Here is a 144,179-nt window from a genome sequence, read left to right as displayed (position 1 = left end):
CACACACACATATGTATATATACACATGTGTATGTGTCTAAATGGGCATGTATAAGTACATGTGGATATACATATGTAGAGAGCAGGCATCTCCTAAGCTGGTTAGGAAGTGAGGACACTAGCCCTTGGGGCAATCAGGAAGAGTTCCATTTAGAAGATGATATCTGAACTGCATCTCAAAGGAAAGGAGAGGTTGTATAAAGTGGAGGGAAGAAGAGAGTGGTGTCCATGCCTGAGGAATGGCAAATAAAAAAGGCACAGAGAGGGGAGGGAGATATTCTCTATGTAACAAACAAATGATTCCAAAACCATTTATGAAGCTGGTACTATATGCTAACACCATTCTGGGTGCTGAGGATACAGAGACCAAAATGTAATCGTTCCTTCCCTCAAGGAGCTTATATTCTATATTAACTTCTCTTCTTCTGTAAAATGAAGGCCTTCCAACTCTAAATATACACCCTAAAGTAATATATGATGCAAAAGGAGCAGTTCTGGGCCCTGACTCTCTCGGACTCCATGGGAAGTCACTGCCTACCCTTCCTTGACAAGAAAGAATGCAACTAGGTCTTCATTGGCACAAACTATAATCCCTTCATAGGTCGCATTATTGGAATTCATGGGCATATTTCCACTGAGCTGGGACCAGTTCCCCTATTTTACATATGTATGACTCCAAAGAGTACAAATTCAAATACATTGGATCACTTCGAAGGATTCATTACTTGCACTGAGGGCACCTCACTGGAAAGCAGAAGCTTGGGGAGGGGGAACCATTAGATCAGGGAGATGAAGGCCCTGCCTCCCTGTCTCTCTGCGCTGCACCTCTAGAATGTAACAACAGCAAATGTTTATTAAGTGCCTACTGTGTGCCAGGCGTTATGTTGGGTGTTCAAAGACAAAAACAATCCCTGCCCTCGAGGAACTTGGATTCTGCTGAAAATAACAGCAACATTAAGCTTTCCAACTTCATCGACAAGGATATGTCCTTTTTCTAAAAATCGGGGGGTTTTAATGCCTTTTTGTTTTAACATTGCAGCGATTTCTGGAAATATCTCATTAGCCTCTTGAGGTTAAAGCCTCGAAGGTAACAGAGAAAAAACAGTTAAGCAAAACCTCTAGACACACTGACCTAAACTGGCAATGTCTACATCACTCTGCTCTGATAAAGCCTACCTCTTGGAGGAGAGGAGGAGGGAGACAGACTGCTCTGAAATGCATCTAGTTGGCATTGTGGGATGATTGCTGGGGGTCATCAGTTAAGGACTGACCCTGAGAATATGGGTAAAAAAGTTAAGTGGTGACAGGGAAAGGCCTGCTGTGGCCAACATAGAAAATTTCCTTTAAAGGGTTATGAGAATATTTGGACTCGGTTATTACAGAATCCAAATAATATGGAAAGAGCATAAAGAGTTGGCCTGATGGACCAGAAAGACCCAGGTTCAAGTCTTACTTCTGACATATACCTGCTGTATGACCCTGGGTAACTCACTTAATCTCTTGGTCCCCCTAGCCAACTCACAGAGACTCTAAGTTATAGAGGTGCTAACATGTATTGGTAGAAGGAGTTTTCCCATGTAGAAGTTCCCCTGTATCAGTGAAGGCAACTAGGTTGCAAAGTAGATAGAATGTCAGGCCTGGAGTCAGGAAGACCTGAGTTCAAATCTGGCCTTAGACATTTATTGGCTGTGTAACCCTGGTCAAGTCACTTAACCCTGTTTGTCTCGGTTTCCTCATCAGTAAAAGGAGCTGGAGAAGGAAATGGCAAATCACTTCCAGTATCCTTGCCAAGAAAATCCCAAATGGGGTCACAAAGAGTCAGACATGACTGAAACAGCTGAATAACAACAGAATTATTTGGGAGTTCTTTCTTTAGGTTAAGCTTAAATTGTCTTCCCCATGACTTTGACATAGTACTGTGGCTAGGGTATCAGACTTGGAGTTAAGAAAACTTAAGTTTGAACCCTGCTTCAGAAACTTAGCCATGTGACCCTGAGTAAGTCTCTTAACTTCTCTTAGCCTCAGTTTCTTCATCTGTAAAATGGGGTAAAGATAAAGCCCGCATCATAGGGCTGCTGTGAGGATCCAATATGACAATACGGTAAGCCTTGAAGTTCTACGTAAATGCTTTATTCTGCCCGTTGGTCATAGCTCTACCTCTGGAGGCAGGAAGAATGTGTATTCTTTCTTATACATGACAGCTCTGCACAGGCTTAAAAACATTTATTGTGTTCTCTCTGTCTTTGAAATCTTTCCCTTCGCTTCTCCTCTTCCATTTGAAAAAAAAAAAGAGCTCAGGCTTTTTGTACTTAGGTTTAGGTTAGAATTTTTACTGGATCGGTAATTTTAATGGCAAGGAAACTCACAGCGAAAAAACACCCTCTCTAAATGCACCTGCTTTGCTAGAGACTCACCTAGGGAACACTGAGGGGAAAGTGACTTGCTCAAGACCACCCAGCTCATATGTGTCCAAAGGAGGACTTGAACCCAGGTCTTTCTAACTCTAAAGCTGGCTCTCTGGCCATGGCACCACACTGCCTCCAGAGATTGTGCCTGAGACATCCTCGTAGAGAGCGAAAATGTTGAAAACAGGCTGGATCCCACATTAGCAACATCTCACTATTGGCAAAATGTAGAGTTTTAGAAAGAAAGAGAAATATCCATGATTGGCCAGACCAGTCCTTGACCATCAGCCTTATTCTAGCTCTTCATCCGTCTTCATCCTCTTGTGCTAACACTTTATAGTCAACTCTGAGCCTCTCTAGGACACCTTCTCTGTCTCTTTGAACCTTTCATGGTATTCAGTACCCAGCAAGGGCTTCAGTGGATGCTTAATAACGATCGAAATGAGAATATTATTTTGTACATACAGTGCCCTCTACTGGCTGGAAGCAAAATTGTGGCAGTTTTGAGTCAAATCTTGGATGGGAGGGGAAGGTCTTGAGCCTAAGTGAGGTTTTACGTTCTATAGAGAACATCCAGAAGCTAGGTAAGAATATATTCAGAGGCTCAGTTACTACCCCAAAGACCTTTTCTCTTTTAACTAGATTGTAAGTTCCTCAGGGGCAGGGGCTGTGTTTTCTATTTCCTTTGTTGCCTAACACCTAGCACAAAAAGGATTGGTCCAAAGACTCTCCTGTACCCTAAATCACAACAAAAAGAGTTAAGATAAGGTTTTATTCTTGCAAGTTCACCATTTGGTGTTTGAGAGGAAGTCATCAGTTGAGTCAAAAATGTTTGGTTTCCGAGTAAGATGCTGCCACAAGGCTCCAGATCAGAGTCTGGAATAGTCAGGAAACTCTGGCCTCCATTTCTTTATCTGGTTGAGAGAGAGAGAGAGAGAGAGAGAGAGAGAGAGAGAGAGAGAGAGAGAGGGAGGGAGGGAGCTGGACTAGATGACTTCTCAGGCCACTTCTTGCTCTAAATCTATGACCCTATGTTCCCATGAACCTCAACCTTCTATCTTTTTAGTTTCTAATATGCACGCCCCTTCTAAGTCAATCCCGTCTGCCCGCTGCCCCATCAGTCCGCTGTGCAAGAAGATGATTCCCACCTTTGCGCTTCTTAGTCACCCTCTCTCCCCCAACCTAGAATGCCTCCCACTCCCTTTTGCCAATCCATGTCTCTTCTCTGTTTCAAAGCCTGACCAATCTCACTTCTTCCTGGGAGTATTGCTTGACTAACCTTTGATCGATCTTTTGGTTCATGCCCCACTTTCTGTGTCTGACAATTCCTGGCTATTAAGTGTCTGACCTGGGAGAGTCACTTCATCTCTTTTTAGTCAGCTAAGTGGCTCAATGAGTAGAGAGGGGGAAAAAAACCATTTAATAAGTACCTACTGAGTGTATTTGGTAAGTACCTACTATGTGCATTTAATAAGGACCTGCTATGTGTCAGGTACTTTACAAATATTATCTCATTTGATCCTCACAACAACCCTGGGAGATAGGTGCTGTTATTATTACATTTTACCATTGAAGAAAGTGAGGCAGGCAGAGATGAAGTGAATGTTCAGGGTGACATAGCTAGTAAGTGTCTAAGGCCAGAATTGAACTCAAGTCTTCCTGACTCCAGACTTAGCACTCCATCTACCTCACCATGCAGCTGTGTAAGTGGCCTAGAGCGTAATACTTGGAATCGGGAAGACCTGTATTTGAATCACATACCAGACAACTTGCTTAGCTCTGTGACCCTAGGTGAGTCACATAACCTCTCTGTGCCTCAATTTCCTCATCTGTAGATGAGGGGTGATAATAATAGCATCTAACTCATAGAGCTTTTATGAGGATCAAATGGTATAACATATACAAAGCCCTTAGCAAACCTCAAATAACTATGATAAATGCTAGTTGCTGTGCTGCTGCTACTACTACTAGTACTACCACTACTACCACTACTACCACCACCACCACCACCACTGCCATTACTACAACTACTACTACTACTGCTGCTGCTACTACTACTACTACTACTACTACTACTACTACTACTACTACTACTACTATTTTTGCCTGAGCATTCTTATCTATAAAATAAAGACATTAATTCCTGCTTCCTTAGGACTTTATGGAAACCCTTTGTAAGATCCAAAGCACCTTATAAACTCATGTCGCTTTTATTCTTACCCCTCTGTTTTCACTCTCACTTGCTTCATAGTAATTCTTGAATTTTCTTCATGCATTTATTCTAAATTAAATTGTAAGCTCCGTGAGGGCAGGTTCTATGTGTCCTGTTTCATTTTTCTCCTCTTAAGTTTTAACCTTTGACGTATGGTAGCTGTGTGACTTTGGGCAAATCACTTGCCCTTTAAGTGCTCTAAGTAGCTCTGTAGGGGAAGCAAATATAAGCATTTACATAGCACTTAGTGTGTGCTAGGCACTGTGCAAAGTGCTCTCTAAGATTATAAGTTGCCGAGAAGGTGCTGATGTGTATTGGAAGAAGTTTCCTCACCTGCTAGGGAGGGAGAGTCCCTATACCAATGAAATCATAGATTCACTCTATGTCCCGATGTGCCTGGCACTGGGCTAGTTGCTGGGTATACAAAGATTAAAAACAAAATAACCTCTGCCCTCAAATAGCACATTTTCTATTGGATAGAAACAAAATAAACACATAAAAGTAGATATAATATATACAGGGTAAATACAAAGTTAATAAACACTAAGCACCTCCTAAGAGCCAGGCACCGTGCTAAGTGCTGGGGATACAAAGTAATTTGGGGGGGGGTACTTCGTAAACCTTAAAGAGCTTATTATATGTGCTAGCTCTTATTGCTGATTGACGTATATGTATGTATGCATATATATATGTATGTATGTGTGTGTATATACATATTCACCATGGATGAGCTGTGTATAAAAAGCAATGAAAGACTGGAGGGGAGGTATATCAAGAAATAATTGTGTTAAGCAAAAGGTATCATTAAAAATGTTTTCAAAAGCAATGTTAAAAGATTTAATCAGAGAGATATATGATCAGAAAAGAAGTCAGCCTAGTCATCTAACTAGAGGATGAAGTAGACATTGTTATATTCACTTTTATCTCAAAGACTTGACATAAACAGTAAGATGGTCTTCCTGAAAAAATTTTAAAAATTTAATAAGTGCCTATTTTTTTGAAAAGTAAATTGTCTTAGTTGTGTTTCAGCAGTGTCATTTCCACATCAATGGGGAGCCTCCTGTTCAGTGAAATGGAAGACCAAGTGATATATGCCCCAGAGATGGCTGATACCCATATAGTGTCAAAAGACCTAAACAGCAAATGAGATACTGTATATAAAATGTTTCACAAACATGAAAGTTGTATATAAATGTTAGCTATTACATTAGAAGAAGGCTTCCGGCTCTTTAAGTAGACCTGCCAAGGATTTATGGGAAGGAATAGGCAAGAATCACATTGGATTGGAAGGTGCTTATGGATAACTTACCTTTTGCTCCATGCCCATATGGATTGTATTACAGATCCATGAAGGTGTTATCATCATCATCATCATCATCATCATCATCATCATCACCATCACCAGCACCATTGTCATCAGCATTGCCTTTATCTCATTCTCATATTTTTGATGGAGTTCAAATAGAAGTGGTCTGAAAACAAGTTACCACTCTGTTCTTTTGAAGAAAAAAAGACATTTAATGATCTACAGATTATTGTGCCTGTGATTAAAATGATGACTTTTTGTAAATGAATAAGAGTATTGGGATGTAGGCTCATATTCTGTATGCTCCCTGAGAGTATCTTAAGGACAAGTCCAGGAGAAGAGAGGGTAACTCTTGTTTACATTACCAATAACCATAACAACAACAGCAGGAATAGTTAATCTTGCCCTCCCCACCCAGACATAGCACTGGTCCATAAAAATTTAAGCAACATGTCTTAATTGATGCCAACATACCAAATATTTATAACCTCCAAACTACAAGAAATGAAAAGCTTTCAAAATATAGAAACCTAAATTAAAACCATGTAGGAACATGATAAGGAGCATGCTGTCCCTGTCCTCCTGTCTGCTATTGCAATGATCCCAAAGATATTTTCAGTGAATCCACAGAAGATCAGTTTATGACTCAATACTCTGTGTTATTTTTTTAAAAAAGCAGTCATTTTAGTCATGTTCACAGTAGTCCATAAAACATTAAATATAAAAAAATAATAGCAGGATATTGACTCACCCAATCAACCAGTAAGCATCTATTAAATTATTATCAGGTGCTCAAAAAAGAAAAGCAAAAACAGTCCCTGCCCTCAAGGAGCTTACATTCTGATGGGGGGAATAACATGTATTGTCTGTAAATGGAAAGATCCAAAACAAATCTAGTGGAGGCAAGAGGTAGCCTTAGAGAGGAAGGCAGTAGCAGCTGGGAAGACTAGGAAAGAGTCATAGGAGGGAGAATTCTCAGGCATGGGGGAAAGCCAGTGTGAAGGTACAGAGAATGAAATTATGAGGGAAAGCAAATAGGTCATTTAGGTGTCCTATAGATGCATGGAATATACTAATGTGAAAGAACACTGGACAGATGGGACCATTTCTATCTGAGTCTCATTAAAGACAATGAATTCATAAAATAGGATCACACTCATAAGCCATGCAAGTACTTGTGAATAATAGGTCCCTTGAAAATTCTTTCTAATGTTTAAGATAAGGAGTTCTTACTCTAAAAATTTGGTCTATGATCTGACATTTTTGCCTGAATAATCTTGCCAAAAGATGCAGCCTTTTGCTAAGTTACTAAAGAATTCAGCTTAGCTTTGTAGGGTAGAGATACTAAGGAAATATTCTTAGCCCAAAGAGTGATGTACCAGAGCCCTCTGGCTTCCCACTTCACTTAGCTCAATGCCATTGATTGATTCCATAGGCTCATCAGCCCAAAGGAGACCCCAGGGATTTACTGTAGGCAAAAATTGTGTGTCCCATTGAAATCCAACGAACCTATTGAGCTCAAGGCTGAAAGGAGAAGGAATGTGAAGGTTTTCTCTCAAAAGAACTTCTATGCTGTTTAGTAACATTGAGAGTTATTTTAAACAAAAATCAATTTACAACTACAGAGGCACTGAAGCTGGTGGGACCATATTTTACAATGAGGCAATGGAAGAAAATAAAAGAAATCATGACTCAAAGAGGCAGAACCACAACAGGGTGGGGTCATCAGGCTTTTCAACATAGGGCACTAAAGCTTTTAGGGTTCTTGTTGTTGTTGTTGTTGTTTAGGCAATTGGGGTTAAGTGACTTGCCCAGGGTCACACAGCTAGTAAGTGTCAAGTGTCTGAGGCTGGATTTGAACTCAAGGGTCCTTCTGACTCCAAGGCCAGAGCTCTATCCACTGTGCCACCTAGCTGCCCCTGAAGGGCATTAAAGTTTACAGGGCACTATGAGCACTTACTCCTTCAGCACGTAGAAACAACTGAAGAAAATCTCAGGAGCGGTCAGGCGAACCACTCATGCTCATGTAAGAGTGTTGAAACTTCCCTATGTCTTCTTGCTAAGGTAAATAAATTTTGTGATCACAGAAAATTGACTGCTTGTGTAATATATTGTTGACTTAGCCTAGAAATTTCCTAGTTGTGGGGTGGGAGCTCTAGATTTTTCTAATAATAATTCCAATGTAGATTTTATACCAATCCTTATTCTAGAATTTAGAACCAGTCAGCAAGGGCTTGTTTCCTGCCCAGATGTTTAAGCCCAGAAACTTAGCATGCTCATACATGTGCACCAAAGCAGACCTCCTGTGCACACATCAGAGAGACCTTGATGAGACCACTGGGCTAGTGGCTTGAGTATAGTGCCACCTAGTGATCAAATTGTTTATTACACTCCCTCACTGATTAAAATGACATCTTTTTATAGGCTTATGTATGAAAGGCAGTACGTGAGCTGGTATGGGGTGGTTGCACTATTACAGTGCCCCAAGTGTCACAGAGATTAACCACCAAGTGCACGTACAACATACACCAGTGTCAGTATGGCTTTTCACTTCTGTGCATGACAATTTGATCCTTTCTTCTTCTGAATTACAAACATTTTACCACTTCATTGTCCATTCAGAATGAAAATATATATAAATAAGTTCCCTATGCTTGCATTTTGGACTCAGTTTCCCCTTTTATGAAATGAGAGGGTTGAACTAGATGATTCTTTAAGGTTCCTTTGAGGTATAGTTCTTGGGATTTGAAGACTATAAGCATGAGTTGATATCTTCAACTACGTATGTAGTAATGAATCAAAGAGTTTACTTCTATACAAACGGAGAAGAAACCAGAAATCCCACAACACTCCCTGAAGACTTAGCATTTTTTTATATTATTATTATCATGGCACTCAGAGTTCCTTGAATCTGTTTGCTGCATGAAAGGTCTCTTGATCACAGTCAAAGAAATGCTGCACAACCTGTTTCTAAGTTCAAAACCTGATGGGAGCCTTGGTCAATGTCAGAGAAAGAACCTCTTTTATGTTTTTTAAACTAGCACAGGTGGTTTCCTAACTGGTGAAGAAACAGCTCAGAGGAGGAATTCAGGAAGTCAAAAGTTTCTGCCATGACCAGGCCCTAGGTGTTGGTGCCAGCTCCACACACCTCAGGACTGGGTGTGTTGGTTCACTCACTGAGATATACTCATCTGCTCCTACCTTCACTTTCTCCTCTTCTCTGACTCAGGTGATTGAAATATATATTTGTGTGTGTGTGTGTGTGTGTGTGTGTGTGTGTGTGTGTGTATGTGTGTGTGTGTGTGTGTGTGTGTGTGTATTTCCATTAGCAAAGTTCTTTTTCATTTCTGCTGACTGAGATCTTCAGTGTTCATCAGACAGACCTTGCTAAAAAAAAGTTTCTCTTAATTTCAATCTTCAGTTTTGCTTTTTAAATTGGGCTCCATCCCTCTAGTGACTGCATTTCACAGAATCTCAGAGCTGGATGGAACTAATTCAACATACTTATTTTGCAGAGAAGAAATCAAACCCAAAGGTGGTGGGAGGGAGCATTTTGCCCAAAGTCACAGAGCTTGTCAATGAGAGAAAACTAAGATTTCAAATGTCCTGACTCTCCTGTCCATCACATCCACACTATTTACCTCCTCCTCTTCTCTTATAGGAATGCAAACTAGACTTTAGATCTGGTCTTCAACTACAATAATCTTAGTTCTAGCCTTGTTGTATGTCACTATCTTGCCCAAAAATGAGGATTCAGTACCTCAGATTTGTGTATAAAGGATAAACTGCTCAGAGTGACATTCAAGGCCCTCCTTAGCCCGGTTCTCACCTACCTTTCCAGCTTTATTTCATACCACTCCCTTTTGAGAACTCTGTATTCTACCCAAACTGTTTCCCCAGGTTGACACTCCTGCCCCTTTTCATTTTAGGGAATAAAATGCCTCCCCCTACACACTACCCCCCATGCCTGAGACATACGTTCTCCATCGCCTCCTCTTAGAAATTTTAATCTTCCTTCAAGGCTCAGCGTAAGCATCACGTTCTCCAAGAGCATTCCTCTAAGGAGAAGGTATGTTACAGTAGAAAGACCATTGCTTTTGAAGCTAACCAGAGGACCCAGGTTCAAATCCTACCTTTAACACTTACCTTTGGCAAATCCCCTAAGCTCCCTGGGTCTTGTTGTCCTTACGTGTAAAATAAGAAGGGTAACTAGATGACTAGTTGAACTAGATGAAGGTGAGGTCCCTTAAAGTTCTAGATCTGGGATCCTGTTGATAGGGCTCTCTTTCCTCCCAGTTTTCCTTATTTGTGTACATGTTGTAGCATCCTTGTGAACTGTAAGCTCTTTGTGGGCAGGGGTGGGTAGGCACTGAATAAATAAATATTTGTTGAATCAACTTGAATTAACCTAATAACACTCCTGATCTACACCAAAGCATTTGCTTTGAAATGTTTTTGGGAGAAGGGGGAATGGATTTATACAGAGCCCTCTATACTCACTCAATCCCTCACTTTCCAAACTCTTTGACCTTTTTGGTAAATAATCACAAAGCAATTGCCTCCCAGGCTGGAATTTGGGGTACAGCCTCAATGACAGATAGAGATATGAATTAGATCAGTGATTTCACTTGGCACAGGGAAGTCCCAGCTGAGGAAATTCTTTCCACCAATGCAATCAATGCCTTCTCTGCAATTTATAGTCTTAGAGAGTTGATTAGCTCACTATTGTCAAACTCAAATGGGGGAAGGGAGAAATGATAAAAGAACTTTGCTAAAAGGACTATCTATCTATCTATCTATCCATATCCATATCCATATATATATATATGTATGTATGTGTGTGTATGTATATATATATACATATATATATATATTTAAATCTCCTGAGTCAGAGAAGAGGGGAGAGTGATTAAGTAATTAATTAAGTAATTAAGCCATACATAAGAATCCCTGCTGGCAGTATATTGACTTAGTTTTAAAGTGTAATGTCTATGTTTTAGGCAGCTAAGGAACCCAGTAGATAGAGTGCCTGGCCTGGAGTCCAGAAGAGCCAAGTTCAAATCCAGCCTCAGATACTTATTAGCTGTGTGACCTTGAACAAGTCACTTAACCCAGTTTGCCTCAGTTTCCTCATCTGTAAAATGAGCTGGAAAAGGAAATGGCAAACCACTCCAATATCTTTGCCAAGAAAATTCCAAACGGGGTCACAAAGAATCAGAAACAAGTGAAAAATGACTAAATAGCAATCTACGTTTTATTGTATTTTTATTTATTTTGTTAAATATTTCCCAACATGCACTGGGGAGTTTGACACCACTAAGTGGTTAAATGACTTGCCTGAGGTCACAGAGCCAGTATGTGTCAGGACTAGTACATGCACACTGGCCTTCCTGGTTGTAAGGCCAGTAACCCATGCTGATTCCCAAGCAGTGACTTAGACTTTCAACATCTTTCTCCAAAGCTAGAAAAACAAGTTTCATTCTTTCTGCCTTTTAGTCTGTGATTCCCTTCAACAGTTCTTTGAATATGTATGTGTGTATGTATGTATATATGTATGCATATAATTTTTAAATCAACCTTTAGTTATGAAAAAAATTGGTGTTGAACTATAAAAACGATCTCAAATTCTTGGCTGCCGCTACCTTGCCATGACCCTCCCCCTTCATCTTTGCTGCCCCATTTATACAAACCTAATGGCCGAACTTTGATCCTTACCACTCTTTTAAATTTGCCTCAGTGAGGGCACTAACAAAGTGAAGCTTCTCTCTTACCTGATAATCCCCAGAGTACACAGACAATTTGGGCTTCTTCCACTCCCCTCTCCTTCCATCCCCACCCCCCACCATCCCCTTCCTCCTGCTTTCATTCAGAACCAGGGAGAGCTTAACTATAGGTAGAAATCATGAATGAATGAATGAATGAATGAATGAATGAATGAATGAATGAATGAATGAATGAAACCACAGTTGCCCAAGCAAAATATGGGCCCAGGGGAAAACAATGGATTGCTAATGTTTACAGCAGAGGTAATATGGTTGACTTTCCTATGACCAGAACATAGGTGAAAACTGGATAGGGGCATGTGGTCTGGCCTAGGAAAGTTATGACCGCATATTTATATATCCTCTATCTTTCCTACCTAGAATAAACTTCCTTCTCACCTCTGCCTTGTAGGACACCTAGTTTCCTTCAAGGGTCAGTGATCATTTCTTAGCCCTAGCCTATCCTGATTCCAGCCTCTTCCAAATTATTGGGCATTTGCTTGGGATATATTTTGTGTTTGCTTGGCAGAATCCCTCATGTTTCCTCCTAATAGAATGTAAGTTCCAAGTTTCAGCACATTCCTCTTCACTGCTATTGTGGGGCCTCTATATATCCTTCCTGTGACTCAGTCATTCCATCTGAAAAAACGGGAGTGCTAATCATGAGAGAGAACCAATTGAGGAGGAATGAGCAGAAGTCTGCAAAACTTTGGCAAGAGAGGCCAGGGCTTATGGTGACAGGCACTTCACAGGGGCATCAGACAGTTTAAGCAGGGCCCTATTTGAGATCTGGTGGTTCTCCTTAGGAGATTTTCAGAAGGCTTTGAACTTGCCGTCAGAACAAGGGAAACTGTCTCATCCCGGGGGTACTTTCACTTGTAATTGACTTCTTCAGGCTGGGGCTCTGGAGTTCTGTGGTCACCACATAAATCACTCCCTGGAGCCCCCATGTTGTGCCCCCTCTACCCTGCTGAAAAGGAGAGTGACAAGGACCAGGGGAGCCTGGCTGGGGGAAAGCAGAGGGAGGAGGAATCACTAAATGAGAAGGTCCCTGGGAGGGAGTGTCCTATAGACACAATTTACTCTCACGGCTCTGCTCCTTAAAACATAAATATTTCTGACTCAGATCACAGAACTCCCCCACCCAGAAGGCAATGAAACCCACAGGGGAAAATGATTTCATGCATGATTGCTGCAGAGATATCTTGGAAGGAGGTGTTTCCCATCCTGTAGGAAGGGCAGCTGGGATGCTGGATGGGCTGAGTTCTTGCCCCGGCAAGCAGGAGTTGCTTGCCGTGGATTGGCCAGAGTAAGGCTGAGAGGCTGTGCGGTGGCAGGCCCCAGCTGGGTCTGGCCTAAATAGCTGAGAGTTCTAAGAGGTAGCCTGGACTGTTCTATGTAACCTGCTCTGGAATTCCTATCACAGGAAAAAATGTCAATGAGATGAGTAGACAGAAACATCTATGCAGCACTCTAAGATTTGCAGAGTTCTATACCTATGTTTAATTTAATTCAACAAACATTTATTAAGCATGTGCCAGGCAGCCCTGCATAATGGATAGAATGCTGGCCTCTGAGTAAGAAAGACCTGAGTTCAAGCGTGGCCCCTGGTCCAGTTAGAGAGCTGAATTAGAAGTCATGAGAACCTGAATTTGAATCCTGCTACAGATACTTACTGGATGTGATCCCTGGATGCATTCCTTAACATCTCTGAACCTCAGTGTCCTCATCACTTGAGATTGGACTTGATGACTTATTTTATAATCCTATAATTCTGGAATGTTCGTGGTGAACTATTTTCTGTCCTCCTCTTCCCCCATGTATGTTGTATCCTCCTACTAAAACATGAATTCCTTAAAAGCAAGAGTTGTCTCACTTTTATATTGGTATCCCCAGGACCTAGCCACATGGTGGTATGTAACAGATGTTCATTCATTCATTCATTCATTCATTCATTCATTCAGCACCCTCAATATTCTCAGGTCTGAGCCCATGGATAATTATGGGCTGATAACTCATGCTGATCATCAGGGTCTCCAGCCCCTAATGAGTCAGGCTCTGTAGGTGGTCTCCATTCCCTCAGGTCCTCCACACCCAGAGTGTCAGATAGAAAAGGGATAGCCTCTGGATTCAGGGCCCCCCTCTCCTCTTCATGGTAGAGATGCCCTTTGCCCCCCAGAATTGTCAGGTTTCCCTGACAACATGATACCAACATGAAATTTCCTCATTACCTAAATTGAACTTTAGGTTGTCTCCAAGTGGGTCAACTGGTACCAATTGTCCATCTATACCTAGGAGACAGGTGCTGCTTAGAACCCATTTCCCAGTCTCTCCAGCACCCCTATCCTCCTGGACACCAGGGAGCCTGACTCATTCCATGAGGGATAATAGGTAGTTGTAACCTGTCATCTTTGTAGACTCTGACCAATCTCTTTTGGTAGATTATGGTAGATTGGTAGATTATTCAGTCTTTTTAACTACTCAGGAAGGGTTGTGTTGTCGGCCAGACCCAACTCAGTCCAGTCTAATAATTTAGGTTCAAGATTAGAACGAAATGAGATATTTGTAGAATATGTAACATGGAAAGGATACTCAGCAGCACTAGTGGAGGTAGGTAGATGTAGCCTCTAATTCTCTCCCTACAGAAAAACATCTGGTCAGCAGGGTGTGGTGGCTTGCACAACCTTGAGCAGCTGTCAAGTCTCAAGGGCATGGACTCTTCAGGGGATGGCCTCTTTTATGCCCTTAAGTTACTTGGAAGTCCCACCAAGGGCTCACACCCTAGACCCCTGGATCAATCCAGGATGGCTTCCTTGGTTTTTAGTGGGTGGAGGGGGAACTAGGCTAGCCTACATGGCAGTTATTTTCCTACCACCATTTTTCCAATGACCCATTAGCTTGTATTTTCCCTGGACACCACGTTTTTGTAGGAGGACTTTATATCTTGACTCAAGTTCCAGACATGGAGCTCAACCATTGTACTGATGCTTGTCCTTCTCCTAGTTCTTCTGAGTTGAGACCATAGGCTGGCATTGGGTTTTCTTAAACTGATCTCTCAGCTGAAGGATAAACTTTTAATATAATAACCCAGTCAATAGATACCTTCTCCCCAAATCAACAGTCCTTGAAGAAGGCTACATCCCCCTCCTAGGCACCAATTCTACAATAACTGAATAGCCATAGTGGCTACTCATCACAGCATACAAGTAAGTATTGTCCAATGACAGTTACATTGTGCCATCTCACCAAACATTACCAAGACAAATGGATAGACAGAACATTTCAGTGGAACTCAATTTCCCTTCATCAAAGTTGTTTTTAGCAGAGTATGCAATTTGAGAGCACGTAGGTGGCACAGTATATATAGAGTACCAGGCCTTAAATCAGGAAGATGCATTGTACTGAGTTCAAATCCAGCCTCAGACACTTACTAGCTGTGTGACCCTAGGCAAGTCACCTCACTCTGTCTGTTTCCTTATCTATAAAATGAGCTGGAGAGGGAAATGGCAAACCACTCTAGTATCTTTACCAAGAAAACCCCAAATGGGGCAATGTAGAGTCAGACACAACTTTAAAAAAGACTGAACAACAACATGCAATGTCACTGCAACAAGAGGCAATCATGCTTTCACACACAATAGTACAATGGTTACTCAAATCACGTTGTCTGGCTTGCCGATAGAATTTACAACAGAAAAAAATGTTGTCAAAGGAATGATTAGACTTAGAAGAAAACAAAAAGTCAGGGGTGGGGAGAGGGGGGAAAGGGGAAGGAAGAAATTTAGTCTAGACCACAAGAGTGGAAACAGGCACTACTATTACTACTACTACTACTACTACTACTACTACTACTACTACTACTACTACTTATTATTATTATTATTATTATTATTATTATTATTGACATGCATATAGTATTTTAAGATTTAAAACTGTTTTACATACATTATCTTATCTGATTTATTGATACAATATGTAACAGAAATATTACCCATATAATGACAATGAGGCTACTGGCAGAAGAAATTTACACTTTGAAATAGCTCTGTGCATGTATCTAGATAGACAGATGGACAGACAGATAGAATAGATAGATAGCGTGTTCATATACATACATATATGTATACATACAAGTACATTATACATAAACATATTTGTCTGTAGATACACAAATAAATGAAACAACCAATCTTGATTCCAAAGAAGAGAAGAGAAAATATCCCCCCCTTCCTTTTTTTCAGAGGTGGGGGCTTACTATGCTTGTATAACATTGCATATAATGCTTAGAAAACTGAAGGATAGGTAGAGGAGGATTTGTGAAAGGAAAAAGCAGTCATTGAAAGAGGAAGAAATAGAATAAACCAAAGTATAGAGGATGGAATGAGCATTGGGTGTAGGAGGCACAGAAAGAAAACAGGGTTAACTGAACTCGATAGCTAGTATTGGGGAGGAGTGAGAAATAAGGTCGGATATTTAATAAATGACTGGTGAGTGAACAGTAGAATCGAAAGAGCACTGGCTCTGGTGTGAGGTGGCCTGGGTTCAAATCCCTCCTGTGATGCTTACTTGGGTGACGTTGGGCAAATCGTGGCACTCCTCTGGTTCTCAGTTCCTCATCTATAAAATGAAGGGGGTGGGCCAGATAGTGCCCAACATCCCTTTTAACTCTAAACCCCTAATTCTACAATCCTGATCCTATGAATAAATACTAAGTGGAGGGGGGACAGGGAAGGATAGATTGTGGAGAGAAATGAAGACCAACCAGAGGAGGTTAGACTAGATGAAGAACACAATAAGGAGTCATCAAAGATTCCTGAGTGGGGAGAACCATGATGAATAAAGCATTTTAGAAAGCTCCATCTGGCATGGGATTAATTGCAAAGAAAAATGAGAACAGCTCAGAGGTGATTTCAGTAATCCATTGTGAGTTGGTGGAGATGGGGGGCAATGGTGATGTGATGGAGAGGAAGGAATATTAAGAGCAAATAAGACGGAAGAGTCAGTGGGACTTGACGATTAGATGTGGAAAACCAAGGAAAAAAGAGAAGTCAAAGGCCACTCAGTGTAGAACTGGTGAGCACAGTGGAGCCATTTTAAAAAAATTTTAGATCATTGTAGGGAAAAGCTAGTTTTTTGGGGGGAAGGAAATAATGAATTCCATTTTGAACATGAGGGGTTAATTAAATTTAATTCAAGTATTTATTAAGCACTTACTATGTAAAGGCAGCTGGGTGGAACAGTGGATAAAGTACTGGCCCTGGAGTCAGGAGGAACTGAGTTCAAATGCAGCCTCAGATTCTTGGTGCTTACTAGCTGTGTGACCCTAGGCATGTCACTTAACCCCAATTGCCTTGCAAAAGGAAAAAAAAAGAGTTTAGTTTGTACAAGGAACTGTCCTAGAGGCTGAGCTTGCAAAAAGAGATCAACCCTTGAGATCAGTGAGCTTACATTCTACTAGGGGTTACAACATGTCCACAAATAAGAAGATACAAGGTAACTTGAGGAGGGAAAGAATACTATAACAGAGAATATTGGAGACAGCTTTATGGAAGAGGTGATACCTGAAGTGGGTCATGGAGGAAGGTGAGAATTCAGAGTAACAGGAATGAGAAAGGATGCATCCCAGGCTTTCAGGGATTGCTTGAACCAATAGGCTGAGGCAGGATCTCAGATCTAGAGGTAGAAGGCACCTCAGAAGCTATTTAATCCAACTTCCTCATTTTACAGAGGAGGCCCAAGAGAGATTAAGTGTCTTGCCCAAAGTTACACAGATAGTAAGTATTAGAGGCAGGATCTGAACCCAGTTCCCCTGACTCAACAGTAAGTGGTCCAGTCTGACTAGAACATAGCATATGGGGAAGAAGAAATAGATGAAAAAGTAAGAGCCAAGTTGTAGAAGGCTTTCTATGCCAATCAGAGAAGATTGCATATTATCTCACAGGTACAGATAGATTGCCATTCTGCCTTCTTCAAAGGAGTGCCAGTGAGAGTAGAAAGGTTGGGACAGATCTGAAAAATTTCTGAAAGGAAGACTGCAGGATATGACAACTGATTTTCTGTGAGGAGTCAAGGGAGAAGCATAGTAGTGCCACTGCATAAAAAGAAAGTTAAGGGGAAAAGATTGATCAATTTACTTAACATCTAGGTCAGAAGATCCTCTGTCTTTGCCTCTTATCTGTTGGTCTCTGTGTCTTTCAGTTTTTATCTCTCTGTGTCTCTGTTACTCTCTGTGTCTCTATCTCTATCTCTCTGTCTCTTTGACTCTCTGACTCTGTCTCTCTTTACCTCTCTCCCATCTACCTCCCTATCTTATCCATCCATCATCTATCTAACTCTGGAGTCAAAGTGGTGTAGGCAGAAACTGCCCTGCTGAAGTCCTCTTTCCCTCCTTGTCCAGAGAGTGCTGATCTCCCAAACTGATGTTTCCTTGGGGTATGAGAGGCTTTACCCTTACTTCTTAAAAGTATGTTTACCCTTTTGTATTTAAAAGTTTACTTTGTTCTCTTAAGCCCGCAAATGTGATAAAACTATTGATCAATGAACTGTTGCTCCAACAGCTGGGGGCAGGGAGGGGGATTGGGAAATATCCAGGGAGGGAAGATAGATTTAAAACAACTATGTTTGTTAGAAGGAGGTTTCTGACTGGGGGCTTGGAGTTAATAAGGAGAGCTATTTACAAGTTTATTTACAAGTTCCCAGGACAGAGAGAATATATGTGCCAGATTTCGCCAGCAAAGAGTCAGCCAGAGTGGTTGGGTTAATTAACTTTTCTGAGTGTTGAGACAGAGATCTAGCATTACCATAACTTAGTTTGCTAACTTAAATGAATGCTTGGTAGGGGTGGGAATTGGAGAGGGGGAGGGCAGGACTACATCCTCATTGGCCATTCCTTTGTTCCGATAATGTCTAGTTTTATTTATATCTAATATGCATGTATATATACATATATGTATGTGTATGTATACACACACACACACACACAACCACACTGGATTATCTCTCCCACCTTATTACTCATTGGTTTGCAGGTTGGGTTCCCAGGGGGATTCCTACTAAGGTTGTAAGATCCCCTCTGGATCTACACTCCTAAAACTGTAGCTTCTCAGCCCCTATTTGTTAGCTGATTTTTTATAGTCTGCCATTAGCTCAAAGCAAAGGCATTTACTAAGATGACAGTAAGAATAGTTGCTACAGCAAATAAAACTGGGATGGACTCTCCCGCAAATACACACCACATCTGTGAGAAGAGTAGATACATATTTAGAGCTCACTGGTAGTGATGCACCCATGTAAGAAACAGGTGTGGACAAGGTAACTCACCTCCCTGGGAGTGGAGGGCTCAAATGACCTTTCTCTACATGAGCTACTCTCTCCAAGTGCAGCATCTCTTCTGATCAAGGTGGCTCAGCTGGTGATCCTTCTCCTCACCATGGCTTAACTCTCAACTGTTAGGGTTAGTTCTTGTTGGAACCCATAGACAGGATCCTGCTCTGCTGCCAGATGTCACATTCCTTGAAGATTCTTCCTGACCCCAAATGTCTATGTTTGTATGTCTCTCTCTGTTCCCCTCTGGCCTTGGTACTTCTATTATAAGATGCCATGACCAGTAGGGGTTGAGGGAGAGGGAAAAGAAAAATCCCTTACTCCTTCAGCTGCCCTCTGGTAGGGGGTCAGAGTTTCATAAACCTATTCCATGCCTTAAATGTGCCTCAACTGCCCCAACTTGGGATCATAGGATCATGGATCTTAGATTTAAAGAAGGGAAGCTTAGAAGCCATTGATTCCAACCCCCTCATTCCTCAGATGAGGAAACCAAGGCCCAGATTTCTTGTAGGACTGGCAGGCTTAGCTTTTTAAAAACAACTGGGGGCATGGCCAATCTTTCGTCAGCCAATGGCCAGCTTCCCTTCTAATCGTATCAGGGAGAACCATCAAGGGATAACAAGGTAGAGGCACATCTTTGTACTTTGTTTTAATGTATTAAGACTTCATTGCATCTGTTATCTGCCCTTTACTATCTGAGCTTGTGTCAACAAGGTTGGAGGGGAGATCAACTCTCCCCCACTAGATATGTATAAACTTTGTATACATATTTATAATTAAATGTACATATATACAGATACAAATTTGGAGCTTCTTAGAGCTGGTTTCCCTTCATCAAATCAAGACTGTCAAAACTTGGAAGAAAAATCAGATGATTCAGACCCATGTTTAAACACAGTAAAATAAAGAGAAGGTGAACAGATGATCCAAATGGTGGAACAGTCTGGATGTGCTAAACTCCAGGAAGAAACCTGTTGGTGCTTCTCTATTCTTTAGAAGTCTCTTTAAACAATCAGCCTCTACATGGAGCTGAGAAAACACACCCAAGGCTGCTTTAGGGAAAAAGACCAGAAGGTCAGGCCATTTTATTGGCCAACTATGCTGTGATTGGGCTTTTGACTTTTTAATTGGTGTCTTCTGTACTTCAAATCTTTTGTGTTCAGGGTTTTGCTAAAATCATCAGAAGCTCTGAGAAACTGCCCCACCAGAAGCCAGGGTAAATGGTGGAACTCATAGGATCACAGGGGACCTTAGAGGCTCTCTGGTCCAACCCCCTCACCATACAGGTAAGGAAATTGAGGTACGGTGACTTGCCCAAGGTCACCTAAGTAGCTATGGCTTTGCTGTTCTTTCTATTTTCACTATTCTGGTTACTGGGTCTGTTGTTTCCAGCAATATTCCTGATGACTACATCTATAGAAATGAAAAGAACATCAATAACAGAACAATTAAAACTGAATGTCGCTAATTATAATGACCTGGTTTGGCTCCAAAGAAGAGACCTGAGATGACACATGCCCTCCGTAACCCTTACTCCTTGGAAAAAGTGGAGGTCCATGGGGGTGAGCTCTTGCATATAACACCAGACTTTGCTATATTGGTTAATTTCTCAGGACTTTTCTTCCTCGATTTTTCTCTTTAAGTCCTTTATCTTTAAGTCCTCTTTATCTTTAAGTTCTCTTTAAGTCCTTTAAGAGATGACTCTCTGGGAAGGGATGCAGAAGGGCTAAAATGAGACATATAGGCTATATAAAAACAAAATATATTAATGAAAATTAATTTTAAAACAAGCAAACTGGGAGAACAACTGGGAAGTGACCTCTACACTGCTCCCTCTCAAGCTATTTGTTTCACTACTAGACCATCTTACAGAAGCCAGAGGCTCCTCTGAACCATCTTCTGACTCCTCAAACCTGGGGAATTGACATGAGTGAGCAGGAATCTCCTAGGAAGAATTCACTGTTTTTTTATTTATCCTGAAATAACTTCTTACCTACATTTTCACAGGTTCCTGAGAAACATAAATAATCCAGCAAAATAAGTCATCCACCTCGGTGTCTTGAAACAAGTAAATGGAAGGTTAGATCTGAAAAGGATCTTTGAGAACATATAGGTCAGTCCTCTCATTTTAGAGAGCAGGGACTGACTTGTTCATATTTTTGTATCCCCAGTGCTTTGCACATAGTACAGACTTAGCAAAGCTTTTCTTTTTTTCAGTTTATTATTTTTTTCAATTAACAAGCATTTTAGAAAATCAGCCCCTCCCATTCCCCCATTGAACAAATTAGATGAATGAATGAATGAATGGATGGATGGATGGATGGATGGATGGATGGATGGATGGATGGATAGATAGATAGACGGATGGAAGAATGAAGCCCTCAGTGCATAACTGCATAATTAGACAAAACAAATACCCACATTAGCTATCTGAAAATGTATGTCTCTTTCAGTGTTTCAAGTTTTTCTCCTCTCTGGCAGGAGGTGAGTGGCGTGCTTCATTTCCCATTCTTTTGGACTCATGTTTAATCATTACATACATTAGAATTCTGAAATCTTTCAAAGTTGATTTTTCCCTATTAGGTCAATAGCATTGTGTATATTTTTCTGGTTCTACTCACTTTGCTCTGCATCAGTTCATAAAGCTCTTTACAATTTCCTCTGAAATTATCCATTTCATCATTTCTTATGGCACAACAACATTCCATTGCATTCACACACCACTATTCATTTAGCGATTTCTTACTATGAGAATATTCCCTTAGTTTCCATGTTTTGCCTACTATGAAAAGAACTGCTATAAATAATCCTTGTACGTTTGGGTCCTTTTCCTTTTTCTTTGATGTCCCTTTAGGGTATTGGCTTTGTAGTGATATAGCTGGGTCAAAAGGAATGCATAATTTGGTAACTTTTTTTTTGGCATAGTTTCAAATTGCTTTCCAGAATTACTGGCCCAATTCACAGGTCCCAACAGTGCAGTAGTGTGCCTGTTTTCCCACCAACAAATAAATGATTCTTTCTTCTTCTCTTCTGCCTTCCCTCTCTTTCTACTTTACTTCCTTCTACAAAGGAGAAAATAGAGGAGAGAAGTCACTTCCAATATCATTCAGTTACCAAGTGATAGAGCTGGGCTAGAACCTAGACCTTTCTCACTCCCAAGCCCATGCTCTTGTCTCTAGAATCATTGACTTGAAGTTGGAAGGGGCCTTCCAGACCATCTGTACCCCAGTCACATAGTGAAGGATTTAAACCTAGGTCTTCTGTATCCAAAGCCAATGCTCTTTCCACTATACCCGTGGGGTTAGCCTTTCTCAAATAATCTTGCCCATTCCAAAGGCCCAAAACAAAGCCAAGAGTTGAAGATGTATTGCCATTGGGTTCCTTTCTATTTCTATATTTTCATATAATTAATAAAAAAAAAAAGAATACATCAGGAGATGGGGTCATACACCAGAAAGACCACTGAATTTGAAATCAAATACTCCCTAAGTTTGAATCCCAGCTCTGCCACTTGCTACCTGTGTTACCTTAAGTTACTAAGTTACCTTAGTAACTTAACTTCCATGGGCTTCAGTTTTCTCACCTGTAAAATGAAGGGGTTGTACTCATGGCCTCCAAGTTCCTTTCCAGCTCTAAATCTGATTCATTCTTTACCATTCATATTTTGAAGAATCAATAAAAGGGGAAAAAGCCCTCCAGGATGCTCACTGGGGATTAAGGGTCTACATTATTTTTAAACACATTTATTTAATATTTTCTTCCCCCCCCAATTACATGTAAAAACCATTTTTAACATTCATTGTTTTAAAATTCTGAGTTCCAAATTCTCTCCCTCTCCTTGAGAAGGCAAGCAATTTGATATAGATTCTACATGTGTAGTCGTGCAAAACTTTCTTGAGAGTCTAAATTCAAGGGTCTAAATTCTTGATAATAATTCCTTCCCTAAATTTTCCCCTGTTGCCTATTATACACCCACAGGAGCTATGTTTGTCTCTAGGGCAGAGCAGTGGCTCAGGGCCCCCATAGCCACCTGCAACAGAGCTGGAATGACATTCCCATCTGGCTGCAAAGCTTGACATTTAAATGGGGCACTAGGCAGACCCTAAACTGAGGACCCAGACCTCCATCATCAGGGCTTTTCTTCCAGATTTTCATTTTCTGGAAAAGTGGGAAAAGCTGCCTGGTGGATGTTTTGTAATTTGCACCACCTAGTGGTTAAATCGACCCAGAAGAAAAACAAAAAACTCATTTCAGAAAATGTAGATGATGTAATCATATAGAAAATGTGATAATGCCTTATATAGTAAAGTCAGTTATATACTAGCACCCTGCATGTAAATAGCATCTATATTATCTTCCCTCAATAGAATGTAAGTGTCTTGAGGGCAGAGATGGTCTTGTTTCCTTTCATTTGTGTCCCCAGTGCTCAGCACAGTGCCTGGTATATCCTAAGTGCTTAATAAATGCTTTTTCTTTTTTTTTCATTCATATTGGATGCTTATATAGCACTTTAAGGTTTACAAAGCACTTACAACGACTTCAGTGAGGTAAGTGCTAGTTTTTAGTATTAACCTGGGAGTTCACTGATGTGACAGAAACCCTTCGACCAATGCAAATCCGTGACTGTTCGATAACAGTCTTAGAGAGTTATCTGGGGACAGTGAGGGGCTCAACGACCGTCCTCAGTTCACACAACCAGTATATGTGAGTGGTAGGACTTGAACACAGGACTTCTTGACTCCTAGGTCAATTCTTTATCTACTTCCCCATTCCACAAAAGTCCTGTGGTATTACTACTGCCATGAAGCAAATGATGAAGAAAATGAAACAGAAAGGAAAAAGTGGCATGTCTAAATGTTGGAGAAAGGATTTAAACCCAGATCTTTCCTGACTTCAAGTCCAATGCCTTTTCTACTAGATACTGCTTATGATAGAACTACAATGCTTATGATAGAACTAGAATGAATAAATGATGAGTGATAAAAACATTTATTAAACATTTACTTGTTTGTTGTTCAGTTATTTACAGTCATGTCCAACTCTCTATGACCCCATTTGGGGTTTTCTTGGCAAAGATACTGGAGTGATTTGCCATTTCCTTTTCCAGCTCATTTGACAGATGAGGAATCTGAGACAAATAGAGTTAAGTGACTTGCTCAGGGTCACACAGCTAGTAAGTATCTGAGGCTGGATTTGAACTCAAGAAGATGAGTGTTTTTGTCTCCAGGCCTGCCACTGTATTTACTATATATACACACAAGCAAAGAATTGTACTAAGTCCCAAGATACAATAGAAAACTAGCTAGCTGCAATATTCCACTTGCTACAGTGACTCATCTAAACATAATGGAATTTGTTTGTTTATTCATTTGTTTGATTTTTGGACACTTGCTCTAAGCAGCTAAGTTACCTTGGAGTTTGCACTGACCTCTTCTGTGATGGTATCTTAGGCAGCGCCAACCCAGAGGTCCCCTCTTTTAGAAAAAGGCAGTAGATTAATGACAGGTTTCTTCGAGGCAGTGGGGGGGGGGAGAATTGTCTGGAAAAGGCGGTTGCAGGTTTGGCAGCCTAGGAATTATACACACACTGGGCAAAGTCAATACAGATCAAGGCAGTGACTGCCCTGTACTGCTACAGTGAGACAAAAGATCTCCACCCTGAGGCTGACTCAGAGATGACAAATGATTTTCTTCTTGTGAGTAATGCAGTAGAAACTGCATTTGGAGTCAGCAGGACCTGGGTTTGACTTCTGACACTGCCTCTTAACTGCCTGTGTGGTCTTAGGCAGCTTCCTCTATCTCTCTAGGCCTCAGTTTCCCTATAAAATAAAGGCCTTGGATTAGATGGCTTCTAGGATCCCTCCCAGCTCTAGATTTACAATCCTGCAATACCTGGACAGAGCATCTGGGGTCATAATCACACTTTGGGGTAGGGCACTGCTTTATTTGAGATGCTCAGGCCCCAACTGGAAGTCCTCACTGATATTTTGTATGCCCTATGTCTATTGCTGGGTTCTCTTGAATACTAAATTCCTGCATAGGAATTCCTCAAAGTGGGGAGAGGAAAACAGCCAGGATATGAATGTTTGAGAAGCAAGAATCTTGTGAGATCCTGGTTTGATGAGGGGCATTGTCTCTAGAAGGACACCATAGACCTTCCTTCCAAAGGAAGTGGTTGGTATTAGTAAATATTTCTCATCCTACCACTTTCTGGTGATGCTCCTTAGATAGATCAAGCAGGCCAGTGGGGAATCAATGCCCCATATGATTCTGCATTTGCTTTTCACTATTTATAGGGATCATTTGGAAAGAAAGATTTCCAAGCCTGAACATTAGATGTCATCTATTCCAACGTTCTCATTTTAAAGAGGAAGAAATGAAAGTCTAAGTAGTTGAAGAAACTTGCCCAAGGTCATAAGGAGGAAATGGAACAGCTGGAAACTCGGGTCCTCTGACTCCAAACTAGTGTGTTTCCTGCATCACCATAGCTGCAACTGTGGAATAGGTCTACTTTGTATCTTGTTTAGATAAGAGATCTACAGCTAGCTACTGGTGGAACCTCAAATAAATCACTTTCCCTCTCTGGGCTTCAGTTTCCTCCTCTCTAAAATGAGGAAGACAAGGTGATCCCTGAGCTCTCTTCTTGCTTTGAAATTCTCATACCTTGTGTTACTTTGTATTTGTGTAGAAATTCCTTCAGATTGTCAACTTATCTAATACTAGTGTGTTGTGTCTGTGTCTGTATCTGTGTGTGCACACACATACGTATATATTCATATGCTAACTATAAAATTATTATTTATATAGTCTTGGATTTGTAGGAGTTCTTAACTTAAGGTCTGTGAACTTGTTTGTTTGGTTTTTTTACACCTATCATGATTCCTTTGCAATCCTGTGCATTTTATATTAAGTATTTAAAAACATTATCTTGAGAATGGGTCAGTCCATAGGCTTTACTAGAATGCTGCCAAAGGGGACCACGACGACAAAAAAAAAAAAGAAAGATTAAGAACTCTTGTCTTAGAGAATTGCCTGGGACTCTGGGAAACCTTTCAATTGACTTGCCCATGGTCACACAACTAGTATATGTCAGAAGCAGGACTTGAACCCTGGTCTTCTTGACTCCAAGGCAAGTCCCACACTGCCTTTCATTACTTTGTATATACTTTCCATTTATCTGTGTACCTGCTATCTTCTCTTAGTAGAACGTGATTGGGGACAGGTTGTGCTTCACTTCTGCCTTTGGATTTCTTGACACCTCACACGTGCCTGTGCACATAGTAGGCACACATAGTATCTGTTTAATTAAATCGTTAAGATCTATTTACCATTTCTTCCAAAGATGAGGGAGTGTCTGCCTCGAAGGCACAGACAAAGTACCCCACCAGAAAGTTTCCAGGCCTTTGCCATCTTGATTGTCCCAATTGCTGATGACCTAGAGCGCATACCTGAGCAGCAGTGCACAAAGAAGAAGGGCCCATTAGCCCGGCTGCGACTGCATCTAAGCTGACACAGCACCAGGCCCCACGAGCCGGGAGGGTCATGAGTAAGACACCCATGGGACTGAAAAGGCTTTTTGTCCCAAAGGGCTGCTTTGGTTCAGCAGATTGCGGATCATGAATAAGTTAATCAGTGATCACTGAGGGATTAATTTCTAACCGGCCAACAGACAAGATAATTCAGACCAGTGAAGGATGGAGATGAACTATGGAGTGCTGTGACCACAGCAGGATGAGGCTGTTCTTCTGGTTGGGATTTCCATTCTGTTCAGTTCAATTCAGTTCAACTCAACCCAATTCAATTCAACAAGCACTTACGTAGTGCCAGGGACACAGACACAGAAGTGAAACAGTCCCTGACCTCAAGGAGTGTACACTTTATGCATGTACACGTACACAAAACATGAAAGAAATAAATAATCACTAGGATGGAGAAATCGGGAAAGGCTTTAGATAGAAGACACCTTTTGATCTGGCCATGGAAAGGATTCTAAGAGGCAGAGATGAGAAGGGAGTAAATCCTCCTCGGAGAAGCATGGAGATGTAGTGTCCAAGTTCTAAGAGACTTTTCAGACCATCTAGTTTAGAGAGTCTCTCCCAACAGTGAGAAATGGGCATAAACCTCATCTGATTCCACCCACATGTCCACTGTATTCCGTCTTCTGAGGCATCCTTTTGCCCTGGCATCCACAGAGCTTCAGAAAAGTAAAGTAATTATAACAGTAACCCACATTTTTATAGAGCTCACATTTGAAGCTGGAGGAACTGGATCAAGTCTTGGCTCCACCACTGATTATCTTTGTTTTCCTAGAAAATCCATTTCCTTCTCTGGGCTTTAGTTTCCTTGTGATAAAATAAGGAATCAGTCTAGATGACTCCCTTCGGTCTCTAATATCCCAACGATCTGTGATTCTATTTCAATTTAATTCAATTCAACAAGCTGATGGCACCTACAATGGGCCACCAGACACTGGGCTATAGGCTGAGCAGACAAAGAAAAATAAAACAGTATTTGCCCTCGAAAGCTTGCATGCTACGGGAGAAATGATTTGGTGGGCAACCACAGGTACACAGAAAAGTGAATGCAAAACCTGGACAAAGTAAATATGGGCAGGGGCAGCTAGGTGGCACAGTGGATAGAGCACCGGCCCTGGAGTCATGAGGACCTGAGTTCAAATCCGGCCTCAGACACATAAAACTTGCTAGCTGTGTGACTCTGGGCAAGTCACTTAACTCCCAATTGCCTCACAAAATAAGCAAATAAATAAAAAAGAAAAAGGCTAGGGATCAAAGTAAATATGGGATAATTTCATATGAGAGTACTTATGACTGAGGGAGTGAATAAGAATCAAGAAAGGTCTTTGGTAGGAGGCAGCATCTGACCTGTAGAAAACTTTGTAGAAAATTAGGGATTCTACATGGTAGAGGTGAAGAGGAAGAGCATTCCTGGAACCTGGGATAATGTGTGCAAAGGTATGGAGATGTGGCAACGAGAGCCTGCAGGTCAGTTTGAAGGAAAAACAAGAGTGCATGAGCATCTTAAGAAAGTGCATGTGCAGGGCAGCTTGGTGGCACAGTGGATAGAGCACCAGCCCTGGAGTCAGGAGGACCTGAGCTCAAATCCAGCCTCAGACACTTGACACTAGCTGTGTGACCCTAGGCAAGTCACTTAACCCCAACTGCCTCACCAAAGAAAAGAAAGTGCACGTGGGATCTGGTGGAGAGGAGATGAATGAATGAAAACCCAAGAAGAATGAAAAAGAGGCAGAGTAATAATAACTAACATTTTACATAGTGCTTTATGATTTACAAAGCACTTTAGATGCACCACCTCTGTTAAGCTTCACAATGACCTTGTGAAGCAGGTGCTATTTATTATAAAGTGTAAGAAGATGTGCATGAAAGAATGAACGACAGAACATTTATCAAGCTCTTAGTGCAACACACTGGGTTAAGCACTGCACATAAAAAAAGAAAAGCGGAGACAATCCCTGCTTCTGAGGAGCTCCCATTCTAACAGGGAGAAAGAAAATCAGAGGAGGTGTCAGCTTCAAGCAGAATGAGCCAAGGCTTCTGTCCCACAGGACAGGAGAGAGATCCACCCAACAGTCTTTCATAGAAGAAGGAGTCTGAGTTAGTGAGAGCAGAAGAATCCTCTCATTTTCCTTTGGATCATGCATTGCAAGCAAAGGGACACTACAGTGAGTCACCCCGTATGGGCCATAGGGTAGAGGCAGTCGTGTTACTCTAAAATAGAAACAAATCTCTGCATGCAGCATATTAACTTAGAAAACCACAAATTAATATTATCTATGTTGTAATGTATTTTTATCTATTTTGTTAAATATTTCCCAATTATGTTTTAATCAGATTTCTCATCCAGCAGTTTTGTGCTGCTTGAGGCCAGCTGATCTCAAGTTTGACACCACTGGTAGAATGCTGGATTTAGAAAAAAAAAAAAGAAGAGGTCTGAATTCATATCCTCCCTCTGACACTTACTAGCTGTGTGACCCTGGGCAAGTCACTCGGCTTGTTTCTTTCTCTGCAAAATGAGGGAGAGAAGGGGACTCAAGTCCCTTATCAGTTCCCTTGTAGCTCTTGAGTTCATTGAATGGCCAGTAATAGCCCCAACCCAAGCCTCTGTGGCTCATTGTTTGGGTTTTGATGGCTGAGAAAGAGTGTAAATAAATAGCAAATGTTTTCTGTTCTGGTCAGAAACTCTGAGGGTCCTCCTCTCCCAGACTGATATCTTTGTGATGGTAAATTGAGCCATTTTTCGTCTCAGTTCTTATGCAGCCCTTCGTCACTAAATGGACATGTCCTCAGACAAACTGAGACCTGGGAAGACCTTAATTTAGAAAGGCCAAGGGCACCCACTGCATCTTGGGCAATCGCCAGTCGTCTTGACCTTCATCTTGCCACTGAGCTTCCATGACTGTGGAGAAGAGAGTGAGGCTGATGACTTTGAGCAGCTCTACCCCACTCATATCCACTTCACGTGCAAGTCAAGACATAATCACCCTCCTGATGTCCTTGGTGCTCTTCTATTACTTTTTTTTCTTTTTAGGCAATTGGGGTTAAGTGACTTGCCCAGGGTCACACAGCTAGTAAGTGTCAAGTGTTTGGTCTGAGGTCGGATTTGAACTCAGGTCCTCCTGACTTCAGGAGAACAATGCTCTATCCACTGAGTCACCTAGCTGCCCCTCTTGGTCCTCTTCTAGAACAAAGAAAGAGCAACAGCTCTTGAGATATGGTGCCATGAACATGTGTGACTTCAGTTTGATTTCCAGCCAGAAACCCACCCAATCCATGAGGCCCGGAAGAGGTGACCAGAGTCACATTTGTGATTCACCTCAAATGCAGGTTGTTGTGGTCACAAACCTTAAAGCATAATTTACATGTGAACTATAATTACTATTACTATTACCCACTATTACAAATAAGGCTTCATTAAATATATCTGACTACAAACCCATTTGGAAGGATTTAGAAGAACAAAAATGTGGACTTCCACCAGGCTCTGCTATTTATGAACTCTGTGAAATTCAGAGGCTTGTCCTGGATGGAGGTAATTCTAAGTGTCGCTTCTTCCAAGTAATTATGTCAACTTCTAACCTTCCGTCAAGGCTCGCTCTTGTACTTCTCTCTGCCTTTGAAAAAACATTAATTTTTTTCTGTTAATAAAAACCTATTTTCTCTCCCTCCTATCTCCTCTCTCTATTAGAAAAAAAAAACATTTAACAATATTCATAGCTAAGCAAAACAAATTTCCACATTGGCCACGGCAAAAAAAGTTTGCCTCGTTCTGTACCCTGAGTCTGGTATCTGCCTTCAAGTGGATGTGTTTGTAGACAGAAGAAAACCAGGTTTTGCCATAGACCAGCCTCCTTTGAGAACCCCCCCACCCTTGCCCACTCTTATCTCAGGGGGATGGTCTCCACCTTCCTGGGAAGAGAACCTCACTTGGCAGGCAGCAGTTGTACCCCTCCTATGGCCCAACTTCCTTTGTGCCTTCTGCCTGGAATGTGACCATGTGTGTGTTTTCTGAGGGGCAAGGTGGTTTTCCCTGTTGTTTAATTTAGTTGTTTTTTTTTAAATCTTGGTGGAAATGAAGACTCTTTTAAGTAAGATCTAAATAAGGTCTTTCAAACAGTAAATCACACGGAGTCCAGCCAGGATGTTTTTACCTGCCTGATACATCCTGGACTTGGCACCATTTTCAAAGCAGGCACTGTACCCATCTGTCTCACTGGGATCCTTTTTGATCTGGTTACCTTGGGAGAATTTGGTCAGTTGAAGTTGCCTATAATTTCCATGGTCATGGGAGCACAGTTTTTAACTTAGCACAGAGCTTGGCAAACAGTAGGTGCTTAATAAATGTAATTGACTAACTTACCTGGAAGGGACCTTAGAAGTAGCTTTGTTAATTGACCTGTTCCTTTCCCTCTGGACCACTGGACCTCCTGAGACCATGTCCTGGGAAGATTAATCCACTCATCTGTGGAATGCCCACCCTGGGGCCATGCTGTTCTGAGTGATGAGAAAGTCATGGATATCATGGACCCCAGACCCCAGACCATGCTTCTTCTTGTCTGTCTTCCTACCAGGCCACCATCAGCTCTCCCACCCCACTTTCTGCCTCTGATTCTAAGAGCAGTTTTCAAATCTATACTACTGTTGCTTCCGGAAAGGGTTAAATGGATTTGCCTCAAGGCTCTGTTTACCATCCCTGCCGCTTCTCAGATCCAAACATCCTTTCCTAACAACCATTACACTACGTGTTGTGTCCCTTAATTTGAAAGCAAACTCCTTACCTTCAAAGACTGCCTTTTTTACGTTTGTTGTTGTGATCGTTCGATCATTTCAGGCTTGTCTGACTCTTCCTGACCCCATTTGGGGTTTTCTTGGCAGAGATACTGGAGTGGTTTGCCATTTCCTTCTGCAGCTCATTTTACAGAGGAGGAACTAAAGCAAACATGGTCATACAGCTAGTAATTGTCAATCCAGATTTGAACTCAACTCTTTCTAATTCCAGGCCTGGCACTCTATCCACTATGCCCCCTATTCTCAGCACATAGCTCAGTCCTTGCGTATAGTAAGCATATTAGTCAATGCTTCATATTCATTCAAAACCATCTTTTTATAGTTGGGAAAGCTAAGGTCCAGAAGAAGAGGAACATGACTTCTCTGAGGTCACACAAGGAGTGTAGACTGAGGAGCTGGCATTCAAACTGAGACCCTCTATCTCCAAATCCATTGTTATTTCCACCATACCATCTCAGATCTCTAGGAGGACCTCTTGGGGAAAAAATAAAACAGAAATGTTAAATAAAAAACTGAACTTAACTGAAAAGCCCCAATTGCTGGGTGGTTTTACTCTTATTTGAGAGGCTTAGAAGGAAGCATAATCTGCTGAGATAAGTCCCATATCAAGACCCAGGGTGTCTGGCTTCTCAATATTTTTCACAAGAATCTGTGAATTTGGAGGGAGGGCCTAAGGAATGGTCTCACCCAATCCTTTCATTTTACAGAAGAGGCAAATGAGACCCAGAGGTAAAGAGATTTACCCTAAGTTATACAAGTAGAAGGCAGCTTGGTGGTGTCATAGCACACAGAGCGCCTGGCCTGGCGTCAGGAAGACCTGAGTTCAAATCCCACTTCAGATACTTAGTAGAGCCTAATCCTGGGCAAGTCTTCACCTCGGTTTGCCTTAATCCACTAGAGAAGGAAAAGGCAAACCAGTCCAGTATCTTTGCCAAGAAAACCCAATGAACAGTAATACTGTGCTACGGTCCACAGGGTCATGAAAAGTCAGACACGACTGAGCAACAAAAACACAAAAGGAGAAAGAGCTGTGCAGGTAAATATTGAATTGGCTCTCTGAAAAAAAATGCATGCCTGACACACTTGTTTTTGTAGTTTTTACAGTTTATTATTTATTTAGCACCCTCTTTTAAGTTTCAGCTGCATTATTGACATTTTCTCCATCACTTTCTTAAGTCTGCTCAACCAATAAAACAATAAATCAAACCTTGATTTTAGTGGCTCACTGATTTCCGGGGGTAAATGACCACACTGAAAATTGAAAAATTGGCTTTCCCAGGCCACTTAGAACCGGCTCCAATACCCACCCCCCCGCCAAAAAAATATTGGGTCCTCTGTCTCCCAGTCTAGTAGGGAGTCTTTCTAGCAAACATCTCCCCTATGGAGGGAGGCCAATGACAAATGAACAGATATATGGACAGTAAGCGTATTTAATTAACAGTGATTATAACTGTGCCTTAATTAACGCATACTTCCCAGCTCTTGTGGCCTGGATCAGGGTGGAGTCTGGGGTCTCCTGGTGGACAAAACAGGAAGATACCAAGAGCTAAGGTACTTATTAGAGAAGGTGAGTAGTGTTGAGCTGGGAGAGAGGGTGGGGCAGGGAACGAAGGAGAAGGGAAGCCAGAGGAGCCCAGAAGGCCCTGGAAGGCCTTTGGCTGGCAGTCGACAGCAGAGGACCTGCTTACTTCATATTCTGGCCTCCTCATGGAACCCGAGACCATAATCTCCAGTTCCCCTGCCCAGCCTTTGCTTCCATTCTCCCTTATGCCTTCTTCACCTTTACCTCTTAGAATCCCTGCTTTCCATAAACATTCAAAAGGAAAAAATATATATCTATGCACTCATACACATATATACACACATGTGGGGTGTGTTTACTGCCCTACTGTAGCCATCATGTCTTCCTCTGGCTGATATTTGAGTAAACTATTGTTCATCATTCGTTTTTTCAAAGAGAACCAATGACGTCACAGGGTGATGTCCGGACTCAAGCTTGGGTGGGAAGGAAGGAACCAGCTCTCGGTGGATGCTCTGATGCCCCCTTTTCCTGCCAAGAACCTTTTCTAAGTTACTTCTGGACTGGGCAGCGCTCCCACTTGTCTTGGCTCTGACTTCCCCTTCCTTCCTCACCCCCACCCCGAGAACATTTCATGGAACAAAAACCCTTCAGTTGGTAAGACATTCAAGCATCTATGTATAGGATTCCAGGATGAAGGATTTGGAGCTGGAAGGACCATAACAGCCATATGATCCCACTCCCTCATTTTGCACATGAGGAAACTGAGGCATGGCATGCAATGTGACTCGCCTATGATCATAAAGGTTGGAAACATCAGAGACAAGATTTAAAGCCAGGGCCTCAGACTCCAGAAGCTGTGGTCTTTCTGCTGGGCCATCCAACCCAAACATATCATCTCCCTGACTAACATGATGCTGTGAGAAAGGTGCTAGTCACTCAACCTCAACCTCTCTGGGCTTTAGTTCCCTTATCTGTAATGTGAGGGAGTTGAACTCAATGACCCCTAAGAACCCTTCCACCTCTAAGTCTACGATCCTACCCATCTCTTAGTAGGGGCTTATTGTTGTTATTTTTCCTTCATTCTCAAAGAGGACCACGACGTAAGGTAGGTGATGCCATGACTTGCAAGTGAATTGGATTTAAGTGAGGGAAGGCTGTGCAAAGTCACCAGCCTCACTCTCTCCTCTGGAGTCATCTGGATCCAGTGGAAAGATGCAGATCAGGACGACTGAAGATGGCCCTCACCTGTGTACTACCTACACACATAATGATTAGTAGAGCTGGGATTTGAACCCAAGTCCTTGGACTTCAAAATCCGATACTTCTTCCCCTGCCCCAGCCCACTCAATCTCTGAGAAGGACACAGGCTATGATAACTGCTCACAAAAGTTCTTTTACTTGGGACTTTCAAGTAATTGCCCAGCATAATGAACAAGATCAGGAATTTGGTCCATTAACTCAAAATTTAATGAAATTTGACTCCAAACATTTTAATATCCATTTTTAAAAGAAGAACCATGTTTCTTAGTCTTATAGATAACTACCATGTACCCCTTAAGTCTAAACTTCTTTAGGCAAAAGGTCCCTAGTTTCTTCAGTAGCTCCTTAGGTGCCATGGTTTGGAGAACTCTGACCATCCTGGTTCTCCAATTCCACATACTCTCCAATTTAATCTCCTTCTAAAAATGAGGTGCCCAGAATCAAACACAATATTCTAGATTTGGTCTGACCAGGGCAACATACACCAGAACTGTTGCTTCCTTCCCTAGTTCACACTTCCCTATTAATTCAGTCTAATTGGTATTTTTTAGCTGCCACGTCACACCGCTGACTCATGCTGAGCTTGTGGTCTACTAAAATCCTCAGGACTTTCTCACATGATCAAGAGCTACCTGGTTAAGACTCAGTGATGCTGTACTTAGCTCGTTTTTAATAAATGATGGTGGGATGAATAGAAGAATGACTGTTAGGGGTGCAAGTTTTTAAGGCTAGGAGAATGTAAGCACTGAGGGGCTGCATGGCAGAGAGGAAGGAACCTTAGCTTTGGAATTAGAAGCCAGGGGTTCAAATTTCCAACTCTGCCTCTTAATATTTGAATGACCTTGAGTAAGTTGTGGGCAGCTAGGCGGCCCAATGGATAGACTGCCAGATCTGGAGTCAGGAAGACCTGAGTTCAAGTCTGATCTCAGACATGTACCAGCTGCATGACCCTGGGCAAGTCACTGAGCCCTGTTTGCCTCAGTTTCTTTATTAGTAAAATGAAAAGGAAATGGCAAACCTCTCTGGTATCTTTGCCAAAAAAAAACCCCAAATGGGGTCATGAAGAGTGTGAAATGACTGAAAAATGACTAAACAACAACCTTGAGCAAGTCATTTCCTCTCTGTGCCTCAGTTTCCTTTTCTTGAAAATGGGCTAGATAATCTGAGGTCCCAGTTCTAAATCTGTGGTTCACACCAGTTGCCCTCCTCAGGAGATTCTCCAGGTGATGATGCTCTTCCTAAAAAGTGATGCACAAAGAAATACTTTACCTATCAGGTCTATAGAGAAGGGAAGAATTTATAACCAAACAGGAGATAGAGAACATTATGAAATGCAAAATGGATGACTTTGATTACATTCAATTGAAAAGCTTTTGCACAAATAAAGCCAATGCAACCAAGATTAGAAGGGAAGCAGAAAGCTGGAAAACAATTTATACAGCCAGTATCTCTGATAAAGGCCTCATTTCTAAAATACGTAGAGAACAGAGTCGAATTTATAAGAATACAAGTCATTCCCCAATTGGTAAATGGTCAAAGGATATGAATAGGCAGTTTTTCAGAGGAAGAAATTAAAGTTATCTATAGTTATATGAAAAAATGCTCTAAATCACTATTGATTAGAGAAATGCAAATAAAAATGACTGAGGTATCACATCCCACCTATCATATTGGCTAACATAACAAAACAAGAAGATGATAAATGTTGGAGAAAACGTGGGAAAATTGGAACACTAATGAATTGTTGTTGGAGTTGTGAACTGATCCAACTATTCTGGAAAGCAATTTGGAATTATGCCCAAAGGGCTATAAAATTGTGCATGGTCTTTGACACAGCAATACCACTTCTAGGTCTGTATCCCAAAGAAATCATAAAAACAGGGAAAATATCAACATGTACAAAAATATGTATAGCAGTTCTTTTCATCGTGACAAAGAAATGGAAATTGAGGGGATGCCCATAAATTGGGGAATGGCTGAACAAGTTGTGGTTTATGAATGTAATGGAATACTGTTGTGCTATAAGAAGTGATGAGCAGCTGGACTTCAGAAAAACCTGGAAAGACTTATATGAACTGATGCTGAGTGAAGTGAACAGAACCAGGAGAACATTGTACCTAGTAACAGCCACATTGTGTGATGACTGACTTTGCTCTTCTCAGCAATGCAAGGATCTAAGACATCTCCAAAAGTCTCAAGATGGAAAATGCTATCCACATCCAGAGAAAGAACTATGGAGTCTGAACCAGATGGAAACATACTATTTGTTCTCCTTTCCTTTTGTTGTTTTGTTTTGTTTCTTCTTTCTTGTGGTTCCTCTCATTGGTTCTAATTCTTCTTTACATCATGACTAACATGAAAATATGCTTAATAGGAATGTATAAGTAGAGCCTATATCAGATTGTGCGCCATCTTGGGGAGGGAGGAAGAAGAGGGAGGGGGAGAAAATTTAAAATTCAAAATCTTATGGAAGTGATTGTTGAAAACTAAAAATAAATAAATAAATGGTTTGTTGTTGTTGTTTTTTAAAGTGATGCATAGAACAATATGTCCCAGCTGGGATGTGAGTACAGCAGATTATCACCTCCTTGATCTCGGATGTGTCCGCTCTTTATTACCTACCCACAGAATGACCCTTCGAAAGCATTCATGAGGGATCTCTGTGGAAGCTATCTGAGCCTCATCACCAAATGTGTGGTAGGCAGAGAACCCAAAAAAACCTGCAAGGGTCATTTAGGTAGCTGAAAAAATCAGGAAGTTTCTAGTATGAGTTCCAGATTTGCCTCTTTCTGGGGCAGCTAGGACCTGGATTCAGGAAGACCCGAGTTCAAATCCTGCCTCAGAAACTTCCTAGCTGTGTGACCCTGGACAGGTTACACTTAACCCGTCTCAATCTGTTTCCTCATCTGTGAAATGGGGCTAATAATAGCACCTACCCCACTGGGCCACTGTGAGGATCAGATAACATATGTAAATTACTTCACAAACCTTAAAGCACTCTAGAAATGCTAGCCATTCTTCTTCGTAGCCTAGAGAACAGTTTATCCAATGCTAGAGTTAGGAGTGACTGTGGACATTATCCAATCCAGTTCCTTCAGTTTTCCAAGGTGGAAATTGAGACCTTAGCAGGGAAGCAACCTGTCCAAAGTCACACCAAGAGTAAGGAGCAGAGAAATCTGCAAATGCCTGGAGAGGGTGACTGGAGGCTGATGGCAGAGGGCCTTGAAAGTCCAAGAGTCTACCACCAAAGTACTTTCTAGCCCTGAAATCCATCCAGCACTAAAATTTTCAGATGACTCAGAGTTGCATACCCCAACAATTACCGATGACGATGGTGATTCAGTTAATTCTTCATTAGAAATTGGTCAAATGGTTACAGGAAAAGACTGGATTAATTTGGGAGTCTCATGCTGACTTAGGGGATTTGGGCAAGCCAACTGGACCTTCAGTAAACTCAGAATCAGAGGAGCTGAGTTCAAATCCAAGTTCAGCCACTTATGATCTTGGGCAAATCACCTTCCCCCACCCATGCCAGGCCCCAGTTTTCTCTTCTATAAAATAATAGAATTGGACAGGATGACCTCTGGGGTCCCTTCTAACTCAAGGTCTATGACCTTATGAACACTTCGTGATGGAGTAACTCTGGGTTTGAAATTAAAGGACCTCCATTTTCATCCTCACTCTGCCACTTACTAGCTGTGTGACTTTGAGCAAGTCATTGAACTTCTCTGTGCCTTGGTTTCACCATCTGTAAAACAAAAAGATTGGACAAGCTAGCCTCCAAGGTCTCTTCCAGCCCTAAATCTATGACTTTTATGATCTTATTACTTGAAGTTTTCCACCTAAAATAAAACTGAAAGACAGCTGATCATTCTGAAGCATATAGAGATATGTAGCTAGAAGTAGATGTGGAGGGCAAAGTGTTGGCAGAAGACCACACAATCTGGATAAAAAAGAAGCAGTGTGGAGCAGTGAAAATGGCTGTCCTGTGAATCAGGAGGATTAAGTCTTGACAGTGTCAAGAAATCTAAGTTCAATTCCCAGCTGCATGATCATGGCCAAGTCACTTTTTTCTTAGCCTCTCTTTTCTCATTTATAAAATGGGCATCCTAGTAGCAAAAATCTTCAGTTTAGAACTTGGAGGGACCTCAAAGAATACCTCTTCCAACATTGTAATATTTCTCATGTTACAAATGAGGAAACTGAGGCCCATAAAGGTGGATCAGTTTGTTTAAGGTCCCACTGGATTAATTAGAACATAATTAAAATTGGAACATGGGTCCTCTGGCTTCAAATCCTACTCTCTGTTTTGTTTTTAAAGACGATAACACTTTTACAAACCTCATCACTGGGTTGCTGTGAGACTCTAATAAAATTCTGTAAGTAAAGTGCCTTGTAATTGTAAGGCATCAATGCCAGTATGAACTGTTATCATGGCCATTTTAATTTGCAGACATGGGTGGCCTGGAAATTTCTAGGGTATACCTCATTCGAACCCAGCACCCCTTAAAGAGCTACTATGGAGATGCTGAACCAATTCTCTTGAAAGTAGTCTCTCCCTCCCCAACACCCACTCAGTACCCTCCCCCCAAAAAATAACTGAAAGGGAAGAGTCAAGGATGAGCGCACAGAGAGGTTTCCGTGTGCCCAGCTCAGCAGATTCAGGGCTGACCCCTGCAGAGTTTGGACTCTGACCTGGCACTGGCATTTTCTCTGCTCAATGGTCACTCACACAATGAATTCATCTGTGTAATTGCACCTCCTTGCTCACTGTCCCCAGTTAACTCCATGTTTGCACGTAGATTCAAATGCTTAACTTGAAAAAAGCTGGGTTTTATTCCATTTCAGGCTTATCTCAGAGGCATTCATGCTGGAATTTCCTGGGCTTACCTTTTTTATCTTTTGCTGGGATTGAGAGCAGGAAGGAGGGAGGGAGGCATTCCATGTTTGATGGTTACTTTGGGGAGCAGCCATGAGCAAGGGTTCTTGACTGGCCTCATGTCTGGCTCTGCGGGTGTGCAGCCCTTTGGGCAGGAGCGACCCAATGAGATGTACAGAGGCGTGGGAGAAAGCGAATGGCTGTGGAATCAGAAGACTGTGGCTGCTACTCACTACTGTCTGACCTGGGGCAAATCACTCAAGCTCTCTGGGCCTTGGAATCTTTCTGTAAAATGAAAGGGTTAAACTACCTGGCCTCCAAAGCGTCTTCCAGCTCTAAATCTTGGATCTTAGGATCTTCCTTGCATGACTTTGGAAGTCTTTGTCTCTCTTTGGCCTTCAGTTTCCCTTTTTATAAAATGAGGGGATTTGACTCAATGATACTGAGGTTACTTTCAGTTCTATGTCACATCTATGAGCCCATATGACTTTGCCTAAGTCACCAACCTCACGGTAGCCTTTAGTTTCTTCTGTTGCAAAATGAGAGAGTTGTGTTGAATAGTTGTATTGACCCTCATAGTTTCCTTCCAGATGTTAGCCCTATGGGATAGAACCTAAGATCCTAAAAGGTGAAAGTTCTAGTGTCAATTAACACACACTTAAGTGCCTACTATGTGGAAAGAACCATGCTAAGTGCTAAGACTAAAGAGGGATGTGAGAGTCCTGCCCTCAGGGACTTATTTTCTCAAACATGTACACACATAAGTATATACAAAATAAACTCAAGGTAATTCCCAAGGGGAGACTCAGGAAAAGCCTCATATAGGAGGTGATATTTGAGCTTCACAGGTAATGAGGAGAATTGATGAATACTCTGCAAAATGGAAAACCGTGCTTGGTCAGCAACATGGTGGCATTATGGCATGGCGGAAGGACTGCCAGACCCTTGGACTAGTTCTATATCTTACTGAATCCAATTTCCTACTGGTATTGCCTTATTTCAATCCATCAATGTATCCATCCATTTATCAATCCACAAGCATTAAGTGCCTACAATGTCAATAAACATTTGTTAAGTGCCTACTATTTTCCAGGCACTGGGGATAGAAGTACAAAGAATGAAATGACCTTAATGGCAATAAGCTGACATTATAAAGGGGGAGACCATAATATGTTTGTGTACACACACACATATGTACATATGTTCATACTCTAACTCTAATCCTAACCCTAACCCTACACACACATATGTATAGATAAACACATATATGTACATATGAATATTTGTGTGGACACATGTTGTTCATCCTTCATACTCGAAGAGGACTGAGGAGATCATGATGTTGGGGTCAAGCTACATAGTGTGTCTGGCTGTGGCTAATCCGTCCAGTACAAACCTCAGAAGGCTCTATCACAGGTCAGGCACAAATAGTCCATCTAAACATTCGGGATGATTTGCGTATCTGATGTTTCTTTTGAGTTACTGCAGTTCTGCTTTGCTCATTGAGCGTACAGTACCTATCTTTGATGTGGGCACACTACACTGGGCAGTCCTGTGCCAGTGTCTGCCGTGTCTCATGATTGATTCCAAAGTTCTTCAGAGATACCTTGAGAGTGTCCTCACATCACTTCTGACCTCTGTGTGAACGCTTGCCTTGTTTGAGTTCTCCATGAAGTAGTCTTTTAGGCAAACATACATTTGGCATTTGAATAATGTGGCCAGCCCATCAGAGTTGCTCTCTCTGCAGTAGAGTTTGAATGTTCAGCAGTTCAGAGAAAGGACCTCAGTGTCCAGTACCTTATCTTGCCAAGTGATCTTCAGAATCTTCCTAAGACAATTTAAAAGACATTGAAAAGGCTACAAGCCAAGACTAAAGTGGAGGGAGAGTTGGCAAGCAACTTTTTGTTTGCAAATGATTGTGTACTCAATGTAGCTTACGAGGTTAGGATGCAACAGAGTATGAATTGCTTCTCTTCCACTTGTGTTAATTCAGGTCTGACAATCAATCACCAGAAAACAAAGTTTCTCCATCAGCCAGCACCACACCGCCCATATATGGACTATTGATTACAGCGAGGTTACATTTGGTTACAGTAAATGGAGAAATTTTGAATGCTGTGGATAATTCACTTATCTTGGCAGTATACTTTCCAGGGGTGAGCACATTGATGATAAGGTTGACACATGCATAGCCAGAGCTAGCTCAGCGTGTGGGAGGCTCTGAAGGAAAGTGTGGAAGGGAAGAGTTACTAGACTGCCTATCAAACTGAAGGTCTACAGAGCCGTTGTGCTGACCTCATTGTTGTATGCCTATGAAACCTAGACAGTCTACCAGCGCCATGCCAGAAAACTGATATACACATATAGTCATATATGTGGATATATATAGAAATACATAAATATGGATATGTGGCATAAATGTAAAGTGAATTTAAACTATTTAAACACTACTTATACTTAAATAAAATGTTTGTGAGGGAAGGCACTAGCAATTGAAAGAATCAGGAAAGGCTTGATGCAGACAATGAAAGCTGAGCTGTTAGAGAGCTACTCTGGGGCAGAGGCAAGGACAGTGCATTCCAGACACGTGGGCATTCTCTCCTTCCAACAGGATAAATCACAGCCCATTCAGGTCGTCTTAACCTACGGGACTCTGGGCCATGTGTTCCCATAATTCCTCTACAAGAGGCCCACTCAATGTTCTGGGGGCCTTGCTCTGTGTCTCCTGACATTCTGCGAGTACTACTTACACAACACATGGGCTGTCCCCTTGTTCTCACTCATCCGACCACAGAGTGGAAGTAACACTTTTTGCCCTCCCTTCCTCCCAGGAGTGTTGTGGCAAAAGTACTCTGTAAGTTAGTACTAGTCTTAGGGTTAGAGCTGGAAGTGACCTGAAAGATAATTTAGTCCAGGGGAGCTTTTCTGTGTGTTATGGGCCCCTTGGGCACAGTCTGGTGAAACCTGTGGGCCTCTGCTCACAAGAATGTTTTTACATTAATAAAATAAAATACATAGGATTATAAAGGAAATCAACTGAATTGAAATACAGGTGTATTTTTGCTATCCAAAGTCAAGAATTCCCTGAAATCTACCCACAGATGCCTTGAAAAGGAGGGAATCCATAAACGTAAGGCTTAGAATCACTGTTCTAATTCAGTCTCCTCTGATTTTGCAGATGAGGAAAGTGAGACCCAGATGTGACTTGCCCAAGGTCATGAAGCTAGTAAGTAGCAGTAGCAAGATAAAAATCCTAGGTCTAAATATAGGGGTCTTCCCACTCTACTGTAGAAATAGGTACTGAACCTGTGATCTCGTTGATAAAAAGAACACACAAGTGAGGAAACTTTCTCTGTGATAGAGGCCGCCAGGTGGTACAGCATATATACGAGCGCTGGGACTGGAGTCAGAAAGAATTGAGGTCAAATCTGGCCTCAGACATAGCTGTGTGACCCTGGGTAAGTCATTTAACCTCTGCCTCAGTTTCTTCAACTGTAAAATGAAGGGTAATAATAGCATCCTCCTCCCAGATTGTTGTGTGAATCAAATGCGATAATTTTTTTTAAGTGCTCAGCACAGTGCCTGGCACGTGGCTTTTGTTTTTTGTTGTTGTTGAGTTATGTCTGACTTTCCATGACCCCATTTTGGAGGTCTCCTCGGCAAAGATACTGGAGAGGTTTGCCATTTCCTTCTCCAGATGAGGAAACTGAGGCAAATAGGGTTAAGTGACTTGCCCAGGGTCACACAGCTAGTAAATGTGTGTGGCCAGATTTGAACTCAGATCTTTCTGACTCTAGGGCTGGTACTTTATCCACTGTGCCACCTAGCTGCCCCTCTGACACATAGTAAGAGCTTAATAATAAAAAAAAATGCTTCTTTCCTTCATTCTTTCTATCCTCTACCAATGCAGGTAAGTTTTAGCTTCCTGGAGCCCTAAGATGTTAAGTGACTTGCCAGGGTGGCATAGCTCTTCTGTGTCACAGGCAAGACGACTCCATGTGTTCCTGCCTCCAATGTCCACTCTCCTTTCATTATGCCATGCTGCCCCTCTGTACCATGTGCTGCATAAATATGATTGCTTATTACAGCCCCAAATCCTGCTCCCCTTAAAACAGGATGCAGGAATCCTTTGGATTGTTTCTAACCTCTTGCTTTGGAGGAGTGCCACCTAAAGGCCAGGTCATGGAAAGGCGTCTTCCTTCTTTTTCAAGGTAGATGCTGGGGAGAGTGGAGGGAGCTGCTATCCTAAAGTCTGAAAAGATTAGCTTCCCACTTTGGATCTCTGCCCTTAAAGTTACTATCCCAGATATACTCTTTGACCTCTACCCCTAAAGGGATCAAAGGAAAAGGAAAAGGACTGTCATAGACAAAATTATTTATAGCATAGCTCTTTTTGGCAAGGAAAAGAACTGGAGCGTATCAGATGAGGAATGACCAAACAAGTTATGGTTATGGTGGGCAAGTGTGAATGGATGGTGTACTCTTGTGCCATATAGGAAATGATGAAGGGGATGGTTTCAAAGAAGCCTGGGAAGACTTGTGTGAACTGAGGCAGAGTGAAGTGAACAGAGCGAGGAGCACCATTTAGGCAATAACACCACCGCAGAAACAAGCAGCTTTGAATGGCTGAAGAACTCTGATCAACACAATGAAGAGCTACAATTCCAGAAGGCTGGTGATAAAGCATGACAGAGAAGTGATGGACTCGGGATGCAGAGTGGGGCATTAATTTTATGAACATGGGGATTTGGTTTCCATGACTATGTGTGTGTACATGCATACACACACACACACACACACACACACACACACACACACATACATATACATATTTGCTACAAGGGTTTTCTTTTTCCTTTGTTCTCATGGGGGAGATGGAGAGAAAATAGAGTTTTGTTCTTGAAAAAAACTAAAATCCAACTTTCAAAAACTAAGAGGTTTGGCTTTCTCCCAAGTCTCTCCCGTTTCACCTCATTTGTACCTTCCTCAGCTCAATAGGTCACATGCTCCATCTGAACTTGATGGAAAGGACATTGGGGTGGTTGACATCGTGGGGGGAGGGAGCTGAGACTTTTGACGAGTATGTCAAGTTTTCACTTAATCATTATCCCTGCTGACATCAATGGAAACGAAATTGCCAGGAGCTTCTAGAGGATGATGAAGTGGTGTTCTTGACTGTAGGCCAAACTCCAATACTCGCAATCTGACGTCTTAGATCAGGGGTTCTTAACTATGGACGTGGATCCCATATCCATGGATAGAGTTCAGGGGGTCTGTGAACTTGTTTGTTTTTTAAAAAAAGACGTCTTTATTTTCATTAACTTTTTTTAGCATGTCCTCCAATTATTTAAAAACTGAGAAGGGGGTCCGTAGTCTTCACCAGACTTCCAGAAGTGTCCATGACACAAAAACCTCTACCTCAGATCTAAGGGCTAGGAGGGTTCTTAGAGATCCACTAACCCAATTCACTCATTTTACAGATGAGGAAACTGAGACCCAAAGTGGCCTATCTGGCAGCAGAAATGAGATTACCCATAGAGATGAGTAAGGTGAAGTGAATGTGCACAAACTCACAGGCCTGTCCTGAGGCTTGGGTAGATAATATTTGTTGTTGACTCCCACGTGGAAATAAAAATGGCTCACTCTGTTTCCCAGGGATGTCAGGCAGAAGTAGAGGGTTTGCATTCTAAAGCAGCTACCCTTAGCAAAGCACAAGGAGGCCTTGAGAGCAAATGGACATCTTTTGAAATAGAAAACTAGTTGTTTGCTTATTTGGGTAACGCTATAAAAAAGACTTTATGGGCTGGGCTGACGTCTGAGCTTTGGCCCGACCCAAGGGCTGAGCTGAAAAAGCTACCGGAAAGAAGGTAAGTCCCTCAACCCTTGAGTCGAGCTCAGGAGTACACAATAGCTTAAGTCTCTTCAGATCCCCTTGGCCTTCAAGTTGGAAGCAGACTGAAAGACTGTGCCATCTGCCTATTTTGGCTTAAGGAGCAAATTACCAATCTGATTCCATAATTCATTTTAGGAAAAGTTTCTTATGACAGTAGGTCTTAAATGGTATTGCAAAGCCCTTTCTTCTTAATAACCTTGTGAGTTAGCTAACAAGTACTATTTTTTAAAAAATGGGAATACCAAGGTTACATAGCTAGTAAATGTTACAGACAGTCCAACCTGATCCAATAAGTATTTATTAATAGATTGGCAGTTTCATGTGCTATGACCTTTTTTTATTATACAAAGTTATGGAAATGCTTGCTTTATTCTATAAATTAAAAATAATTTAAAACAAAAAGAGGCTACTATGTGCCAGGTACTACCTACATTGGGTATCGAGAATATTTTTTTAAATAAAAAAGACAAAAACAAAAATTAGTTCCTCCCTTCAAAGATCTTTTGTTCTACCTGAGGCAGCATTCAAACTCAGGTCTTCCTGATGCCAAATCTAGCCTTCTATCCACTATTCCTCTCCCCAGACATATCCCATGTCATCTCCTTGCTCAAAAAGCTTCATTATTTCCCTGGGATAAAATAGAGACTTCACAGTCTGACTCCAACCTGTGTTTGCAGACTGCTCTCCTATTGTCTTGCTTGTGACCTTTCTGTATTAGCCAAGCCAGCCTTTCTGCAGATCCTCACGCCCAAGATTCTATCTCCTGCCTTTTTGCACAGGCAAAATTTCATGCCTGGAATGTGCTCTCTTGTCTCTCCTGATTCTTGGAATCCTTAGTTCCTTCAAGATAGCACTTAAGTGCCCCTTCTTATTGGCTTTTCCTAATTACCCCCCCCAAGTTGTTAATGCATCCCCCAAATACAAAAAAAAAATTATGTTTATTCTATAGAATTCAAGGTCCTTGACAATTGTTTCATCTTTGTGTATACTCAGAACCTAGCAAGTAGGTGCTTCATATATGATGTGGGGGCAGAAGGGGACAGCTCTCACCACAAATCGCATTGGGCTTTGTACGGGCATACCTTGTTTTACTGCATCTCATTTTATTGCACTTCACAGATATTGCATTTTTAACCAATTGTAGATCTGTGGCAAGTGTATTGGCACCATTTTTCCATCAGCAAGTGCTCACATTGCGTCTCTGTGTCACATTTTGGTCATTCTCGCAATATTTCAAGCTTTTTCATTTTTATTATTATAATATCGATTACAGTTATCTGTGATCAGTGGTCTTTGATGTTACTGTTGTAATTATTTTGAGCGACCGTGACCATATAAGATGACAAACTTAATTGGTAAATGTTGTATGTGTTCTGACTGGTCCACCAATCTGCTTTTCTTCTCCCTCTCCTTCTCCTCCAGCCTCCCTATTTCCTGAGACACAACAATATTGAAACTAGGCCAGTTAATAACCCTATAATGGCTTCTAAGCATTCAAGTGAAAGGAAGAATTGATCACTTGGCAAGCTTCATTGTTGTTTTATTTTGAGAAATTGCCACAGTCACCTCAACCTTCAGCAGCCACCACCCTGATCAGTCACACTGTCCCCGATTCCTGAGTTCAGGGTTAAAATGTAATAGGGAAATATTTAACAAAATAAATAAAAATACAATGGGACATAGATAATGTTAATATGTGATTTTCCAAGTCAATATGCAGCATAGGGTTCCTTAGGAACAGTTTAGTGGCCCCACCTGTTTCTGGTGCAAGGACACTAGACTAGAGTCAGAAGATCATGCTTCCAGTTTCTAGAATGTTTCTAGTCCCAGCCTTGACATTTACTAATGGTATGACTTTGGGTAAGGCATATTCCCCCCTTGGGACCTCCATTTCCTTCCCTTTAAAATGAAGGGGTTGGAGTAGATGATCTTTATAAAGTCCCTTCCAGAGTGACTTAAAGTCAGCAAGGCCTGAGTTCAAATCCTGCCTCAACCACTTCCTAGCTATGTGTCCCTGGTCAAGTCTTTTAACTTCTCTCAACATTTTCCTCATTTGTAAAATGAGGAAGTTGAACTTTATGGCTTCTCAGGTGTCTTCTAGCTCTAGACCTGTGATGCTGTGGCCCTGCCATCCCATAGATCTGTGGGTCAGAGGCAGAATGTCTTGTTCCCAAAGGCCATCCAGAGAACATCAGACTAGCTTTAAGGATACTTCTCATTCCTTTCATGTTGTGCAAGGAACATAGGGATATAGTGGCAGTGCCAGAAATAACCTGAGGAATTCTTTGTAGAGTTTCCCAGATTTCATTTAAAATTGTTGTTAAAAGACATGGAAAACACTTTCAGAAAATTATGAACTTGACAAGCATCAGTAAACACAAGCAATCCAATAAACAAAGCCTTAAGAAAGAAGGCTGTACATGAACCAGTGAATTTCTACATGGATTGTTTTTTTTTTAAATGTGTACATTAAATTTAACGAGGCAGTAGCAGAATTATCTCATTGCTGTCCCTTTCTGGATTTCTTCGGTTTTCTTCTGCATATTTTAAAAAAGTCTTTGTCAGTCTTTCTTTTTTTGTACTTTTTTAATGAAAAGCATTTCATGTCAATATGGTGGAAAAGGCATCAGAAGTGGATGAGATAGGAGACTTGGGGTGGGTGGGCAGGATGTTTAGTCATAGCTCTCCTGTCTTGCTGTGTGGTCTTATTATATAAAATAATCTCTCCTTACCTCATTTCCTTCAAATAATGATGTTAATCCCACCCTTCCCCCCATAGAGGTGGGAGGACATCACAAATGAGGCAAGGTATGTGGAAAGTTATGTGAAATGCATAGTTTCACAAACATAGGGCATCCTTTCACATATAGCTTTACTTGTTCGTCATATCCCCACTGGACTCATCTTCCTCGTGATAGATCTGATCATGACCTTCCTCTGTCTAGAAATGATTCAAGTCCAAACTCCTACCCCTAGCATTCAAAGTCAGGTGTTATCCTGCCAACGAAGCCTCATCTTGTTACACCATTCACCGTTTTTTGTGCACCAAAGTGAACCACTCTTATTCCCCAAAACATATTCTTTGCTCACGAAGTGCCCTATGCCTGGAATGCCCTCCCATTGTTCTATAAAATTCAGTGCCACTTTCTTCATGAAATCTTTCCTAACTATCTCTTCATTAAACTTCCTCTGGTAACAAAGGAAAACAAGCAAGACAGTGACTAAATCTGATAGTACAAGGAACATCCTGCATCAGTCCATCTCTCCACTGAGAGGAGGGAGGTGCGATCCATTATCTGTTGTCTGAGGTCGATTGTAATAGAAACATTTACAGTTTGCAAAATGCTTCACAGAAAGAGAGTGAACGGCACTGCTGGAATCTTATACTCGAGTGGTTTTCTGTTTGTGAAAAGAAAGAATGGATGTGGGCTTTACAAGTCTGGAGACGCTACCTCTGGTAGAGTGGTAATAACATATAATAAACTGCCTTGTAGAGCACACATCGAAATTCTGTGAAGGGTGCTGCTCTGCTAACCGCACAAACAGGAGAAGCTTTGATTGGCTGCATGGAAGAACTAGGTGCGCTTTGTTGATCCTTCGTTTTTGAAGAGACACCACCACAGACACCATGGGGTGATGTCTTCACTCAGGAGTTAATTAGACTTGGGTGAGAAAGAGTTGTGCAAAGTCGTCTCTTCCAGAGTCATCAAAGTCCAGTGTCAAGACAAAAGTCAGAATGACTAGCAGTGACTCAGGATGTGGAGGACCTTGGCATCTTCATTGCCTGACCAAACTCTAAGCACTCCACAGAGCCTGCTTCAGCCACCTTCATGGCCGTTGGAACAAATTATTCTCATCCACCTATTCCATTGAGGGAGGTCTTCACTTGCTTGGGGTAGACATCCCTCTAACTCATTGATGGGGTTCGAGGCCCTTGGTTTAGCCTTTCTGTTGAGACAGTTTTACTGGGGTGTGGCTGCTGTGCATGCTACAACTTATTTGAGCCAAAGGTGAGAATCGAGTGCCAGGTGGACACCAAAGGTGGATGAGTAGCCCTGAAAATGGCTCAGCAAGCCCTCACATCAGAGGCACTAGTCCTTGAATGCCCCATACACCCCAAGTGTATTAAAGAAGGCACTAGAGACCAGAGCCTCTGCCATTTTCTCTTAGACTGCTCTCTCTTGGTTTGACTTCACAGTCAGCATTCATTGAGAAACAGTGCTCTTAGGGTAGAGACCTTGGGCACTTCCCGCTGAGGTGAATGTGTGACCCTGTGAAACGGGCCTTGATCTCTGTGTTTATTCTTTTTTGTTTTAGGAGAAGGGATTACAGACTCTGACCTTGTGAGTTTTGAAAGGTCAGTAGACATCCTGACCTCTAGGCATGCTGACATCCCGACATCCCAGTATCTGGGTGTTTTAGCCAGCCCTGCATCAGTGCCCAAGGAGCAAGGACTGACCCAGATCAGAGGTATCTGAGACAAGAACTCATCTTGTATAGATACTACATTTGGACATGAACTTGCTGGTACCAAGGTTGTGTAGGAACTGAGTTAAGTTCGAGCCCACTCTCCCCAGTGACGGAAGCAGTACAGTGAAGAGTATTCTTCCTCCAAGGTGCTGGAGGGAAATATTTACACTTTTGGTCTTCCTAGTTTTCAAAGTAATTATCTTTGAAAAAGCTAATTAACATTAAGTGGTTAAATTGGAATAGAGAGCTAGTCACTCACTGGTGGCTAATGGCAGGGGGAGGGAAGAAGGAATACAACCAGAAATAGAGAAGAGACCCCCCCCCCATTAGTCTGAATTCTTCCTATTTGCCATTGGCCAACCGGCAATTGTTTCTCCCATCCCACAATCCCTAGGCCCCCAGTTTGTTTCCAAGGTTGGCGTCTGTTTGCTTGTTTGCATACCCATAGTCCTTCAGGTAATGTTTTCATATAGATAGATTCTATGGTCACAGATTTACGGCTGGAAATGGACTTCAAGGCAGCAAAATATAGAATTGGGATTTGGCCCCATGATCCAGTGGAAAGAATCCTGGATCTAGAGCCAGACAGCCTGGATTTGAATCCCGGCCCCATCACTGATGATTTTGGGCAAGTGACTTTATCTCTCTGGGCCTCAGTTTCCCCAGATATAGATGAGACGGCCTCCAAGCTTCCTTTCAGTTCTTCAGTCCTCCAAATAAAGGATTTTCCCCCCACTGAATCTTGTTTGACTTTCCTTGTTGTAAATAACCTCCTGGGAGGGTGAGAATGAGAATGAAGACAATAACACCAGTGGTGGAATCCCTTGGGGCAAAGGGTATGAACAAGTTTGTAACTCTCCTTCCAAATTGCTTTTCAAAATGGTTGGAGTAATTTACAGTGACATCAGCAGTGAGTTGCCCCACCCATCAGAGTTTCAACCGGTTTAGGTTTTTAGAGGAAATATATCCCATTCTGTATCTTCAGGTTCAAGTTTATTCCCAATGAGATCTAATTTTTGATCCTAGCAAAGAATCCAATTTTGCTCTAAACCCAGTGCCTTGACATTTTCTTCCCACCCACTTCTCCGTACCTGGGGCATCTTTCTGTAACTCACGGCTTGTTTGCCCTTTTTTTTGGCTTCTGCAACCAGGAAGTCTATGATTTTACAAGCCCTAAAACAAACGGTATGAATGATTGTGGCATTTAAAAATGTATAATAAAAGACTCAAGGTCTTGAACAGGAGTGGCAGTTTGGGATTATAAAGAGGAAGGGAAAGACTGACAGCGGAGACCCCTGGCCCTGGGCTTCAGAGGTACCAATGCTAGACCGGAGGAGAAACAGGAAAACATGCTAGCTGCTGACTTCAGCTGATAGAGTCAAGGGGGTGGAGGGGGAAAGTCACCTTAGAGTTGATGTAGCACATTCACACCGTGAGATCATTTGGACCTCATTAGAATCCCAAGAAGAAGTCAAGGCAGGGATTGTCGTGATTCCTGTTTTACACATGAGAAAAGCAAGAGATAAAATGACATCTATCTAAGATCACACAGTGAATTAGTGGCAGACCTGGGACAATTCGGGTCTCTCAAGTGCTGTAGTCTCACAAGACAGCACAGTGGAGAAAACACAGGTGTCAGGGGATCTGGGTTCCAATTCCAGCTCTACTTACACGAATGAATTAATGAAAAAGCATCAGTGGACTGGAAATACATAAACAAAAGTGAAGATAGGAGACAACACGTAAAAGGAAGAGGTGGCCGGGACTGAGTATTTTGGTTTGAAAGGTTAAAGAAATGGAGCCAGGAGCCACCAGGCAGAGACTACAACCCTATTCTGTAACAACTGCATTCTTGATTATGATTCGGAATTGGAAAGGGGGGAAGGGGAAGAGAGAGGGGAGGAGGGCCATGAAGGGCACCAGCCAAGTTGATGAGAGGATGGCAGAAGAACACAATGAAGGATGGATGGAGCTGCTGTAGTGGGCCACACATGAAGCACTCACCAACTAGGAGAGCGGGGTCCCAGGGCAGATGAACAATGAAATCCTCCAGTGTGTGGATTCTAGTCCATGGGGCTGTGGCAGAGATTGAGGTGTGGAGAGGAGGAGGGGAGTAAAATGTGACCTCGGCTAAGTCCTTTAGCCTCCTAGGCCTCAGTTTTCCCATCTGTAAAATGAGAGATTTGGACTGGATGACCTCTGAAGTCCCTTTTAGCTCCCGATTTAAGATCCTATGATTCCATGAATTGGGTACCACCCAAAGTCACTTCCCATTCTCAGTCTATGAGCCTATGAATTGATAGGGGAGTACGTATAGCAAAAACACCACTGGGCCTGTAGTGAAGAAAGACCTGGGGTGAGGAGAGCAATGGGGAGCCTGCCCCTCACACTTACCAGTTACGTGACCTTGGCTAAATCACTTAACCTCTCTGCGGGCCTTGGTTTCCTTGTCTATAAAATGGAAATAATAACACCTATAGTACTTACTCCACAAGGTTGTTGTGGGGCTCAAAAGTAATGACGTTTGCAAAGGGCTTTTCAAACCCTGTAGGGCTATATCATTAACCCAAGATTACCATACTCTGGTAGGTCATGAATGTAGGTCCTATCTTCTGTCCTGTGAGGGGACAGGAAAGAAATTGATGACATTTTAGCATAGAGAACATAGCATTCCAGAGTTGGGAGGGATCACCCTGGCCAGCCTGCCCTGAACAAAATTCTTCCTCTCATCTCCCCCACAAATTGTAATCTGGCCCAGGACCCACTCCCTATGCTTATCTGGAGATATGTGCCCAACATGCTCAGGAAATAATGAAAGCCACTTAGAAAACAGGCTTAGACCATGTAGAGTCTGTCCCCCAGCCCCTGAGGGCTTCTTAGGGTTAAAACTGTAGAGAATGGTAGATGCCACAGCTACTTTCTATAAGTAACCAGGAAAGATTGGTTAGAACAGAAATGGGTGATTTTAAAGCAACCAAAAGCACTGTATAAATGTCAGCAAGTGTAAGCACTCTATCTTGGTCTTGAATATAATCAGTATAAATGTGATCAAAGTAATGATTTTCTATGTAAGTTATTCTGAAAATGTATTTGACTGAATTGATGTCACCCAACTGGTAATAAATTTTATTTTGTGTTTTAAATACAAAAAAAAAAGAAAGAAGGAAGGAAGGAAGGAAGGAAGGAAGGAAGGAAGGAAGGAAGCAAGGAAGGAAGGAAGGAAGAAAGGAAGGAAGGAAGGAAGGGAGGAAGGAAGGAAGGGAGAAAGGAAGGAAGGAAGGAAGGAAGGAAGGAAGGAAGGAAGGAAGGAAGGAAGGAAGGAAAGAGGCTTAAATTAGTATCTGATAACCCACCTAACCTTGGAGCTCGCACTTGAAGCTGAGCTGTCCTGCTTGATGAGTGGATGAATGAACACCCACCTAATAGATGATATCTAGCTGGCCCAAGACCCTGCTTCACATGCCATTCACCATCTATCCACTCTGGACAACTTACCCATTGCTCTGTATATATGGCTTCTCCCTGCCTCATGCACATTCTCTTCCCCTTGCTCTGGGAACAATCATTAAATCAATATCAGGTCGACTGACTGCCCTATGGGTCCTATCATCATCCCATGACTTCTCAGACCAAAATTCCCTTCCCTTTTCACCACTTCCCTGTATCTATTATCGTCCCACCCCCATTAGAATGTAAGTCCCTCATGGACAAGGTTTGTGACACTTTTGTCTTTGCATCACCAGCACTGGGCACAATGCCTTGTATAGAGTAAGTGCTTGATACGTGTTTTATCATTCACTTCATTCACTCACTCAGTCAAGAGGTAGATAAGATCCAAACAGCAGTTAAAACCCAGTGCAGTGGATAGAGCGCTAGGCCTGGAGTCAGGAAAACCTGAGTTTAAATCCAGCCTCGGACACTTATTAGCTATGTGACTGTGCAAATCACTTAACCCTGTCTGCCTCAGTTTCCTCATCTGTAAAACGAGCTGGAGAAGAAAATGGCAACCACTCTTTGCCAAGAAAACCCCAAATGGGGTCAGAAAGAGTGAGGCATGACTAAAACAACTCAAAGACAACAAGAAACAGCTGGTGAACTATCTGGGAGGGGAAGGTGCATCTGGGTGCTATGGTCCCTTCTGAAATGGGAGGTGACAGAGACGGGCAAGAGCTGAGCTTTAATTCAATTAAATCTATTCAAATTTATTAAATGCCAACCTAAAGTGTTCTAGGTTTTGTGAATACACAAATGAACAAAAACAAAAACCCAAAGTGATCCCATGATTTAGACTTAAGGTAATGAAGAGCTTCCTAACTATTAGAATGGTCCAAAAATGGAATGGGCCGCCCCAGGAGACTGTGAGTTCCTCCTCCTTGGAGGTCCCCAAGCAAAGGATGGATCACTGCTTGCATGCCATATGTTATATATGCTGGAGAGATGGATGGCTTCTCATTTGGGCACAAAATTGGATTAGATGGCCTCAAAGGCCCTCACCAATTCTGAGATTTGAGGATTGAATGCTAACTCATTTTGAGTGTACAATGCACTAGGACCTTGGGGTCACTTTCACTGTTCATTGAATAACTCAAAAATGCATTTCTGGCTTTACAGAATCTGATTTGGGGACTGTCACATAAGCTGGGAAAATAGAACTCCATTCGTCACTCAGGTCAAATGGCCACGGCCTGGATTGTCAACCATATGCATCAATTATGTGTCTCATGAGTGCTGGGTGTGAATCCTATCTCAGCCACTTATTAGTTGTGTGACCTTGGGTAAGTCATTTAACTCCATAGAAGTAATGAATGAGCACTGGATTTGGATTCTAAACACAGGAGTTCAAATCCCACCTCTGTCACTTTCTCAGTGATTTCAGGGAAATCCTGGACATTAATTTCCCCATCTGTAAAATGGAGGGTCCTTTTTCCAGTTCTAACTCTATGCCACAAAACTTGAACTCAGGTCTTCTAACTCTAAATCCCATGTTTTTTTCCCACTGCACTACACAGCCTCTTATTAGCAGACTTCTGCAGGTCTTCACACACTGATTTGACTGAGATGCCAACGTTCAGTGGCAGAGTAAGCTGGACTTAGTTGGCAGAAAAACATCTGGTTTGGGTGGACAGTACCTAGTGTGGGACTTGAAGGCCTAAAGACCAGAGATTGAAACCAGTCTCTGGTACTTCCCAGCTGTGTGACCCTGATAAGTCACTCGCCTACCTTACCTGTAAAATGAGGACAGTCATAGCTAGGGCAGCTCCATGCCAATGGACCCTCTGAGCCACAGGTGCAGACAGTCTAGAGTCATAATTAATTGTCCCCCTCCTCCTCTCCTTAGCCAAAGATGTAGGCTGTCTGCACCCAGCTTGAGGCAAAGGCCTTGCCCATCTGTCAGAAACGAAGCCCTGAGCCCCAACACATGAATCAGCTTTCAAAGAGCCAAGCTGGGCTCCTATGCCCCTCTTCATTCCTTTGGCTGTAAATCAATCATGTCCACTACCCAAACAATCCATAGAAAAAGCTATCCAAGGCCCGATCTGCAAATAAAACAGTAAAAGAGTCTGGACAATATAACTTCCCTCTGGGTGGGGCAAAGCCAACATTTCTTCTGACCATTGAACTTTCTCCCCACCCACCACACCTGGTGGAAACAGCCAGCATCTGCCCAGCTCTGTAGCTGTGGGTGGAGCATTCAGGGAATGGAAGATCTTTTCTTCCTGGCTTTTACGCCCAGGAGACTTTCTTCCTTCTCTGCTACCTGACTTGCATCATGGCAGAGCTGTAACTAGCAGTTTTGACCCTTGAGGCAGCTTTTCAAAATGCACCTGGGGTGAACTGCAGGAATGAACAAATTTGGGTATACAGAGAAAAGACAGTGTGACACAAGGCCTCATGTGGAGAGACGGAGCTGCCAGAATGCTGTGAACCCATCCCCTGGGTTGGGGTCAGGCTAAGGAAGAGCTCACTGATATGCCATTATACACTGACAGGTAGGTTCCTGTTTTGGTTAGCTATGCTTGCTAAGCACTAATCTCAATTGTTCATCAGTTTCCCAGACTCCACTGGGGCAGCTGCCAAGAAGGGAACTCTTCCCCTTTCTCCCCTCAACCCCAAACTGGCCATCCAGATCTCATCCAGGGTGGAGTAAGAAGAGATGCCATTGGATGGAGGGGGGAAGGGGCTGTCCCTTCCTCTTTCCTTCTCTTCTGCCTTCCTCCCCAACCCTGGGGCCTCCCAGACCCCATTTGGGGAAGTCTGGACCAGATGAGAAGCATAGTCATCCACACTGATTGGATGAGCTGGCAGTCACAATGACACTAATCCCAGGAAGATGGAGGACCACGAAGACTCACCGTTTTCCAGCTTCTGCACACTTCAGACTCTAGGGCATGGCTATCTCACCTGTAAAACATACTAAGGACCTTAGGCCTAACTAAGCATCTGGCCTTCTTAAAGGTTGTGTCTTCCTATTAGAGTGTAAGCTCCTATCTCAAATTTTTTTGTTGTACCTTCAGTACTTAACACACTCTTTGGTACATGGTAACCGCTTAATAAAACTCTCATTCATTCACTCATTCTAAACTCTAGAGTCTGCTGCTCCCTAAATTTTAGCACCCCAGGCCAAAAGCCCCCACAGGGAACCTTTCTAAACAAGGTTATTTCCATGAATATTCCAGATAACAAGGGCCCAAGAAGGGGAGATGAGGAAAGGGTGATGGAGCAGAAGAAGGAGCCCCAACCTAAGAATCAGGAGAACTGGGCCCCAGTCTTGGTTTTGATGCCAACCTGAGAAGCAGCCTTTGGTAAGTTACTGCCTCTCCTCTGGGTCTCAGTTTCCTCCTCCACAGAATGAGGTTAGTGTAAAGGATCCTGAAGTGTCCCTTCTAACTTGGACATTCTATGAGTCCAACAAGGGACAAAACTGTGGAACAGAAAATAAGGCTGGAAGGGCACATGCCCTTCCCAGTTTATGGGTCTTAGATTGTAGATCTGATGGCAAAAACAGAAGTACCTTATCAGCTTGTGAAAGAATTATTCAGGTCACTTCTCTCTGAGTCTATTTCTTCCTTTGTAAAATCAGGGAGTTGGACTGAATAAATCATAGAATCAGCCAACCACACCTGGAAATCAGAGAGCTATGGATCCCTCATTTTACAGGCGAGGAAACTGAGACTTAAATCCAGTAATCCCGTCAGATTCTAGGGAGATTTGTGGCTGTTCAGTCATATCAGTCATGTCGGACTCTTCATGAACCCATTTGGGATTTTCTTGGCAAAGATACTGGAGTGGTTTGCCATTTCCTTCTCCAGCTCATCTGACAGATGAGGAAACTGAGGCAAACAGGGCTAAGTGACTTGCCCAGGGTCACACAGCTAGTAAGTGTGTGAGACCAGATTTAAAATCAGGTCCTCCTATCTCCAGGGCTGGTGCTCTATCCACCGCAGCACCACCCAGTTGCACTCTCTGGAGATGTGTAGAGCCATTTGTACCTACAGTAGAGGACAGACTAGATCAATGATTTCATCCATATGGGGAACTCTGCGATGAGGAACCTCCCTCTACCACTGTAGGTGAGTACCTTCTCTGAACTGAGAGGTTGTGATTTGCCAGGATCACACCTCACACAGTCACTACATGTCAGAGGCAAATATTGAACTAGCTTGGAGGCCAGCTCTCAATCTGCTGTTCCAGGCTGACTCTCTTCCTACTAAAATGGGCCCAAAATAATTGCCTATCAGTGAGTCAATCAACAAACATTTCCTCAGTCGTTTTCCATGTGCCAGGCACAATGGGAGGGGAAGAGGGAGAGAGCAGTGCTGGGTATTGGGAACACAAAGGCAAAAGTGAAATAATGCCTGCCCTCAAGGGCCCCACATTCTATTGGAGGACCTCACATGAGGGATTTTTTTTTAATTCTTCTCTTCATTAAAAGTCAGGTTGTTGTTTCAGAATGCTGGTCCCTCAAAGCACCTCTCCTTCACAGCTTCATGCATGAGCTAGGAAACAGGGAGATCAAGTTGGTTAACATTGTGCGAAAACTACGAGTAAATGGTCACTGAGAAGCCCTGAGGGGCTCTCCTTGCAGTAATGTAGGTGAGCATCAGTGCATGGACTTTGACCCATATATTTTAGCCTCCCAGAAACTTGTTAATCACTTCCTGGTTCTTGGTGATGTTCATTCAACAGAGCTGAAGTTGTCACTTCAGTGACCTTCAGATAGGTGAAGCGGACTTCTCTCCCAGCCTTCACTACATCAAAAATTCCAATTCCATTCCCCAACCCCCCTCCTCAGCTGCGTCCATTCTGTGGCCAAGTTTAGATTAAGTTGGAATAAAACAATGGTGGTACATCTAGAAAGCTAGATTTGTGGTCACAAAGGCCCTAAGTTCAAATCCTTCTTCTGCAGTTATGAGAGTTAGGGCAAGTCACCATTGCTCTGGACCTCAGTTTCCTCATCTGTAAAATGAGGTTAGACTGCACAGCCTTCTGAAGTCCTTCCCAGCTCTCCATCTATGGTCTAGTCCCTACCCCCGCCCAACTTTACAGAGGCCTAGAGAGAAGTGACGTCTAAGGTCAGGTAGGTATACAACAAGTAGCAGAAACCGGATTCGAATTCAGGTCATCCAGACCCAAATCTAACACTCCTCTCACTGACTACCCTAAAGTTGCCTCCATCTAGATAAGAGGAAACAAGTGTTTTCTGAGAAACAAAAGGATTCCTGCATTTTATGGAGTTCAAAAGCACTTCTCCTGGAGGATCATGGGAAAACATAAACAACCATGGAGGAGAAGGAATAGGTAAGAATGGGTTATATAATCAGTGGTGTGCTGGTAAATGTTTAACAGCTGGCTTTCTGAAACAAAGGTATACACACTTTTTTTTGTTTGTTTGTTTTGTTTTTTGGCTGGGCAATGGGGTTAAACGACTTGCCCTGGGTCACACAGCTAGTAAGTGTTATGTGTCTGAGGCTGGATTTGAACTCAGGTCCTCCTGAATCCAGGGCCGGCGCTCTATCCACTGCGTCACCTAGCTCCCCCCAAAGGTACACACTTTTAAGTTTCATCTGAACTAATATTTTCTCTATCAATTTCTTACGTTGAAATAATAAGCAAAACAATAAATTAAACCCTGATTCTGTAGCATCTGACTTCAGAGGTGTAATGCTCACACTGAAAATGTAATGATCTACTTTCAGATTAGAGCTGGTTTCAGTATACCCCCAAGCTGAAGGGTCTGTAGCTAAATTTCAAAGAGTCTGTGACCTTAGATGGGAAAGAAATCACTCATCTCTAAGTTAAATTGAGTGTTTCCTTTGATTGTGGAAAAAAAAAACATATGATTCTGAGAAGGGTTCTTAGGCTTCATCAGACAGAGGAGGAGGAAGAAAAGGAAGAGAAGAGGAAGGAGGAGGAGGAAGAGGAGATGGTTGCCCAGATTGAACACTGAAAATATACTCTGAACCTCCCTAACATTCCTATTACAGCCTATGATTTCTTCGCCTACCTCTGGCGAGCGCAGGCAAATCCTTCTCAAATTCATTTCCATTTCTGCCTTCTGTTTTTAGAGTTCTAAATCTCTCCAAAGGCGATCCTCTGGACAAAAACCCTTGCTGGAGAGCCAGCTAAACTCAGTATATTTTTTGTTTCCACCTTCTGCTGATCACTAAGTTACCAAGTCCCCACCACTATGAAATGCAAGTTTTCTGTTTTACCTTCAGAAAACTTGGACCTTTCCAAGCTTTGCATTAACAGAGCCCAAAAGGTCTCAACAACTTTTGGAAAGTGTCCAAGTAATAAAAACAAAGCACCAAATTAGTTCTTATGGAAAACCTGGGAGAGACCAAGAATCGTAAATGAGCTTTATGGTTTATGAGGTCAAAGTTTACAAAGGTTGAAAAATGGTAAATTGCAAGGACCAAATCTTTAGCAAAAGCATGTTAGAGTTTGTGTGTGTGTTAAGTCACACCTTGTAATTCAGCTATTAAAATAAGCACTGGCCCTCCTGCCTACTAGGATTTAGTTTTAATTGAAATCTACATCTGGAGGGGACAGCTTAATATCTAAGACATAAGCAAACACTCTGATTCTACTAGCCTAGTGAGAAAAGGAAAACCCAAAAGCTAGTGGAATGAATGAATGAATGAATGAATGAATGAGAGAAAAGGCATTTATTAAGTCCTTAATAAGCCAAGCACCGTACTAAATTAGAGGAGGGAGGACACAAATATGAAATCAAAGACATTCCCTGCCCTCAAAGAGCTTACATTCTAGTAGGAATCGACAATACACATGGGACGTGGTGGCCAGGTGGGGGCACTTTGGTCTGAAACATACAGAAAGAGTAAAAGGAACCATAGGAGAAGAGATCGATATGCCCCTTCCCAGGGCAATGGCAGAGTTGGTTTGATTTGATCATGGTTAGAATTGTAGGGGGGACTTGGAGGAGGGGTGGGGATGTTGTGAAGCAGATTCAGGTTTCTCCGGTGAGTAGACAGCTGCAGAATAGGGAGTAAAGTGTAATATGGTTAGGACCCGTCGGAAATAGCAGGCCTCGTGAGGAAGCACTCAATAACCAGGTGGGAGTATAGACCTGTTACGGTGAAAATCTCGTAGGCACAGTCTCTGGACCTGTAGCAGAGCAGCTGTCAAGATGGCAGCCAAGAACAGGGAATAAAGTAATACATCGCTGGAGTCTAAAATAGTGGGCCAGATGAGGCAGGCTATAAACAATGAACACCAAGTACACAATTACATATACTGAATTTCAGGAGATGGCTAGGTCTTTCAGTGCGTTCCCAAAGTAAAAAGACTGTTCTCTTTGGCACATCCTCCAACATTTTATGCAGTGCTATTTAAGATGCCCAAAGCTCTTCTTAAAAAATATATACAAGCTCATTCAAAAAAAAAAAAAAGCTACCTAGATTCTGGAGCTTACAAAGCAACACAATTTGTGGTAAAGCTGTTGACTAAATTAATTTTACTAAAATTTGGAATGTTTTCATTATGGAAAAAGACTTTTAGATTATTATGAAACTAGTACTACATTGGGGCAGATAGGTTGCCCAGTGGATAGAGCACCGGATTTGGAGTCAGGAAGATCTGAGTTCAAATTTGATTTCAGACACTTACCCTGGGCAATCCCTTAACCCTGTTTGCCTCAGTTTCCTCATCTGTAAAAATGACCTGGAAATGGCAAACCACTCGGGTATTTTTTGCCAAGAAAACCCCAAATGGGGTCACAAAGAGCTGGGCATGACTGAAAATATTCAACAGCTGCAAAACTTTTCACCAAGACTCATGTCCTAAGGTCATTTCTCTGGGTCAGACGACCTAGAGATAAAAAACACTCCCAAGAATGCTCCCTTCGGAGGTCACATTTCCTTTCTGCTTACCTATTTTGCCTTTCATTCTTAAACTATTGACATCTTTGTTTTCAAAAATTAATTTCATAGATAACACACATCTTGATCCGAATGAATTTTTTTTGGTCATGCCTGAGTTCCTAACGATAACAGACATCTGCACTCTAAGACGACCCAAAAGATGAGTTTTCAGACCTTATGTTTACCATCTCTTCTAGGCAATCACTGCCTGGGAATCCCTGAAATATCACTGATATGCATGAGGCAGAACATTTTTCACATGAAAAGACACTGGTGAGTTATCTTCAGTACTACCAATCCATATCCTCATGAATCACTGAGGGGAGTTGCCTTTCCCCACTCCATCCGCACCCCCTTAGGCAGCTCTAAGGCTGCTGGGCTTTGTGCTGCCCAGGCAGCTGAGATGGTTAGAAACCCAGACCAGACTAGCTCCAGCACCCCAGACCTCTGCTGGTAACAAATAACCGTCAGTAAATCTCACTGGGATGCATAAGCTCTGATGGCTTACCACAAAATCTCTCATCAAGACAGCAATCGCTGGTAAATTTAAGAAATAAGGTGGGCAGAAGAATCAATTATTCTTGAGAATCCCAAAATCACATTATTTCACTAGCAGTCTTGATTTTGGTTTCAAATCTAGACACACTAGTTCAGTGACTAAGTCCTATGTAGTCCAAATCATGCTTCCTTTTCTTGTTTGTTTTGGGGGGAAGGGAGAAAGGAGGACCATCAAGAGGAAAGATAGTGAACTAGAGACCTATCATTCTAGTTAACATGGGACTCACTAAAATTCCCCCATTTCTGGGTAACTGGACCTATTCAAGACTACCCTTTCCCATTCCCCAAAATAAGTTTCTGATACCAAAGTATATGCCAGTGATTTAAAAATGGATAAATGGAGGAGAAACTGTGTTTCCAAGTTAAACAAAAATGCAAGTATAATTTACTATAATAAGTCAGAAGATATCATAAGCAAATTAGGGGAACAAGGAAAAATATACCTGTTGGATCTATGGATGAGGGAAGAATTTATGACCAAACAAGAGATAGAGGGGAATTGTATGAAGTAAAATGGATAATTTCAATTACATGAAATTAAAGCTTTTGTCCAAAAAAAACCCCAATGCAGCCAAAATTAGAAGGAAAACCGGAAAGTGAGGGGAAAATGTTCTAGCAAGTTTCTCTGATAAAGGCTCATTTCTCAAATATATAGGGAACTGAGACAAATTTATAAAAATAAGAGCCATTCCTCAATAGACAAATGGTCAAAGGACTTGAACACACCTTTTTCAGGAGAAATCAAAGCAATCAACAGTTACATAAAATGCTCTAAATACCGATTAGAGAAATGTAAATTAAAGCAACTCTGAAGTACCACCTCACACCTAGCTGATTGGCTAACATGACAGAAGAGGAAAAGGACAGATGCTGGAGGGAATGTGGAAAAACTGAGACACTAAAGCACTGCTGGTGTTGTGAACTGGTCCGACCATTCTGGGGAACAATTTGGAGCAATGTCCAACAAGCATACCCTTTCACCCAGCAATACCACTACTAGGTCTGTACCCCAGAGATCAAAGAAAAAGAGAAGAGGGACTATTTGTACAAAAATATTTATGGCAGCTCTTTTTGTACTGGCAAAGGATTAGAAATTAAGTGGATGCCTATCAACTGAGGAATGACTGAATAAGGTGTGACATATGACTGTGATGGAATGCTGTTGCGCTATACAATACATACACATACTATATAGAAATGATGAGGATGGTTTCAGAGAAACCTTAAAAATCTTGTATGAACTCATACAAAGTGAACACAACCAGGAGGACACTCTACAGCAATATTTCAATGATGATCAATGGTGACTTACTTGTATACTCTGATTCCAAAGGACTCATGATAAAAAATGCTATCCACCTCCAGAGAGACAAACTCGAGTCTAGATTGAAGCATACTGTGTTTCACTTTATTTTTCTTGCATTTTTCTAAACATGGCGAACATGGAAATGTTCTGCCTGACTTCATATGCATAACAAGCTTGCCTTCTCAATGGGTGGGGGAGGTGTTGGAGGAGGGAGAATTTGGAACTCAAAATTTTTTTTAAAATGTTAAAAACAATAACAAAATGTCAGTAGCAAAAGTCTCACATACAGCATGGAATTATAGAGTTTAAAAACTGGATGAGACTCCTACCTGTTGTAAGAAAAGGGATTCAGTTAATCCCTCTTCCCTAAGGATTCTGAATAATTATACAAAGTTAGACAGCCTTTCTGTGTATGCACCCAAGAGAATTTTGGAGAAACAAAGAGGTACAAAGCTGAAGAACAATTTAGTGGAAAATTTAAAAATAATCCAAATCCAAAGGCCTTTAGAGAAGTGTTTTAATAATGATGTAAAAAACATTTAAAACAAATACAGCCACACGTTTCTTACTAAAACCCCCATTTAATGTCACTCAAATGGACAGAGAATTAACAAGAGAATGAGAAAGGTGCAGGGACTATTTCAGGTCCCGTGTTTTAGTTTTCAACAAGAGTGTATAATTGTTGTTATTACCAAACCTTATTCCTCATATATTACCCACCCAGATTAAAGGCAGAAGATTGTTATTTGCTGCACAAAATCTCTATGCCCCCGTCAATGCTTAAATCACTGTTGTCGGATAAGTGAGGACAATCTCAAGAAGCCGACAAATGCCTAACCCCAATCTTGACTCGGTGTGTGGTGAGATCTGATAACACCTCTAAGAAGTGCCAACCTGACATAAGTAACATGTAACACGTTTGTACCAAATGAGGCGACCAATCGCCGATGAAGCTGGCATGTGAAGGCCAATGGACCGGCCAGTTTGTCTTCTGTAGGGTTAAGAGCTTCCTTCATCAGCAGCTGAGATCAGAGGCCTGTTGTACTCTCAAGTCTGGACAATGGCAGGAAGCTGTGACCACCACACACTTATCCTACACCAAAAGCCAGGGAGCCAAGTGTGTAAGCCCTTCCTCTCCACTGTAATTCTCTAAGAGTCCAAGGCTTTGTAGTTCACTGAGGAAGCCCCTAAATTACCCCTATTAATTTCAGAGCTCAGAGGTTCCATGAGAGACTTCACTGGAAAGCCTCCACTCAATGCATGGAAGGCACACGAATAAAGCAGTCATTGGGACAACTGAGTTATCGAGAGTAAACTGTATAGTGCCATGTTAAGTAAGAGGCCCTCAACTCGGTCTGACAGAGGATAAACTATGTTGGGAATGGAATTTAAAAGAATACATTTGTTTAGCTTTCCATTTGGGTTTCTTTCAAAAGTGCAAAGTACTAGTATATATGTCACCAAGGCAAAGATATAATCAAACTCTAGGAAAAATATTAGTGGGCACAGTGCTGTTGGCAGAGAAAATATTTTACATATGTATAGTGACTATCAAGAAGAAACTATTTCTAGCTTGTGAAATTTTTGGTTTGAATAGGAGCTAATTAAAAGGGAGTGGAAGAGGCAGTGGGCTATTTGTAAAAGGAGCCTCACTTAAAAACAGTTATAAAGTAGCAGATTAGCTTAGCCAGGAGTCACAGCAACAGACTTAAAAGTCCCTGGCGAGTTAAGGCCTCATTGGGCCAGAGAGTGGCTCCCAGTGAGCGGTGGGGCACTGCCCACCAGGCCCCTCGGTGGATCTTCCATTCTGCCCATGGCCCTGCCCTGGACAGACATTCTCCCTTTCGTACCTTTCCCTCCAGCTGGCCCCTGGTTAGAGGGGGCTGGCCTGGCCGGCAGACGCACATATCAAACTAAGGCAGCTCAGTGTGTACACCAACAGCCAGGGCACTCTGCAATAGGAGGATGACTGAAAAGTTATTACCACATTCCCCAAGGAGGCATGAGTTTTAAGTCTTTTTGCTTCTGCTCCCAAGATGCCATTGAGCACACTGCCAGAGAAGGCCCCTTTCTCTAGGACAGCTTGCTTTGCTTCTAAATTTACCCTCTTGGCACATTTCCCATCTCTTCCTTGGTCTATCAATATTGGGTATTTGGTCTGCCTTATAGCAAAGAGACACATGATTCAGTTTCACTGGTATATATGGTCAGGATGCCTTCCAAATAAGCAACTATGGCCTTCTTAGCTGTATCACCTGAGGGTTCCTGAACCCCTTTGATATGCCCCAGGGCCTCTGAGAGCATTTTACCTCGTTCCTGGGGGCTCTGAGGTGAGCCTGTGTCATCTCCCTCCACTCCCGACTTTAAATACTGTAAGATGTAGAGCCTGACCATATCACCACTCTGCTCCACAGTTTCTTGAATGCACAACAGATCTGAACCGCTGGCCAGGTTTAACAAGTGAATCAGTGCCTGGCAGATTTGTGTTCTTAAGCTGGCACAGTATTTGAATTCCAGGAAGTCCGTGGTGTCCTCACTCTTCTGTAAGGCGGTGACCAACGCACTCCAGATCTGAGCATACTGCTCCACGGACCCATACTGCTCCCTCCTGTCCGGAACGGAAAGAGCAGTTGCAGATTTGATTCGTACTTTGAAATTCTTGCAGGATTTCACAACCGATGTGAGAGCACCATAGGCTTGCGCCGTCCAAGGTGCTGTACCTAGAAACAGTCATGAAAACAAACAGGTAGTTTGGGAAAGGATCTGGAAGCAACACATGGCTACCCCAACTAAGTTAGCCCTACACTACTGAGAGGTTTTCTATTACAGAGTAAGCAGAAGGAATCAACTCCTCGGCTGAAGAAAAACCTAAATGCGCTTTTCGGGTCTTCAGTAGGTTAACAATACAACTTTCTACAGTAGCAGGATACCCTGGTGCAAAAAGCACTGGACCCAAAAGCAGGAAGCTTGACTTTTAGTCCACCACCTCTGCCACTCGCTGCCTTTGTGACTCGGGGGCATGTTTTCTCCTCTATAAAACAAGAGGGCGGAGTCCAAGATCTCTCAGAAAGCCCTTTCAATTCTATCTACGGCTACACAACTGACTTTGTCTTCACACAAGTCACTTGGTGATAAGTTTCCTCTCTCTCACCTGACCTGCCCGGCTCGTGGCCGGCCAGAAGCCTACAATCTGGAATCTGCTCTACAGCAAGAAACAGGGAAAATGCTGGTAAATTCAAGAACGCCATCAGCTGGAACACTAGGCTTTCTTACAATCTGGCCCTTAAAGTCGAAATGTGGGGCAAAAAAAAAATGACGTGAAGGAAAAATGGATTTTGGAAATGGCCATGAACTACAGTCTGGCACCGGTAAATATGATTATAAGCTACGATCTAAAAAGAAGCCACCCACCCACTGCGTTTCTTCTTTCCAAACACAATGTCCTTTATCACTTTGGTACCAAAAGCCTAGTCCAATACTTTATTTGCAGGTCAAAATTTTGCAGAAATAAAAAACAAAGCAAAAGCAAAACAAAGAAGTTTTTACTCACCCAGAGGCAAAGCAGAATTCTTAAATACATTTCCTAGAGCGTAACATGCATTCCATCGGACTTTCATGGTGGCCTCACTCAGAACGGTAGAGATAAGGGCCTGAATGGATTCCTCAATGGTTTCTGTAAATCTGGGTTTTATTATATGATATGGCTGCAGGAAGTGAAGCAAATTTCCAAGGGCCCGAACGGCATTACTTTTTACCTGGATGGGGAAAAAAAAAAGGATTAGAAATAATTCTGCCTCATGGACAATCTTGAATGTTTTTTAGCTTTAAATAATTTCCTAGGTTCCATAATCTTGTGGAACAGGACAAGAATGCGAGCGGAAGGAATTTGGGTATGGCAAGGTTCTGGAATTCTTTACAGTGAACATGTGATTCCAATCATTGTACCCATCCCAAAAATAAGGTTGCGCTTGAACACTATTAAAAAGTTCACCTGTCCCATTTCAAAGAATCATGAAATGTTAAAAGCTGAAAGGGATCTTAGGAGTCACAAGAAAATTGGGGCTCAGAGAAGGATAATGGTTTGCCCCAGGTTACCCAGAATGGTGGAAGACCTGGGACTTGGACATGATGAAGGATAGAGGATTCTTTCCTTAAAGGCAGCCAGGTCCCCTGGGCTCTGCCTATTCTGGGCTCTTTCCACAATACCAACTCTCTTGGTTCAAAGAAAAGAATGAGCTAAGGAGTGATCAGAACTCTGACTTTTTCCTCCCACTGCCATTTAAAAGTGCTCAAGCCTCCAATTAAAGGCAATTTATGTCAAACATTCCAGGAAAGATTTTACTACCTTGTCTTTATCCTTGGAAGCTTCTGTTGCCGATCTCAACATTTTTAATAGCAAGAGACCGGAAAATTCTTCTTGGAAACTCTGGCCCGACATTTCCCTGTTCAAACCAAAGCAGATAAAATGTCCAAAAGGGGAAACCCATTTAAACAGACACACATAATGTTACACTTTCATTTACTTAATACAGCTATAAAAGCTACAAAGGGCACAGCTCAGTGGGTTGTTCTCACAATAATAAGATACCATATGAAGCCAAGTGAAAAGATCTGCCTCCAGTCATAGCGATACAACAACTCATCCTTCACCAGAGTTGTAGCCTCAGACCTCACGGTCTGGAAAAAGGCACTACTTACATGTTGACAATCAAAGTGTCTGTCAGGTTACCCAAGGACCAGGCTGCTTTAGCACGGACATTTGGAGACTTGTCATGCAGAGACATCAAGATCGCATTTGCTGTGTCTGCAACAAACATGACATCCTACGAGAAAAGAACAATGAAGTTACTTCCGGAGTTCCAAGGGACATCTCTGAAGTTTTCAAAGTACTTCGTTTCGGTCACAAATCACAAATGTGAAAGGTTTGTGTTTGGGAATTTATCTGTACATTAAATTGAACTAGTCACTCAACAAAAATCCCAAGGTTCAATTAAGAAAAAGTTCTCCCTTGGTGTTCCCATTATTTGCTGCAGACCTTCCCCTCTCACCAATGCTGTAGACTCCCAAAGGCATGGTTAACTCCTAATAACATTTTGTAGTTTGCATACTGTGGGCTGTTCTTTATTTATCTATAGGTGCTGTACATAACAAACACAGGTCAATATATATATATTTTTTTTTTTTGGCTAGGCAATGGGGTTAAGTGACTTGCCCAGGGTCACACAGCTAGTAAGTGTTATGTGTCTGAGGCCGGATTTGAACTCAGGTCCTCCTGAATCCAGGGCCAGTGCTCTATCCACTGCGCCACCCAGCTGCCCTCTACTGCAGGTCAGTATATTTCTAGGGATCACCAGAATGCTTTCCTTCTGAATGAAGAGGGTCTTTTACCTTTCCTACTCTCCCCCTTGGCCTTTCTGTCACATATTTAGTTAGAATAAATGATCTTTCAAAATTATCTTGAAATGACAGATTAGATAGACCACAGATTCTTAACTAGTTCTATTAATATTCTGCTGGCTGCATCTCAATCTAACTGGTTTCTTTTGTAGTCTTAAGTATTTTGTTTTACACATTTCATGTTACTCTGAGAAAGGCACCCCAGGCTTTGCCAGACTGCTGCCAAAGGGGTCCATTACACAACCAAGGCTATGGGCCTCAAGACTAGAAGACGGCTGACCTTAAACTACGCTAGCAATATAAACTATCAATAGGATTTGTTACATTGGTTTTTGTTTAACTTTTGAACTACCTGCTGTGGAAAAGCATTATGCAAAGCAGCTGCTCGCAATATCACTTCTCTGTGACTACTTGTCACTTATTTTATGGCCATGAACAGATGATATTTAACAGCTGAAACCTCAGGGCTTCAGAGGCAGAAGAGTCTTTAGGGATCTTATCTAACTCTCTGATCGCACAGAGGAAGAGATGAAGCGCCCACAGGTTAAACACCTTGCTTAGTCGTGGTCTTTGTGCTAAAGAAGCGTACTTGCCCCCCACTGGGGAGCAGCGGAAGGTAGCTGGCTGGCTGGTGAGGACAGCTCATACAAGAACAATGAAGGACTCGACTGCCTCGTGTCTTCCACCGACATACGTCAGAACGAGGCAGAGACAGAGAAAGCACAGTGTGGGAAAGGGGCTCAGGAAGGACTGTGGGTGCATCTGAGATGGGCACGAGGGAACCAAGGAGACAAAAAAGACTGAAAGCTGGACTGCTGAATAGTGATAAACAGGTATCATAAAATACCTTCAACATCACGATAGAGAAGATGAGGGCCTGGGCAGGCGGCTTAGCAACAGACATAATGTGCCCTGGGTTTTATCCTCTTGTGTGAAAAGCTCCTCATGTTCAATCTAGTGTGATCAGAGCGTTCACTCTGGGAATTAGCCCTGGGTTTGGAAATGTCTGGCGACCACTACTCTGCCTTCCCTCAGGCCCTCTTTAGTTTGCCCTGTGGCCTCTCTCATGTCCCTCTAGGTCCCAGCCTGTGCCCCCAATGAGACCTTCCTCAGGCCCTGGTTTCCCTTTACCCTGTGAAAAATGCCTCTTCTCTCTTACAAAGCTCTGCCCCATACCTACCTCTCCTCCAAGAGGTTTTAGCTGGTCAGGCCCCATCATCCTTCCCAGGGTCATGGCTGAGTCAGACCTCCCTTTCAAAACCTCTCTTGTGCACTACCCCAAAGCATTTAATCACACTTAGCTACCACAGGGCCCTTGTGAAACTAAGTTCCTTTATTTTATTGCCCATGCTCCCAATAAGCAAGCACCTGCAGGTATGTGGATATATATATCCATACATACATATACATGTGCATACACACAAACACACATGCACACGCTGAATTTTTAAAAATTCAGTCCAAGAAGCCAAGTAATATACAAGGATCTGTCAACCTACAATTACTAATAGTAACAGAAAAGTTCAAGTGAAGTAATTATATACATGTTAATCAGGAAAAGGGATCTCTATATATCTACATTTACATCAACACATCTCGGAAATCTTTAAAAGTCTATACATGGCCCTTGGCAAATCATCTGACCACCCGATGCCCTCAGCAACTCCGACTCTAAGCTGCAGACGTGGTGCCAGCCTGCAGTGGTACAGAGGCTCTTCCTCACTGGGTCCTCTCTACATTGATGAAATAACAGGTCTGGTCCCCAAATATACATGCACATATTAAAAAGGCAAAAACCACAATTGACTTTGATTTGAAAAAGCTGGAGCGCTCAGGTCTTTCTGAGCAGGGCAGAAGGTGGCCTGCACCTCGGCTCACTTGTGCCTTCCCTGTCTCTTGGCAGGGGATCATCCTTAGGGAGTTAATGGGTGGGGTAAGGAAGGGTATATCCCTCTCCGACGATGACACTGTTAGTGCTGACTCCACAGAGCGGAGGCATCTGGCGTGCACTTACCTGCCTGAGACAGGAGAAGAGCACGTAGACGCCCAGGGCGCGGGCAGCGGCCGCCTTCACCAGAGGATTCTTGCTGTGATTCAGTCCCAGCAGCAGAGTAATGCACAAGATCTGTCTGTCGTTCTGTCATTACCAATGGTAACAGAAAGGTGCAGGTTCACAGAGAAGCTCCATTTACTACCCCCCAAAACGTGTTAACGAGCTACTTACTGGGCATGCAGTACCCCATGCTAGTCAGTGGGGGAGCAGGGGCTGAACATGCCACTGTATCAAAGGCCTTAGGGCTGGAAAGGAGCTCTGAGAGCTCTCATTCTAGTGAGGGGGAAACAGAGGCCCACATGGCTCCAATGACTTAACACATGGTCCTGCCTTAACGAGTCATGGTTAAAAACTAACCTCCCCATCGTAAGCTCATCAAAGCTGACTTTTGGTATCAAGAAGGGCCCTGACGCAGGGTGATGCTCCCATTCGTGGTGTTTCTACTTCATGCCGGGTCACTTTCTAACAGCCAGCTTAGAGAGCATGAGAAGTGGTCGCCAATGCCCCAGGAGACTGAAGGGGCAGGCAAGGCTGGACTTCAATCTCAACTACTAACAGAGTGAAGACTTGGCTTCTATTTTTTCTATCCTTTTTTTTTAAACTCAGAAACATGAGCCTGCCCTCTTCCCCTGGAGATTATATCAAACACTGACTTGTAAAGGCTATTCACAATCCAATTACAGATGGCTATATCTGATGCTTAACATAAGAGTTTCATTGACGAGGCTGACAAAGAGCCATTTACCGGCAAGCTACTGAAAGCCTCTGGTAAGATGGAAGAGAGGGCATCGCAGGAACTGGCCTGGAGAGTCGGATGCTGTGAGTTCTGAAGCGCTTGGGGCAAAGGGCCATTCAGCATCATAGTCCAAAACATCACCACCTACAAGAGAAAAACTGATCAAGATGCAACCAGGGAAAGAAAAGCCCAGTCTTTACTTCCTAAGTAAAACAGAAGCTCCCTGAGGGTAGGGATTTTTAATTTTGCCTTTGTATCCCTCCCTACCAGAGTGGCTGATATTGAGCAGCAGGGGCTTCATAAGTGCTGGTGACAGACTTATTCTGGAAAATTCTGAGCCTTGAGCCCTGACACATACCAGAGCATGGAGGTACACCAAACACCGGAGAGCACACCCAGTCTCCTCGTGGCTGCTATACAACATATTTGACAACAGGTCAGACTTCATAGCATTTGTAGACACAACATAGTCCAATTAATGCTAATTAATCTACCTATGAGCATTTATGAATCTGCGCCAGGCACACTGCTGGGTGCTACAAGATAAAAACAACTAGAGTGATGGCTGAAATACAAAGAAATGGTAAAGCCCGGATGAACCGCCATTCACTTACCAACCTGACCGGGACTCTCTGACTGAGGGCGATGGTTGAGTCTGCTTTATGTTGCTGGATTAAACCTGTCCCTAGCTCTTCTAGAAGCTGCCAAGAAAAAAAAAAAAGAACTGGATTATCAAAGGAGACCATTAGAATTATGGTCATCATATACTTGGCTTTCTTCAAGCTCAAGGTCACATAGAACCCAACACAAATGAATTCTCTACTGATTTCCATTCTTCTGTAAGGAGTTCAAGTTTCAACACAGACGGTTCGTGAACTCAAGAAATCTAACCACCAGTCACAAGCAATCAGTGCTCTCTGCACAGACACATAAAACTGTGCACCAGAGGGGTCAAACACATGGCCTGCTAGCTGTACTCATCAGTAGCCCCATTCAGATTAAAATGTAATTGGAAAATATTTAATAAAACACAGAAAAATGCTAGAAAACATAATAACGTTCCTTGATGATTTTCTAAGTCAATATGTGGCCCCCATTTGAATTTGAGATTGACCACAGGCATTTCTTAATTTCCCTGCCTCGACGTCACCAATACACATGTTCTCAGCCACAACTACCTTAAGAAATTATAAAACTGATGGGCGTGTAGGATATGGAATAAACAGGGGAAACAAAAAATGATGAGAAAACATTACTTTTGCACCGTGAAGCTGAATGGATGGGTCTGTTTCCTCCATGCACCTGCAGGCCACTTCACCAAGCTCCATCAAATAGCCCTGGGCCGTTACAAAATAGCCTTTCACCAGAAGGGCCAGCACCTAGAGCGAAGAAACACACACTGGCATGGACTAGCCAACCACCATAATTTGAACTCACTGCAGGAAGGAACCAGCCAGCTCTACAGAATAATGTTTAAAAGCCTGAGAAAAAAACACTCCGCAAAATGTGAACGGAGCTGTGCCTTGTAAGGTGGGGGCTCCTGGATCTCCATGGCGGGTCTACATGCCACGGGGAGGGCCTTCCCTCAGGTAGACTGTCCATGTGTTGTTATCCTTCACTCTTGGTAAATGACCAGTCACACATTTTTGGATGATATTTTTATGTGAATCATTGTTGGCAAGGTTGCTGCCTATTTTGACTTACCATATTCCTCTCCACTGCCTTTTGGGTGATGATTCCCAGCTATAGCATATCACTAGGAGAGTACTGTTATAAACGACTGAGATCTGTTTTGTGGAGACATTTGAGGGTTACTGACAGTACACTAGGCCCTTTTTTTAGATAGAATCTCGTCTCCTTCCCACCTATTAAATTCTGAGTCCAGTTCATGAACCCAGTGAAATGTCTGTCAAAGACATGCGTTGATTTTTTTTAACTTCAGAGTTATTTCATGTTGTTTAGTTGTTTCAGTTACTTCCAACTTTTCACAGCCCCATTTGAGTCTTTCTTAGCAAGGATACTGGAATGGTTTTGCCATTTCCACCTCCAGCTCATTTTACAGATGCGGAAACTGAGGCAAACAGGGTGAAGTGCCTCACCTAGGGTCACACAGCTAGTGTCTGAGGCCAGATTTGAACTGAGAAAGGTAAGTCTTCCTGACTATGGGCCTATCGCTGTATCCACTGCGCCTCCTAGCTGTAAATCTTTACAAATTTCAGTTAAAACACTACGTTGCTGTACCCCAGCTAGGATGCCATTAATGCCTCCTCTCTCTCAATCACCCCTAATTTATCCTGTCTGTGGTTGTTTGCTTCTTATACTACATCTCTTCCATGAGACTGTCAGTTCCTTGAAGGCAAGGACTGTTTTTTACCTTCCTTTGCATTCCCAGTGCTTACTGCCTAACACACAGTAGGTGCTTAATAAATGCTGACTTGACTCTCCTGTGACATTTATCATGATTACAAACTATTGTCAATGGATCCAAGTTAAAACCCAGCTTTTCTACTTGCTATCCACCACTATCCCTGAGATCTTGAGTATCCAACTAATGAACTAATATGAGCTTCAACTGTATCTATAGAATTAAGTTGGCCTCGATTGTCCCTAAGATCTCTTCCAGTTAGAAATCCCACCATACTATATAATATAGTTAAAAGTATTTGCATAAACCGGCCTTTCTTAAAAAAAAAAACTACTTCCTTGGCGCATATCCCCCAGACGGGCCTACTGAGTTGAAGGAGATGATTTGCTTTGTAAGTGTCCTCTGTGCCCTGCCAGATTGCTCGGCACTAATTAACACTGCTGACAGCAAGAGAGAAGTCAGTCAAAGCACCTCTTTTTCCAACCACCCCACCTCCTACCAACAGCGACAGCAATTTCACTTGTTAATTCTTCAATGCTCCAGTGGCTCGGAGATCTTAGAAACAAACAGGACTTAAAGAGAGCTGATCCCCCCCACACACACCCCAGATAAATAAGGAAACATAAAGAGAGTCCTGAGCTGCTCTGATGCACTCAAGCTGCCCACATCTGATGAACCACATCCAGCCACTGTCAGCAATACCTGAAAGGCCTTGGACAAGGCAGAGGTACCACAGGACTGGAGAAGGGCAAATGTTGCCCTGATTTTCAACAAAGAGAAAGGAGCAGAATTTGTACACTCTGGGCCAGTGAACCTGACTTCAGAACTCATCTTAGCTCATCAAAGAGATGGCTGATGAACACCTGCAGGGGGAAGTGGTAATTACAGAGACTGCACGGCTTCATCAAGAACAGCCCATACCAGACGAGGGGAAGAGAAGGGAACAGGTATTTATTAAGCATCTACCACACGCCAGGAACTGGGCTAAGCACTTTACAACTATTAGCTCAGTTGAGCCTCTCATTTCCTTTTTCTTAATGGACATCTATACTAGTAGATGAGAGGAATCCAATGGATATAGTTTATCTAAATTGTAGCAAAGCTTTAGATAACTGTTTCATACTATTCTTGTGAAGATGGAGAAGCATGGATTGAGTGATAATACAATCAGATGGCTTCAGCACTGGTGACTAAAGGTTCCAGGTCACGGTGGCAGGAAGTCTCTCTAGGTCAACACCCCAGGGAGCTGTGCTTGGCCTGGACACTGCTTTAACATGTGCATCAAAGACTTGGATAAAGGCAGTGGTGGCAGACTCATCAAATTTGCAGATGACACCAAGGTAAGAGGGATCCCCAAGACCCAGGATGGCAGAGCGGGATCCAAAAAGATCTTGGCAACCTAGACCACTGGGCTGAACTGAATAAGACGAAATTTCACGGGATAAATGTAAAGTCTTACAGTTGGGTACAAAGATGGCAAAGGCATGGACAGAGCAGTCATTCTGAGAAAGATGTGGGAGTTTTAGGGGCCTACTTCTCAGTGAGTCAGCAGGAGGATATGGCAACAAAAAAGCCAATGAGATCTTGGACTGAATTAAGATAATGAGAATAGGGAGGGGAGAGGCCCACTGTATTCTCAAATTGTCAGCCTTCCCCCCATGTGTGATGTTCATTCAGTTGTGGGCCCATGGTTTATGAAGGCCTTGATAAGTTAAAGAGTAGTCAAAGGAGAGCACCCAGGAAGCTGATGGGCCCTGATCCTATCACAAATGCAGATGGACTGAAGGCACTGGAGACGTTTAGCCTGGAGGAGAGAAGACTCAGGTGGAACAGGATAAGCGTCTTCAAGTATCTGAAGGACTATCATGTTAAGAGGAGATTAGAATTATACTGCTTGGCCCCAGAGGGTATCATCAGAAAAAAATGGGTTGAAGTCACAAAGAGGCAAATTTAGGTTAATATTAGGAAAAATTTCCTAACAAAACAGGAGTGGTCTGCCTTGGGAGATGGTGGGCTTTCCCTCTTTGGAAGTCTCCAAGCAAAATTTAGACAGTTCCTTGCCAAGTATCTCATGGTGGAGATTCCTTTAAGGTATAGGATGTATTAGATGGCTCAAGAGGGAGATGCCTTCAGACTCTGATGCTCTGTGTGCCTGTGAATTCCAACAGTAAGGAAGGACTCCGATCAACACATTTAAATGACTATTTCTCTGTGTAAATATAACTATTAGATTCTCTCACCTGTAAGGCTTCCAATCGAACAGGAGATGGTTCACATATGTTGCCGACTGTACCACTAGTATCACTATCAGAACAGGGATCTCCTCTTGGCAGCACAACAACGGAGATGCACAGACGGATGAGCCAGCAGGGTTCACCACTGGAACCTGATGAGCTATCCGTAGATTCCTCTCGAGTTTCTGCATAGGAAGCATCTCTACGCCAGTCAGAAGGGCTGAGCCATGACATGATGGAACCACTACTACTACTTAGCCCAGAAGAACAAGGCTGCTGTAGAAGCAGCTGTACTTCAGGCAAGGGAGCCTGAGCCGACACTAGAGCCCCCAAAAGGGTCAGACTTGAGACCCGGACATTGACATCTGTGAAAGGAAACAGGGAAAGGTGGGCACCATGCAAAAAGTCATCACAAAAACGGAGAAAGAGGACGCATACAAGGAGAATAGAAATTTATAGCTGGAAAGGACCCTCCAGCCCAACCCTTTCTGTCCTTTGTTTACAAATAAGGACAAAACTTAATTCATTCCAACTTACTCTGATGCTAAAACTTCACTTCCTATGAGAATATTTATGGTTTCTATGTAGACTATATAGGAAATATGGAGATTCAAATGATACATACAATTTTATTAAAGTATGAAACTGGAGATCAGAATAACAAGGTTTTAGTCTTAATTTCAGTACAGAATATAACCCTGACCAAGTTATTCTTTGTCTCTCTGTGGTTAAAATGAGAATCCCATTACCCTCCACCTACCCTAGGCTGGCACTTAACAGATGTGAACAACTACATACCAGGCAAGCCTAGCAACTGTATTATAAACCCATTAATTACTTGTGGGTGGTTTGTGGGTAGAAACACGACTCTTTTGCCAGTATCAAAGACATACAGAGTGCCTTGAAGCAGCTGGGGAATCTACAGTTCCCTATCCCAGTGACATTGCAAGGGCAAGACAGGCAGCTCCAAAGTGACATCACCTCTCCCCAAAGGCTGGAAGAGACTCCCCACATGGGCTGAAGGTTGGGAATAATGAACTCTACAACTCTATCATCCCCCAGGGGGCACTCTTCGAACAACTGCTACCATCCTTCTGCTCTGAGGTCATCTGGCTGGGATGAGCCAATAGATGGGAAAAGGCTTTGAGCACATGTTATCAATAACCTGTTATTTCATCACATTGCTTACAAAAGCATGACTGAGCTGAACAGGTCACCAACCTTTATGGCGGATGTAGGGCTTTATCTGGTTCCAGACCTTGGTCAGCAGGTTGGGTTTCAGACGGTTGTAAGGTGCATTTGACACTAAGTTTGCAAGGCACTGCAAAGCACAGACACGAAAAAGTGGCACCTCACATGCAAGCCAATGGTTTTAATTAAGGCATCATAAACAGACAATAAAGCATTTAAGAAATATTTTTTAAAATTCATTTACATAAAACCTATGCAAAAAAAAAAGTTAAAAGGACCCCAATTCTTCACCCTAAAAGTATTATGTATTTGAAATCAGTCCTTCATCTGGACACTACTTAGATCTGACTGACCCAGTTTATATCCCTAGGAGGACAAAAAGTTTTCTGAAAATGAAATTGTAAGAAGACACATTCACATTTGTAAATCATGTTGCCTTAATAAAAATCACCACTCAAGTTATATTTGCAGGTTCTGAATTTTCCTTGTATAATTTTAAAATACTCTTACATCAAATGATTTTGACATGGCAAAATTTGTAAAGGCTCATAGTTCCACTTACCTTAATTATCTGAGTAAGGGTCTGAGAGGATGATTCAGCCACCAAAGCTAACAAAAGACATCGATGCAACTCTCGAATGCTGGAAGCAATGGTCACTGAGAAGGGAGTGAAAGCTCTTTTGTGGTCACTTGTGTCTTCAGCAACAGAAAGAAACTGCTTCGAACCATCCAAGATGGCTGATAACACTTGCAGAGCACAGGCACGAGTCTGAAATTTCAGGTTAATTCACATTTCTTGATTAAAAAAAAAAAAGTCACCTCTACTTTTCAAACTTCTGGATTATGCCTAGATATGGTTCTATATATAATTAATATATTACCTCTTCTATAGTTAATAGAGGTGTTTCTATTTAAGATTTGTTTCTATGCTAATTTTCTATCTTCCAAACAGATTACCTGATCCAAACAAAATGACATATTACAACTGAAGTATTTCTGCTACTTTACTTTGTAAGAGATATGACTTTTATACCTCATTTCAAAATTTGAAACCACTTCTGAAGGGACTGTCACATACGGATACAATTATATGGCTACCATCTCCTGCTTCCCAGTTTATCTTAACTTCTATTCCCTACATTTGAAGGACTTTTGATGAATGATCTCAGGATTTCCTTTTAGAAACAATGGGCACTCAAGGAAGGAATGGCTTCACAGGTAGGCTGCTCTATTATACTAATGGTATATGTGAATATATGAGGGAACCCGATTTTGCCAGCATAGTAATCTCAATGTCTTGCCACATAATCCAAGGGGTTGCCATGACACCTGGTTAAACGCTAACCTGAGGTTGCCCAGGTGCTAAAAGTCAGAGGAAAGATCTGAACCTAGGTCTTTACGACTCCAAGCCCAGTACCCTATCTATGGCACTGTACTGTCTCTACTCCTGAATATATCATCAAATCAAAAGAGTAAATCTTCAGAGACAAATCATAATTCAAATGAGCCCAATTAATGGAGGAGTAACCTGCTCACAAGTTGATGATTAGGATCTAAGTTTCTCGAGGACAAAGCTGTTTCACCCCGAGCCCGGCCCATGATAGGGCTTATTTGCCAATTAGTAAACATCACGACTGTAAAACAAGCTGTTCCATTCCTATGGCTGCACACAGCTGCTTTCCAGAAGGCTGCGGGCATAACCAAACAGAGGTCAGCACTGCATCACTCATGGTGAGTCATGGCCAACGCCTTCCCTTTATGGCAGCTAGCCTTGGCCCACAGAGCCTTTGTCAAGAGAAGGAAGAGGGGGCATGGTGCTGCTTCAGAAAGATAGGATGGTACAGTGAGTAGAGTCAGGAAAACCCGGGTTCAGTTCCCACCTTAGACACTTCCAAGCTGCATGACCCTTGGCAAGAATCACTTACCCTCTGTCTGCCTCTGTTTCCTCACCTCTAAAATGAGAGATGATTAAAAACAGGACTAACCTTACAGGTTTGTGGTGAAGAACAAAGAAGGTTGTGTTTGTCAAGTTATCTGCGAACCTTAAAGGACTACAAATGTTGGCTAGTATTTAGCCCAACTTGGAAAAGCTGTATGACCGCAGGTCTATAGGCTCAGTCTATGACTGCCCCTTCCCCTGGCAGGATGGGTGCTTCTGAAGTCCCAGAGACCAAGTTCCTGCACTACCCTCCATCCATGTGAACTCACTTCCTGTTTCCTTGTGAGCCAGAAGAATGATTCTCAGGTCAGCACTCCCATTACAATTAATGAGAGCTCTATATTTAAATTAACTCAATCGGGCCAGAGGAAAAAAAGAATACAATTTTAAGAGGTTAATAACAAAGTTCTCTTACCTTTGGAGAGGGATCTTTTAATGAAATAGTCATCAAGGACACAGACTGTGGGCTTCCTATGCCGGGCATATCCGGAACAAAAGCAGACCAGTAGCCATAAAGAACCTTCTTCTCTATTGATTTTATTGTGGAGAGGAAGCAAGCTAAAGCTCCCTGGCGGACTCTGGCATGGTAAGATCTTGAACAAAAAGAGACAAGAGGCTCTAATGAAACATACAAGAAGAGCCCTCACCCAAACTGGACTCCTAAGGAGATCCCATTAAACATGTCCAGGAACTCTGCTTTTAAATAAACCCCCAAGCTCACATGGTGATTTTTATCTCAACTACACAAAGATGTGTCATTGATTAACAAACCAACACAAGACCAGGCGTTACAGAGCTCTTTTGCGCAGCGCCCACCTCATCTTGCTCTGCAGGCCGCCCTCGGCATCTGAATAGTCCGACTCGCTGCTGCTGATCCTCTTCCACGGGGAAGAGCTGAGATAGGAAGAGGCTCGGTCTCGGGAGGCAGGGCCGCTCCCCTCGGGGCCCCCACTCGGGGTGCTCAAGTAAGCAGAACCCAGGGTGCTGCCTTCATGGAGGGTCAACTTGCCCAGGGCGCTGGCAGCACCAGCTCCAATCTCCCCAGGTGGTTCTTTTAACTCCTCTCCTTGATGACCTTTCTTCTGTTTGCTTTTTGCCTTCTTCCTTTTACTCTGATGTGAGAGAACAAATGAAAACGTCTGACATCTCCTGCTTAAACTCACCTTGTTTTCTTCCTCCGCACTGAACGCCTGGTGAGGAGTACCTTCCTAATGGAGACCAGAGCATCACCCACAGCCTGATGCTCCTGCATGTTCCACCCCACTTCTGCTGCCTCGCTTCACTCATCCCCGTCTCCTAGATCCTATGTCTCCTTGTTCTAGAAGCTCCTATTATGTCATAGAAATCAACTCCTATGCAACACCCCTCCCCCAAAAAAAACCAAACCCACGTTCCCAACTGTCCTGACACTCAGTAGAAGTGACTGATGAGTGATAAAATAACTATCTAAACAAGGTGCAAAGTTTGAGGTCTTGGCAGGACTGCTTTTCAAACAGTAAATAATCGCAGCCTGGGGCATAGGCTTATGCTCCAGTTTGGACCAAAGAAGTGAAGGACAGGATTAGACCACAAAGAGGAGGTACTTGGGGGCTCAGGAGTGCTGTGGTGGTGGCACTGTGGAAGCAGGGGACAGAAGGTCCGTGGCCAGAGAGCTGCATTCTTGGCGGTGTTCTCAAGGAAATACCCGGGGTCAGGATGTCCAACTTGAGAAGAAGGGCACACTGGTGCTGGAAAGCTGTAACATGCGCTACACCTCTTAGAAGTGCTCAACCCCCAAGTGATCTACCTAAACTCTTCTTTTTAAGCTGACTATACTAAAAACCCACCGCAAGTAAAAAACTGCTTGTTAAGGATGGGTCTTCTTGGGTAAGAATGATAAAAACAACAGAAAATGTTTTTGGACAACATATTTTACAAAATAAATCTAAATTCTAATCCAACAAACTGTAATCATACCGCTATTGGTTTCGAGGGGTTCATTTCCACTGGCTCCTGTCCGATAGGTGATCTCCCATCATATTGAGGAAGGGGAGCTGGGTATAAAACTGCAGGCACCTCTATGTTCAATCCAGGAAGCCCATGAAACATATATTTCTAAATATTAAAAAGAAAAAAGAAAAATCACAAAATTCAAATCTAAATACACGAACAAGGAAATCTTTTTTGCTGTTAATGAAATAAAGATGGGAAGAAAGTTTTCTAAAATTAATTATTTGCCACCTTCTCCTTTCCCCAGCTCCAAAACATTACAATCACTAAACACGTTATCTGAGAGATGTTTTTTTTAAAAAGACACATTGTATTTCATCAAGTGTGGCATTCCTTGGAAGTTGAACATCTCCATTTGCTCTTTCAAAGGTCCTTAAAATCAGCCTTCGGTCCCTCTGACTTACGTGTCCGTTGTTCTGTGTGGGATGGTTGATTGTCAATGGGCAAAAGTCTCTTAAGACCACTTCAAGCTAAGATGGGAAAGATCCTAGTCGCGAGAAAAAGGAAGCAACACATGCTTACCTTTAACACAGCCAGAAGAGACCCAAGCTGCTCGGTCTGGGTGAGCTTCATCTTACCCCCATTCAGAAGGGACTGGAGACCTTTCAGTGCATTTTGTAACAACTGGGGGAAAAGGAGACTAAGTTACAGGCACAGTCAAACCTTAAGCCATCTGGACACCAGGCTTCCAGAACCCTCAAGCATTCCCAACTGCACCGAATCCCAAAGCAGAGAGTTTGTGAAAAGCCGTCTCTGCTAGCAGCACGAAAGCAGCCGAGGACAGCCACAGACCTGGAAATGATAAGAAACGATGACAAGTGTGCCGAGTCCAAGGAGCACTGCACTAACAATGCCACGGTCTGGGCTCTAGTCCCGGGTGGACCACTTGTTAGGCACGTGTCCTTGGGCAGTGCGCCAATTCCTCTGACCCTCAGTCTCCTTTTCTCTAAAATGGGACAATACCACTTGTCCTTCTTACCTAATTAGGTTATTCTGAGAATCAAATGAGAGAAATGTCCGTGAAAATGCTATGTAAACTCTGAAGTGTTAAATGCATATAAAGCATTATTAAGATGCATGCAACATACTGTGACTGGCTAGGTAGTTAGTAAACGCATACTGAACTGGATTCACTAAGCAGAAGGAAAGAAGCCTGGGTTGGTGCTCTCTCTAAATGGCAAACCTTCTTTGTAAAAGCTGAGAAGAAAGGAGTCCAAAGAGGCGACTGCTGCATGAGCTGGAAAAGAGGGAACGTTTGTGCCAGCAAGAGCTCTCAACGTGGCAGGGACAGAGGTAAAAATAAGCAGACCCGCTCCCAGAGAGCCAGGGTGGGGAGAACTCAGCACGCTGGCTTCCCTCGGGGCCCTCAACATCAGAGGCACAGGACAACCTCTGTGTGTGTGTGTGTGTGTGTGTGTGTGTGTGTGTGTGTGTGTGTGTGTACTGTAAGTATAAGTGCGTTATGTGTATAGGTGTGTGAGTGTGTAAATGTGTATTATGAGTTTATAGGTGTATATGTGTGAGCATGTCAATGTGAGTGTGTAAATGCGTATATGTGTGTGTGTACTGTAAGTATAAGTGTGTTATGTGTAAATGTGTATTATGAGTTTATAGGTATATATGTGTGAGCATGTCAATATGTGTGTAAGTGTGTGTGTGTGTGTGTGTGTGTGTTTAGAGAGCAAACACTGACACCTAAGTAGACAGTGGCATGATTCCAGAATTAAACGTTAACGTCTGTTACTCAGGAAACTTCTATTCAGAAGGAGAGCTCCAGGTGATGCTGAGCAGTCCAAGTTCTCCCACAATTCAGACTTTTCAAGGTTGTAACTTTAGCGCATACAGCAGCACCTTACACAAGCCAACGGGACCCCTCTGCTCAGTTCCTGCATTCTGCAGCTACATGTTTCCTGTACAACAGTAACTTACATTAGAAGTGAGGTATTGTAGAATGCTAGGTTCCTACCTACCATGCAAAATGTGATATCGTCCATACCAGAAACTTTGGAAGACTGTAAAATAGTTAAGAAAGTTTGAAAGCAGACATTTCGGTAAGGCTCATCCAAGTAGGGCTGTCCTGGGACACTAAAACACAAGCAAAGGAGGCAATTCAAACTCCAGACGCTTTGAGCTGAGCTTAGAAAACACCACTAAGCATGACCTATCTCCACCCCACGGAGGAGGCCGCAAGCTAGTTCACAAAGCTCTTTGCTGGGCAGTAGGGGGAGGGAGGGCAACGTGCACACCACAAGGCCGGTGTACAGGGGGAGAGGTCAGAGAATCTACAGAAGGAAGGAAGGTTTTGCAGTCCCAAGTGAACTGCTACTGACAGTAGCTTTCAGTTGTAACAGGGAAAGAAGACAAGCAAAGGGTCCAGGGGAATGACAGGCATTTCCCTCCTCCCCACTGGTAGAAGTCCAGGGGCAAGCCCCGACCTCAGCTCTCCTCCAAGCTTGGGTCTCCTCGGCATTACCCCCAGGCTCTCCTAAGGTCCCTTCACACATTCTGCACCCTCCTCGACTCCAGGATCTACACTCATAGCTGCTGTGGATCACTATGTAATTCATCAGACGGGCAATCCTGTACACCTATCTGATTTTTGTTTGTTTTTTTTGGCTAGGCAATGGGGTTAAGTGACTTGCCCAGAATCACATAGCTAATAAGTGTCAAGTGTCTGAGTTCACACTTGAACTCAAGGCCCCCCGACTCCAGGGCCAGTGTTCTACCCACTGCGCTGCCTAGCTAACCCTCTGTACACCTATCTAGCTGCTATTTTGAATTATTAATCAATCTTCTCATTTTATTTTACTTTTCACATGTTTATGTTTCATCATCCTTAGTCAGACCATAAGCCCCAAGGTCTAGAAAAGGCAGGAACCATGTTGTATACTTCTTTGTATTACAGAAGCACAGAAATTGAGAATTTTTATACAAGAAGAACCTGAGAGATCACATAGTCTATGAGTACTTAAATTGGGGAGGATTGTCCATAGGGCCAGGAACTTGAGCAGGAAAAAACTACATCTTTACTAACTTCTCACTAAAATCTAGCATTTCCTTTCATTTTTAAAAAGCATTCTTCAGCAAAGGGGATCACAGGCTCCCCCAGGCTACCAAAGAGACCCATGACCTCCAAAAGGCTGAGAACACTGATCTGGTCCAATCCCCTCAATTTGGAGATGATGAGGAGACCAAAAAGCAGGGAAGCCAAGTGGTCGAGTTGTGATCTCACGGCTATCCAGGATGGGTACCCAGGCCTGCAGGGGCCAGGGGGCCAGGGCTCCTGGGCTACACCAGCCTACAGTCACAAGTCCAAGACCCTGCCCATGGCAGATACTTGATCCAATGAAAACTGGATGGCACATGGACAGAACAACCTGAGTCACTGCAGTTTACTATTCTGAGTTTATCACTTCATCTAAACTGAACACTCGGGACGTCCTATCTATGTTTTTAAAAAGGGAGAAAAGTGGCTATAATAATGGTAAAGATTGACAAAGGAGTCCCAAAAGTCTAACAACATCTTCTTTCCAGACTTAAAAACAATCCAATTTTAGGCCAGTCAAATAGAAAAGGCTCTGGTTTTCAGTATTTCTTTACTAACTGGGCTCCTCCTAGGGGAAAAGTGGATTGGTGACTAATTTTCTCTGATATGGTAATTTTAAAAAAATATTTTCTTATAAGGTAGTTTTACAAGCAAAATATAAAAACTGCAGTCTCATGTGACATGTACACTGTTAGGGCACTTCACCGATTCCATAACTATGCGGGAAACTCCAAGTGTGGGTTAATTTCCTAAATTTCAGACAGGTTCTGCTTCCCCCAAATGGCCCCAGGCCCCACGCGGTATCTGGCCCCCGTACCTGAGACATATGTTGGCCATACAGTGCACTGCGGCTCGGCTGCGGTCAGGGTCTGACTGGCTGGGATCGCTCAGCTTTACCAGGATTCCAGTCTCCCCGAGCAAGTCTGGAAGGTACTAGAACAAACACAACAGCCAGAGGCAGCCCAAGAGAACGGATCAGGGAATGCTCTGCTACAGACCAAGCTCTTTTTCTTTCTCTTTTTCCTTGGGTGAGAGGTGAATGTGTGTGGGCTGTACAAAAAGGCAAGTAAGCACCGTGAGGCCCCTGCAACGTGAACCTTACACAGGAGCAAGCCAAGAAATGCCAGACACAATGTGCTCACACAGTCAGGACGGAGGCTCTAGCAGAAGCTCTCTGGCCACATCTGCAGCAGAGGGCAGGCCTGAGGGTGAGCAGGGAAGCTCCAGACTCTGCCCGCTAAGCCACAGGCCAGACGAGGAGCAGGACGTGCAATGGGGAGGTGCTCACACCCTGTCCAAGGTTCTTACAACACTGGGCAACCTCATGAGGCCAAGATGGCCTCAAATAGTTTCCAAACTTAGGCTGCCTTATTTGCAAACACTTGATTTGCAAAGATATTTTAATAATACGTACAACTCTAACTCATTAAAGTTTAGGAGAAGAATGGTAGCCCTTGGGCACTCAGGCTACAAATCTTCTCTATGATTTCTACAGAATGGTCAAGAACCGTAGAGAGGTGAGGGGAAATTGTGGAGAGAATTTCCCCCTTCCCTCTTGCCACAGTAAAGAAGAAAGGGAATACAGACTACCTTCTGACATCTGGGACCGTTGTAGTAAAGCAGAGCAGACAAGGCTTGCAGAATTTCCATGTGTGTCCAGGAACTACACTGCTGAAAAGCAGAGATTGTGTATGCCAAAAGGAAATCCAGATTCTGTTCATCAACAATCACCTACCACCAGAGGGAGAAAAGACAAACACATCCAATTTTGAAAACTATTTCCATTCTAAATACGTGACATTAACTACACTCACCCACATACGTGTGTGTGTGTGTGTGTGTGTGTGTGTGTGTGTGTGTGTGTGTGTGTGTGTGTGTACAACTCTATCTTTTACATTATACAAATTCAATGAATATTCTCAGTTTGACTGCCTGGTCTATAAAAAGTACTCAATCAAATAGCCGTGAACAAGTCTTCACCACGTGACTGGCATAATACCAGACCTAAAGGCCATACCAAAGACATCTAAAACACAGTCCCAACTCTCAATAGAGAATACAATTCTGTGAGAACTAACACTCAGAGGCTCCTGAAACACAAGATCCTTCCTTCAGAGCATCTCCTGCACCCGCGTTCCCTCCTTTCTGCTCCTGCTACCCACTAGTCCCTGGAGGAGCCCAATTGTGTCCTAGTTTGCCTTCCTGCTTCTGGCTCCTCCTCTCTCTAACCCATCTTTCCTAACGCCACCAAGCTTTGATCACCTCTTCTGGTGTCTCCCTGGCGCCCCCACCTTAGCCCAGCACTCATTAGAGGCCTCCACCACCTGTGTCTCTCGGCCTTCACCACATTACCCTAGGGGTGGGGTGGGGGAGACTCTAAGGGCATTTTGGCTAAACTGGACAGCGCTAGATGCTCTGCTCTCATCCTGGCATTGTGACGATCCGGCTAGACAGGATCCCACACTCCTTAACTCTCTCAGGTCGCTCTGATTTTTCCCATTTTTTTAAAATCATTTTGTAATTTGTCCTGTAGCATTGCTGTACAGTTCTCACCACGTCTACCCCCCCTTGACTCTAGCATCTGGCACAGCTCATGGGACACGGAAGGTGCCTAATACATGTGTGTTCAATCAAAAATATATTTGGACCAGATCTGTAAATTCACTGAAGTGATTTTGACTGAACACGAGACAAAGTATAAGCTTGTGCCAAATGCATGGGTCAGATGCTAAATGCCAAGGAACACTGGGCATCTTTTCAATTGATCAGGGCTACAGATAGGATGCCCCTGACAGCAGCGAAGAGGCAAACCAATGACAGAGGATGTCCCCAAAGCCTCAGACTTCGGGGACAGCCTGCAGACACTGCCTGCTGCAGTTTCCCATCAGTATTAATGTCAGAAGTGGGCGTACTGAGGAAAGAATCAGCCGTGGAGCAGGCAAGACCTAGGTTTAAAGCCCACCTGTGACACCCCAAGGCCATGTGACTGTGGACACATCCCTCACATCTCAGTGCTCCAAGGCAGCAGCTGGCATGTCTAGAGCCTTTCAGGTTGGTGAAACCCTTCACATCTGTGAAGTCACTGGACCGTCACAACAACCCTGTGAGGTGGGTCCTCTTATCATCCCCATTTCACTCATGAGGAAATGAGCAGAGAGGGATGACTCCCAGTGCCCGAGACGAGAAGGTGCCAACCTGCACTGGCAGAGGGAACATCCACATCAAATTACAGGTCTCGTGCCCAACCCCAGGAAGATCTTAATTGACACAACCAAATCAGACCACAATCTAATTCCTTTCAGGCAACAGCCTTACATGCCCATGTACACACAAAACCAATCCTGGATGGATGTTGAGCACAATTTGTTTTGTGAAGACCTTTCAGAATTATCTCATTTAAGAACAGCCTTACTGGCACTGCACTCGGCATTAAAATGTATTAAATATATTTAGCAATTTGTGAAAGATACTGGAGAAAAGGGGAAAACCATATTACGATGTGGGCTGGGAAAAGATAAGTGAGATAAAATAATCCTTTTTTAACCTAGTAGGAAAAATCAAAGTGTTCAAAGCAGTCGTATATTTTCTGCAGATCATAGACTTAGAGGTAGAAGGGACTGTAGAAGTCAAGTCTAACCTCCTTGTTTTACAGTTGAGGAAACTGAGGCACAGAGGGTGAAGCAGCTTGCCTAAGGTCCTACAGCCGCCTAGTGTCTGAGATAGGATTTGAACCCAGATCTCCTGACTCTGAGCCAGAGGCTCTATCCCCTGTTCCATACTGCCTCCTAGATCAAAATGAGCCACAAAACCCAAACAGCCCAGCAGCACCCAATAATGACACAGCTACCCAGTGACAAGAGGTAGAGAAGACATCAACATTTCAGATAACTGTCTGCGGACTTTTCTTGGTCAGTGAGAGGAATCTGATGTAGTGAGCCAGTACAGATGCTGCAGTCCAGGAGAGCCAGGGTTTCAATCCTGCTTCTGAGGCTCACTTGTGATGTCACCACAGAGAAGTCACCTGTTACTCTGAGCTCTACCTCCTAAGTGACAGACCCACAAAATCACAGATGGGTCCTCGACTTTTCTTCTGCCCCAAGTCCAAGCCCCCCGGGGTGCTCTTACCTGCAATCTGTTAAGTAGATGGTGAATAAGCTGAGAAACTTTGCTGACTAGATGTTCCTGATTAAGATGAACTAAGCGACAGGCTTGGACCAGTAAGGCACTGACATCCTACCGAAAGAATGAAAAGAATAAACACAATAGGACAGAATACCTTTTCATCCAGTTCAAGCCCCCAAAACATAAAAGCAAATCAGAGACGAGATTAGCATTCCAAAATGGGAAAAAGTGAAGGACGAGAAAGGGCAATGGGGGAACAGGGGCATACTGATAATATAGAGAAAAAAGTAATAGCCCAAAACCCAGTAGGGCAGAAAGAACATGAGACCAAGGCTGGGGGAGGGCAGGTTAGGGTGGAGCTCCTGCTAGTTAGTGTGATTATATATATGTGTGCATACGTGTACATATGCACATACATGTATGTTATGTACTATATATTTGCAGATCCATACATATATACATATAATGACACATAGTGTGTGCAGATATATGTGTACACATATATGTACATACCTGTATATATACACAAATGAATACACAGACAGACATACAAACTAAAGGTTCATCCACCCATATCTTAATCTAGTTCTTAATCTTCTTTGTCCCATGGACCTCTTGGGCAGTCTAGTGAACAACGTTTTTTAATTGCATAAAACAACATCCAAAGAATACAAAGAAAGCCAGTTATCCATTCAAGCTCACAGAGCCCTGAAATCTATGCCCAGACCTCCTGAGGCTTCATGGACTACAAGAACCCCTGCTCTAGAGATCTCCAAGCCCTATCCCAAGGTTAACATTCTACAACGCTATGATTTCAGACCCCAGGCCATCTTCAGACTAAAATAACACTCTAGACACACTGTAACTAGACTCTGCACATTTCTATCTACCCAGGTCCTGCGCCAAAGAAGAACTGACTTCTTGTGCACTTATTAAAGGCTGTCCTAGCCCTCACCAGACTATAAGCTGCAGGGGAGAAAGGCCTAAACTCTGTATTTTTCTCAGCATCAGCACAGAGCTCTGGACCCAGTGGTTGCTTAATAAATGGATGATAAACTGAGATAACAGAAAAGCTTGCACCCTGGCTAAAAAGATCAAGGAATTAAGTAAAACTAGACTTTTTATGGAATAGTAGAAGGTCTAAATGGAAACAGCCTGATAAAGGGGAAAGAATGCGGAGAAGAGGGCAGCTTCTTGGACAAGTCCCTTAACCTCCTGGGCCTCCAACGGTCAATCCCTGAACAAAAAATCTATTAAGCCCCTACTACGTGCACAGCGATGAATGGGGATAACAAGAAAAGCAGACCATGGTCCCTGCCCCCAAGGACTCCCGGTCTAGCAGGAGAGACATGAAAACACCTCTGTACAAACAATCTACAAGAAGGATAAATGGGAAACAATCAATAGAAGCACTACAAGAATTAAAGGAGAGCGGAGGGCTCCCTGAGAAGGTGGGCTTTTAGCTGAGACTTGGAGGAGCCTCAGTTTACCCACTTGTAAAATGGGGAGGGGGTTGGACTAAAGGGTCCTTTAGGTCCTTTCTAGCCATGATCTTCATATGCATGTCAGCAAACTCAGCCTAATGGAAAATTTCAGTGGGAGGCTTCGAAGTCTGTTGAGACCTGGGTTCGAATTCCAAACCAGCTCGGTGACAGTGGGGGGAATCACTCCCTCGTCCCTGGTCCTGCTTCCCCCCGTCTGTAAAATGAGGGAGGGGCGTTTCCCCAGTTGTGGGGTCCCACGGGGTGGGGGGTGACGTGTCAGGAGGCGCCGGCCCGCCCACTTAGGTGGGCTCGGCCCTAGCTACCGGGGGGCCAGCAGGACCGTTGGGATCGACGTTGGGGCGGTTTCTAGAGAGCTACGACAGGATTCGAGGTGTCCGGAGCCCGGGGAGTGATAGGTGGGGGCCCGGACCGCTCCCCGCCTCCCCGCTGCGCCCCGCATCTCCAGCCGCCTCGCCTCTACCTCCGCCGTGACACCCCCGCCGCCCTCGCTGTAGTTCTCGGAGATGAGCTGGTCGAACAGCAGGTGGATCTCGGTGCGGGCGGAGCTGCTGTCCGCGGGGCGCAGCGAGCCCAGGCGGGCCGACAGGCGGCGGAATCCGCTCCCGGGGCCCGGCGGCGGCGGCTCCCGGGCCCCCCACACACCGGCGCCCCGGCCACCTGCACCGCCGCCATCTTCCCTCCCCCCGCCCTCCGGCCCTCCCTATGGCAACGGACGAGCACTTCCGGGGGCACGCGGCCCCGCCACCGCCCGAGAGCACGCCGTTTCCATGACGACGAGACGCCGCCGGCCGGTGACCCGGAAGTGCCGTGAGTGGCGGCGCTCTCGACGCCCGGAAGAACCATAGAGAGGCGCTGCCTTCCCTCCCCTCGTCGTGGCTTTGAGCTGACCCATGGAATCCTTCTGCCAGTCCACAACCATTGATTAAGCGCCTACTATGTACCAGGCACAGGAGAGTCCTTATCCCTTCTGGGTCTCTGTACTGTGCAGCAGGGCCACCCTTTGATTACCTTTCCCCACAGCGGTTGTTCCAAATCTGTCTCTTCTCTGCCCCTCCCCCACCCTCAGTCTCTGTCCCTCTAAAATTGAGCCCATCTGCATCATCATCATCAATAAACATTTGTTAAGCTCCAGTTATGTGCCAAGAGGAGCATCTCTCTTCTCTGCCCTCCCCCCATCTCCAGCTCTTTAAAACTGAGACCATCTGTAATCATCATCATCATCAATAAACATTTATTAAACTCTTATTGTGTGCCAGGAGGCACATCTCTCTCCTCTGTTCTCTCCCTCCTCCATCTTCATCTCTCAGATCTCACCTCCTAAATTGCTGAGAAAATTGAGCCCATCCATAATAATGTCTTCTCTATCCTAAACAAAAATCTTCCTTTGGCCCTATTCCCTGAAGTTATCGTCCTATATCTATCCTCTCCTTCATTGCCAAAGGAATAATCTATGTCTGTCATCACCTCTTCTTTACCACTTACTCCTCCCAACCTATAGAAAAGTAGGCTGACTCAGTGACCCATTGTTTCCAGACCTGTTTGTCACTGATCCCTAACCTGCAAATCTTCACCTTCTAACTACCTTGGGGAGGAACTGAGATGCAAGGACCCAGCCTCTTTTGCTGACAGTGACCTATCTGAATTATCTTTTATCTCATTATAAAAGTTCTCAGTAAAAACTAGACCCACCTTGAAGCCATCTCCGATTTCCAGAGAGCAGCCTGTCAACATGTTGCTACTTTGACATACTTATAACAAACTCCCTTTAATTCTCATTGTCCTGAGTTTTGCCTCGTTAATCAGGTTTGCCCCATTAAAACCCAAATGAAGAATTTTTCCTTTCAACAAACCCCTTGGAACCTGACTTTAACCAAATCACTCTATTGAAACTCCCTTTTCCAAGGTCACTAGCATATACCTTATTATCAAATCTAAAGGCTTTTTCTTAATCTTAACATTCTGAAACATTTGAAAGTATTCTCTAAAGTGGCTTCACAAAAATCCAACTCTAGGGGCAGCTAGGTGAAGCAGTGGGTAGAGCATTTGTCCTGGGGTCAGGAGGACCTGAGTTCAAATATGACCTCAGACACTTGACACTAGCTGTGTGACCCTGGGCAAGTCGTTTAACCCCAATTGTCTTACCAAAAAAAATCCAACTCTAAAACTCCATTATAATATAGAGTTGATGCTGGGTTCTCAAAGTCTATGCTCTGACCAGTCAGTGAATAAATTTTAAGCCCCTACTAAGTGTCAGGCACTGTGCTAAGAGCTGAAGAGACAAAGGACAAAGTAGTTCTTGCTTTCTAGGAATTTGTGGTCTTAATGGGGAAGACAACATACAGAAAACTACGTACAATGGTATACACTGGTATAAATTGAAGATAATAGAGAGCAAAGGCATTAGAAACCGAGGGGATCTGGAATGGCTTGTATTCAAACGCTTTCCAGTTTGTTGCACAAAACATTCTGTCTCCCGATTCCAGGAAATTTCACTGGCTGATGTGGCTGAAATTCTCTCCCACCTCATCTCCATTTCCTAGATTCTTTGGCTTCAAGTCTCAGCTAAAATTCCACCTTGAACAAGAAGTTTTATGTGCCTAGGAGAAAATGATCTCCCCGGCATTTATTTGTTTGTTTTTTCTTGTTTCCTGTCTTCACAATAAAGGAAAGCCTAGATACCTTTGGGAATGGGTATTTAAAAAGGCTCTTTTGTCAGGATGCTCTTTGATGTCAAACCACCAGGGGGTGCTCATGAGCAGGGGCAGGGCCCTTCCAGTCCCAAGCACTAAAAACATCTACTTGCACCTATACGGTGAAAGTCCTCTTGTCTCAATTAATGGCACCTGTATGAAATCACTTTTCCTACACTCAAACTGAGACTTGTTAAAGACCTTAGCTTGAAAAGACCAAAGTTCCCACTTCATCCGTGGCTATCTGTAGTTGTCCTGATCTATATCTTGCCACTGGACCCACATGGCTCTGGAGGAGAAAATAAGGTTAGTGATTTTGCACAGCCCTCCCTCACTCAAATCCAATTCACTTGCATGTCATGACATCACCTCCCTGACTTCTTGGTCAAGGACAAACAGCAGCACTCCCGCCATTGGCTGAGAGAGTTGGCCTGAGGGAAGGATTGTTAAACAGGAGAGGATACACCTCTGTAACCTCTAGCCTGGGAGGTAACAAGCCTCAGGATCGAAGATTTGAGACCGTAGACCTGGAGAGGCTTCTGCCAATCTTAGGTTAAGTATCTCTGCCGCTTCTGAATAACTGTAAGTAGCACCCATCTGAGCCTGGGGCTGGAGATGGTCAAAGCTGCAGCTGCTTATTGAAGAGCTAGGCTGGGGTGTCCAGCAGATCAGACCATCCAGCAGAGATGTGGTGCCAAACCCAGCCAAGTGACCCATCTAAGCATGTGGGCGGTCAACACAACCTGGCAGGAGAGTGACCTGTCCATCACCAAAGACATAGCGATCATAAGGACTACCGAGGGAAAAGTCATTGAGACCTTGCTATTACAGAGTTGTCTTAATCACAGGTGCCTCCTTCCTCATGTTCCTCACTACAATTATGCTTTAAGTTTGTGCCCACTCTCTCCCCCTCTCCATACTCTATGCATATTTGTGAGACTGTGCGCTCGGGGTGTTGCAGGAAATGTTTTGTAACTACTGTTATTTCTATGCCATTTGAATAAAGACCTTTCTAAGAACTAGTTGAGTCTACTGATTGATTCTTAATGTGAAGCATAATGGTGGGGGCTCATGATCTACCATGTTAGGAGTTGTGACCCCACTCTAGAATTAAAGATAATATCCATTCTTCTGTCCCCAGAGGTGGAGGTGGATGGTGGGGTACTATACAGATTGCTATTTGTCCTTTGTCTGCAAAGAGGACCAATGACGTCATGATATTAGGGTCAGGGTAAGGTTTGTTTGACTGTGGCTGATCAGTCCAGTAGGAGTTCAGAAGGTTCAAGGTCGTCTGTTAGAACATTTGGGATAGAGAGGTCTCTGGATCTGCACAGCTCATGTTTCCTCTGTGCTACCATGATTCTGCTTTGCTGATAGAATACAGTGCCTTCTTTGATGTGAGCATGCCATGCTGGGCAGTGCTGTGCCAACTTCTCCTCTGTCTCACAACTGATACGAAAGTTCTTCAGAGAGACCTTGAGAGTGTCCTTGTACCACTTCGTCTGACCACCATGTGAGTACTTACCTTGTGTAAGTTCTCCGTAAAAACAGTCTTTTAGGTAAGCATGCAGTTAGCATTTGGGCTACACGGCCAGCCCAACAGAGTTGTGCTCTCTGCAGTAATGTGAATGCTTGGTGGTTCGGCTCCAGAGAGGATCTCATTGTTGGATACCTTATCTTGTCAGGTAATCTTTAGAATCTTCTTAAGATGGCTCAAATGGAAGTGCTTCAGTTTTCTGGCATGGCGCTGGTAGGTCCAGGTTTCACAGGCATCCAACAGTGTAGTCAGCAAGATGGCACTCTAGACCTTTAGTTTGGTATGCAGCCCAATGCCTCTTCTCTCCCTAACTTTCTTTCAGAGCCTCCCAAATACTGAGCTGGTTCTGGCAATGCATGTATCAACCTCATCATCTATATGGACAGCTCTAGAAAGTATACTGCCAAGGTAAGTGAACTTATCCACAGCATTCAGACTTTCTCCATTTACAGTGACCGATGGTTCCACATATGGATGGTACAATACTGGCTGGTGGAAGCCCTCTTTCCTTGGTGTTGAGCATCAAGCCAAAATGAACAAAAAGTAAAGACTATGAAGAGAGTGATTGAATCCAATGGAATTGAGTTAAGTGGGTTATGGGTGCGGTTACCAAGGAACTGGAACTTGGGATAGGTGGACCATGGGTGAGGTTACCAAGGCAGACAATGCAAGGGGGGAGATTCAGTTCCTAATAGAATTCAGTCCTGAGTGGAGGTAATTACAAGACAAAAGCTTGGCCTTTAGGCAGTTTCTCTGAAATGTAGATGGATGAAGGGTGGAGTTACAAAGGTAAGGATTTTAGACTCGCTCTGGTCTGCTGTTTGTCCTTCTGTTCTGAAGACCCAGATACGAGGGAAGTGATGCCGTTGGCATGCAACCAGAGCTTGACAAAAGTTTGCAAAAAGGAGAAATCTCTTTATTGACTTTCTCGAGAAAGAGCACCCCCGTACTGCCTAAGCTGCCCCAAGAGTGTGAGTGCTCTTTAAGGCAAGATTATATAGACCTTAATGCAGCAGCCCACCCTAACTCCCTTCCTGTCAGCTCATTGGCTGAGACTCAGGTGTACAATCTATTCGTGCAAAAACTACCCCAGCAACAGAGAGAACAAAGAGGTATAGAAATTATGTTAGCATGTTCCCCTTTTCAGAGCCTCACAGTTTCAGCAGCCTTTTACCCAAGGTCATATAACTAGCTAGAGGATGAGATAGACAGGATGCTCTTATGGCTCAGGAATCTCTGCTAACACTATCTAAGAGTAGGGGAGGGAGAAGGCTAGGGGAGGGGGTCTTGTATTCTGAGGGGTCTTCACTTAGTGTTGGTACACATGTACCACTCAAAAGCAACAATACCAGAACCATTAACAAGAACTAATGACCCTTTGAGGAGGCTTCACTTCTGAGAGATCATCTCTCACACAAGTGAATTGGATTTAAGTGAGGGAGGGCTGTGCAAAGTCACCAGCCTCACTTTCTCCTTTGGAGCCATCTGGGTCCAGTGACAAGCTATAGATCAGGACAACTGAAGGTAGCCCAGGATGCAGTAGGGAACCTTGGCCTTTTCTAGCAAAGGTCTTTAATAGGTCTCTGTTTGACTGAAGCAGCACCCATTCAGTAATTAAGGCTTAATAAAAAAAAAAAAAAGAGACAAAGAATGCCCTCTTTAAAAAAAAAAAGTCTGGAGGGGAAGACCCTCTGGGTTTCTGACCAAAACAGATACAATTGGTATTTACATTTATTCTGAGGGAATCAGGGCCCAAACCATGACCAAGTAGGGCTTGGCCTGGAACCTACTGGAGGCCAATCAATGAAAGCGTCCTGGGCCATCTCCATTTGTCCAGACCTATGTCCCTCCCTTAAATCAGTTTGCTTGCATATCACAGCACCACCTCCCAGATCTAGTGGTGTTCTTAGAGAACAAAGGACAAACAGCAACCTCTGTGAACAGAAAAGGAGCTGCTGACTGGGAACCAAACTTCCAGATGAGCAACACTGATTTCTTCCTTCCTTCCTTCCTTCCTTCCTTCCTTCCTTCCTTTCCTTCCTTCCTTCCTTCCTTCCTTCCTTCCTTCCCCTCTGCTGAAAGGCAATGTAAATTTCAATCTCTGAAACTTTCTTTTTTTTTTCCTTAAAGACCAGTTTTAACCCAAATCACATTGGTCTAGGAGAGTAATAAACCCACAATTAAGTCTTTAAAATAGAATTAAAATCAATTTTCAATTTTATAAGTCTAAATGTTTATTATTGCTGAACAACTTCTTATTCTACTGAGTGACTTAGTCCTGACCTTCCACCAACTTCTCCCTTTTGGTTTAATTAGGAGAAGTAGGTCTCATTGACTTCCAGCTCAAGGAGATGGCCCAGAAAAATAACAAAGTAAAATCTCTCCTAGAAAGCTGTTTTTGCTTCCCCTTCCTTGCATTTTTGCTTTAAACCCTTAGTAAAGAATGAATATATATGTGTGTGTATACGTATTATACATGTACATAATATATGTATAATATATTCATATGTGTATCTTTAAGCTGGATATATTTGTTAATTTGTCAACAATTAGAATAATTTTTATTTTTAAATGAGAGGCAGAATCATCTTTGGAAGCAGGAAGACCTAGATTTAAATACTAGCTATGTGACCCTAGGCAAGTCCCTTTACTGCTTGATAACGATCTTTTGGTAACTTGCTCCAGATGATTCTTTAAGATATTAACTTACAGAAGAGTTGCTGATCTGTACCAATGGAGGGAATTTCCATGCTGGGAGCTTCCTATACCAAAGAAATCATAGGTCAGGGAAATAAATCAAGGCAATTCTCAGGCCAGAGGTTTAGGGTGGTAGTATCAAATGAGAGGGGAAAAAATATTCTAGGTACTAGTAGCTTTGGGATTATATTAAAATTGTGTCTTGTACTGGTCCCCCAACTACACCCTCCCCCCTTTCTGGGCAATGTTAGTAAGTTTAAAAATAGCCAGTATACAGTACTGTTGCGGTATGAGAGGTCGAGAGGTTATGACCCCTCAAAGACTGAAGTACATGACAGGTTCGTCTGGAATGAATTCACAGACTCAAGCATTCTTTAAGTCAAGGTGGCAAAAAGTTTATTATTACGCTTTTCAGCGGGCAAGGATTCTTAAAGGATCCTGCAACCTTAGAGAGGTACAGCTAAAGTTTATATTGGATAAAATACAATAAAACATGTGCCAAATATGCTAACTAGATGATTTAGGGTGGGATTAAGGAGTGGTTAAGGAATGGTCAGTTCTTAAAAGAACATGCACTTCTTGTACCTACTGCGCAGGCGTTTTACCCAGAGTTCACTAGGAAGAGCCCACAAGGGGGGCCACATGGAGGTATGGTTTTAGGCCTGCTACATCACTAAGTTAAGTAGAGTTAAGGGGTAACTGAGAGTTGTCCAATCTGCCACCAATCAATGTCTTGTTTGACAAGATAGATGTAGGGAGTATACATATGTCTTAAGTCTAGAATACAGTTAGTGAGGAGCCCAGGATGTAGATAATGAGGTAGGGTGGTAGTATGTCTTCATAGTGAGCCAGTTCAAACTAATAATTCCTTCAGGTGCTGTTTGTAACTGCACTAAGGAGAGAGATAAGGGTCTTGCTGGGGCCCACGCATGAGTAATTGCTAGTCACAGGGTCCTTGGGCTGGGGAGAAACTGTCAGGGATAGTGTTTCTAAAGCCAGGGAGAAATTGGGGTCCAAGCACAAGCACCAAAGCACCCCATCAGTACCAATGGCAAGAAGGAAGATTGCTAAAGGGGAACCTAGAAGTCACATACAGACTGTCCCAAAGATCAAAGGAGCATGATTTGCAAACTATGTCATTTATTAACCAAAAATCACATCCTGGTAATATGTGCTGAATGAGCCATCTAAACCTGGATATCAGGGCCTATGATATGTAAATCTCAGATGACTTCCAGATATTTGCAGTAAGATCAGCCAGACACCGAAGGGTGCTGATCATTTTGAGATGCCATGGATATGTTAAATCAAAAGATCTACTGACAACTTTGAGATGATTTGGCTCTGTCAATGAACAAACCTCAAGGTAACACAGATTAGAGTTAGTCAATTGCCCCCCAAAAAATAATAAAAATCAGAGTCCCAACTCCTGCCTTCCCACCCCTGTACCACCCCCCGCCCAGTACTTTTCCATCTCCATCTGGGTCTATGCAGCTGAAAGCTGCCAACTCTATTTTAGGGTTCTGTGATTGATTCTCTGTGCCTCTCCCCTGCCCCATCCTCTGCCCACACTGCCTGTCACCACACTGTCTGCCTCTATATCCCTTTTCACTGTTTGTCTCTACTTTCTGTGATGTTGCTCCCACACCCTCCGTGCCTTATTAAAGTGTAATTGCAACTTCACTTCCCGCTGCCATCACCGTCTTTCCTGGCAATTACCTGAAGAACCAGGTGTGCCCACCCCATTTTGTCATTTTATAAATTAATTAGCAATTAAAGTGTTCATTGGCAGAGGCTCTTTCTGTCTTCCCAGAGACATTCCTTTTACCAAGGAGGGGTATAAATTAAGTGCCAAGATTGTAACTGATAAGGTGAGCCCAAGTGCTGAGGTAGAAGCAGAAATAACAATACAGGCTGGCAACTCCAACCTGACATTTTCATACCTCTAAGCAAGGTCTGAATCTGGAGTTTAAGTCAGAAAGAGTGAATGAGGAAATATGCCCAGTTTGTACATCTAAACTGACTCAGCTAAATGATGGAATGTTTCCACCCATGACTTCCTGAGGAAGGAGTCCTTCACACTGGAAAGTCAGGGGAAAACCCAGAGAACATTTTCATTCATTCATATGTTAGTTCATTCAACAAGCATCTACTATGTGCCAGGCACTGGGCTAACCCCAGGCAACACTATGACAAAAATGACAATCCCTGCTCTAGAAACCTTGGATTTTGTGCTGAGGGAAGTAACACATAACACAGACAAGTGGATACACGCAAAGTAAATACAAAGTGATTGCCAGGAGGAGAGCATGAACATCTGAAGCCAAGCATTTATACCACTGGAGGGCTTCCCCGACACATTTTCTGAAGGAGGTAGCTTTTGAGTTGAGCTTTCAAGGATGCTGGGGATTCTAAGAGGGGCAGCTGGGTGGCCCTGCAGTGGATACAGCACTTGGCCTGGAGTCAGGAAGACTCTTCTTCCTGAGTTCAAATTTGGCCTCAGATACTTACTAGCTATGTGACCTTGGACAAGTCACTTAACCCTGTTTGCCTCAGTTTTCTTATCTGTAAAATGGGCTGGAGAAGAACCCAGCAAGTGGGTGATTTTTGTATCAGTATCTTTGCCAAGAAAACCCCAAATGGGGTCGCAAAGATGCAGACATGACTAAAAACAGCCAAACAACAAAAATAACAACAAAGGGGGTTATCTGCAGAGATGATAATTGACGGTGCTAATTTGTCACAAGGGTTCTGCTCTCCCCCTCCCATGGAGGAGGTAGGAGGCAGAAGAAATAAGTGTTTGTTCATTTCGAAAATAAAAAGAACATTAAAAAAGACTGCCATTCACTCCTTGAAGGCAGCCTCTGCTAAATCACTTCATACTTCAATTCAGCTCAGTTCAGTTCTATTCAGCAAGGATTTATTAAATTTTTATTATTTATTATTAACTATTATCTAACCCTCCTATTTCCAGGCACTGGGCTAGGTAGGTGCTCAAGATACAAACCCCACCACATGAAACAGGTCCTGCCCTCAAGGAGTTTTCATTCTCTTGGTGAAAGCAACATATACACAGAGAAGTTCATACAACATCTAAGTAAAGGAAGTACAAAGTAAATTTGGGGATGGGGTGTCATGGAGTAGGGAGTAGTGACCACTAGAACTGGGAAAGGCATCTGAGCTGAACCCTGAAGAGAGCTAGGGGCTCTGGGAGGCAGAGGAGAGGCCCCCACCCTCAAAGTGTTCTTCCTGGATTCAGGCTTGGCCATCTCATTTTATTCCTTGGGTGATTCTGTAGATTCTGTGTTGTGTGTCTTCCCACCTGCACCCAGCATTGTGTGCGCTGGGCATTGTACTAGGACAAGTATTGTTATTCTAGAAACTTGGGCCACAATGATTGTCCTTAAGGAACTTAGAGGCTCATGGGTGGGAAATAATTAGAGGGGAAATAATTAGAGATCATTAAGAGAGGATATATCCAAGTGCTGGACTGAACATAATCAGGTACCAAAATGAATGAATGAATGAGAAAGCCTTTATTTACCTGCTTATATGCAAAACACTGTACATGGTGATATATTATGTTTTGGGCATATGTAAATTCTCTTAGAGTGGGGACTATTTTTCATTTTTTTCTTATATATAACAAGCGCTTCATAAATGTTTGTTGAATTGAATTTGATGGGTGATTGTGAAGGGAAGTGATGCCTGTGTCTGATCCTTGTATGATCTAGCCTTCTCCCAGCTGCCTGAATGATCTTCCTAAAGCACAGGTCTGACCATCTCACTCCCATGACCAAAAGCCTCCCACAGCTAGCACACCATGGTTTCTCCAAAGGAGAGCATCTTAAGGATTCTAGCAAAAAGCTCTAGCAAGAGCTATGTTAAAATTTAAAAAAGAGAAGAAATAGGAGGGGTAGCTAGGTGATTCAGTAAATAGGGCTCTGGCCTTGGAGTCAGGAGGACCTGAGTTCAAATCCAGCCTCAGATGCTTAACACTTACTAGCTGTGTGACCCTGGGCGAGTCACTTAGCCCTGATTGCCTCACCAAAAAGAAAAAAGAATGCAAGGTTCTTTCTACTATGTCACCTGCCTCCCACTGGTGAAGAAATCTGAGTCTGCCTTTCTATTTTTTCTCCCCTACCTCTTCCTTATTGTTGTTGGCTAATCAGAATCACCCCTTATCTCTCATTAATTAGGACAGGGTTTCTAAGTGTGGTCAAAGAGTGGGCTTTAACCACCTTCTTACTCATTCTTTCCAGAGTTAATTTAAGCTTCCCTAGAATGGGTCCGTTTCAAAGGGTAGACATGTGGGCTTTCTCTTTTGCCTGCTTATGCAAGGTGTCACTGCACTAAGACCTTTGGGACATCCTGTATGTAGCTCTAAGAGCTGTTTTTTGGGGGCATTTTGTTTTTTGTTTTTTAGGCAATTGGGGTTAAGTGACTTGCCCAGGGTCACACAGCTAGTAAGTGCTAAGTGTTTGGTCTGAGGCTGGATTTGAACTCAGGTTCTTCTGACTTCAGGGCCAGTGCTCTATCCACTGTGCTAAGAGCTGTTTTTATTCCTGAAGATATCAACAACTGAAATCGCCCCAAGAGGATTTACCTGTGGAGTAGAATATTCACATAGGTTCTGGACCCACTCTTCATCCTAGGGTCTTGCTTTAGCTTTGGGATGGGATTGTGCAAGACACACTAAGAGGTCATGTGCATACAAGCAAATGTAAGGTTAGGTGGTACACAAGTATGCTTAACTAGGAAAGGAAGCCCCACTAGAACAGTGCCCCAGGTTTCCACTTTGGAGGAGAGTTGAGAAGGGAAGTTGTCTTGAGTAAGAAATGTCTTGAGTATTACTTTTGAGGCAAGTGAGTCAAAACAGAGTCAGCAGATAGCTAAGTCACTCCATATCCTGCTGGACTGTGCAAAGCTGATGTGGTTGGTTTTCTTCCCCCTTAGTGGTTGAGAGACTTGAGAGCATTGCAGCAGAATATGCAGAATGGTGGAGAGAAGGCCTTTTGCAACTCCCACTATTTAGTGGCAGTCTGGCTCTCCCCATCATTCCATCAGTCTTTTCATTCATCTTTTGTTCATTTCCCAGTGCACTCCCTACAATGGTCATCTTACCTTCTGCAAAACAGTTATCTTGTTCCCCTATTTCTTTTTTCTCTAAACTAAACTTTGTCATTCCTTTCATGAAATTACAAATTCCACCTTTTAATCAAACAAATAATAAGCATTTATTAAGCACCAACTCTATGCCAGGCAGTGGGCTAGGCACTGGGAATACAAAGAGAGACAGTCCTTGCCCTCAGGGAGTTTACATTCTAAGGTAGAGAGGAAGACCACATGCATACATACATATGTGTGTATAGGTATGTGTGTGTGTATATATATATATATATATATATATAAAATCGAAATACATACAAAGTAGATATAAGGTGAACCTAGAGGAAAAGACACCAGTAGCTAGGTACACCAAGAAAGACCTCCTGCAGATGGTGACAGTTGAGCTGAATCTTAAAGGGAACTCAGGACTGGAGGAGGCAGAAGTCAGGAGGGAGAGCATTTGAAGTTTGGAAGACAGTCAGTGCCAGGATGTGGGAGGCAAGAAATGGAAGGTCAGGTATAAGGATTGGAAGATTAGGTGAGGATGGCTGGATCTGGAGTGGATGGGTGGGAGGAATGTATAAGAAGACAGGGAAGGGGCCTTGTTGTAAAGGAGCTTAAAAGGCAGAGCAGAGGAGTCTATATTTGAGCCTGGAGGTAATAGAGAGCTACTGGAGTACATTGGGTGTGGTGGTGTATGATACAGTGAGACTTACACTTTAGGAAAATTACTTTGGGGCTATGGAGAGGATGGAGTGAAGAGGGGAAAAGAGAGGAGAGGGAAGAGTGAAGAGGTTAGAGTGAGGAAGGGAGACCAGTCAGGAGGTGAACTCCAACAGTCCCGGCAAAGCCTGGTGAGGTCCTAATCTCGGGGAGTGCCTGTGGAATGGAGAGAAGGAGGCATTATTCTCCTCAAGAGCCAATATTGCCCCTTGTCTCACTGCTTGTCGTGAGTTTTCCTTCTCTCCCAGACATATCTCTGTCTCTGTATCATCCCTGTAAGGCTTTTCTCTAGTCTGAGAGAAATAGAGGTCCTTCCTCTGAAGCTATCTTCCTTTCCCATACCATAAGCCCCATCTCTTCCCAGCTCCTGGGAGGCCTTGATTACAGATTTTTTCCCCCTTTTCCTCCTCATTGACTCCACTCCTGTTTGAAAACGTTTACTCCCTTCCTTTTACCTCCATTGAAAACCCTTGCCATTTTTGATGGATTACTCTAGCTCCTCTCCTATTTCTTGTCCTCCTTTTACTATCCAATTTTTGAGCAAGTGGTTCACAACCACAAACACTGTTGCCTCACTAGCACAATCTAGCTTGTATCCCCACCTTTTTTTGCTTATCTTACCAATGACTTCCTCCCCAGACCCAATGGGCCTTGTCTCAGTCCTCATTTTCTCTAAGCCTTCTAGCAGCACTTGACAGTTCCCCCCTCCTTCATGGAAATCTTTTCCCTTGGCTTCAGTCATACTATACTACCTTGATTCTCTTATGTTGTGAAGTTTGAATGAGACAATATTTATGAAGTGCTTAGTACAGTGTGCCTAGCAAAAAGTAGGTGCTGTATGAATGTTAGCTATCATCACCTATCATTATTATTTTTAGTGCTTTTCTGGTTACTCTAGTATGGTGTAGTAGATAGAATGCTGGACTTGGCATCAGGGAGACCCTAGTTCAAATTTTGCCTTTCTCATTTACTATGTGAAAAATTATTTTTCTTAGTAACCATTATCTTGGAGACTCAGAGCTTCCCCATCCCTCTCTGTTCCAAGTTGAGTTTCTCCTTCAGAAGGAATTTAAGATCTAATCTAAATGGGTGGATTCCTGATCATTGTATTGCCCTGACCTGTCTGGGAAAATGTTAATTCTGTCCTATTGTCAAGACAGGAGATATGGAAATTGATGTCTTTTTGACCAGGATTATGTGACCTAAGTGATGTACTCAAAGACTTTCATTTTAATATAGCCCACCTCCCAGAGATGATTGGCATCCCTTGGGAACACCTACTCTTCAAAGGGCATATAACCCTGTACCCCCAAATCCCAATTGAGTCAGTTCTGAATTGGCCCACTTAGGGAGGCCCAGTGTTGGTCTGAACCCCCCTGCAATGTATGTCAAGACAGTTCAAGAGAAATTAAAATGGTGATGCACCCTAACTTCATTTGTCTCTTTCTTAGAATACACTCTGTTTAAAGCTGGGGTTCGTGGGGTTCGACAACTACTTGTATAATGATAAGCAACTCCCTAAACCTCTCTGAGCCTCAGTTTCCCCCTCTATAAAATGGGAATAAGAAGAGGTTATTGTGGGTCTCAAGTATGTGTAAAATGCTTTGCATACTTTAAAATGCTATGTCATTTTAATGATTATTATTGGATATGGCCTTCCCCTAAACCTAGTACAGCACCTGGCACATAGGAAGCACTTAACAGATGTTTATTGATTGTTTTTTCTCTTTTGCTGATTCTTCTTCCTGTCCTACCTTAGCATATGAAAATCAGCTGGAGGAAATGAGGACTTAAGAGTCAAGATACTTTGGATTTGAAAGGTTGTCACATGAAAAAGGGATTAGATTCATTTATACTTAGTCTCAGAGGGCAGGGCTAGGAACAACAGATAGTAGCTGGGAAAGAGGCAGATACAGGCTGGGTTTAAGGAAAGTGCTCTTAATGATTAGAGCTGTCAGAAAGTAGAATGGGCTGCTTTAAGTTACCCATCACCAGAAGGTTTCAAATAAACACTAGATGACCTTTTGTTAGGAGTGTTATAGAAGGGATACTTGGTCAAGTGTGGTTTGGACTTCACCATCTCTGAAGTCTCTTCCAATTCTGACACTTTGGATTCTGCTCGTATTGTTTCTTCTTCTCAAAATACCTCCTCTCGTCCCTTCTGCCCATACATACTTTTAATGCTCTTTGCTGTGGCTGTTGTTATAAACTTGACAAAACCCAACAAACATGAGCATACCCATGTCCAAAAAAGATAGGATTGTACATAAAACTATAAATTCCCATTATGTGTAGATTGCTTTTTTTAAGCAAGTAATAAATCTAACATGTTCATCCCAAAGCTGTCTTGCTTGTCTTTGTTTTTTTCTGAACTTCCTTCTGCTCTCTCCTGTTTGCTCATAAAAATTCTACTCATCCTTCAAGGTCCATTTCAAGACCTAATTCCTTCAGGAAACATCATTTCTAGTCCCCATTATTAATTTCCTTCTCTGAAAGCCTGCAACACAATTCAGAGACCAGCTGTCTCTCCAATCTCCAAACCCATACCACTCCCCCCCATTTTTTCTAATCTGTTCAGGGAGATTGGTATCATTTCTCTAGGATCTTTTTCTTTTTATTCCCTCTACTTTCCCCACAACCCCCCACTTCCTTACTGGGCTATGTGCCTGGGCCAATGCTGGGTACATGGTAGGTACTCCGTAAATATGCTACTTGTTGAATAAATATACACACCTGTCAGAAAAATTATTCTCAGATACTTTTTAAATTTCCATCTCAAAAACTTCCCTATTGCTTTATTGACTTAGAGGCATCACAGTATTCTGGAAAGAGCAATAAATTCTAAGGCAGAGGACCTGATTTCAATTCCCTCCAAATACTGTGCTGAGACCTTGGACAGGTCACTTGGCTTCTCTAGCCCTTAGTTTCCAGCTCAGTAAAATAAAGAGTTGTATTGTCTGATTTCTACAGACATTCCTATGTAACCATTTCCTGAGTAACCCCCAGCAATCTGGCATGTATCCCCACCCTTCTACTGAAATTGTTTTCTTACCTTACCAATTGCTGCCTCCCTAGACCCAAAGGACCTACTTTCAATCATCATTTTCCCTAAGCCTTCTAGCAGCAATTGACTATTCTTTCCTTTCTTCCATCTCTCAATCCTATGTCTTCTTTGTGATTTTCCAAAGTTTACTGTGTACAAAAGACTATTTTCTTCATCCCATAACTTTGCCTCTGGAGCATCTTTGCTTTCTTCCCACCAGTCCATTTTGGGAAAACTCAAAGCTCACGTCTTCACCTAAATCTTCTCGGATTAATTCTACTCAACAGATTATTGTTTTTCTTTGTATTCTCTCTGGATAGATGGGTTTCATTTGTGCCATATTATTGTGCACTTGTTGCAATGTTGCTTCATAAATTGATTAAATTATTTCCCCTTTGTTCAGTCTCCCAAATTAGAATGCGAGCTCTTTGAAAAGAGGGAGTTTTTGTCTGAGTCATTTTCATCTTTTGAGACACAATTTCAGTAGTCCCATGAGTAGCTGCCCAGGGTAGAATGTCTCATACTTCCTTTTTATTTCCTCACTATGGTCAGTGTCTTGGCCTGTACCCAGTAGAAGCTAAATAAATGCCCATTCATTAAAAGTTTCCTCATATCGTCTCACCGAGTACCACCTTTGGACTTGAGGTGGGAACCGACAAATTTATGTTTCTTGGTTCTTTTTCTTCCTTAAGGATAAAAAATCCAAGTTGTTGGTGGCCCAAAGGTCTACAGAGAGAGACACAGGGAATGCTGTAGCACATTTCAAATAATGGTAGGAAGATACAGGTTAGAGAGTAGCCTAAGAGATATTATGCAGGAAATGAATTGGAAGTAGAAAAGGAAGTAGCTCAGTTATGAGGGAGAGAGGATGGACAAGCTGAGGGCTGTATTGGTACCTACCACTCAAAAGTCTTAGAGAAGGACCTCCAGCATATTGGGTAGAGTTCCCATGGAGTAGGATTTATGGGAGACATCACTGGATAAGAAGACATGCACGGGTTACAATTCGAATTGCTAGAAGGCACATCCACATGGATCAGGTCATGGATCCAGTGAACTGAAAGTCAGGATCTTATAGTGGGTGGCACACTGGATTTGGATTCAAGAAGTCCTGAGTTCAAATCCACTCTCAGACACTTACTAATTACTTAGCACTCTGCAAGACTCTTAAACACTCAGTTTCTTTATTTATAAAAGGAGAGGGTTGGACCAGCTGATCTCTTAAGTTGCCTGTAGTTCTAAATCTATGAGCTATAAACTTTATCCTAATAGAACTCTAACCTAAGTCTATCCTAATACCACACCAATATGCCTCAATAAACATAATAAACAGAAGGTAATGGGGGTGGGGGGAGAGAAGATACTAACAGTTGGGGTGAGGGAGTCAATTAGGCAAGACCTCACATAATCAGTCAGTCGAGGAACACTTTTAAGCGCCTTGTGCCAGACACTGTGCTAAGACCTGAGGAGATAAATAAAGGCAAATGCTCCTACAAGGAGCTCACAGTCTGATGGGGGTGACAGCGTACAAAAGCTATGAACAGTCAAGCTATATGAAAATAAATTGGAATTAAGCAACAGAGGGAATTGGAACCAGGATTAAGGGGGATTTGGAAAAGCTTCCTGTAGAAAGTGATTGTTTTCACTGGGACTTAAAGGAAGCCAAGAGGCAAGAAAAAGCCCATTTGGGGTTTTCTTAACAAGAACACTGTAGTGGTTTGCTATTTTATTCACCTGCTCATCTGAGAGATGTGTAAACTGAGGCAAACAGGGTTAAGTGACTTGCCCACGGTCACACAATTAGTAAGTGTCTTGAGACCATTTTAAAACTCAGGAAGAGGTGTCTTCCCGACTCTTGGTTCACTGCTCTTTCCGCTGCACCAGTTAGCTGCCCTTAGCCAAACAGTATTTTTGAGGTGAGATTTACGGGAAACTAAAGAATATGAGCATAAAGGGGGGTGGGCAATAAACTGTGTGAGGCATTTTGTGTTCTCTCAGAGAGATGGTAGTGGCCCCTAGGATGGATTTCCTCTAGCTACCTGCGCACAACCACCTCCCACCCCTAGCACTACATGTAGAGGTAGCAGATAGAGTAAGGAACTGGGGGATGAGGCATGCTTAGAAGTAGAAAGAGTCTGGACTCGTCTCAGAGCCTGAGGCTAATACTAACTTCTGACTGCCAGGCAGTTCCGTTTCCAAAGCCAAACTTCAAATCAAAGATCTTCTGACACCTGCTCCCTTCACTCTTTCCGGTCTTCTCCCTTAGGCTCCTGGCACTTACTTTAGAAGAGCATTGGGTGGTGAGAAAAGAGAGGCAGAGCGCCCAGGAAGGAAACATTCAGTAGTCAGTCAGAACAGTCAGAGAAAAACTTATATATATGCTTAAGCCATCTTGACAAAGCCACAAGCAAAGTCTCTTTGTTTTGAAAACAACCTCTTCTAAATCTATGATTCATTTCTCTCTGCTAGGTGGCTCAGGGGAAAGAGTGCCAGGCCTGGAGTCAGGAAGACTCATCTTCCTGAGCTCAAATCCAGCCTCAGAAACTTACTAGCTGTGTGACCCTGGGCAAGTCACTTAACCCTATTTGCTTCAGTTTCCTTATCTGTCAAATGAGTTGGAGAAGAAAATGGCAAACCACTCCAGTATCTACCGAGAAAAGCCCAAGTGAGGTCACAAAGAATTGGACATAACTGGAAAACAACTGAACAGCACGCACAGGGCCACGATCTTGTAATTTTTTATGTGTCTGCACGAATGTCATCTATTTTAAAATGCGAACTTAGATAACCTGGCAGAATTATTTCCCATGTGTAGTGGTATAGCAATATGTTGAACTAAGCAAGCCCTGAAGCTTCCCCTTTTATTCGCAGAGTCCCTTTTCCCTTTGGGTAAGACTTTCTAGTCCAGCCCACTCCTCCTCTCCCTAGAAGTGATTTTCCTTTCAAATCAGTCCCCAATCCTTGGGAGGCAATGGGAAGAAAAATGATACCACTCATACACAGCTGCTCAGCTAGTCAGTCCTCTGCCATGCTAGTCACTCCATCAGCTCCTTCCTGCTGGAAGGGAGTTAGCACAGTGAGTATAGGGACTATCTTTGCTTTGTCCTCATATCCCTTACATCCAGCACAGTGCCCAGCATATAATTAGTGCTTAATAAATTCTTATTGATTGATTGATTGATTCCAGCATGGGGAAAAGGAAAGGAAAGTAGTGAAGGTCCTCCTTTCTCAAAAACCAGCTCTGCTATGCAAACCATAGTCCTCAGTTCTGTCACTGATTGTCTAAAGAGATCCTACTATACTTTTCTGCCCTAAGAACCATGAAAATGAATCAATAATTTTCTTTTTCATTTCTGGCTTCCAATCAGAGAACTACTCTGGCAAAATGCCACAATTGTAAAACTCAAGTAAAGTTTTCTCTGTCTCTGTGTGTCTATCTGTCATCCTTTCTGATGAGGTAGAAAAGAGTGCTTGAGGAAGATGTAGCAAGCAGGATGTGAGATAGGAGATAAGATGTGGGATGTGACCAGCCAGAAAAATGATCAAAGAAGTCTATACATTGAAGACCGCACCTTGGACTTAACTGTGTGTTTTCACAAAGCATCCTCAATTCCAGAACAACTCTTCCCCTCCCCTTTCCTGTTCTCTTTGCTTATCACCTCCGGACTACCTGATATACCAGGCATTTTTCTTTTTTTTTTTTTTTAAGGCAGTTGAGGTTAAGTGACTTGCCCAGAGTCACACAGCTAGTAAGTGTCAAGTGTTTGGTCTGAGACTGGATTTGAACTTAGGTACTCCTGACTTCAGGGCCAGTGCTCTATCCACTGCACCACCTAGCTGCCCCCTATACCAGGCATTTTGGAGCCATGCTTGTACCTCCCATGCTCTTGTCCCCTTCCTCCCATTCCATAAAAGTGTATTTAAACCATACTGTTGACCTGGATAACTGCCTAGATAACAGGAAGCAGGGGCCACTCTGTTCCCCTGTGGAGTAGAGCCCAATGGGGCTCTGCCTTACACGGAGTAAGACTGCTTGGGTGCGTCACCCCCAATAAATGCCTTTAACTTATAGACTGCCTGAGTGAATTCTTTCAGGACACTAGGACCCACATGTCTATCCCTCATCATTTCAGGTAGCACCCCAACATTCTTGGGGTCCACCCTGAACTCATCACCAACGGCTACAGAGAGGGTCTAAGTGAATTCTTTCACATTCAAACTGCTCTCCCAAACCTGACCTCAACACTTTCTTCTCCCTGCTGGTGGAGAGACAGAGATTATTTTCAGGAAGCAGCACTTGCCTTCTCAGGAGAGAGGAAGCGGAAGAAGAGTGAGGGAGAAAAGAAAGTTACCACTTTGTTAGTGTGTAAAGGTGACACAGCACCTATACCAATATACTTCTTCCACACAGATTAGTTGTGGTGTCAGCACTGAGAATTTCATTTCCCGTAGAGCTTCTTTACTCTTGGTCTCCAACTCTTGCTAGTTATGGTGGCTCCCCTTGTCTTGGGGTTACCTACCAACATCCCCGCTTTCTTGGTTTCCTGAGCTTCTTTCATGCTAGGCACATTTTTTCCCCCTCCTCTCCAGGCTTCAGCTGCCCTATTAGTCTTATAGACTTGGAAAACAGGTCTGTGAGTTACATGAGTCCACACCTACCACATCCTTAGGAGAACAAATGAAAGAGTGAAATGTTAGTGGGATTTCTGCCCAAACCAGCAGGCATATATCTGTCGTGTCCTGATTTCCTTGCCAATGTCAGGACAGCACTACTCTCAGATGATGGGATCATAGGTTTAGAGGTAGAGGGATCTCAAAAGTCACCTAGTCTAGCTTTCTCCTTCTATAACTTAAAAATCTGAGTCCCAGAAAGAAGAGACGTGCCCAAAGTCATCCAGTAAATAATAGAACTGGGATCTGAACCCACGTTTGCTCACTCCAAATCCAGGGCTCTTTCCAGTGCTCTTTCTGAACTATATCACATTAGCTCTTTTCATTCAAGGGATATTGATTAAACATTTGTTTTGTGCAATCAAGCATTCACTAAGTGCCCACAATATGGTGCTAATATGGGAGAGGGTGAAAGATACAAAGACAACAGTGAAACAGTCCTAGCTTTCAAGGAATGTGCATTCTTTGTAAAAACTTTTATTCCTTATTATGAACTTAATTTGGGTTATATAAACATCAGCAAACATAAAATATTTCACTATGCAAAGAAAAGCAAAAAAGATTATATATGGAACTCTCTATAGACACATTTATATATACATATTATATATATATATGTATATATATATATGTATATATATATGTATATATATATATATATATATATATACATATATATATATATATAGTTGAACCCCATGAACAGCAATAAATTACAAAGTCTATCCTAAGAGAGAGACAAATGAAATTAGGGTCCATGTGTCACTGAAGAGGTCTAGGACTTTTGGGGTGCTGCTGGGGGACACCCTAAGGTCACGGTACTGGGCCCTGCCTGAATGAATTCAACTCAAATCTTCTTCAGCCAGAGGAAAAGTTTATTAGTGATAAATCATATAGGCCAGGTAATGCAGACTAGCAGCATGAGAAAGTCTCAACCTTTTGAGCATGAGGTTCTCAGCATCTAAATGGGGGCCAGGGTGGATCTTACATCCTAAAGTAACTTTGGGTGGCCAGAGAAGGGGCTGGGAAGAGGGTCTAGGTAAGAATTCTAATTGGGGAGGTCTCAGAGATTGAATAGACAATGGGAATAGGTAATGGAGGGAACAGGAAGGCATCAATCAAAGGGAGATAAGTAGGGTAGTTTAAGTGTTTTATGGGGCCTGTAATGGAGAGAGCTGGAAGGCATCTGAGTAAGGCCAAAAGGCGAAGGCTAAGGCTTCCAAAGGGAGATAAGGAGCTGGGGTCTGTAGACAAATGGGAGCCAGATTCCCTTTGGAACAAGGGGGTGGGGGGAGATCTCTGCTTGAGCTCACCGCATCATTACCATTTTACTTTCAAGCTAGCTTGATATGCATTGCTTGGGAGTTCAGTCCAAAACTGGACAGTTCAGAACTGTCTCAATTTGGAGGTTGGGACAGGGTTATCTGCCCTTCAAAGAGTAGGTGTTCCCAAGGGATGCCAATTAACTCTGGGAGGTGGGCTATATTAAAATGAGGGTCTTTAAGTACAGGATTTAAGTATCTTACTTAATCCTGGTCAAAGAGACATCAATTTCCACATCACCTGTCTTGACAATAGGGAGGAATTAACATTTGGGGGGGGGGCACAACACAATGAGCAGGAATCTACCCATTTAGATTACATCATAAATTACTTCTGAGAAACTCAACTTGGAACAGAGGGCAATGGGGAAGCTCTGAGTCTTTAAGATGATGTTACTAAGAAAAATAATTTTTCATATTCTCCCATCTGATTCTAACGAGAGGCATAGCCTTATGATCAACACTTCATCAAGAGGTTTTTGGGACTTATAATGGGTAACAATATGGGAGAGGGGAGGGAGAAATTGATTGGCGTATTGACAAATCAAAGAGGGGAGTCATTTTAGTAAGTAAATAGCAAAGGGAAAAAGTAAACAATAAATAAATTGCCCATTTAAGGTTCAGGAGTCTCATCTCATACAGCTGTCTGGTGTTGAGGAGATCTGAGGAGTTTTCTAGTCTTGAGTGTTCTTTAATCAGTCTCTAGCAGACTGTCTTCTTTAAGACTTCTTCTCCTCTTTCTTGTGTCCACTCTCCTACAAAATTGATCTTACCACAATTTTAAATTACTTTGCCAATAACCAGGTCAAATAATGAAAGTTTACTCAATTCTTATGTCTCTATTATTATAAAATCAAAATTAGAACCTTGGCCAATTGTCATATTGATAAGAAACTCAAATAAAAACAGGAAAATTAGAACCTAATTATTGAAAATTAGAACCCAGTTTCTATACTTCACATTCATTCCCCCATCAGGAGGATGAGATTCCACTAAGGAATTAATAACAGAACACTTTCTATAAAAAGATGGACTCTAATACATACAATTGAGTGATCAATTTTAAAGCAGTACGTATCAAGTAATAAAACAATTCCACCTTCTGGTCATGTTCAAATAAATAAAACCTAATGAAAGTGGATGCTTCTTTTAAGGCATTTACAAGATAGACCACACACCATTCTTCTTTTAACATTAACTAATTGTAACAAAACTGAGATGTTGTAGGCTGAGAAGTTGAGAGGTTGTGACCCTTCAAAGACTGAAGTACATGGGTCATCAGGAATGAATTCACAGACTCAAGCATTCTTTAAGCCAAGGTGGCAAAGTTTATTGTTATGCTTTTCAGCAGGCAAGGATTCTTAAGGAAGCTGCAATCTTAGAGGGGTACAGTTAAAGTTTATATAGGATAAAATACAATAAAATATGTGCCAAATAGGCTAACTAGGTGATTCAGGGTGGGATTAGGGAGTGGTTAAGGAGTGGTCAGTTCTTAAAAGAACATGCACTTCTTGTACCTACTGCACAGGCATTTTACACAGAGTTCATTAGGAAGAGCCCACAAGGGGGGCCACATGGAGGTATGGTTTTAGGCCTGCTACGTCACTAAGTCAACTAGAGTTCAGGGTAACTGAGAGTTGTCCAGTCTGCCACCAATCAATGTCTTGTTTGACAAGATAGATGTAGGGAGTATACGTATGTCTTAAGTCTAGAATACAGTTAATGAGGAGCCCAGGATGTAGATAATGTGGTAGGATAGTATAGTAGTGCCTAAGAATGTCTTTAGGACCCAGTGCAAAGCCAGTTTAAACTAATAAATCTTTCAGGTGCTGTTTGGAACTGCACCACGGAGTGGGCTGGGGTCCACTCATGAGTAATTGCTAAGCACAGGGTCCCTGGGCTGGGGAGAAACTGCCAGGGACAGTGTTTCTGAGGCTATGGAGAAACTGGGGTCCAAGTACAAGCACCCAAGCACCCCATCAGAGACAGGTATGATATTAACTGAGTAACAAAATAATATCCTGGTTTCACCAGTTCTTGACCTAATTATCTCCATACCATTATGAGGAATTAAAGGACCCTAACTTATACAGGAATATATACTAGTAACAGATGTCAAAGCTAAAAACTTAATTCTAAAATTTGAGGCCAAATAGCTCAATCTTATACTTGCGTCTTACTATGATAACCTCAGATCTATTATTGAATAGATTTAATATTGTGCTTACACAGCTTTTTGATTATAGAAATTTGCCATAAAAGAATAGGGTTATCACTATAGTAAGGGAACAACGTTCCCTAACTTTATGCAGTTCCAGGAAGAAGTTATATAAGATGGACAATTGTATTGAGCCAGGTTTAAAATCTGCCAGGTAAGATATTCATATTGGGGAAACTGAGTCAGGAGACTCTTACTTCAGCTCATGAAGAATTGTTCTCCCAACTTTTCCCATGAGAATACCCTCTGCAGTTCCTAGATGCAGTTCATGGACCCCACAGGGTTGTTGGCATTGTGAATCAGTGGATCAATAGCATTCCTTGGTAATAATACCCGGAGTCAGACTCTGAATAACAGTCAGTTAACAGTCCCATAAGGTCTTGAATAGCAAGTTCCAATAATCAGAGTTTCAGATATGTGACTATAATCTCACATTGGTTGAGAACATCTTAAGGTAAGTCTTAAGTAGTTTGCATATATTAATGAAGTAGATCTGAACAGCAAGATCTTTCCCACTTACAGCTCATTACAGTAATTGCTTTAATATTAATCACTAGCCTTAGACATCCAATATTGCTCCCATTGAGCTGCTGACTCTGACTCTGTTTCTCAGAAAGCACCCATTTAAGGCCAGTCCAAGGACACAACAAATCTAGGATTAAAACTCGAAATTCACAGCAGATTTGACATAATTGTCCTCAATATCAAATTATTACCGCAACAAATTAGTTTGCAAATGGAAATTTGGCAGGCCTTCTAAAAATCCCACAAAAGATTTTGCAAAACACTTCTACGTAAAATTATTTCCCTTTCTTAAAACAGCTTACAATTTATCCTGATGTTATTATAGTAAACTACATTAATTACAACATTTTTATAAGGTCCTTTCTTTGCATAATTACCAAGTTTCCTTTCACAAAAATGCTTTTGTAAATACTTGATTTAAATAATAACTTCAAATAGCTTAGTTAACAATCTTAATTTTTGTAAGTGAGAGCCAAATAATTTTAGCTGAAACTTCCCTTTTAAATATTGACAAAGCTTGGAAGTTTATGATTTCTTAAATAACAGTAATTCAGAATATTACAACACATGGCCAGATAGAATGACCTAACCACTTCCTGACTCATTCAATTTTTTTTTCTCCAACAGTACAATTCTTCATCTAACAGCATCTAGATCATAAGAGAAATTGCTTTTCTAACAACATAGGTGATACAATTGTTACCAAACTGTACAACATAAGGAAATTTAGGAAATATAACAATACCATAAACAATTATCATGTATTTTGTGAAAAAATGATTTTTCTTGGTTATCATTATCTTGGAAACTCAGAGCTTCCCCATGCCCCTTTCTTTCTAAGTTCAGTCCTGACATTAAGATGTAATCTAAATGGGTCTATTCTTGCTCATTAAGTTGCCTAGACAGGTCTGGAAGAATGTTGATTCCTCCCTATTGTCAAGACAGGTGATATGGAAATTGATGTCTCTTTGACTAAGATTGAGTGACTTGTATCATATACTGAAAGACTCTCATTTTAATATGGCCCACCTCCCAGAGTTGATTGGCATCCCTTGGGAACGCCTACTCTTCAAAGGGAATATAAGGCTGTACCCTCAAAATCCCAATTTGAGCCAGTTCTGAACTGGCCCCGTTAGGAGGGCCCAGTTTTAGACTGAACTTGGCATGCAATGCATGTCAAGCCAACTACAGAAAAATTAAACTGTGGACAAATGCACTTCAATTTCATTGTCTTTTTCTTAGAGCTGACTTTGCTTTGAAATTGGGGTTCATAATTTAAACTTGAAACAAAACCAATTAATTACCAATTAGGTGAACTTAATTTAAACAATTACATTTAAACAATTAATATTCAGATAGCACTGTCCTACACCAAGCAGTGTGTCAAGTGCTTTACGATCATGTGATCCTCACACCATCCCTGGATTCCACTATTATCCCCTCACAGAACAGTAAACTGAGGTAAACAAACTTTCTCAGGGCCATACAGTTAATAAATTTCTTAATGCTGAACAACAATATCTTTTTGTGCTTAATCCTGATAGGAAGAGTACTCTCAGATGCTGTTCTGATTCCTTCAGGACAAATTTTGACTAAAATCATATCAAATCCGTATTTATAATTGCTAATGATAAACACTTTAATTTTTTTTAAAAGTCCAATACTCTTGACCCTTTAAAAGGAAATATGACCCACCAATTCACACATTCCCTTAAAAAGACATGTCAGTTAGGATATACATATAAAGTATGTATTGAAATCACCTGTTATCATCAGGTCAGCTAAAAGATTTGGCTCAGGCAAAGAGACCTAAGGAATTTGAATTGCGGTCAGCCTTCTCAGGCAAGAACCTCTAGCGCCAACCCAATGATTAATTGAACAGTACAAGGAAACATCTCAAGATTTTATGTATTAATCAAAAATCACAATAACCAATCTCTTGACCAATATTTATGTAATGTTAGATTTCCTACAGATTTGTTCTGAAAGGCAGGTAGACATAATTCCTTCTAACCCTCTATCACTTTGTCTATTGGCTTTAAATCAAGCTACAAAATTTTCATTTTCAATCTTTCTGCTTAAAACAAAATCAAGCTTCCTTATACCCTCTCATGATGCCCAAGCCATCTGAAGCTGGCACAAGGGCACGAAGAACAGCTATCATCCAAAGGTGGGGTGGGTGAGCTTAGAACACGCGGGCTTACTGCTGCCTACCCCACTCCCATCTATCCCCATTTTTTCCTACCCTTCATATTTTCATTCAAACCTTTATTTCTCTTACCTAATCTTTCAAACTTATTACTCAGACTACCTCCACTTTCCTTTACATTTCAAATTAGAATTTATACTCACCCCAGTTTTGTCCTGCTTCTCAACACCTGTTAGAATCTGGAGGGAGTTAATGCCTAATAATTTACAAACCAAGAGAGGTGTACTTCTCCCACACCCTTCGCAAACAGCTTTTATAATGTTAATATACACTCTAAACAAATCACTGGATTCCTAAGGTGATTGCTTATAAGACAGAAAGGCCTTTATTTTCACAGTTTTAAACACATTGCCTTGATATCAGATACATTGGCAGAAGGGGTGCAAAGACAGTCCTCTAGATTTAATTTAAACATACAGTACAAACTTTAGCTTTGGGATCTTATTAAACCTGAATTCAAACTCTCAGCTATATTGAGCTGTCCGGTTTAGATTCTTATCAGTCTAAAAGGCTGCTTGCTGCTCTGATTTCACCTTCCACTCACTTCTGGGACAGTTTTTATTCCTGCTTTTTAATTCCACTACTCATTATCTAACTTTATTCTGGTATCCTAACTTAACCAATGTTGGGACCTCACAAAAAAAGAGTCATAATGTCCCACTGAAAGCCTAAGGTGGGAGTTCTTTACCAATGTTCTCTCTCTAATTACAGACCTTAGAAGTTCCTTAGAAGTTTTTCTGGCTGCTTTTTAAATCTTTCACCACAGACATGAAACATGATAGTCACAGACATAGACACACAGAATGACAAGACACAGTGCACACAGATCTAATTTTCTTGTGGGCTTTTTAGGCTTAGTTTGTTTTTGAGATAAACCAATTTAGAATTAGAATTAGATTGGTCAGAATTCAGAGTTATCTTTTAGTTCCACATCCTTCTAAAAGCAACCAATTCAGATTACAATACAACTTATCATATGCCAATTTATTCTGACTGACCCAAAGACAAATTACAGAGGATATCCTTTCAGAGGAGGCCTGTCTTGAGGCCCCCACCCCCAGAGCCACTTAGAGAGAGAAAAAAAGGAGTGCAATGAAAGTGCTGAGCTGAGTCCCTTAGATAAGGAGCAGGGATTTTGGGGATAAGACTCACCCACATTTCAGGACCAGAACTTCAGGAGAAAGTCTTGTGGGTGCCCACTCTCAGCACTTTTGCTGGGGATAGAGTCTAAACTCCAAATGCCAGTCCAAAATCCAAGTAAGCAGCACCATTTAACGTCAAACCTCAGGAATCCCAATAAATTACAGAGTCAGTTCTAAGAAAGAGACAAATGAAATTAGGATGCATGTGTCATGAACCCCAACTTTAAACAGTCTGTTCTAAGAGACAAATGAAGTTAGGGTGCGTGACCATTTTGATTTCTCTCAAACTGGCTTGACATGCATTGCATGGGAAGTTCAGTCTAAAACTGGCTCAGTTTGGGATTTGTATGTCCTTTGTAGAGTAGGTGTTCCCAAGGGATGCCAATCAACTCTGGGAGTTGGGCTATATTCAAATGAGGGTCTTTGAGTACATGACTTAGGTCACATAATCCTGGTCAAAGAGACATCAATTTCCACATATCCTGTCTTGACAATAGGGAAGAATTGACATTTTCCCAGAAACAATGAGCAACACAATGAGCAGAAATCCATCCATTTAGATTAGATCTTAAATTCTTCTGAAGGAGAAATTTAACTTGGAACAGAAAGGAATGGGGAAGCTCTGAGTCTCCAAGACAATGGTTACTACGAAAAATTATTTTTCACAACATATACATATGTACATATATACATATACATATATATGTGTATATATATATATATATATATATATATATATATATATATGAAAGTCTGTTATGTACAATTTGTTTTTTCCCACCAAAAAGCTTTTTATTATAATTCAGTTTCAGCATGGCATCTCCAATATTATCTGAGTTCCTTATTGAACTTTCTTTAGCTCTTTTTATTCTTTCTTTCTTTTCTTCTTTAGTAAGTAGCAGAGACTGGATGTGACCACAGTTCCCTAACTTCAATTCTTGAGTTCTCTTGACTACAACACACTGTGCCTGGGTCTTGGTTATTTCTAAAGGATCAACATTATAAATGGTCAATTAATGGAAAGTTATTTATGGAGGGGCTTTATAGCTATCAAGTGATGCCCATGACACCCATGTATTGACCTATCTGTGTGCATATTATATCTTTTCTATCCCAATCCTTACCTCCCGCCCCTCTCTCAGCGGAATATAAGCTCCTTGAGGGTAACAACTCTACTTTCAGGTTTTTTTATGTCCCCCAGGAACCACCTGGGTTGTTGTCATTTTTTTCAGTTGTGTCTGACTCTCCATGACCTCATTTGGGGTTTTCTTGGTAGAGATACTGGAGTGGTTTGACATTTCCTGCTCCAGATCATTTTATAGATGAGGAAACTGAGGCAAACAGGGTTAAGTGACTTGCCCAGGGTCACACAGCTAGTAAGTGTCTGAGGCCAGATTTGAACTCAGGAAGATGAGTCTTCTTGACTCTAGGCCTGGCACTCTATACACTGTACCCCCTAAGCTGCCTTAGGAACTACCTTAGTGCCTTGCTAAGTACCTGCTGGTGTTTAATCAATGTTTGTTTAATTGAATTGCATATTCATGGGGGGGAAGGGAAGATTGGTGATGTCTAGTTGTAAGGTATTAATGATATTATAGAGCGATGGCATTGTTTGGGGCACTCTTCTCTGGCTATCTCTGCCCGTACCTGAAACTGCAGAGGATACTGCAGAGGGATGACCAACTTCTCAATGAATCTGTGACTTAATCTACTTGGAAGTTCCCTCCCATCATCCAGTTTGTAACCCATCCATGCCTGCCCATCAGGAGTCCGCCCAATATGTTGGAGACCTTCCTTATGTTCTTCTGATGCTATGAAGGTATCAGTGGAACACTCTGGCTTTTCACCTATGCTATGAGATCAGCCAGCTCAGCTTTTTTCTGTTTCTATCATACATTTCCTCAATGACATCTTTTGATCTTTTCTCTTCAGAGTTCTTCATTGGTTCTATGTTCCAGCCTGCTCACAATTACCATGGGCTAACCACCCCAATATACCTCTGCAATGATAATTAGTATGCGTTTCCAGTGTTTCTGAGATTCTATAAAACACAGAAAAAACTGAGAAAAGTTCTAAGACAGAGTGATATGAGCTTGACCACTTGTGGAGCATGTAATAGAGGGAATCTCTTTTCAGATGTGAGTTGAATGAGGAAGTCCTTGAGGTCCTTTCCAATTCTGGAATCCTGTGATTCCCATGAGCACTGAGAAAAATTGATCTTAGAGCTTTAAGAGAGTTCTTAACTCTCCTAAGAACTTTGGAATTGATTGTGTGACATGGAAGACACTGGCAGGGGACAGCCCAGCATGGTGTGCCCACATCAGAGAAGGTGCTGTGCTCTGTGAGCAAAGCAGAAATCAAGTAGCTCAAAAGAATGCAAGATGTGCAAATTTAGAGAATCCTCCCCGAATGTTCACATGGACTATTTGTGCCTGACCTGTGGTAGAACATGCCAAGCTCATATGGGTCTGAACAGCCACCTTCAGACACACTGAAACTTGACTCTAGCACAGTGATGCCATTTTGGTCCTCTTTGAGAACAAAGGACAACTAAGCACTGATTGTCTTATGGCTGCTGCTCAATAAATCCTTGATGATTGACAACATATTTGTTTTAAAGTGTTCCAGTGCCCGTTAGAGGTAGAGGGCAGTTCATTTTTGGCCAACTTCCCAGCCCAGAGGGCCTAGAATGAAATCTTAAGGCTTTAAATGATCAATAAAGATGCTCCTACTCCCCAGTCACTCCTTTATATGCAAACACTTTATACTGATGAAATTAAAGGAAGCCACTTCCCTGAAGGAACAAAAATTAGACCAGCCTGTATAAGGCTTTAAATAGATAAGCCCCGGGGACAATTACTTGATTTGGAGGGATTACAGACTCAGAAGTCCTGTGTGAAGCCAGCCTCTGCAGGGTAGGTAGAGGTCATTTTTCTCTTTCATTCCCTTCTGCTATTGGCCATGGCATCTAGCATCAACTTGCCCATACAGCAGCAAGAGAGTTTGTTGGTTTGAAAGAACCTGAGGCACATTTGAGGGATGAGTAACACTCCAGACAGACATGAGTATAAAAGGCAGACACTTCAGGGAGGGAGCAGCCTTGAAGGATGGAACCCTTGGCAGCAGAGAAGAGAGCTGTGGTAAACAGATCCTGGGAACCCAGCTAAGTAACTCACGCAGCAGAAGTTTTGCTCCCAAATGGATCTGCAAAAAGGACTTCTAGGCCCTGAAGTAGCAGGGGTTGTGAGTTGCCTTCCTACATATGTGCCTCACTTCCATTGTGCTCTAAGTTTAAAACTATTTTTCTTTTTTTTTAGGCCACTGGGGTTAAATGACTTGCCCAGGGTCACACAGCTACTAAGTGTCAAGTGTTTGGTGTGAGGCCGGATTTGAACTCAGGTCCTCCTGACTTCAAGGCCGGTGCTCTATCCACTGCACCACCTAGTTGCCCTTGAATCTGTTTTTCCCATGGAGACTCTGGGACAGCAAGCTCCAAATTTATACAGATGATATTTTGTAGCTACTTTTCATATTATGCCATTTTAATAAATGCCTTTGCTAAGAGCTACTTGTATCTACTGGCTGATTGCTAAGGGGAAGCTCATTGGTGGGGACTCATGAGCTATAATGTTAGGAGTGGATATGTACAAATTACCTCTAGAATCTTGAGGTAGTAGCCACCATTTAGTAACCCAACTTGTGAGTATTATAAGTGCAAATTCCAGGAGTACCAGAGAGGAGATAACTACAGAGAAATACCCCCACTAGCTACCGTCTTCTTCCTTGATATCTGAGTGTGGCTGCAGAGTTGAGATTAACTAGTAACTCAAGGGGAAAGATTCCCTGAACTAGGAATCTGTTAGCTACTGGTAGTTCTCTCTTCAAGTAGTAGGTATGTAAAACTGGGATTGAACTCAAGAGGTTCTCTGATCTACCTCAGTCAGCTATCCACCTAAACTAACCAAGAGAAGCCATGGAATTCTGAAACCTAGAATTCTCTTTTCCTGAGTCAGAATTCCGTCCTCTCCCTTGGCTGGTTGTTCCTTTGTCGAATGACTCAAATCATTGAGAAGTTCTTCTTCAGCCTTAACCAAACCCTCTCTAACCACAACTTAAGTCTCTTTCTTCTTTTTCTCTTTCCTGTAGAAATTTAGAATTTACATACTTTTAAAAAAATAATCTGGGCCCCATTTTTCAGACTGGACAACTTCAGTGCCTTTTCTTCCTTTTCTTCCAGGAAACAAACGATTCCAGAACTGACTCCAACTGGAATTGGTTAGAGTGGCCCAGGTGTTGGTTTCATTTTATCAGAATTATAACTCACTCATTATTCATAGAGTGTTAGAGTCGGGGAATCCCTTAAAGGTCATCTAATTCAGTTCACTCATTTTTTTGTTTTGGTGGAGATGGAAACTGAGGCCCAGAGAGGGGAGGAGACTGACTTGCTAGGGTTCCACAGCTGATTAGCTGGAGAGCTGAGATTAGAACCCAGGTGTCCTGAATCCTAGCTCAGCTCCCACTCCACTAAGTCACCTATAAAATGTTCATTTTTGCCTGGTACTGGTGCTGGGAATTCTAGAAAGACAGCCATTGCTGTGAGATCAAACAAGTCTTGAGATCATAGACTTTGACCTGTGATCTTAAAGGTCATCACAAACATTCCCCTTAATTTTATCGATGAGGAAATTGAGGCCTGGAGAGTATAAATGACTCCTCCAAAGTTACATATCCAGTAAGTAGCAAAGGCAGGCTTTCTGACTACAAATCCCATGCTCTTTCTAGTTCCCCATTATACTTCCAGTGAATTGTCAGGCGGGGTAGGGACAAAAAAATATGGGGGAACCCACCATGCTGAGATGAGGATTTGGTGAATGTACAGGGGCCCCTGAGGGCTAAAAACCAGATAAGGCAATGTGGAAGGGGCAGGAATTATGGCTTCTAATAGCAAGCCTCCATTCAGGACTGCTTCTGCACTGGAATTCAAAGGTAGGTTTCCAAATGCAATCCTTACAATTTCACTAGCAGGCTGGATGAGGGGCTGAGGCCCAGGCACTTTTTCAGCACTGCTGAGAGTGAGCAGATGGCTTCATTTCACTAGGCAGCTAGAGGGTGATGCCAGCATAGTAGTCATTTCCCTGAGGGTGGAAGTCAGAACTCATGGGCAGCTGGAGAGTGGGGGTAGGAGGTGAGATGTCTCTTTCCTTCCATGATTATGCAGCATCATCATCACTGAGTCACACCATATTGCATTTTAGAAAGAGGAAAGGTGGGGGATGATTTCCAGTTCCTCATGCTTCCGTGCCTGTTTTCTAACAATAAACTCGATCGTTGTTCAGTTCTGGTTGGAGTAAGACATTGTGGGTACACTTAATCTGTGATCTTCCTAGATTACATTTAGTATAAATTTGAGTAATATTGTCAGTGAATGGCAAAATTATTGTGGGAAAGAAGTGATGATTGATGTGGTTTTTTGTATCCTTTGTAACCTGATCTATAAGATCTGAGTGGGTATATTTACCAGGGTTGGGGGAAGGAGGAAGACAGCTTGCAGGGAAGGAAGGGTGATGGTGGGGACTATAGTCCTCAACTGGTTCAAGGTTGTTCACAATGCACTTTCTGGATGGAAAGAGATTTGTATGATGGATTTATGGGAAGATTCATGTAGAAAACATAAGAGTCTGAAGGTAAAATAGACAGGAACCAAGAGGGACAAAACAGTAGCTGAGGCATCTGTCCCCCTACATTGGTGGCTTCTAGGGCATTTTAGCAGGGTTTCTGGGCTGGGGGTTGCAGAGTTCAGACCCCAGTGGACCAGAACCGTCTAGGATTTAGGAGAGTTTTCTTGTGTGCCCTTTTGCCAATGTATCAGAGTCCAGGAAAATCACTGAGAGCTTCCACAGCATTGTCTAATCTCAATGAAGACAAATAATCATGAGTTAGTCCCATGCGTATCTAGAGACACACAGAGATTGTGTGTGTGTGTGTGTGTGTGTGTATGTGTTTATGAGAGAGAGAGAGAGAGAGAGAGAGGAGAGAGAGAGAGAGAGAGAGAGATGGAAAAAAGAGGGAAGGTGAGAGAGAAGGAGAAAGAGAGAGAGAGGAAGGAGGAAAAAAGAGAGGGGAGAGAGAGGAAGACAGAGACACACAAAGACAGAGGCAGAGACAGAGGGAATGAACTTTAACCTGATGGAACCGCCACATAACAGAATCTGAAGCTGGGGCTGGAGATTGAATGGGATGTTACATGTAATTTATGTCACCTGTAATTAAAGATTCTATTTTTACTATGTGTTTAATGTAATTAAGTTGCCTGCTTAGTTAAGTCTTTGGTCAGAAGATATTGACTGGCACAGTATGCTATGAGGGGAAGGATGAGTGTGGCCATTAGGATGAAGACTTAGCCTGAGAGATAGAATAAATCATACTCTAGATGAAATATGAACCCTGGAAAGTAATGATGGAAGGTGTACTCACTCAGTCATAGCCATACTTCCAGGGTCTAGATTTCTAAATGGGACCAGGCACTGGTCACAATGCCCTTTACCTATTTTTACAAGGGGGAAGTGGCTTTCTTGCTCTGCTCTGGGCCTAGAGAACTAGGAGAAGCAAAGGGGTTGGGGGTAGAGTTAATTTGAGTAATAAGGCTCTTTGATGCATGTATTGTAGTCTCGAAATCTTGGCAAACAAAGTTTAAGGGCCATTAGTTTGAACTAGGGCATAATACCAAACCTCTAAAGAAATAACCGTATGGCCAGCAATGTTAATGTTTTATTAAGAAGGAAAGGTCTTCTGTGAAGCCACACTTCCCATTTCTCTCCACTGGACCCTTATATCTTTCACCTCCGGTCCACTCCCTCCTCCCCACCCTCCCTGCCCACCACTCCACCCACCATAAGCCTCCACAGTTTATCAGATTTTCTAAGGTAAGAACTCCAGTAAGATAGGAACAACTCCCAGTGGACTTTTCTCGAGTGAGTTCTTCTCTAAGGAGATTCTGGCAAATGAAAAAACAAAAACAAAATTAAAGCAAAGATCTTACACACTGAGTGAGCCTACAGCTGCCCTGGCCTGTCTCACTGCTTTCCATTATCCACAGCTTCCACAGTGACAAAAGAATGTGACAGAAGTACTGGGAGAACCTTGGTCTCTCTTACCCAGAGCAACTCCAAGTGTTCCCTAGGGCTTCCGTGGCCCATGCGGACCATGCAGGAGAATCCCTCCTTTCTACAGATGACTATTTTTTTTTTAAGCAATTAGCTCCTTTCTGCAATAGTCTATTGTCATGGAATGAAAGCCAGGCATAAGTGGAGTAGCCCAAGCTTCCACATCCCAGTTTCCTAAATCTTCTCTTCTTATCACTGAGCAGTTATCATCATGATACTTTAGGCATTATACAAACTCCAACTGAAAGATACAATGCCTGCCTTCAGTGTGCTTATGAACTTAGAATGTACTCAAGCAGATACATACCTCTTGAGCAAGACAATGGGAGATAATAAAAAAAAATGCCTAGTATTCATATAGCCCTTTAAGATTTGCAAAGCATTTTACAAATATGAATGCCCTATGAGGCTGGTACCACAAGTATTATTATCCCATTTTACAGATGAAGAAACTGGGGTTTAGTGAAGATGACTAACCAGACCAGGGTCACAAAGCTAGTTAAATGACTAGCCTCAGTGTCAGAGTCAGGATTCTCGTCTGGTAAGATCATGGGATAAATCCACTGGGAACACTGATTCAAATCATTGGGCCATTGATCTATAATTGGAAGGGACCCCAAAGAGTATCTAGTTTATAAACCACAGATCTAGAGCTGGAAGAGACCTACTCATTTTACAGATGAGGACTGTGACCCCAGTAGAGATTAAGTGACTTGCCCTATGCAACATAAGCAAAAAGCATCAGAGTTAGGATTTGAACCTAGATTCTCCAAGTCCGGAGCCAACAACCATTTCACCGTGTGACGTTGCCTCCTCCTTGGCTCTGCCACTAATTAGTTATGGGACACTGAGCAAATCCATTCCTGTTTCTGGAAAATGAGAGGGATTGATTCAATGACCTCAAAGCTCCTTCCATAGCAATGGAAGTGCTTGGATGAACGTACTGTGATAAAATACCCCCTAAGTGAGGGGGAAAGGAGCACTTTGGTGATTTGGTATTTTTTAAAAAATTATTATTATTGTTATTATTGTATGGTTTGTATTCCCTGATCACTCAAAAGAAGAAAGATAAGGAGGCAAATGGAACATTAGAGAAATTCAGCTTTCCCTAAAATGCCAACACTTTCCTTGGTGGGGGGAGAGGGGGACAGCAGTGGTGAGAGTGTGATGAGGTGACCTCCAAGAAGGAAGAGATGCCCAGAGATACAGTTAGGCTTTTGTTTCTCAGTGGTTAACCAGACTGTTCTGGAAAACCTGTTGAGTTCAATGGAATGAACTGGGCAGAGTTGGGGAGGGGGGGAGAACAGACAGGAAACAGACTTGGTCCTCTTACCTAAATATATTGGTCTGAGCAGATATGGCTACATCCATTGCTGACACAGTGCTCTTCAGGCTCACAGTCCCAGTCCCCTCTACAGAGCTCAACACAACCACCTAACATTAGAAAAGAGCCAAAGGGAGAAAAGTAAGCCATACTATAGATAATAGCAAGTAAGAGTATGAGGATACCTGAAGGCGGCATGTTGACTTAGAAAACCACACGCTAACATCATCTATGTTCTGTTGCAGTTTTGTTTTGTTAAATATTTCCCAATTATATTTCAGTCTTCCTCCTGGTGGCATTGCTTCCCCGGTCCACTGTTTTAAATAACTATCAGGAAGAAAGGAAACAAGATTGGAGGCTATTCGGTATAGAGGGAAAAAAATCACTCCTGGAATCAGAGGGCCTGGATGATCTTGGCCAAGTCACAACCTCTCTGGGCCTCAGTTTCCTTATTTGTCAATGAAGGAGTTGGTTAGAGAATGGCTAAACAAACCATGGCACAAGGATGTAAGGGAATTATTGAGCTATAAGAAATGATCAACATAAAAAATTTGGAGAAGCCTGGGAAGACTTATATGAACCAATGGAATATGAGGAAAGTAGAACAGGGAACAGGGTGCACAACTGAGACAATGTAAGAGAAAGAACAAAAGAAAAGAGAAAGTAACTGAATATTGTATAATTATGACAAACTTTGGTCCTGGAAAAAATGAGAAAATGTACCTCCCTCTCCTTATTGCAGAGGTTGGGAGGGAGGGAAGGTACATCAGTTCAGAATATGTTTCAATATGGTGAGTATATTAGTTAATTTTGCCAAACTGATTTTTCTCTCCTATTTTTAAATCTTTGTTACAAGGGATGCCTCCATAAATAAGGGAGGGATGGATTGGGAAATAAATTATGTTATAAAAACAAAATCCATCAATGCAAATAAGATAATTTTTTTTAACCAAGTTCTATTCCAGCTCCAAATCTATGATCTATGATCGTAAGACCATCAAAAATTTTAAATCTCCCTGTGTATTTGCGGGTTTCAGTCCTTTGGTTAGAGTTGATGATGAATAATAAAGTTATTGCTGTTGGTGTGGTGGTGGTGGTGGTGGTGTGTGTGTATATGTGTTTGTGTGTGTGTGTGTGTGTGTATGTGTGTGTGTATGTAACACAATTCAAAATTCTGGTGTTTGGGAAATAGATCAAAGCTAGAGGTATAGATTTGGGAACCATACAGGTGATCCTTGAAGCCACAAGAAAGGACAGGATCATAGAAGGAGAGATTATAGAAAAGGAGCAGCTGAAAAGCCAAGGACCGAAATGTGGGGAGCGTCTATATCATGGTGGGGGAGGAAAGATCAAAAATGAGGCTGGTGTCATTTTATGGAAGCCGAAGGATAGGGTTTCAAAAAAGAAAATAGTTAGCACTGTCAAATATTGAAGAAAAGTCAAGGAGAATGAGGACTTGGGGAAAAAGTATTTAAATTTGGTGATTAGGGGTGTTATTGTTGACCTTGGAGAGTTCAAGTTTTAGCAGAATGATGTAAGAACCACTCTTCAAGGAAGAAGTGGGTGGTGAGGAAGTGGATGCAATGAGTTATAGACTATTCTTTCTATAAGTTTGGCAGTAAAATAAAGAGATAGGAAAGCAGACCCTATGTCTCTAAGGTTTTGTGGGAAATTTTTGCTTACATGTTTGCTTTCATTAAATAACACATGCAAACCAATGGAGAGGAAAAGATTGGGGCTACAAGAGAAGGGATGATTGATGGAAGAGGTGGGAGGGGATGAGATTAAAAGCACAATGGAAAGGAGGAAAGCAGCATCAAACCAGAGCTGGAAAGGCCTTCAGATTATTTCTATGTATTAGAAAAGTCACCAGCTTTTGAGTGGAAAAACTGAATTCAAATCTTGGTTCTACTTGTGTGACCTTGGGAAAGCCACATAAATTCTCTTGAGTCTTGATTTCTTCAACCATAAAAGAAGAGTTAGGTTAGATCAGGGATTCTTTACTTTTCTGGGTGTTGTGGACCCTTTAGGTAGTCTAATGAAATCTATGGATCCCTTCTCAGAATAATGGTTTTAAATGCATAAAATAAAATATATAGATTTACAAAGGAGAACAACTACATTGGAATAAAATCATCAAGCTATTAGAAAAACCAGTTCATGGGCTCCAGAATTAGGTGATCAAGAACCCTTGGATTAGAAGATTAATAAGACTCCTTCCAGGTCTAGAGCCCATAATCTTTAAAAATAATAAAAAAAAAAGTCAGGATGCTTCTCTTGAGGCAGCTCAAAAAGAAGTCATAAAGGATGAAGATCTAGGGAAAGTTTGATGTGGAAAGGAGGGTGTTGGGGTGCAGGGGTGGGGAACCCGTGGCATCAAGGCCACACATGGCCCCTAGGTCCTCAAGTGCAGCCCTTTGACCAAATCCAGACTTCACAGAACAAATCCCTGGTGACTCCATGTGTAAGCTGTCTTCGGATTCCCTGTCTTGGGCTTCCATTTTCCTTCTTTCTGGTTGCCTTCTTTAAGGGAATCTTTTTTGCTAACTTACCTGAGAATGAATTTTTACTGATCACTTTAGCTTCTTGCTGGTCCATGGTGAAGGTGAGGAGAAACAAGAGGAAGAGGAGGCCACTTGACAACTTCATGCTGGATGCCAAAGCCTTCAGATAGCAGGAAAGTCAGGGCAGAGCTGGTATTTATATCTTCTTGCTGACCCTCATAAAAAGGCAGGCCCAGGGCAGGGCATAGTTACCTGAAAGGATGGGCCCTCCCAATGGGCTGACATTTCTGGAAAGTATGATTCATGTTGCCAGATCCATGTGTAAATACAGTGTGATGAAAGCAAGCTCTTTGAGCCAAGAAGCACAGCCAAAAGAAAAAAAGAAAAGGGAAGCCAGTGAGTGGCAGAACAAAGAAAGTTACTGACTGTTCCTTTTTCTGTCTCATGCTCTCCTGAGAGAAACTCATTTAAGCAGTAAATGACAGCCCAGACTGAAGGTTAAACATAGGGTAGAGAGTAGGCCAGTGATCTAGATTTGGACAGTCCCACCTGCCCCCAAACATCTTCTATAAGACCTGAAATTCTTCACTGTTCCCATCATTTGAAATTCCACAAGATTCTTTTGCATTGATCCATTTTGATCTAACCCAATCCAAAAAGCGTGTATTCAGCACCAACCAAGTTCAAGGCTTCAAGTGTACATAGACAAACAAACAAACAAACAAACAAACAGTCCCTGCTCTTAAGGGGCTAACATTCCACAAATGAGCAGATAAATCTATGCATGGGAATTTTAGGAGGGAGAGAGTACTAACTGGGGGTGGAGAATAAGGGATAGACCTGGAAATCTCATAAGCTAAGCCTTGAAGGAAGCTCAGGATTCTAATGAACAGAAGTGAGGAAGGAGTGAATTCTAGACATAAGATAGACAAGTCTCCTATTTTAAATGTAAACACTCCTGGAAGATTGAGAGGTATTTCTCTTCTATGTGACTTGCCACATGTTATAGAAGCAAGAAACTTTATTTGAAGTTGAAAGCACTTGGGTTCGAATTCCACCACTGCCACTAATTCATGACTTGCACAAGTCACTTCCCCCACTTTGCACCTCATTTTCCTCTTCTATAAAATGAAGGCATTGGACTAGATTTTTCTAAGGTCCCTCCTAGCTCTTCATTCCCCTCCCTAAGACCAATGCTGAATGCCTCCAAGTGCTTTTGAAGGTGAGAAAACAAACTTGATTAAGGCTTCATACTCACTATTACTTGTCCTCTCTTCATAGAAACCAAAGTCAATCCTGTGGTCAACAGGATTTCATTCTGCTACTCTAGAATCCCTTATGCCCTGACCTTCTTCTGCCTTCCCTGATCTATGAAACTTCCCTGAGGACCTCTACCTTCTGATTTATTTGCTTCTGCTCCAGGACCTTAGCCTAATGCTACTCTCCATCATCGTGGGACCCTGGAGTATGCTGTAGCTGGCAAACTTTCATTTCCTTGTGCACAAGAACTCCAATTATAATTTAATTCATTTCAAGTTAACTATGCTCTATAGTTATGCCCTACCTATAAATTTATTAGGCAAGTATAATGTGTTTGACTGTAGTTATAATGCTAATAAGGTGGCAGTATAGCTGTCATGATCTTGCATTTCCTAATACCTATGGTTCAAGGTCACTGTCTGTTAACCTTTCTCCTCATGAGGCAGTGGAAAGAGTTATAGATTTGGAATCAGTGTCCCTGGGGTCAAATTGTGTCTCTGCAAGTTAATACTTGCTGGACTTTAAGTGACTCAACTTCTTTGGACTCATTTCCTCATTTGCAAAATATGGGGAGTTGTGTTAGGTGACCTCTGAGGTCCCTTCCAGCTCTGAATGACCCTGTGAACCTCTCTGCATATGCTCTTAACCTCCTACTTATCAACTGTGCCCATCCTCAAATGCCTATCCTCTTTTACCCCTTCGTTCCTATAACTCACTTTGGCATCTAGGACCATTGCCCTCTCGTTAACAAACTCTCATCCTAGATCTCTTCCTTTTGGACTCTTTCCATTTTTTCAAATTTACAAGAGATGCTTTATCCCTGACCTTACTTTCCAGCTTCAACTTGTTCCTTCTCTCATGTCCCATCCATCATACTGGGCCAGGAAGAGTCAATGTACTTTTGTTTCCTCACTGCCATTTCCAGATCCTACCTACCCTCTGAAGCACATTCTGTCCATCTTTAAAACTCTCTCTAGATGCTTGTTTCTGTGACCCTATAGGTCACTTATCTTTTTTCAAGGGGTTCTTTACCTGGCTTACAGCCTTTATTTCCACCCCAATCCCCAGAGTTGAGAATTTCCAGACACCTTCACCTCTCACATGATCAGCCTCCTCAATTGCCATGACCCATAGATTTACTCCACCTTGACTACCCATAGGTGTGGTCATACTTTAGATTTCACCACCTCCCTGGTTAAAAACTTTGAAATTCCTCTCTCTGATCACAGTCTCCTATCTTTTCATTCTTCCTTCTGCTTCACTACTCTTGAACCTAGTTTTCATTCTCATTGTGACTTCCAGTCCTTCTATCCTTTCCTGTTCACCCAGTCTAACACCTCCATTTTGATCTTATTTTCCTTTTTTTTTTAAAGTAGTGATTCTTGGTTAACCAGTTAGTTCTTCCACCTTTGACCCATTTGTTTCCTTGCCCTACTTGCCTGGTAAGTCTTTCTTCTTCCCTGGATCATAGGCCCCATCCACCCTCAACTGAAAGTCATTTGAAGACATTACATGGCTTTGCTGGATATTATCTAGCCTTGATGGGGTCTTCAGTGCAGCACAGGAATCCTTCCCTCCTTGGCCATCTCATATCTCTCCTGGTGGCTCTACCAAAGTTTTTCGTCTCTAATGAAGCTCCCAAAGCTGACCTTACAACTCTTCATCAGCAAAGGACCACACCCTTAGTGCTAAAACTGGGCCCATTTGTTCTGGGTTCCTTTTACATCTTGAATTGTCCTTTAACTTCTTTGTTCCAGTCTCTGAGCAGGAGGTGGCCCTTCTATTGGCCAACCTTTCTACCTGTGCCTTGGAGCCTTTGCTGTGTAGAATCCTCTAATCTTCTTCCACCTACTGTGTACCAGTACATGTGGCCAGATCGCCCCTATCCTTAAAAATGAAAACCAAACCCTCCACTTGACCCTTTTGTCCCCTCAAGCTATCATCCTCTGTCTGTCCTGCATTTTATTGCCATCATCCTGTATAGATGATTCCTTAATTTTTGTCTCCAAATCTGACCTCTTCTTGAATTTCAGACCTTCACTCTGAAGCTGCCTCCAGGCTCCCTCAAGCATCTCAAACTGGACATGACCTATATCAACATTTTTGCCATTCCCCCTAAGCCCAGTCATCCTTCTGAAATCACTCATTCTTTCCAGGGCACCACCATGCACCTCATCTCTTGTGTTCATCATTTTGGACCGTCTTTGATGACCCCCTCTCCTTTACTTCTCATATCCAATCAATTACCAAGTTTAGTCAGTTCTGTCTCCTGATGTCTCTCAAATCTGTTCTCTCCTTTACATTGCTACTGACCCCATGGGAGTAAAGGCTCTTGTTTTCACTTGCCTTAGACTCCCACAATAACTTCCTCTAACAGGTGTTTCTTCTTATACTCATCCCATTTGAAGATGCCCTTCACACTCCTTGTTCAGAATCATTTTTTCTTGCTCATCGATCATATCTGAGATGTGTGTGTCACTCACTATGTGCCTCCAGAATGAAGTTCAAATTCCCATCCGGCACTTGAAGCCCTCCTCAATCCAAGCCACTCACTACCCTATCTAGTCTTCTAGAGAGATATATCGATAGACAGACAGACAGGTAGATAAGTAGATAGACAGGTAGATAGGTAGATAGACAGGCAGACCTCATCATGTGCTCACTACGTGCCAGGCATTTTGCTAAGTGCTGGAGATACACAAAAGGGGGGAAGGTGCAATCCCTGCCCTCAAGGAGTTTACAATCTAATGGAGAAGACAATATGCAAATAAATATATACAAAGCACACTATACACAGGAGAAATAGGAGATGATTAACAGAGACAAGTCACCAGAATTAAGAGGGGTTGGGGAAGGATTCCTGGAGCAGGTGGGATTTTAGTTGAGACTTAAAGGAAGCCAGAGTGGTTAGTAGTTGAGGCAGAGGGCAGGGTGTTCCAGGCATGGGGGACACCTAAGGAGAAGCCCAGAGCTGAGAGATGGGAATCTCTTGTTCCGGTATGCATTAAGTGTGGGGCCTTAGGGATTCAAAGACAAAAATTAAAAGGACCTGGCCTCCAAGGAGGTTTATGTTCTATCTGAAGAGAGCACTGGATGAACCAGCCACATACGTTATCCCTGGTCCTCGCCTTCCCCTCAGGGGAAGTGATAAGGTACTGCAGGATGTTAGCAAGCCATTCTAGGTACACCTGTGAGCTGTGTATGTACACATATGCAAGACATGTACAAAATACGTAACAAGTATTTGGAGCAGGGCAAAGCATAGCCTGGGGGGGGGGTGGAGGGGGCAGGGAATCTCCTGTAGATTAGAGAAAATCAGAGATTCTGAGAGGTGGAGGCGTGAAGGCATGGGGGGACAACCTGGACAAAGGTAGGGAGACAGAGATAAAAGGTCATGTGTGAGAAGTAGCAAAAAAGACAGTTTGTCTGGAGCACAAAGTACCCTGAGGATATCTGAATGGGGTCTCTCTTCCCAAACTGTAGTATTGTGCTCTTTAAATTAACACATGCTTGTTGAGAAAAACCGAATGATAAAAGATTTTGGATTGTTTTAATTAGGCCCCTTTATTTTTAGCCCAGTTGTTGGCTTGCTCTGAGGAAATAGGAGGGTTGGTTGGAATTCAGAGCAGAGGTAGAGGAAGAGGTAGTTGTCATGTGTGAGACAGGATAGGTACGGATGAGCTATTATAGCCTTTGATTAACCAGTGAGTAGTACAAAGCTAGGGCAGCTGGGTGTCACAGTGGATAGAGCACCCGGCCCAAAGTGAGGAAGACTGGAGGTCAAATCTGACCTCAGACACTTACTAGCTGGGTGACCCTGGGCAATTCCCTTAACTCTATTTGCCTCAGTTTCCCCAACTGTAAAATGAGCTGGAGGAGGAAGTGGCAAACCACTCCAGAATCTTTACCAAGAAAACCACAAATTAGGTCACAAAGAGTTGGACACCTGAAACAACTGAACAAGAAGTTAGAGGCATGCATGCCTACGAAACTGGAGAAAGGTTGCTAGGAATTGGGAGAGAGGTCAAAGAAGGAAGCTGTGAAGGCACCCAAGAAAATACACCTACATCAAAATTTTGACCAGCACAGGGCCTCCCAGAAATTATCTCAGTGATTTTCTTTCCCAGGAGTAGCTTTTTGTTTTTTCTTTTTCTATTTTCTCAGTGCTGGACCAAGTTAGGACACAGGTAAAAATTAATATACTGATAATTCAATCCACATAAAATGGAGTATATTCTGGGAAAGGCCATAGAGTAATAATAAATAATATTAATAACAATAATAATTGTTGTTATTTAGTCATTTCAGTTGGGTCCGACTCTTCATGACTCCATTTGAGATTTTCTTGGCAAAGATACTGGAGTGGTTTACCATTTACTTCTCCAGCTCATTTTATAGATAAGGAAACTGAGGCAAACAGGGTTAAATGACTTGCCCAGGGTTACACAGCTAGTAAGTGTCTGAGGCCAAATTTGAACTCAAGTCTTCCTGGCTCCAGGCCCGGTACTCTATCCACTGTGCCATGTAGCTTCCATAATAATAATAATAATAACTAGCATTTATCTAACACTTTAAGGTTTGATTATTCCTCAACACCATAATATAATCTTCTGTTGTTTTTTTTTACCCAAACTTTTTAGTAACCTGAATTTTGCCTCAACCACAAAGAGAAGTCAAGGGCTAGCTATAGACAGATATAACTATTCAGTTCAGGCAGAGAGCTTAAACTCTACCTAAGTGTTAGGAATTTTCCTAATTGGGGGCTTGGAGCAATTGTGATTAAAATTATAACTTTTTTGTCAATCAAGATCTTATCTGTGCAATGGTGACTGCCCTGATGCTCCACGGCCTGAAGTATAGGTATATCACATTCCATCCCTTCACCAGGATTTTCTGATACTCTTGAAGGGGTTTGAGGATTTTTACACTCTGCCATTGGCTCAAGTCTCCATCAATAATGTTCTGCCATTTTAGAAGGTTTGTGTTCTCTTCCAGACTCCACGGAAACCTGACCCTAATGAAAAGGACCACAGCCTGGATGCTGTGGAAGTTGCCTTGACCCTAGAGAAGGGCCTGAACTAGGCCCTACTAGAGCTATGTGCCCTGGGATCCAGCCAAGGGGATTCACAACTCTCTTACTTCGAGGAGATCCACTTCATCAAGAAAGAGGTGAAACTTAAAGCATTCAGGCAACCACCTGATCACCAATGTTTACCCATTTCCAAGGTGTATCTAATCACACTGCAGCTGGTTTGAGCTGGATCCAGCAGAACCTGGCCCTGAGCCTGGGTGGGCAAATTGGAAACACAACTAGAGCCTGGATCTTCCTAGTCTGACCTGAGAGTCCTCCTGAATTTCTGTCCCCAGCCTTGAAACAAAATGCAGATGTTAAAGCTTTGTTGTGACAACAAGAAAAACAAACATTAATGGTAAAAATGACCCAGGTTGCATAGTGTACCAGTAAAACTTATTTGGGAAGACTAGAGAGTGGGGGTCTACACTAAATGTCCAGAAATTGAACACTTAAAGTAAAAACCTCAGGGGCCTACTCCAAATCCCTTATTTTACAGATGAGGAAACTGAGGCCCGGAGAGAATGAGTGACACACAAGTACAATGTGGCAGAATTAAATTCAAACCCAGGTCCCTTTGTCTCAAAATCCTCTACCTGTTTTTTCTTTTCTTTTTAACAGCACACTAGGGGTTGGGGGAAGTTCTGGCTTTCCCATGTGGCCTTGAGCAAGCTCTGAGCCTGTGTTAGCTGAGGTCTCATCTGCAAGATGGGGACAATAATGGAATGCTTGTGCTATCAACCTAACAAGGCTATTTTGAGGAAAATCCTCTGTAAAATGTTATAAAAATGCGATGATGACCTAGGGGCTAAGATCTAAGTAGAATCATCGCCTTTCCCCCCTGCAATCCTCATTGTCTCTACCTCAGTAGAGGAGCTATGATTCTCCTCTACCTTTCAGATATCCCTCCAACTTGGGGCAAGACTAGGAACCATAGGAGGCTTCAGAGTAATGTGTAAGTGGAAGCATATTAGAAAGTTCTTTTTTTGTTCAATGGAAATATTAATAAATAATATTTTCTCCAGTCTAAAGTCCTTCCCACATTTTTCCCCTTAGGAAAATGCCTGGTGATAAATGTTTATTGACTATTATTGACTAAATATATTAAAAGTCAAGAACAAAGGGTAAGGTCCTGGGATAGGGAATATGGATTATAATCAGATTTAGAATAAAGGGAACATCTTTTCCAGTTGAGATCATTGTCTTCCTCAGCCCCTAAAGTGACTGATGCTACAACCAACCTAAGGGCAGTCAGAAAGAGCTAAGCTATCACAGAGAGGATACCATTTCAATTCTTCAGGGTGGTGATCTAGGAAACAGTTTTAGTAGAAGACTAAGTGACTATTGTTCAAAAATATTGACCTCCAAATTCCATTTTAATATGATGGCTTTTTCCTTCTCCAAGATTCTTATGTTATCTTGAAGTATGTTAGGGTAGAGACATGTCCACTGGCATGAAGGGACTCACTGGTTTGGACATCTGTCTCCTTTGAGTAAGAAATGCTTTAGACTAATGTTGTTAATCAAATAATAAAAATTATTTTTAAAAAATTGTTTCTGGGCACCCTTATGCCTGAAATGTTCCATACAGTATTAATGTTTTTCCTTTGAATGTGTGACCTATAATAAACTGGAGGAATGAGATTGTGAGGGCTTTGATGCCCCATGGCTCCAAAGTGTCTGAATATATCTTCTGCTTGGCTAATAAGGAGTTTGGCAATAGTTCAATTTCATTAGAAATTGTCTAACCCTCAGGATACAAAAAGTTGAGTAGTTCATCCCACCATCGCAGCAAGGACTACTGCCATTCATACAACAGGCAGGCACTGGTATGAAAAGGGCTGGGTGGTTTCCTCACTGGTCTCTGTGTCTGGTTTCCTTCATTTGCATTCCCAAGCTTAGATGCTTTGCAGATGTGGCTACCAATTGACTCTTTGGGAAGCTATTTAGCTCATTACTCAACCACAATCTTTCACCTTGCGCTTAGGGCTTCTAGGAACTGCGGCCTTAGAACAGAGATTTGCATCTATTTTTTTTCTTTTTTTTCCTGTGCTGAAATAATAGACAAAACCACACCCTCACCAGAACAACAGTGTTCTGAGCAGCTGAGTCCGGAACAGACAAACATACTGTCTTTGTTTGATGTTAGATGTATATCAACTATGTCAGCTGTATCAATGAAGCTGATTGGGCTTAGCTCCTGGTGGGGAAACTGGGGTCTCAAGGCCACATGTGGCCCTCTAAGTCCTCAAGCATAGCCCTTTGACTGAATCCAAACTTCCAAGTTTGAGGGGCCACACTTGAGGACCTAGAGGACCACATGTGGCCTCAAGGCCCCAGGTTCCTCACACCTCCCCCGCCCTTAGCCAAAATTGACCATTTATTGGTCTAGGCCCTAGACTCTAGGGCTACATACAGGAACAATGTGCTAGTTTCTGTTATTATGGACACTCTCCATGTTGCCACAGCACTCTAAATCTGGAATTCATAGTGGCAGGTATGTTACTGGATCTTCCACCAACCTTGAAATGGCTAGGTGTTACTTGGGACCTGTGACTTCAGCTGAAGCTTATTGATAAGTTTGTAGCACTGGGGAATAAATCAAGCTCTCTCTCTCTCTCTCTCTCTCTCTTCCCCTACAGGGGTAGAAGAGCTGTATTGAGTGCTTACAGCTTCATGGCAGCTCCAGGTGAGAGAGGGGCCTCCCCTACCTACAGGCTCAGAGCAGTTTGTCTTCCACACTCAAATGGAGCCAGGTAGAGAGATGTGCATGATTGAGTCTACATGGTCTATACCAGGAGTGGGGAACCTGTTGCCTTAGGCCATATGTGGCCTTAAGGCTGCAGGTTTCCCACCCCTGGTCTATACTAAGGAAGTCCACTAAATCATCATACCTACTCATGATTCCCATTCTACGCCTCTTTGTATCTCAGCTTCCTTGTCTATAAAATGGGGTGTTAGATAAATTCTGTAAATCTACTTTTCCTCTCTTCCTCTCACTCAAACTACAGGCTGATCTAAGCTCCATCTGGGAATTTAAAGACTATGGGAGGCCATTTATGAATGTGTGGAGACAGAACTTGATGGAAATCCTCTGTGCAGTAACATTTTTTTTTCCATTTTTGGCATAAGATTCCTCTTCTCAAGGCTGACTAGACTTCCAGTGTTAGGCAGAACAGCTCTAGCTGAAGGCCAGATAAGCCTGAGGGCCTGGAAATAGAAGCAGTTACTATTGTTGTTATTAAGCATGTGTTAACTCGCACAAGAAAAGGCTTGAAACATGCACAAGGGCAAGGGAAGAGAGGTTCAGTGTAAGGATACAGCTGGGTCTTAGTCACTTGATGAGTTGCCAGGCAGAACGCCAGCAGGGGGAGAAAGAAGATCAAGGAGCCTGGCAGATGTTTCCACCTACACTTAATCCATCCATATTACTCCATGCCTGAGTTCTACTGCATGCATTTTATGGGTAGGCTCATCTGCTCAGGCACATCTGGTGAGTTTCCCATTTCTGATGTTCCAGCCAGAGAATTATACAAGGCATTGGATGCTCCCAGGCTGGGAGGGGGTACCAAACAGAAGGGGGAAATCACATCACCAGTGTATCCATGCTTTTAACAAGTCTACGGCCACATCCACTGTTGGAGCATTTCTCCTCCTTGGAACAAGACTTCATTTCTAAATATAACACCACGTCACCTGCAAACAGGACTAATTTTGTCTCCTCCTTACTTTGTTTATGCCTTTAACATGGCTCTCTCATTTTATAGCTAGCATTTCTAGAACTATGTCATATAACAGTGGGGAGATGAGTCATCTTTGTGAAGAAGAAAAACAGAACTCTCTGCATTTTAGGCACAAGCTTTCCAGAAAGAATTTTTATTAATTGATGATTTTTCTACTCTTTGTATTTTCCTTCTTAGAAAGAGAAATGTCCCATGTTTTCAAACTTCTCTCTAACACAAATAATTTTGAAATCACGATTTACAAGATACTTGAATGAAGACTATTTCCCAATTAAGATTGAGCAAGGGTCCAGAGTTTAAATAACAGGTCAGTAAACAAGTTGCTTCATCAAATAGAACAGTAGTCAGCATTTTCCACATACCCTTAAGAGATAATTTTCTTCTTGTTGTTGTTCAGTCATATCTAATTATTCATGATGCCATTTGGGGGTTTTCTTGGCAAATATACTGGAATGGTTTTGCCATTTCCTTCTCCAGCTCATTGCAGGAAACTGAAGCAAACAGGGTTTAGTGACTTGCCCAGGGTCAAACAGCTAGTAAGTGTGAGAGGACAGATTTAAACTCAAGAAGATCAGTCTTCCTGACTCCAGGCCCAACATTATCCACTGGGCCACCTAGCAGCCTTATTATTTTTCTGCCACCATTCAAACCCTTTTTGACCATTCCCTTCAAGAGGCCTCCTCTCTAGTTAGTCAAAGGTGAATTCAAGAGCATTTCTATTAACTGAACTAATCAAAGAAGCTTCTTCCTTCTGATCATCGCCCTAATACTTTCAGGGCAAGGGGAAAGAAGGTATTGTTCTTCAGTGAATCCTTGGAGGGACTCTTGTTCTTATCTGCAGATAGGTGGTAGACCTGATTTCAGCATCAATTCTCTTTTTCTTCACCTCCCTCTTCCTCAGCCATTGAAAAGGCAAGAAAAACAAAACTATTACAAATATATATAGTCACGCAAAAAAAAAAAAATCCTGCATGAGCCATGTGTTTGCCTTTACCATACCCCTAAAGAAAGAAAATATGCTTCAATCTGCAGTCTAAGTCCATCAGCTCTCTGGCTGGAGGTAGATAGCATCTTTTATCATAAGTCCTTTGGAATTGTGGTTGATCATTATATTGATCAGAATCACTAAATCTTTCAAAGCTTTATAGCAGTATAATATACAGAACAAGGCCCTCACACTCATCTGACACAGAGGGAAGTAAAATTCAGGTTAAAAAGGTTTTTGTTTTAAGAATTTTATTTGCTGTACAATTTTGGGCTGTTAAACATTCACCAGCATGTCTCTGCCTATAGTCCTTGTGTCAAAGACCTTTCTGCTTTCTCACTTCATAGCCCCCACCCAGGAATCTGAGATAACATATGCACAGCACTTTCAGCATATTGAAGCAAATTTTCCATTTAGAGGAGTAGAGTTCACAATATTTCATTTGTTGTGCTATTTACATTCAATGCCTAGATCTTGACTTGTAAATGTCAAGACTTTTAATTGCTTCCACTGGAATTCTTTGTTCATCCTTCCATTCCCATTCACTTTCTCTCTCATGTGGTTGTAGGTAGTTCCTTCTCTGTTCTTCTAGTTCTGCTTTTTTTTTAAGCTTTACATTATTTCATAAAGGTCTTTCAATATTTCCCTGTGTTCCTCATACTTGCTGGTCTTGACTGAGCTATAGAACTCTATCATGTTGACATTCTTCAATGTATTTCCCATTTCTCTCTCGTTGGACATTTATGATCATAGGATCAATGATTTAGAGCTGAAGGAGACACTAAAGGCTAGTGAATCTAACAACCTCACTTTACAGAAGAGGAAACTGAGGTCCATCAAGGTTAAGCAATTTGCCCAGTTTCTGAGTCAGGATTTAAACCCAGGTCTTCATGACCCCAATTCCACTGCCCTTTTAGAAGCAGCTGGTAGTGCAGTGGATAAAGTGTTCGGCCTGGAGTCAAGAAGACCTGAATACAAATCCATTTATTAACTGTGTGACCCTGGGCCAGTCACTTAACCTCTTTTTGCCTCAGTTTCCTTAACTGTCAAATGGAGATAATAACAACATCTACCCTGCAGAGTTGTTGTGAGGATCAAATGAGAGAATATTTCTAAAAAGCACTTAGCACAGTGCATGGCATATAGTAGGTACTCTGTAGTTGCTCATTCCTTTCCCTTTCACCTTCTCTATTTGCTGTGCCATGCTGCCTCTCCACTTGGCTGCTCTAAAGTGTGGTTTTGTGAGGGGTTTTTGTTTGTTTTTGCAATTACAAATAACACTCTGTAGGACCCTTGGAACAGGCTGTTCTTTCATTTGATTGTCTTTGGTAACGCTTCCCCGAGTATATTGTTCAATTGCTCCAGTTCTTATTCAGCTAATTAGTATTTCTCCATGCTCTGAGGCAGTCTGGACACAAAGTCTGGAAGGTAGGTCTTGAAAACTTCAAAGACATCAAGCACTCAGAGGCCATAAGGGAACTACAGATCCCAGACGACACGCAGACCCATATTGTCTCCTAACCTGGCTGAAAAAGCACTTTCCATTTGTTCTTCTTTGTCAATCCTGCCACCCACCGGTCCCCTCCTCCTTTGGAATAAAGTTCCAGCTCCCAGAAGATCCAGAACATGCTAATACAGCTAGTCCCCAGGGAGGCCAAATGAATGGCAATGAGAGAGAAAGGGGAATCCTTCACTAAGTGCTGTAAAGGTGGGGAGGACCTAGAAGAGCCTTAGTTTACCCCTCTTTTGCCCTCTCAAAATCTCCAAAGAGGGATCAGTTCCTGGAAGATAGGGAGAGGGATGGATGAACCCCTTTTGCTGATGTTTCTCCAGGAATTCTAAGAGTATATCCTTCTTGGACATGGTCAGGGAATAAATTGAAATCAAGGTGGTAGCAGTTACTGGGGACCCCAAAAATGCACCCCTATAATCCCAAGGTTAATGACAATAGTGGGCCCTTTAAAGTTTGTGAAGTGATTCCCATCCATTATCTCATTTAGGACTCACAGCCCCCCTGGGGAATAGATATTACTATGCCCATTTTATGGGTGGGAACACTGTACCTCAGAGAGGTTAAGTCACAATATTGTTCTTGTTCAGTCATTTCAGTTGTGTCTGACTCTTCGTGACCCCATTTGGGGTTTTCTTGGCAGAGATACTGGAGTGGTTCACCATTTCCTTCTCCATCTCATTTTATAGATGAGGAAACTGAGGCAAACAAGGTTAAGTGATTTACCCGGGGTCACACAGTTAGTAAGTGTCTGAGGCCAGATTTGAACTCAGGTCTTCCTAACTCCAGATCCAGTGGCCTATCCACTACACCACCTGGTTGCCTATCCCAAGTTACAACAGCTAGCTTTTACAGAGTGCCTTACGGGTTGCAAAATGCAAGTCAGTGAGTTAGAAAGAGCCAGAAGCAGTAGGTGGTTTTGTCAGAGATGGAAGTGGGATCAAGCCCCAGAATTCACAACAAGATTCTAGAGATATCTGGACAGAAACAAAATCGGGGTTCGGGACCTCGGATGTTCATTTCAGAGCCACAGTCGAGGATTTGAGTTAGAAAAGGACATAGATTGAATCAGTAATAATAATAATAATAATAATAATAATAATAATAGTTTTTGTTGAGTCGTTTCAGTCATATCTGACTCTCTGTGACCCCATTTGGAGTTTTCTTGGCAAAGATACTAGAGTGTTTATTTATTTCCTTCTCCAGTTCATTTGATAGATGAGGAACTGAGGCAAACAAGATTAAGTGACTTTCTCAGGATCACCAAGTTAGAAGATATCTGAGACCATATCTGAACTCATGTCTTCCTGACTCCTGGGTCACCGCTCTATCTACTTTGCCACATAACTGCCACAATAATAATAATTAACATTAATATACCACTTTGGGAGTCATAAAATACTTTACATATGCTATCTAATCTTTCCTTACAACATCCTTGAAAGATGGGTTCTATTATTAACCCCATTTCACAGGGAAGGTGAGAGCAGCGTGAGGTTTAGTGACTTGCACAGTCACACAGCTAGTTAAGTATCTGAGGCAAGATTCAAACTCAGATTTCCCAACACCAGGTCCAGTGGTTAATACTCTATGCCACCTGTTTGCCTTTGTAGCACTGAAGGTCTATACAGCAGGCATGTACAAGTTTTTAGCCCAGACTTTCATCAGCTGGCCCTGCTCTCCCGGCTCTCTCCAACTCCCTTCAGCTGGAGATGTCCCCATGCCATTACTTCCTTCACTGATCATATTGGAATCCACAGGGCAGTGGGTAAGCATGGGATGCTAATCTGGGAGAAAACCAGGGTGGAAACCAAAATGGATTTGGAAGGGAGTGTTTGAGGTGGATGAGTAAAACAACTTGTTATACCAGAATTTTCCTCTGGAGTGTAAACTAGTCATCTTGACGCAGAGATGTCACAGAATCCTAGATTTAGAGGTGGAAGGGAGGCTGTCTACCCCAACCCAACCCACCCCTACTTCATTTTACAGATGAGAAAATTAAAGCCCAGGGAGGCTGTGACTTGTCTGAGGTCACACATGTAGGAAGCAGCAGAGGTGTACTGTAGCAGGAGATCTGCCTCCCTAGCCAGGGCTCTTTCCACCATACCAAGCTGTTACATTCTATTTGTCCCACAGACTCCAGGTGATAGGCAGTATCCAGGTACATTTTTACCTGAAAGGTAATGAATAGTGCAGTTCAGAAGTATGAAATCAACCAAGGTTTAAGCTGGAGGTAAGATGGGAGAGGGACACCATGGATTTAGAAAATCTCCAAGGAACTGATGAGTAGCGTGGATGGTAATGAGTGGTCTGTTATCTTGGTCAAGTTGTCAAAGACCACATGGAAATCATCACTTCTGGATAAGGATGAGCCAGTCGTGAGGCCCAACATTACTACTCCCCAGGAACACACAGGATTTGGCAGGGGAGGTAGCAAGCCTTTGGGTTCCTCCATGCTTGGTCTGTTCACATGCTTCCCAGGATTGCATAAGAAGCTGATAGTAAGTTACACCAGAACCCTAGAGTATTGTATGCAAGGGTGTGAACGGTCTTCTGGAACTGATTGCACAAATACGGTACCATAGGCAGAACACTGACCAAAGAACCCTACCTGGGATGGTACAGAGCCAAGAACAAATGTACAGAAACCTATTAGCCATGTAGCCTTGGAGTCAAAGACTCCCATCTAACATGGCTGGCCTGAGCACTCTGTGGGCATATCTCATTCTGGTCTGTTGCCTCTACCTGGGGACATCTGTATCTGGTAACCCCCCCAAACATACCAACTAGATGTCCTCACAAGTGCTCACTCAAGCTTTTTTTAAAATTATTAAGCACCTACTATGTGTTAGGCACTGGAGTGGCAAAGACCAAAATTAAGCAGTTTCTGCCCTCAGGGAGCTTATATTCTATAAAAGGAGATAACACACTTATGTGTGTGTGTGTGTGTGTGTGTGTGTGTATACATACATATACATATATATGCACGTATATATACACATATATGTATGTAATATAAAAAGGAGATAACACACATATATGTATGCATATATATGCCAATATATACACATATATGTATGTAGTATAAAAATGTGTGTGTGTTTATACACATGCATGTATATAATATAAAAATACATGTGTACACATACATACACGCGCACACACACGCACACACACACACACACAACACACAAAATAAGTACCAGGTCATTTGAAGAGAGGAAAGGGCTAGCAATTGGGGGGATATGGGAAAGTCTTATGGAGGTGGTGACAGTGAAAATGAACTTTGAATGAAATTCAAGATTCTAAGAGGCAAAAGTGAGGCAAGAATGCATCCCTGCGCAAAGCATAGAGATGGAATGTTGTGTGCGATGATCTGCAAAATGGCCAATAAAAGGGGGTTAGAAGCTAGAAATGTAGGTTGGGACCAGGTTGTAAAAAAAGGGCTTTAAATGTCAAACACAGTAGCTCGTGTTTGCTACTCCAGGTAATAGAGAGTTGCTGGAGTTTATCGAGAAGATGTCATAGTCAGATTTGTGCTTTAGGAAAATCAA

General features: G+C 42.5%; 2 protein-coding genes and 1 long non-coding RNA gene across 3 annotated transcripts; 1 reads left to right on the top strand and 2 right to left on the bottom strand.

The window, feature by feature from the left end:
* Positions 1 to 63,102: 63,102 nt before the first annotated feature.
* HEATR6 (HEAT repeat containing 6) lies at positions 63,103 to 90,037 on the bottom strand. The gene is given in 21 exon segments (XM_078154842.1): positions 63,103 to 65,322; positions 66,153 to 66,357; positions 66,948 to 67,044; positions 67,301 to 67,425; positions 70,014 to 70,136; positions 70,798 to 70,932; positions 71,403 to 71,489; positions 72,045 to 72,167; positions 75,394 to 75,752; positions 76,609 to 76,708; positions 77,141 to 77,347; positions 78,933 to 79,110; positions 79,334 to 79,629; positions 80,474 to 80,611; positions 81,029 to 81,130; positions 82,477 to 82,591; positions 84,370 to 84,485; positions 85,143 to 85,283; positions 87,678 to 87,785; positions 89,640 to 89,813; positions 89,816 to 90,037. Coding segments are annotated over 21 exon segments (3,693 nt in total). The 5' UTR covers positions 90,023 to 90,037; the 3' UTR covers positions 63,103 to 64,765.
* Positions 90,038 to 93,148: 3,111 nt separating this feature from the next.
* LOC144457497 (uncharacterized) lies at positions 93,149 to 136,031 on the top strand. The gene is made up of 3 exons (XR_013486840.1): positions 93,149 to 93,382; positions 93,729 to 93,814; positions 134,312 to 136,031. It is a non-coding gene; the product is annotated as an uncharacterized LOC144457497 (long non-coding RNA).
* On the bottom strand, positions 125,562 to 128,252 carry LOC110221166 (protein Wfdc21-like). Its single transcript, XM_021005569.2, has 2 exons — positions 128,105 to 128,252; positions 125,562 to 125,662 (listed from the first exon to the last, which is right to left on the bottom strand). The coding sequence occupies exons 1-2, from the start codon at positions 128,199 to 128,201 to the stop codon at positions 125,562 to 125,564; spliced, it is 198 nt and encodes a 65-aa protein (XP_020861228.1). The 5' UTR covers positions 128,202 to 128,252.
* Positions 136,032 to 144,179: the final 8,148 nt, after the last annotated feature.

The sequence above is a fragment of the Phascolarctos cinereus genome, unplaced genomic scaffold, assembly GCF_003287225.1.
Source record: "Phascolarctos cinereus isolate Bilbo 61053 unplaced genomic scaffold, phaCin_HiC Scaffold_5;HRSCAF=322, whole genome shotgun sequence".
Taxonomy (NCBI): domain Eukaryota; kingdom Metazoa; phylum Chordata; class Mammalia; order Diprotodontia; family Phascolarctidae; genus Phascolarctos; species Phascolarctos cinereus.
This window is presented reverse-complemented; position numbering and strand designations above follow the sequence as displayed.

Excerpts from the sequence above, each read along its gene's own strand:
- LOC110221166 (XM_021005569.2), bottom strand. The coding sequence starts at position 128,201 with ATGAAGTTGTCAAGTGGCCTCCTCTTCCTCTTGTTTCTCCTCACCTTC. Across the intron at positions 125,663-128,104 it reads CAGTAAAAATTCATTCTCAG|GTGGTTGTGTTGAGCTCTGT; the intron begins GTAAGTTAGCAA and ends TTCTAATGTTAG.